Source organism: Lepisosteus oculatus, chromosome 14 (assembly GCF_040954835.1).
Source record: "Lepisosteus oculatus isolate fLepOcu1 chromosome 14, fLepOcu1.hap2, whole genome shotgun sequence".
Taxonomy (NCBI): Eukaryota; Metazoa; Chordata; class Actinopteri; order Semionotiformes; family Lepisosteidae; genus Lepisosteus; species Lepisosteus oculatus.
Window position 1 is genome coordinate 46,869,755 of NC_090709.1, and position 129,336 is coordinate 46,999,090.

General features: G+C 40.9%; 1 long non-coding RNA gene and 17 other non-coding genes across 19 annotated transcripts; 9 read left to right on the plus strand and 9 right to left on the minus strand.

Annotated features, from left to right (window-relative positions):
* Positions 1-11,749: 11,749 nt before the first annotated feature.
* trnan-guu (transfer RNA asparagine (anticodon GUU)) lies at positions 11,750-11,823 on the minus strand. Its single transcript has one exon. It is a non-coding gene; the product is annotated as a tRNA-Asn (tRNA).
* Positions 11,824-14,214: 2,391 nt separating this feature from the next.
* trnal-uaa (transfer RNA leucine (anticodon UAA)) lies at positions 14,215-14,297 on the minus strand. The gene has a single exon. It is a non-coding gene; the product is annotated as a tRNA-Leu (tRNA).
* An 11,066-nt stretch (positions 14,298-25,363) lies between these two features.
* Positions 25,364-25,445, plus strand: trnal-aag (transfer RNA leucine (anticodon AAG)). Its single transcript has one exon. It is a non-coding gene; the product is annotated as a tRNA-Leu (tRNA).
* A 1,010-nt stretch (positions 25,446-26,455) lies between these two features.
* Positions 26,456-26,529, minus strand: trnat-agu (transfer RNA threonine (anticodon AGU)). Its single transcript has one exon. It is a non-coding gene; the product is annotated as a tRNA-Thr (tRNA).
* Positions 26,530-28,208: 1,679 nt separating this feature from the next.
* Positions 28,209-28,290, plus strand: trnal-aag (transfer RNA leucine (anticodon AAG)). Its single transcript has one exon. It is a non-coding gene; the product is annotated as a tRNA-Leu (tRNA).
* Positions 28,291-29,301: 1,011 nt separating this feature from the next.
* On the minus strand, positions 29,302-29,375 carry trnat-agu (transfer RNA threonine (anticodon AGU)). The gene has a single exon. It is a non-coding gene; the product is annotated as a tRNA-Thr (tRNA).
* Positions 29,376-31,054: 1,679 nt separating this feature from the next.
* trnal-aag (transfer RNA leucine (anticodon AAG)) lies at positions 31,055-31,136 on the plus strand. The gene has a single exon. It is a non-coding gene; the product is annotated as a tRNA-Leu (tRNA).
* A 2,762-nt stretch (positions 31,137-33,898) lies between these two features.
* Positions 33,899-33,980, plus strand: trnal-aag (transfer RNA leucine (anticodon AAG)). Its single transcript has one exon. It is a non-coding gene; the product is annotated as a tRNA-Leu (tRNA).
* A 1,012-nt stretch (positions 33,981-34,992) lies between these two features.
* trnat-agu (transfer RNA threonine (anticodon AGU)) lies at positions 34,993-35,066 on the minus strand. The gene has a single exon. It is a non-coding gene; the product is annotated as a tRNA-Thr (tRNA).
* A 1,678-nt stretch (positions 35,067-36,744) lies between these two features.
* On the plus strand, positions 36,745-36,826 carry trnal-aag (transfer RNA leucine (anticodon AAG)). The gene has a single exon. It is a non-coding gene; the product is annotated as a tRNA-Leu (tRNA).
* A 1,007-nt stretch (positions 36,827-37,833) lies between these two features.
* On the minus strand, positions 37,834-37,907 carry trnat-agu (transfer RNA threonine (anticodon AGU)). The gene has a single exon. It is a non-coding gene; the product is annotated as a tRNA-Thr (tRNA).
* Positions 37,908-39,585: 1,678 nt separating this feature from the next.
* On the plus strand, positions 39,586-39,667 carry trnal-aag (transfer RNA leucine (anticodon AAG)). Its single transcript has one exon. It is a non-coding gene; the product is annotated as a tRNA-Leu (tRNA).
* Positions 39,668-40,676: 1,009 nt separating this feature from the next.
* On the minus strand, positions 40,677-40,750 carry trnat-agu (transfer RNA threonine (anticodon AGU)). Its single transcript has one exon. It is a non-coding gene; the product is annotated as a tRNA-Thr (tRNA).
* A 4,953-nt stretch (positions 40,751-45,703) lies between these two features.
* Positions 45,704-45,816, minus strand: trnal-caa (transfer RNA leucine (anticodon CAA)). Its single transcript has 2 exons — positions 45,779-45,816; positions 45,704-45,749 (listed from the first exon to the last, which is right to left on the minus strand). It is a non-coding gene; the product is annotated as a tRNA-Leu (tRNA).
* A 14,427-nt stretch (positions 45,817-60,243) lies between these two features.
* Positions 60,244-60,356, plus strand: trnal-caa (transfer RNA leucine (anticodon CAA)). Its single transcript has 2 exons — positions 60,244-60,281; positions 60,311-60,356. It is a non-coding gene; the product is annotated as a tRNA-Leu (tRNA).
* A 10,135-nt stretch (positions 60,357-70,491) lies between these two features.
* Positions 70,492-101,725, plus strand: LOC138242997 (uncharacterized). 2 transcript variants are annotated; one of them, XR_011191863.1, is made up of 9 exons: positions 70,492-70,621; positions 72,947-73,031; positions 79,842-80,264; positions 81,621-81,869; positions 82,510-82,640; positions 84,441-84,733; positions 86,269-86,441; positions 93,670-93,749; positions 99,895-101,725. It is a non-coding gene; the product is annotated as an uncharacterized lncRNA (long non-coding RNA). The 2 variants fall into 2 exon arrangements; XR_011191862.1 differs by having other exon boundaries at positions 79,842-81,869.
* Positions 101,726-119,089: 17,364 nt separating this feature from the next.
* trnal-aag (transfer RNA leucine (anticodon AAG)) lies at positions 119,090-119,171 on the plus strand. Its single transcript has one exon. It is a non-coding gene; the product is annotated as a tRNA-Leu (tRNA).
* A 3,193-nt stretch (positions 119,172-122,364) lies between these two features.
* Positions 122,365-122,477, minus strand: trnal-caa (transfer RNA leucine (anticodon CAA)). Its single transcript has 2 exons — positions 122,440-122,477; positions 122,365-122,410 (listed from the first exon to the last, which is right to left on the minus strand). It is a non-coding gene; the product is annotated as a tRNA-Leu (tRNA).
* Between the last annotated feature and the right edge of the window lie 6,859 nt (positions 122,478-129,336).

The window sequence follows — 129,336 nt, forward strand, 5'->3', positions numbered from 1 at the left end:
CATATCCCTTGCCATTCTGCGATATGAACGTATGGTTTTTGAAACGTCTATCGATAAATTTACACACAAAATCCTTTAGACAAATTTCACCATAAAATTCCCAGCTTCGTTTATTGTCAATATGAAGGGCGTGGATGTAATTTGGTATGTGTGTCCCCGTTTCTTGCATGCATTCAAAGTCGAAAAAATGTACTTGTTTGAAATTTTGGGGTTGTCCAAAGGCAGTATGTAGCACAAATGTGTGTCAGGGGTGTCGATCATGTTGTTACAACGCGAGCACAGTTTCTTTACATTTGTGACTTGCGAGGTTATAAACCCCACATTTCTCACAAAAGACCCTGCGCTCACACTTACTAACACCCGACGCCGCATTCCGAAAGTGTCTCGCCAAACACTGAGAGCTACGACAAAAGACCTTACAGGCCGGGCAATTCTGAATTTCTGCATCAATTTTGCAACACTGGGGATCTAAACAGGTTTTACAAGCTACCAGCATTGGCTAGCAAGGTGCCCGGTATGTTGATTTCGGCCATTGCCCCTGTGAACACATCCCAATCTTTTAGCTTCTTACCGGCCTCAACTGATTGCTGTTGTGTGAGAGCCCTGACAAGATCAATCATATGAGAGCCCTCAACGGGTGCCCCCTTGTACACAAATTTTCTTCAATTCCCGGCTATAAAGGTTTATTGTGTGCCATAGTCTTTAACAATATCTCGGCATTTCTCTGGAACCACTGAGACGCACTGTCTAAAATATACCCAAAGTCAGCGTCGGTCGATGACGGCTGTTGTGGTAATGTGTGTGATAGATCGGCGGGTGCATTTTTGGGTCGTACAACAGTTAAAGTCCCCTCTTCAGAAACTTCCTGGCATACTAATGTCAAATACCGTTGTAACACCTGATTATATAATTTCACGTTTTCATATTCAGGCAGATGCGAGTTCTGAAAAATGTCTCTCATTTCGTCATCCAACCTGCGGGTTGTTATATTTCTCACATCGGTTTCTTTGCCAGACCAGTCTAGGAGTCGATCGAGCTGTTTTTGACGTACAAGGTACATTTTTTTTCAGTGTGGTCCATTATCGGTGTTGAAGAAGCTCCGTAATCAATGGTACTACAATACTCAACAGTGTCCCGATAAAACTGCCGGACTGGTTCACCAAGAGTCTCTTTCTTTTAAGAGAAAGACCCCTTTGACTCAAAGTCTTTAAAAGCTTATGCTTTCTCTTCAGGGTCCCAAACTGCTTAGCAGGCTTAGCTATTGTCTGTACAAGATCATCTGAAGCCCCACAGAGAATAGCTTTCCGGTGACTGGGGCTGGCTTTTACCAGAAATTGTAAGTGTCAGGTTTCTCCGAACGCGTGAAGACATGACGACGGCCCGAACGTGTTTTTTTGACTGAGTCTGTGGTTGCGAGATCACCGACTTTTAGATTCTTTAAATACATAAGCCACTGGTACATCTGGGGGGAAAAGACCTGTTCACAAGCGATAGTCATCTGGGGTGTCGGCATTTAAATCCACCAACAAGTAACCGAAAGGTTTTTTAGTTGCGTCATCAAACGCTTCCAAAAAAATCTGGCTTTACCGGGATACATATGCCATGACAGGGTTGTAATCTGTAGTTTATCTCTAGGGTTTTTAAACAGCACCATGTACTTTGTATTTAATGCTATGGTTCTACTTTTCCGGCCTTGACAAAACACATTTTGGACGATATACATGATGCTGACGTTTCGGTGGTGTACGTATTTGGTAAAAGGTTTTTCTATCTCATTATTTTCACACGCAGACTCCATCGAATCATCAACTATAATCAAATTTACTCTACCCGGCGGCAGTAGCTGGTCGTCGGAAAACGACGTCGGTAGTCCTTCTATAAACTGAATGTATGGAAATTTCACAAGCAACTCATCGTATAGAGGTTGCCAGCAGCTGTAACACCAGACTATGTTTTCGGGTTTACGAGTCATAACGGTATCACCGCTCTCCAAGAGCTGTTTTATAAAATAACTTTTACCGCAATTCGAGGGTCCAGACAAAATGCATGAAAATGGGTGTTTTAACCTGACATCCATCGTGTTAATATCCGTAGGGCAACGATGTTAAATTTTCTTGCAGCACCCGCTTGTCATACACCACCTTCTGGGTTTTCTTTAAGGTCCGGGTCTCAATGCGCCAATCCTTTTTAACACGCACGATCATCGGCTGTTGAATAGAAATGTGTTTAAATTCCCGGCACTCTGCATAAGGGTTAACGCCATAGTCAAAAACCAAGTCCCGCAGACTCTCAAAGTTAACTTTTTCACAATTGTTCACATTGAGCGTAATGCCTTTCACCTTTAAACAGGCTTTCCCTCCAGACAGTTTGTACCCGTACGACTTGGGTCCTGTTGATACAAACTCGGTGATGTGTTGTCCAGCATCGATTTCGCTGGTCAGCTCACCCAAATAGTCACCCAGCCCCGGATTCCACTCACCCTCCCGGCTCACAAAGATAATGGAATCTGTGTCGTGGTACAGACAGTGGCCTTGCAAAGCGTTTAGCAGATTGTATAACTCCAAGCGGGCATAGGCGGTTGTAAAGCTAGCGATGAAAATGTTAGTGTTTGAATGGCCTGTATAGTGGTGTTTAGTGTTCAGGCTGTGTTTTCATGATAAACTCGCAGGCTGACACCTTATGATATGGCGTAAATAAGTACCTGAACAATTTATCGGGGTTTCTCACACTGGAGTTCTGTGGTAAATTGTCTCTTTGTCCATACTTCTCCCAGAAACTGTTCAAGGCAATTTTTGAAAGCTGTCATTTGGCTGGATTCTTTTTAATGTTGCCGGGGTCCAGCCGGACACACTCTTTTTCATAATATTCGCGGATATATCTCTGTTGTTTTGCGACATCTGTACACCACTCTGGAAACCCCGAAGCTTCCTGTTTCCCTTTCAGATGCAGTTTGATGTAGTCGGAAAAAAGATTGTGTGAGGACTTTTCGAAATGTCAAATTTCATCAATTTTACCCACTCTATACCCCAGATCTAAGGCCATAATTCAGGGGCGCACCAGACACCAGTCAAGGCGCGATCTTCATCACCGTGCTCACAGGGGGTGGTCTGTTTTGTTTCACCACATGTACGACAGTGTTGACAGTTTTTTTTGTCAATTTTGGTTGGAAGAACTGGAAAGTACAAACATCTGGGTGGGTAAACTTTCACCTTTGCTAAACCGAAATATTGTTTTAAATCTCCAAAGTTTTTATATATTATTCGGGGGTGCCCCAGTGGGTATTTTTTAGTTTTGTTCACAAATGGATACAGACTGGTGAAATCATAGTAATGGATTTTTTCACCGGGCTGCGCTGTGTAATGCAAACAAATCTCATTTGTTCTCCCCCCAAAAAGCGACTCGCGCGGTTGCAGAGGCTCTGGTAATTGTGCGGCTGTTAGAAATTTACCAAAGTCTCCATTTTCAACAAGCATGTCTCTGAACTCGTGCTCCCACAAAACACACATGTTAAAACCTCTCATTTTGAGAAAATTAATTTTCACCATTGTCTTTCTGTACAACCAACCAAAAGTAGTGTTTGTCAGCGGATTAAAATCGTTTTTACAATAACAAACGCTACAACCGTGAAAAAAGCAACCGTTGAACTCAAAGGCTGTCGGCACTCTGTCAATTACAGCATAACCATCCAGAAAATATGGGCCAACTTTGAACTCACCGGCCGTGGTTAATGCGTGTTGGATTTTAACGGGCTCTGTGTGTTCGATGTACATAAGCCATTGACTGCTGGGTGTAGAAAATCGTTTTTGCTGGCGGTGGTAATTTTCATGGGGTAGCAACGCAATCGTCTCTTCCTGTAAAAACATAAGTCTGAACATGGCCATGCAGACACTAGCGATGGTCACAAACTGAAAGGGGTCGATGCAGACAACACAGGCAGCCCCTGACTCAGTCACGCGTGTCTGTCTGGTCATATTCATGACCTCGTCCCGAAACCTGATACAGCCTCCTCTTAGAATTGCCACATCCAACTGGCAGTAACGTTTCAACTCTCTCTGTAAGTTAAACACACTTCCCTTGCATTCTTCATACCAAACCAAAAACCCGGCTTTCTCGCTCGGCAGCATGTAGTTAACGCCGTAAAGTTCTGGCGGCGGCAGCGAGCCGTCATAATTTTGGTTTTCTGAAGTGTTCATCAAGTGTGGAAAATGACCCTTAGCCCCAGGGAACCCCATGGCGGCCGGCAGTTTGCTTAATTTCATAGGTAGAACGTTTAAAGAATCGATAAATCTGATGTTCAGAGCTTTTACAGTCATACACATTATCTTACCACCCTGATTAATTAGTTCAACGTCCATCTTTTCAGCTAACAACTGTCTGATTACTAGGTAATTGTCATATCCCTTGCCATTCTGCGATATGAACGTATGGTTTTTGAAACGTCTATCGATAAATTTACACACAAAATCCTTTAGACAAATTTCACCATAAAATTCCCAGCTTCGTTTATTGTCAATATGAAGGGCGTGGATGTAATTTGGTATGTGTGTCCCCGTTTCTTGCATGCATTCAAAGTCGAAAAAAATGTACTTGTTTGAAATTTTGGGGTTGTCCAAAGGCAGTATGTAACACAAATGTGTGTCAGGGGTGTCGATCACGTTGTTACAACGCGAGCACAGTTTCTTTACATTTGAGACTTGCGAGGTTATAAACCCCACATTTCTCACAAAAGACCCTGTGCTCACACTTACTAACACCCGACGCCGCATTCCGAAAGTGTCTCGCCAAACACTGAGAGCTACGACAAAAGACCTTACAGGCCGGGCAATTCTGAATTTCTGCATCAATTTTGCAACACTGGGGATCTAAACAGGTTTTACAAGCTTTAACACAGGCGTGTGCGTTCTTGTGGCTATACGCCGCATGGCAGTTAGTGCAAAAATACGCCGCCCCCACAAAAGCTTTAATATTTAAAACCCCATAAAAATGCTGTTCATGCAGTAGAACAAAAAGTATTTTAGAATTTGGTGGTGTGGGCCCCATTGTAAAATATTTCCAATCACCCTGGTCGTGGTACAAAATTCTAATGACCACCTTTAAATGTTTTTCAAAAGCGGTAATGTCTGACAAACTAATTTTCCGATTCTCTGGAAAACCCAACTCTTTGTGCATTCGTTTAGTGCCCTGTAACATTTCCCCATCGGTACAGCCTTCATTCAACAAACCGTACACACTCCCGGCGAAACACAGAATACCGCCCATGTAATGTAAGTCGATAAGGTGGGCTTTTTTCTGAGCAATTACCCGGCTGTACAGAACGGATTTAAATCTTCGGCGGGCACCCCCCTGCATATTCCTAACTATCGTCACCACTAATCGGAGGCTGTCATCGGTGAGAACTTCTGTGTGGCTCTGTAAGAGGTCTGAGATGTGGCTTAAAATATCGGCAGCATTTAATTCTCCGGGTTGTCTCCTGTGTGAGAACAAGGGTTTGTTAAAACCACCCGCAGTCAAACACAACTGTACAAAATCATCCGCCCCGATGTTTGGAGAAAGTTCATCCAATATTCTCTGGACTGCACCATGCACAACGTCCATAGCCTGTACATACGAGGCTATTCTGTCGAGATTAACAAAACGAAATTCTTCATGGTGCTCTGTTGCTCTAAAATTATTATAAGACCTGTTATAACTACGTATATGGTCCAGGAAAACTAAGGGGCCTCTATTTTCCCCTGCACCGCCACCAACCTGATTCAGATCGTTCAGTACAACCGGTTCTCGGTTTTCAAAGTTACCGCCATCCTGTTCTGCTACAGCACCCTCGGGCATTAAGTTATTTTCTACCACTGCATTTTCATTGCGTGGTTCGGGCGGTTCCTTGGGAAATCTGATGCCTCTCTCTGAATCTTTTACGACGCAACAAACATGGTTTTGCCAGTTTAATTCTTTTATTTATGTACAAACGCTTGATGTTGGCAAGCGGTCGGTCTTTTAAACACTTTTTAGACAGCATGTTTAGTCATTTATCCCGGTGGGTCTTCACCAATGCTCCCTGAAATAGCATTATGAGGTAATGAAATCCAGAGGTTAGATCGACATCCTCTTTAGAAAAAACGTCTAAGAGGCTAGCGGCGTAAACCTGGATCGTTTTTGTAAACACTGAATGTACACTTGCTAAAGTGGCTCTTAGATTCTCTAAATACCGCTTTTTATTCACCTAATTAGTGCCCACCTTTGATACTAAGTCTGCAATGTACCGCACTGAGTATCCCACATCACCAAGCACCAAGTCTTTAGGCGCGTTATTATTTCGCTCCAATGGCTTGACACGTTTGGCTTTGGTCAGCGTCTTAACAGCCGTCTCCGATGCAGTTACCACCTTAGGGTCCGACGATTCCGCCACATTTGTTTCGCCGCTCGTCGATACAGCTGCTGTGTGAATAAATAAGACTTTTTAATACCACGTCAATGCTCCATATCTCAAAATCAGAAAACTACACTGTGATAAAAATAAAAGACTTTTCAACACAACAATCAATGAAATCTAAACGGTCAAAATCAGAAAACTACGATAACTATGATAAAAACACCACACTTGTGGCGCATCCTTACACAAAGGGCTGCGGGTGAATGGAATAAGTTACCCGGACATGTTGTTATACCAGTTTCCTTTACGACTGTGGTGGCGCTACTGGGTCAAGCGACGTGGTTAACGGCCTATAGACCCCTCGCACAGACCAGTCGCTTTTAACCTTAAAAGCTAAGCAGTTTTAAAATAAGGCTTTTTAACACTCCCAAACAGAAAACCACGCGAACTAGGATCTTTCAGCAAATTAACATCCTAACAAAAGAAGTAACATTTGCCATAAGTGGATCGTAACACATCTTGACCATGCTTAAATTATATTAACCTTTGCTTGTTGATTTTAGAGGTTTTGAGCTCGTTGACCCAGTTAACGTGTTGGCTCGGCGTCAAAGTTTACTTCTTGAAGGTCCGGGGTCTGCACGGAAAGGGAAAATACCATTAGTGAAAGAACTCAACACCGCAAATTACCCCAAAAAAAAAACGGTGGGGATTTTTATTATGGACACGTTTAAATGGCCATGCTAAAAGAATGTTTTATATAATACCGACCTCTTCTCCCAGGCGATCTGATAATATGTTCCGCACCCTCTGGTATGACGTGAACATCTGCATGTGTCTCCACAAGGTTTTGCGGTGGTATTGTAAACACCAAACGAGATTTTTTAAATGTGTAGCGACTTGTCCTTTCGCCCGCGTCTGTGGAATAGACACATATCTGTACTGGTGTGGAGAATGTACCCCTGTGTCTTTAAGACTCACATGGTCGTAAAGCAATACTTCAATATTGGCTAGTATACAAATATTATACAACATTTTGTAACTATAGCTAACATGAGACATGCACCGTGACGTAATTGTCTCACAATAAGCCAGATATACATACCGCTGAAATTCGTGGAGTCCTCGTCTTCGTCTATCAAGTCGAACAGTGTTAAGTCTGTAAATAGACTATCTTCAGACTGTTGTAATTGATCGGCGTGATCCATTCTGACGAGATAACGTGAGACTGTAAGAATTGGAATCCAGCCAAAACTTCGCCTGTTAAACCGCTGGTACTTATACCCAAACCGATAAACATTCTCTTCTAAGAAACACACATGGCCCCCCTATAAAACCATTAATCTTAAGTATCATTGGGGGTGCACGTACTGGTCTGTAGAAATTATTTTAAGAAACATTTTAGAAAACATTTTAGACCGTTAAAATCTATATTATTTTTTATTTTAACGGTGTCTAAATTTCATAGCTGTTAAAACTTGGTGAAAATGTGCTGCGGTGTCTGTGTTTGATTCAGACCGCTAAGAATATTATCAAGCAAAATGTTTTTTATTAACGCTATAAGAAAATGTATCTGTTCTTTATAGCGACGTGTTCACAAACCAAGCTTGATGTTTTGAGGTTTTATTTTTTCGCGATGCGATGTTAAGAACATTTTTCCGTGAAATACATGTGGTGCTTGTAAATTAGAAAACTTTACATGAATATAAAATGTAAACTTTCCCTGGGGTCAATTTTAGCCCCCCTCCCCCACTCTGCATTCCAAAGCCTTTAACTAAACGCCACACCGCTCGTCTCCAAAACAACTCAAATTATCTCTAATGCGTGATTTTAAAACTTTAAGACCAATCCATTTAAGTATAAAGAACAACACCCCATCATTTGTTGCCTGTTAATACCTTAAAGATTTTTATGCTTGCGATGTGTGGAAATTTATCTCAAACTTTCGAAAAAGCTGTTGCGAATGTTTTATTAAAAATCTTATTACATTATTTTAAAAACTTTAAGACCAACCCCGCGTGTTTAAAATTTCTTTTCTGGGCAAACACATCATTTGTTTGCGTTGTGTGTTAATACTTTTAAAGTTTAAAACTTATAAACTGATATGTGAATACTTTTCGCTCTCGATAAAACAATGGGGGGGGGGGGTCTTTTTAAAGCATCACAACCAATTGAAAAATGTCTTGTGTTATGTAGGCTTGGTAACACCATTAGCGCATATTCTCAAACGCGCCGGCCTGACAGGGTCGCAGCGCGTCCCTGGAGCTGTCAGACACCACCCCTTGTTGGGAACTGCGAAGATGGCTTCTTTGTGTGGAGAAACATCGGGGTCCGCTACTCTACAAAGTGAAGAGGTAGGTGGCTAAAATATTTTTTCTGATCGTGGAATTGTTGTATCGGTGCTTAGCGTATGTCATTTTAATACTTGGTCTTCTTTTTAGCAAAACCAGACCCCACCCTCTGCACCCTGTGACAACGGCGGGGATGTGAGTTCAGCTGGGGTACCAGATGTTGAAGAACTGCTGGGTGCTAGCGATGATACCACGCTACAAATGGTAAATATTAATGAAAAACCTTAGCTCAAAAGTGCGTTAAATGCTCGATATTTTAGGTACAAAGCATGTCTATTTTGTTAAGCCTTCCTTTTCTTTTTCCTTTAATAGAATAAAGAGGATGTGGACGGGTCAATCTTCGGCCTACTGGCACAACTGAATGTTTCGTGTCTATGTGTTTGGCCAAATGTTAATAAAGCTGATGCCCATGTCCCTAATGAGCCCGATGTTATGCCCCAGATTGTGAAAGCAGTAGTTTATTGCATCTTCAAACACTGTTTAAAGGGGGTCCTGGTTGATGACTGCTCGGCCTGTTTGATTGACCATCCCGGGCAGCAAGGTCACACATGCCTGTCTGTCGGCTACACAGATGGGTTTGAAGATGTGACGTTTGCTGCTTTAGAAATTTATAAGTCTCTCAGTTTAGCCTGAAATTTATCGGCTGTTCTGTACACCGCCAGGTGTCTGGGTTCGTACACCATTACAAATGACACTGAGCGGGGCAAAAAACAGTTGCTGAAAAATATAATTGAGGACCGCTCCCCATTCGAGCATGTACACACCATACTTAAACAGCTGGATGAAAAATTAGTAGACGTGACTTTTGATGCGTTGCAAAAGAAACACTATTCTTATTTTTACAGACGCAAAAAAAAAGATCTATGTAAAATGTGAATACAGATTTCACTCTGTTTTACAGACCCGGGTGTGCCATCGTCCAAAGAATGAAGTATTTCTAATGTATACGTCTGAATTCTTACTAAGAGTGCTTTACACACTTCTCTCTACAAAGCTTGATATGCAAAACAAAGAGTCGAATGCTAATGTCCTTAAATTTGTTGAAGAGATAGATGTGTATGTCAAGAACTTGAGTGAAATTATTGCAGATCTGATGTTTTCAGATCAGAAATGGAAGCCTGGGGTGTTCTACAGTGTGTATTCCAAAATACAGCGTGTTTTGCACAGAACCTGTGGTAACACCATCCCGCTGTCTACGCAGGCAAACTTTTTTGCTCTGCTAGATCGGATCGCCCAGTGTGGTTAGCATGGCTTTAGACATGGGGAGCGGAAGGGGGTTATGAATGCTTTTTCAGATGCCTCAAAGTTTCTCAGCAATGTTGGGGTGGTGGTTACGTGTACCGAACTAATTTTCCGCACCAACACTTAATTGTTGAATGCAAACAGGGGCCGGTAACGCGTGTGTGCTGCGTTGTTTCAGTGTTTGAAGCACGCACTGTTGAAATAAAGCGGTTCACATTTCACATACTTGCAAACTGGAGTCTGTAACTTGTGTGAAAAGTGCTGCTGAGCTGTTTCTGTGTTTGAAAACCCCCCGTTGAAATAAAGCAGTTCACATTTCACATGGTGTTTGTCCTGTGCGTTCTTTCCATGAGACTTTACGCAGTGTGTGTGTGTGTGTGTGTGTTTGTGTGTGTGTGTGTTTACACCCCTGATGTTTTTGAGACACGGCTTATGCAGCGTATAAGCAGCCTGGCCAGACAACCACTCGGCCACCCGGCCGCGGCTGGCGCTGCTCAGCCTGGGGTGTTCTACAGTGTGTATTCCAAAATACAGCGTGTTTTGCACAGAACCTGTGGTAACACCATCCCGCTGTCTACGCAGGCAAACTTTTTTGCTCTGCTAGATCGGATCGCCCAGTGTGGTTAGCATGGCTTTAGACATGGGGAGCGGAAGGGGGTTATGAATGCTTTTTCAGATGCCTCAAAGTTTCTCAGCAATGTTGGGGTGGTGGTTACGTGTACCGAACTAATTTTCCGCACCAACACTTAATTGTTGAATGCAAACAGGGGCCGGTAACGCGTGTGTGCTGCGTTGTTTCAGTGTTTGAAGCACGCACTGTTGAAATAAAGCGGTTCACATTTCACATACTTGCAAACTGGAGTCTGTAACTTGTGTGAAAAGTGCTGCTGCGCTGTTTCTGTGTTTGAAAACCCCCCGTTGAAATAAAGCAGTTCACATTTCACATGGTGTTTGTCCTGTGCGTTCTTTCCGTGAGACTTTACGCAGTGTGTGTGTGTGTGTGTGTGTGTGTGTGTGTGTGTTTACACCCCTGATGTTTTTGAGACACGGCTTATGCAGCGTATAAGCAGCCTGGCCAGACAACCACTCGGCCACCCGGCCGCGGCTGGCGCTGCTCACACCCGGGGATCTCGCGGCCCTCACCAGACTCCCAGACACGAAAACTACCCGATTTCCTAGGGTTATAATAGAGCGCACTCAACCCCGCGGCAGACATGGTCCCCTTCCAAACCAATACACACTTTCACACACAAGCGAGGGATGCGCCGCCTTGGGGCTTTGGGACCCTAAGGCTCCGGACCGACCGGCCAGGGGGAGGCGGGAGTTCCGACCCTTAACGACACACCATTGGCTCCTGAGGGGGCAGGACATGCACAAATAACAACACGCCATTGGCTGGCAAGGGGGCGGGACAGCCAAACACCGCTGACGCCCATTGGCTGGAAAAGGGGGGCGTGGTACCTGTCAAAAGTTTGACGAAAGGTGTCACTTTATACTACTCGTAACAATGCTTGTCAAATTCTCAAACAAATCTGCGTTGTATTTCTAATCTCTTTTAGCAGAGGACGCAACAAGAGTATAAATGATATCTCCCGCCAGCCATTCAAAGATACTTTTCCATGGGTAAATATGGATTTCTGGGGAGTTGCGGTGTTGATCACTATTGGACTTCCCCGGTCTCAAGTGTTGTTGTTGGACACGGGCAAAAGACTCGCATTTTCTGCAAATATAAAGAGGGTTAAGGTTTCAGCTTTAGCGGAGACAGTGTTTACATTGACAATAATAAGACGATTGTCCCTGGGTGGGTTTGAACCACCAACCTTTCAGTTAACAACCAAACGTGCTCACCGATTGCACCACAGAGACTGATGAGAGAGGCTTTTCTCCATTCGCACCTTTCTGGTCAAAAATTAAACATTGCTCTGATAGGCAAAAATTAAATTTCATTTTTCACAAGCTGTATGAATTTCTTGAAAAACAAGTTGTTGCAGAAAGGAAATGCATTCATGCATTAAACTAAATCAAGCCCTATGCGGTTGTCCAAGATGGTTGTTTCTGCACAGAAAGACAGGAAGAAAGGCACAGCTGGGATGTGGAGCCAGGATCCCCAGTTAACGAGACAGGTACTTAAACCGATTCAGCTACAGTGCCGGCAGAATTCTCCTCTTTTACAGCCGCTTGGACACACCGCTCTGAGCCATTTGCATTCACTAAGCCCTGAGTCTGACGGCTGAGCAAGCTGTCTCCTTTACACGGAACAGGAGCCCTGACCGTAAAAGAAACGAAGAGAAATGGCTTTTATTGGGCACTTTTCATGTCCAATGCCCTTGACATCTCCCATGGGCAACAGAGTTCATTTACGACACTTTTCCTTTCTTTCTTCTTTCTGTACTCTTTGATGAAACAAAATTCTTATAGGCTTCAGTTTGGAAAAGTGCGCTCTTTAGAAGTTACCGAAACCGCTAATGGTTACATAACACTTAATGAAAAAGCAACGTTCGGGTTTGAAAAAGAATATTACTTGCTATGAATACAAACACTGTTACAGGAGGCGTGTTAGGGATATTTTAGCTTAGATCATCAATTCATCTTACATTTCTTCTCCATCTATATCAACAGCGTTATCGCTACTGAGCGCTAAAGGCAGGTCCTGGCAATACAATCTTCTTTAGAAAACATTTTTAAAACTATTTCCACTACCATCCGTAAAGTAAAAGATTCCGATTGCACGCAACTAATAAATTATCTTTTCCAGGGACGTTGTAGCTAGATGCAAATTACAATTGAAAATATATCAGCTTTAACATTTTCTTTCAGATCCACAGGACGATCAGCATGAGCCATCAAAGAGCCTGTAACGGCAAAAAGGTTAAAAGTGCACAAGTGATCTGTCTTTGGTCAAAGGAATTGCTGGAGCAGTAGGACGCAGAGCAATATCTAGCAGCTGTAGATGATGTTCGGGGAAGAGATAATTCTGTTTTCAGCACAGGGAGTGAGAATGAGCTCAGTCCGGCTCCCAGCAGAATCCATTCTGGTTTGGTTACTGTCAGACTGTGTGTCTGAGGCTCTTTGGATCGCAACGTGAAAAAAAAAGAACAAAAAACATTTGCTCACATCTTGTGATTTCCACGAGAGGAAGAGAAGATATCACTTTAAAAAAAATCAGAACTGAAGATTTGGATCCGGGACCTCATACTTGTCAAATGATTAAAATAATAATTATGAAAATATCAGGTTGTGTTTCTGCAACATATCCTGCACAGTATGCCATTTTTTTCTAAAAATACAGTAGATTGTACTTAATAAAAATGTACAATTCACCACTGGTATAAACAGATGTGTGCTGTGTTTGCCTTTGTAAGCATTTGTTAAAAAAATAAGTTCACAATATGATAAAAAACACAAAAAGCACAAACGTAATAATATAATGATACAAAATCAATACTAAATCATAAAGCCAATTAAGTACCTATCCTTTGAAAACAGTGACATTTGTATCTACTTTTGAATTACAAATCAGACAGCGTAGTCCCTTAATTCAAAGATAAGATATTTGCCAAAACAAGACAACCAGATGTTAGCTGAATTCGGAACAAGAGCCTCTGCTTCATTGTTTATTGAGCTTTTGATCAACGTCTGAGTGAAAAAGATTTGCTATTTTAACTATTTGATTAAAGTTCACAAAAGCACCTTTCTTCGAGCTGGAGTCGAAACAGCGACTTAAGGATTCCAAACTGTTTCTAATACAATCAGCCACGCTACCAACTGAGCTATCGAAGGGATTTAAAGTGCTCTTCTCTGGCACATATTGCCCAATGTAGTGAAATATTCCGGGTACTTAAATTCCAGTTCGACATCAAGTTTCCAACTCGTTTCCTTAGTCTTGTTTACCTTGAATTTAAGCCACAAACCAGGATTCTACTGTATAATCTTCCAGGGATGTTACAAAATGTTTGATGGGGCATCCATCATTACAGGTGGAAATCCACTCCTTTTTTTTTCTCGAGGCATCATATTAAACATTTCATTTGGATCGAGAAGAGGATCACCATGAGAGACAGAACAAACTGTTTGATTCCGTCTTTATTGGGAACTGAATCACAGCTAATGCATGTAAAGCCTTCAGTATGCGATAGTGAGAGCTCAGTTATGCCAGGGAGTGGGAGTGAAGAGAACTGAACTGAAATTTATTAAATTCATATTTAAATAGAGTGTAAATCATCAAAGTGTTCTGTCACTTAAAACTTATTACAACACTACCAGGAGTGGGGATTGAACCCACGTGGACATTTGTCCATTGGATCTTAAGTCCAACGCCTTAACCACTCGGCCATCCTGGTCTACAGCAATATGCTCTTCAGTTGTTTAACATTTAAATATGATTCAACAATTAAAAAAAATTAAACCACGAAACCTCTTAGAGTTGCGAGAATACTTCCTTTGTGTATAATATACATTGTGAATGCTTTCTCAGCCTTCACTTTTTCGTTTTTATGACATTTTTTTGACCGAGCACGAATATTCTTTTGTCCATATCTTCCCAATGGAAGCACAGAGCGCTGTCAAACCAAATGCATTTTAAAGACCAAGACTTGTGGATATTTCCACAGCATCTACATCAAACTATCAGTGGGCTAATTATCTTTTTTTAAACCTCCGGTTTTTCATCGATGCATAATTACGCACTTACTGGAACCTGGAGGACCGCTGTGTACAGACGTTCACAACGCAAGAAATACTGTTCAATACGGCTTCGTGCGAATAACCCGTATATGACCATAGGAAGCAGAACAGTGCAGTCTCCAATTACCCAGACTGTAAGCACAGGAATAAAGCTTTGTTTGATTTCTGAAACCCTTCCTTTACGCCCTGTTTTCATTCAGGTAAGGGTCAACTATATTGACAATACTACTGACAGCAGGAAGATTAAAATATTCTTTACTCAGCAGCTCATTAAAAACAGCTCCCATGATGTTCAAACCGATATTTTACACAGAACACTGACACAGCTTTGCGTTCTGAATCTCTTTTTCTCGTGCTTTTATTTAATATGGCACAATGCACTGGGATAGGGATATTCTGTTCACAAACCAATAGCATTTAAATCACAGCACCCACAATGCTGCAAGTAAGTGTTTTGCACACTAAGCAGGTCTTCTGACTTTTTCCAGCTTTGTTTTGGGTTGTGGAACCTTTATTTTTTATGATTTTCTGAAGATAACACTACAGGTATACACTGGGATAGGTGGGTCTTTTTCATGGCTCAATAGTAATTCAAATACAACAGCCACACTGCTGAAACCATATGTTTTACACACCAGACAGGGCCCCTAACCTCATACAACCTTGCTGTGGCTGTGGCCTCTTTCTTTATTTTTTTATGATTTTCTGAAAGTAACACTACAGGTAATACACTGGGACAGGTGGGTCTTCTTCATGGCTCAATAGTGTAGTGGTTTGATGGGTTTACTGAGACAATTATTAATTGTAACAGTAATCACGAGGTTGTTCGTTGTAGCTTTTAGAAAATAAATCGTCAGAACAACTAACAACGCACACACACAGGTTCAATACACGAGATACATTTATTAATATAAATTGTGCACCAAAGATATACTAGTCTGCCTGGATACGAGTGGCAGACCTTGCTGTGAGGGTTATCAATATACAAGGTATATAATCTCGAAGAGATGCAAACACAAAGAGATACACAACAGAGAATATATGTCAATATATATCGTTCGGTTACCAAATCGCTAACCAGTGTTATTACCCACTGTTACTCTAAACTCGGAAGTAAATACATTACTCATGAATTAAATTGATAACAACTTGTGTTGAGGTACAATTGAATTCTCGAGACGCAATGTAGAACATGGGGTTTACTTATCCACTGTGTATGGATTTGGAATCTCCTGGCACGAACACCAAACCAGCTGACAGGCTCTGTTGCAGCCTCTGTTGCAGCGGTTGTCCAATGGGCATTGTGTCGGCGTCCTCTAGCTACCGGCCAACCAGTCAAGGTGCAGCTCAGAGTAGGACGGGCGGAGGAATCTGACTGCGGCGCACAGGGCAGTCGTTGCTCCGAGGGGATCTACCAGGAGTCCGGCTGGCTAGTAGAAAGTCTCTATGCAAAGAGTGTGACCGTGAGTCCTCACAAGTCACTCTTTTGCCTGGGAAGAAGCTGGTTCGTTCCCGGTCCAGCGCTGCTTCTGAATAAGCTATTCAGGTTGTCGACGAGGGTCCAACTGTAGGCTGCCGTTGATCAAGTGGAGCATTCACGTTGGTAGAATTCTGAGTACGTACGGGATCCTCGGCCTCGCGCTTAGAACAAAGTCCAAGTCCTTTTGCAGACAACAGCAGTTGTCACGTGATTGTCTCTGAGGATGCGCGAAAATGGCAAAGGAGAGCCCCGATCTGAGCTTGCGCTCCCTTTTTGACCAAGACCCAGATGTGTGCTGATTGGTTGAGAGTTTGGCGGGCATTGGAGACCCACGTGGTATTACCACGCCCTGCCAGTCCCTGATTGGTTGGTCAAGATGAGATATAAGTCACTTACTCTTGACACTTAGGAATGCAGTCCAGATGTCCATTCGGCACTCTCTAAACTGATAGGCACCAATGGATGACCATTGATCATGATAGCCAGGCTTAGCTAAGTGCATCCCCGTCTGCGAGCTTGTTCCTTATCAAAAGAAAACATCTTAAATCAGCCTGCATGAATACTTTCTCTGTGGCTGCACCACAGAGATGGAGGGTGAGATGGGGCCTCCTTTAGGACAGCATACCAACGCCTAATTCTGTCTTATTAACAAGCATTGCCGCTACATATCCCCCCTTTTTGAAGGTCACGAGGTCCTGAGGCGTTGTTGCCTTCAAAACAAAAACAGAGTAAAGTGATGTCTGTTGTACCACGGTGGATTCTACCACCCAATATTCACATTACCTCTCGAGAATTTGTACAGGAAATAGTGTTGGAAAGAACATTGCGTATACCTGCTCTCAGTTATAAGGTACATAGAAATGAGGCATCGGGCATCATCAATAGCCCTAGACCTTAAACTTCCGGCAGTTCACTATCAGTATCGGATAGCTCTGCAGCAGGCAGACGTTTGGGAGTGGTTACCTGATTTCGGTGATACACCATTGCTCCCTTTGTCTCATTCAAACTACCCCGCAAGGCTTTGATACAAGAGAACAGCATCCAACACATTACCCCAGCCATGATCCAGCTACCCAGCAGCAGTGTCAAGATGACCACGTTTACTGTTCCCAGCGCCCCAGAGGGTCCACAACGACTGTGCTTGGGACCTACCAGCGTAGTTTTTACGTTTGTGTCGTTGAGAACAAATTCAAGTAACTGTACACCCTCAAGGCTTACTGTCTCTTGGATTCTCTCATCCAAGTCAACGCTGTGTCCTCTGAAAGCGTCCACAATCTCGAGTTCCGTTTCATACAGTTCTGACTCCAGATGATATAGTGCTAAATCGTTGAGATGCACTATAGCTCCTTCAGGAACTTGTAGAAAAACTGTTTTGTTGGGTAGCTGCACTTCGGTAGCTGTGTCATGTCTGTCATAGGTTCTTGTAACAGTTAACTGTGGTGTGCTGACCAGCCATATCTTTCCCACCTGCTCAACCTGGGGTTCATTAACCTCACTTTTGCTCGTCACTGTGGCTTTACACTTTTCAGTGGCAGCCCCCTTTCTGATACCACACAACCTCTGAGTTGTGTCCCTAAGGAATGGCTTACTTGGGCATACCCAGTGGATATCCTTGGTTGACACAGTTCCAGGTTTGGAACAAGGTACAAATTTGGATCATCCTCCTGGTAAGCTACGAGCGGTGGGTTGGTCAACTTCACATGCATGTCCCCCCTCCAGAAGCCAACGTTCAATATATAGACTTGAGTCTATAGATATCCTTGCTACTCACGATGGGAAGGTTCAACAGGAAACCTATTTCCTTGGCTTCGGGGTTGACATGTATGGGAATGGCACTGCCTAGACTGTATGCAAGATGTACTTGCACTGGCTGCACCATCTCGGAAGTGGTGGTCCTCAGTACTTCTTCTACCAAGGACAGTGGAACCAAGTAGGTTGGAATCTGTCCCATGGCTAGGCTAGTTACCGTGGCACTAAGCTCCCTAAGTAAATCCTGCATCAGCATTCTGACCTGTTTCACGTAAGCATAATCCCACTGTAACACGTCGACAATCCTGCCCACGGTGTGGAGGGTGTTATTTAACACTGCTGCATGAAGGTTTACTGCTAATATTGTGCCCTGTAAGGTTTTCCCTAGGCTTTCCAGCCGCTGCTTCTGTTGTTACAGTCTTTCACTACCCTCTGGCATTTCTGACACCTGCCTTCTTGGGGCAGTCAGGGTGAGAATGCCGGTAACAAACAAACCTACCAAAAAGAGCAAATTCACAACAGTGGCGGCAGTAATCAGTCCTCCCAAAAGTTTTTAAGGGTGGCTGATCCCAGTCATCTCCTTCTGAGTGACTGTCGCCTTTCTAAGCTGGCGCAGCGTGTACATGGTGTCTTTCTCAGTATGCCATGTGGCATCCTGGGCACCAACATCCTGGAAATCTGGGGAGATCTGACGCAGCTGCTGATGCTGCTCCTCCATTTCCAGGGCATCTGCTTTTTTGATTTGTTCTTGCCTGTGCTCTAGGAACCCTGCAGGGGGCGGTGCAGCAGTGGAGCATGCCTGACCCTCGGCTGAGTGGTCATCTGGAGCACCTGAGTGATCTGGGATTGTTACCCCATTCTCACTGTTCAGGTCCACCCTGCACCCCTCCTGATTGAGGAATCCCTCTATCGGCATGTTTACAATTGTTCGCTGGGCGTGGGTGTAGGACACCTGCTCGCTCCCCCCTTCCCTCGCTAGGGGTTCAGGGAGCTGCCCCAGCACTGGGATAGCTAGTTCACTGTCTTTGAACTCGCTATCACCCACCAGGCCCATGTCAGTGCAGGCGGGGATTCTGACACCCCTCTTTGCGATGTCCTGCGCTGGCAGGCGGGTGGCTTGAACATCCAGCTCCAGTATGGCTGAACCACTGTTGGTCAGACTCAGACTGACAGACTGAGCTGGTGGCTGTAAGAAACCCGGCTCGGCTTTCATTCCCTGTCCCTTCTTGGGGACTGGGTGTGTTGGAAACCCTGCCGTTGAGGCAGGAACAATCAGGTCGGTCTCTCTCACTACCTGGTAGTTGTGAGAAATAATGTTACCTGACTGCAGGTTCCCTGGATCACAGCAGAGGGAATCGGCATCTGGGATCAGGTGTGTCCACAGGGCAGTAGTCCCAGTGTCCAGCTGGACCTCCTGTCTAACCTGTGAATGTTGCACCAGGGGCACCTGGCGGTGGCCCTGTGACAGCTGCTCAAGCAGATCCTCACTAATAGAGGACCTCTCAGGGCTAAGGGTGAGGGCTACATCACCAACCTGCTCTCTTGCCATCTGGATCCCTTCCACCCCTGCGGGGTGGTGGTCCTGACCCCTCTTGGGTGCCAGGGTGCACAGGGAAAGCTCCTTTTCATCACCAAGTGGGGAGATCCGCTCCTCTTTAGGGATGTGAAAGGGGTTTGCTTTACCTGGTGGATCAGGCGGCTGCTCGGAGCACCGCTCCTGTGGCATGGAGGCTGTTGGGACCTTGGCCAGGGCACGACTTCCCTGTAGTTTTGGAAAGCAAGAAGAGACATTTATTTCTCGTCCAGAGGAACCAGGAGGAACCTCCAACTCAGCTATAGTGTTCAGTGGGCACTGTGTGATCACAGCATAACCACTGAACCCCCCTTTTTGCTGTGTGACAGGCTTAGGGTTTTTGACCTGAGCCCACAATTTTCCACGCTGGCAGTCCACCAGAGTCTCCAGCCTGTCAAGCAGGTCTTGGCCAATGAGTAGTGGCTCTGTTTTAAACCTAGAGATATAAACAGGATGCACCACGTTCATTGGCCCGAACCTAAGTGCCACCCACACTCGGTGTGTGATCCTGGCATGATCCTGGGTATAGCTGGAAATATCTATCTTACACGGTTCTACCTTAAGTCTGATGCCTTTTCCTTTCGCTACTCGTTTGAGTTCGCTGAGTAGATTGGCTGACATCAAACTAATTTCAGCACCAGTGTCAATCAGTGCTTCTCTATTTAAGACGTTTTCAAGAGAAACCTTGATATAAATAAGCCTTGCTTTGCCTTTCTGGCTGAGATTCCCTAAGAATTGTTGGAAGCCTGCCTTTTCTTTGACTTCAGGGGCGGGGTCAGCGCCCAACTCAGAGTCGCAGCCTTCTTCCAGGCAGGAACCCTCCCACCCAATCAGATAGACTAAGGGAGGGGTTTGGGATGGATCCCCGCCTCCTCCAGTGAGAAGGGGCGTGGTCCCCCTCAGCTCATTCACGCTTCCGGCATTCGGTGCGGAAGGTTTACCCTGTCCTGATCTCTCAAGCAGGGCTTGTTCAAGCCGGGCCAGGCGGGCTGCAGTCGACTCCCTTCGTCCAGCCTTATGATAGGCTCTGCCTGAGCCCTTGCCTTCCCCGTAGCGCTCACGGCGGCTCTGACGCTTAGTGCGGTCCTGCCTGCCTATTTTGCGCCGGGGCTTAGGGGGCTCAGGAACCTCAGCTCCCTCGAGCTGAGGCGAGTCGTCAACCCTGATGGCTTTAGTGGCGAACACGGCCGTTTTAGCAGGTTTTCGCTCTGAGGAAGCAGAGACTTCAGCTCCCCAGGCTTTTAGAAGCCAACCTTCTAATGTCAGCCATTTTCATCGCTTTTGCATCAGTGTGCATCACAATCATTTTCCTGACTGAGGGATGCAGATTAGCAATGAATAAACCTTTGAAATTCACGTTCTCTTCGCAACCCTCTTCATTCCGCCCTGCAAAATAAGTGCAGGCGACTCATAATAGTCGCGAGGGGCTTCAGCTTTTTCGTGCTTAATATGGTGCGCAGCTGCCACAGCAGCTATGGGATCAATAAAAGCCGAAAATTCTCCGATCATTGCCTGACACAGCTCCTCAAAGCTATTACAGACCTCCGGTCCTTGTCTAGACATCCACTGGTGGACCGCTCGGCTGGTAGTTTTCCTTACTAACATAGCCTTTTCCTGTTCGGACGCTCCGGGCATAAACTGCAAAGTATATCTCAGCTCATCGATGTAGGTTTCCACATTATTCCCTGAGACTGACGGGTCAAACCTTTCTACATCTTTGGCTAACTGCCTCAGGGAGTGGAGGTTAATTTTTACGGTTTCTCCGCGGGCAGGAGGACGGCCATAATCAGGAGCAGGGGGCCTATGCCTGAATTGCATCGCCCTTGCGTCTCGCGCAGGACTCGGCGATCTCCCCTATGCCGATCCGACCACAGACCCTGGCCGGGAGAAACCCCCTCCCGGCGCGCTGGGTGAGCGCTCCGGGCTGCTAGGTGGGCTGGCATGCAAGTGGGATCTAGCCTGTTTTGCTTCCAGTACGGCAGCATCTAACTCCTTTTGCCTTTCCTGGCTGAGCTCATTTAAACTCTCTATTTCTTTTTCTTTTTCTTTCAAGCTCGCTTCCAGGTCTCTCCTACCTACCTCAGCCGCAGTTTCTCTAGTAGACAGGTCATCTAATTTACCTAAAACTTCCCTGAGTCTGTCTTCACTTTCCTCATTTTTCACTCTCTTTTCTCTGATTATATCCAACAACTCAACTCGCTCCGCCTTATATCTTTCTAGCTTTCCCTGAAGCTTTTGAAACTTTGTCAGCTCGGACAAAGACAGTTCCAGCTGTTTAGCTAGATTTAAGGCGAAACTCGATAGGACCTGAACTGCGTTCACTGACCCTCCTGTGTTAAGCTGGTTCGCTACCTTGGCTACTAAATCTACTTGCAGCTTCTCAATATCATCAAAGTTCAACTTTTCGATACCGCTCCAGTAACCAGGATTGTCGTCGCTAGAAATAGTACTTATAAGCGACTCCTTTTCAGACATTTTAGCAGCCATTGTCATTACGTCAGAGAAACTTTAAGAGTATTACTTTTTTTTCCTTTTACTAAAATACAGTATGGAATTTAAACACCCGAGCAGATGGATTTCCAATCAGCACACGTTACACTAAACGCTAAAAAACAGGGGGATTTCTTTGCGCAGTTATCAGCACACCCGGTATTCGCCTATAGAAGCCGCGGTGCTGTGCTGAACTTGAACTCACAGCAATATCAGTTATTCTGTGCGATTGATTCTCATTTCATTCTTAACTCCGCCCACCCAGGGACGCCATTAAATGTAGTGGTTTGATGGGTTTACTGAGATAATTATTAATTGTAGCTGTAATCACGAGGTTGTTCGTTGGGGCTTTTAGAAAATCAATCATCAGAACAACTAACAACGCACACACACGGGTTCAATACACGGGATACATTTATTTATATAACTGTGCACCAAACATATACTAGTCTGCCTGGATACGAGCGGCAGACCTTACGGTGAGGGTTATCAATATACAAGGTATATAATCTCGAAGAGATGCAAACACAAAGAGATACAGAACAGAGAATATATGTCAATATATATCGTTCGGTTACCAAATCGCTAATCAGTGTTATTACCCACTGTTACTCTAAACTCGGAAGTAAATACATTACTCATGAATTAAATTGAAAACAACTTGTGTTGAGGTACAATTGAATTCTCGAGACGCTATGTAGAACATGGGGTTTACTTATCCACTGTGTTTGGATTTGGAGTTTCCCGGCACGAACACCAAACCAGCTGACAGGCTCTGTTGCAGCCTCTGTTGCAGCGGTTGTCCAATGGGCGTTGTGACGGCGTCCTCTGGCTACCGGCCAACCAGTCGAGGTGCAGCTCGGAGTAGGACGGGCGGAGGAATCTAACTGCGGCGCGCAGGGCAGTCGTTGCTCCGAGGGGATCTACCAGCAGTCCAGCTGGCTAGTAGAAAGTCTCTATGCACAGAGTGTGACCGCGAGTCCTCACTCAAGTCACTCTTTTGCCTGGGAAGAAACTGGTTCGTTCCCGGTCCAGCGCTGCTTCTGAATAAGCTATTCAGGTTGTTGACGAGGGTCCAACTGTAGGCTGCCGTTGATCAAGCGGAGCATTCACGTTGGTAGAATTCTGAGTACGTACGGGTTCCTCGGCCTCGCGCTTAGAACAAAGTCCAAGTCCTTTTGCAGACAACAGCAGTTGTCACGTGATTGTCTCTGAGGATGCGCGAAAATGGCCAAGGAGAGCCCAGAACTGAGCTTGCGCTCCCTTTTTGATCAAGACCCAGATGTGTGCTGATTGGTTGAGAGTTTGGCGGGCATTGGAGACCCACGTGGTATTTCCACGCCCTGCCAGTCCCTGATTGGTTGGTCAAGGTGAGATATAAGTCACTTACTCTTGAAACTTAGGAATGCAGTCCAGATGTCCATTCGGCACTCCCTAGACTGATAGGCGCCAATGGATGAACATTGATCATGATAGCCAGGCTCAGCTAAGTGCATCCCCGTCTGGGAGCTTGTTTCTTATCACAAGAAAACACTCTTAAATCAGCTTGCATGAATTCTTTCTCTGTGGCTGCACCACAGAGATGGAGGGTGAGATGGGGCCTCTTTTAGGAGCATACCAACGCTTAATTCTGTCTTATTAACAAGCATTGCCGCTACAACAGTAAGACAGGAAGAAAGGCACTGCTGGAATTCGGACCCAGGATCTCCTGTTTACTAGACAGGCGCTTTAGCCAACTAAGCCACGGCGCCGGCAAAGTGCTGTCCTTTGACAGCCACTTGGACACGTCTCAACTGCTCTGAGACATCTGCGTTCGGTGTGCACCGAGCCTGCTCGCCTTGCAAGTTGCCTCATTTACATGCGATAGTTCCACCACTAAGAGAAAGGATGAGAAATGGCTTTTATCTGGCACTTTTCATGTCAGAGGATCTCAATCTGCTTTCCGTGTACAAGAGGATGTCCAACTCATGTAGCTAAAGACGTAGACGACAGTGCTCCACTGAAATCTAGATCTCACAACCCTCGGCATGGCTCCGCTGTGTTCTGCTTTAGACAAAGGGGGGAAAAGACTTCTTTCATCACACGTTTTACACTGTTTACGGTGTTTGCAGTGCTCTTTCTTAAATGAAACCAGGAATCGGCACCATATGAGGTGAGACTAGATAATATTGGATCAAGTAGCCTCGCCATTCCATGCGTGACGTGAGCAAAGTGTAATTCCTGTCTTTATAGTGTGCTTGTTAGAGACTTAGCTGGCACCCAGAGCGCTTTAAATCCGGGAGTCAGCAGCCCAAGACAAGAGAGCTTCCTTCGTCTATGTTTTTTGCGTGAAGGGGAAAACCATGCGTGTGCTGCAAACGATCTTAGTATCGAAGTGCCATCCCACATAACCGATCCGAACAATCTGCTTTACAGAGAAGCACTGCCGGAGATTATCGTTGGCAAACTGAAGACCAGGCTGACCTCTTCTGTGACTCTTGAACACTGAGTCTCAAGGTTGTGAATTCAAACTCCACGCTGGCAGGAAATTCCATAGGTAATGATCACATTTTCTTGCATGCTAATCAAAACAAAATATTAAGAAACTTTTCCCGATACCAGTATTTTACAAAAGTAAAGGCACATGGCACATGTGTGCCACATCACGTCCGAGTTTAGTGACAACTACCTCAGAGATTGTAAGCTGGGTAGTTTCAGATCAGATCACTTTTTTTATCAAAGGTTCAAGCAAACCCGAATACTTTTGCAAGAGACATTTCAGAATCCCAGTCCAATCCAGTACGATTGCTGGATCCTTCGAATTCGACTGAACTATAGCACAGATCTGCAGTCCACCATTAGAATACTGTGGGTGTGTTGTATAAGCCATACTGCCAAAAATAGTTCTAAAACAGGAGATACATCCTCGTTTAGGAATGTGGTATAAAGTGAAATGGTCTTGGAAGAGTCCTACGTTTGAACAGTTCAAAATAGACGTAAAGGGGTATTTACGGACTCTTTCGAAATGTAAGAACAAGCTGTGCGGACCTTATCTTTATTTACCTTGTGTAATCTTTTTTTCATGAAGTGTAATTGTATTATAGCATGTGCCCCTGATGATTTTCTTGATACTTTATATGTGCTCTTGTTTGTATTGTATGTAGTTTTTTTGTTCAAATAAAACGTAAAAGACACAACTTTCCTGATGCGGCTGCTGTAAAAATAAAATGAAATCAAGGGTGCTGTACACAGAGGTTCTGAACCCTGCTCCACAGAAGATCTTTATCCAGAGGTGTTAAAGAAGTCGAGATCTCGCCATGAGAGGGGAAGCATCTCAGAAAAAGCAGGTGCAGTCGGTTCCACGGTCATAACACCACTAAATCGGGCGACAAGAGCAAAACCCACCCGGCTTCCTCCAGGCAAGTAATGAGACAAAGAGACAGTGCACAGCGGGTAGCGTGGCCGAGCGGTCTAAGGTGCTGGATTAAGGCCCCAGTCTCTTCGGGGGTGTGGGTTTGAATCCCACCGCTGCCAGGTGCTTCTATCAAGACCCCCTTTCAGCTGGCTTCAGACAAAAGGGAGGGAACTGCTTTTTGGCAGTCTCTCGAGAAACTAAGCAAAGTGCTTAAAGATACTTTCTCAGCTTGATATCAAGGCACAAAACAAAAACCTTCTTGCGTCCTCTCAACCCAAAAGCGCTTTGCCACTTTTTGCGTTATGCAGGAACGACGTCTGCCCAGATCACTTTTGTGTCAATGCAAATCCTAGTGTGCCCTCCGTTTTAATGTTGGCTGTGCTGGCGTCCTGCTTCTGTCTGTGAAACTTGAATGTTCTCCTTCTTCACACCAAATCGTCGGCGGGGGTTGAGCTTGTTAAATCTTTGCGCATAGTGCTCCTTTGGAAGTACTTTGTCCAAGTTCAAAAGCGATCGTGGGATTTACTTCATGCGTTCAAAAAGCATGCCTCGCACGACAGATTTAAATGGGGAATGGAGCCTGCTTCTTGCTGTTTTTCCTGTGGTTGCAGTTACAAAGTTGATCGTGCTTTCACATTCTGTTAACAGTATTCACTGGCTGAGCTTTATCAGTTGGTTCGTAAAGGAATCTGCTTTGGTTCCAGAAAAGTCCTCTGTAGTGTGTTTTTTTCCGTGCCCATGGCAGTCTTTTAAAGCTGGTAGTAATGGCGGCGAAGGTAATTTTTTATCCTCTTTAAAAGAATAAGGACGGGCTGGGGCGAGCTCCATTTACCACTCTTTCAGTTAACCGCCGAACTCGCAAACTGATTACACTGCAGAGCCACAGGCGCCTCGCTTTTCTCCATTCTCTGGGTTAGGGTGAAAAAAAAACTTTGCTGGTATTAGCTGGCCTGCTGGGAGTACCTCTTCTTCAATGATAAGCAAGAGTTGTGTTTCATCTTTCGCAAGCTGTATAGATTTCTTTCAAAACAAGTTGTTCCAGAAAGGAAACGAACACTTGCATTCACCTGAATTAAAAGGCATGGGATTTGCTCGTAAGGATAAATTCTGTACAGTAAGACAGGAAGAAAGGCACCGCTGGGATTCGGACCCAGGATCTCCTGTTTACTAGACAGGCACTTTAGCCAACTAAGCCACGGCGCCGGCAAAGTGCTGTCCTTTGACATCCACTTGGACACGTCTCAACTGCTCTGAGACATTTGCATTCGGTGTGCACCGAGCCTGCTCGCTTTGCAAGTTGCCTCATTTACATGCGATAGCTCCACCACTAAGAGAAAGGATTAGAAATGGCTTTTATCTGGCACTTTTCATGTCAGAGGATCTCAATCTGCTTTCCGTGTACAAGAGGATGTCCAACTCATGTAGCTAAAGACGTAGACGACAGTGCTCCACTGAAATCTAGATCTCACAACCCTCGGCATGGCTCCGCTGTGTTCTGCTTTAGACAAAGGGGGGAAAAGACTTCTTTCATCACACGTTTTACACTGTTTACGGTGTTTGCAGTGCTCTTTCTTAAATGAAACCAGGAATCGGCACCATATGAGGTGAGACTAGATAATATTGGATCAAGTAGCCTCGCCATTCCATGCGTGACGTGAGCAAAGTGTAATTCCTGTCTTTATAGTGTGCTTGTTAGAGACTTAGCTGGCACCCAGAGCGCTTTAAATCCGGGAGTCAGCAGCCCAAGTCAAGAGAGCTTCCTTCGTCTATGTTTTTTGCGTGAAGGGGGAAAACCATGCGTGTGCTGCAAACGATCTTAGTATCGAAGTGCCATCCCACATAACCGATCCGAACAATCTGCTTTACAGAGAAGCACTGCCGGAGCTTATCGTTGGCAAACTGAAGACCAGGCTGACCTCTTCTGTGACTCTTGAACACTGAGTCTCAAGGTTGTGAATTCAAACTCCACGCTGGCAGGAAATTCCATAGGTAATGATCACATTTTCTTGCATGCTAATCAAAAGAAATATTAAGAAACTTTTCCCGATACCAGTATTTTACAAAAGTAAAGGCACATGGCACATGTGTGCCACATCACGTCCGAGTTTAGTGACAACTACCTCAGAGATTGTAAGCTGGGTAGTTTCAGATCAGATCACTTTTTTATCAAAGGTTCAAGCAAACCCGAATACTTTTGCAAGAGACATTTCAGAATCCCAGTCCAATCCAGTACGATTGCTGGATCCTTCGAATTCGACTGAACTATAGCACAGATCTGCAGTCCACCATTAGAATACTGTGGGTGTGTTGTATAAGCCATACTGCCGAAAATAGTTCTAAAACAGGAGATACATCCTCGTTTAGGAATGTGGTATAAAGTGAAATGGTCTTGGAAGAGTCCTACGTTTGAACAGTTCAAAATAGACGTAAAGGGGTATTTACGGACTCTTTCGAAATGTAAGAACAAGCTGTGCGGACCTTATCTTTATTTACCTTGTGTAATCTTTTTTTCATGAAGTGTAATTGTATTATAGCATGTGCCCCTGATGATTTTCTTGATACTTTATATGTGCTCTTGTTTGTATTGTATGTAGTTTTTTTGTTCAAATCAAACGTAAAAGACACAACTTTCCGGATGCGGCTGCTGTAAAAATAAAATGAAATCAAGGGTGCTGTACGCAGAGGTTCTGAACCCTGCTCCACAGAAGATCTTTATCCAGAGGTGTTAAAGAAGTCGAGATCTCGCCATGAGAGGGGAAGCATCTCAGAAAAAGCAGGTGCAGTCGGTTCCACGGACATAACACCACTAAATCGGGCGACAAGAGCAAAACCCACCCGGCTTCCTCCAGGCAAGTAATGAGACAAAGAAACAATGCACAGCGGGTAGCGTGGCCGAGCGGTCTAAGGTGCTGGATTAAGGCCCCAGTCTCTTCGGGGGCATGGGTTCGAATCCCACCGCTGCCAGGTGCTTCTATCAAGACCCCCTTTCAGCTGGCTTCAGACAAAAGGGAGGGAACTGCTTTTTGGCAGTCTCTCGAGAAACTAAGCAAAGTGCTTAAAGATACTTTCTCAGCTTGATATCAAGGCACAAAACAAAAACCTTCTTGCGTCCTCTCAACCCAAAAGCGCTTTGCCACTTTTTGCGTTATGCAGGGAACGACGTCTGCCCAGATCACTTTTGTGTCAATGCAAATCGTAGTGTGCCCTCCGTTTTAATGTTGGCTGTGCTGGCGTCCTGCTTCTGTCTGTGAAACTTGAATGTTCTCCTTCTTCACACCAAATCGTCGGCGGGGGTTGAGCTTGTTAAATCTTTGCGCATAGCGCTCCTTTGGAAGTACTTTGTCCAAGTTCAAAAGCGATCGTGGGATTTACTTCATGCGTTCAAAAAGCATGCCTCGCACGACAGATTTAAATGGGGAATGGAGCCTGCTTCTTGCTGTTTTTCCTGTGGTTGCAGTTACAAAGTTGATCGTGCTTTCACATTCTGTTAACAGTATTCACTGGCTGAGCTTTATCAGTTGGTTCGTAAAGGAATCTGCTTCGGTTCCAGAAAAGTCCTCTGTAGTGTGTTTTTTTCCGTGCCCATGGCAGTCTTTTAAAGCTGGTAGTAATGGCGGCGAAGGTAATTTTTTATCCTCTTTAAAAGAATAAGGACGGGCTGGGGCGAGCTCCATTTACCACTTTTTCAGTTAACCGCCGAACTCGCAAACTGATTACACTGCAGAGCCACAGGCGCCTCGCTTTTCTCCATTCTCTGGGTTAGGGTGAAAAAAAAACTTTGCTGGTATTATCTGGCCTGCTGGGAGTACCTCTTCTTCACTGATAAGCAAGAGTTGTGTTTCATCTTTCGCAAGCTGTATAGATTTCTTTCAAAACAAGTTGTTCCAGAAAGGAAACGAACACTTGCATTCACCTGAATTAAAAGGTATGGGATTTGCTCGTAAGGATAAATTCTGTACAGTAAGACAGGAAGAAAGGCACCGCTGGGATTCGGACCCAGGATCTCCTGTTTACTAGACAGGCGCTTTAGCCAACTAAGCCACGGCGCCGGCAAAGTGCTGTCCTTTGACAGCCACTTGGACACGTCTCAACTGCTCTGAGACATCTGCATTCGGTGTGCACCGAGCCTGCTCGCTTTGCAAGTTGCCTCATTTACATGCGATAGCTTAACCACTAAGAGAAAGGATTAGAAATGGCTTTCATCTGGCACTTTTCATGTCAGAGGATCTCAATCTGCTTTCCGTGTACAAGAGGATGTCCAACTCATGTAGCTAAAGACGTAGACGACAGTGCTCCACTGAAATCTAGATCTCACAACCCTCGGCATGGCTCCGCTGTGTTCTGCTTTAGACAAAGGGGGGAAAAGACTTCTTTCATCACACGTTTTACACTGTTTACGGTGTTTGCAGTGCTCTTTCTTAAATGAAACCAGGAATCGGCACCATATGAGGTGAGACTAGATAATATTGGATCAAGTAGCCTCGCCATTCCATGCGTGACGTGAGCAAAGTGTAATTCCTGTCTTTATAGTGTGCTTGTTAGAGACTTAGCTGGCACCCAGAGCGCTTTAAATCCGGGAGTCAGCAGCCCAGGACAAGAGAGCTTCCTTCGTCTATGTTTTTTGCGTGAAGGGGGAAAACCATGCGTGTGCTGCAAACGATCTTAGTATCGAAGTGCCGTCCCACATAACCGATCCGAACAATCTGCTTTACAGAGGAGCACTGCCGGAGCTTATCGTTGGCAAACTGAAGACCAGGCTGACCTCTTCTGTGACTCTTGAACACTGAGTCTCAAGGTTGTGAATTCAAACTCCACGCTGGCAGGAAATTCCATAGGTAATGATCACATTTTCTTGCATGCTAATCAAAAGAAATATTAAGAAACTTTTCCCGATACCAGTATTTTACAAAAGTAAAGGCACATGGTACATGTGTGCCACATCACGTCCGAGTTTAGTGACAACTACCTCAGAGATTGTAAGCTGGGTAGTTTCAGATCAGATCACTTTTTTATCAAAGGTTCAAGCAAACCCGAATACTTTTGCAAGAGACATTTCAGAATCCCAGTCCAATCCAGTACGATTGCTGGATCCTTCGAATTCGACTGAACTATAGCACAGATCTGCAGTCCACCATTAGAATACTGTGGGTGTGTTGTATAAGCCATACTGCCGAAAATAGTTCTAAAACAGGAGATACATCCTCGTTTAGGAATGTGGTATAAAGTGAAATGGTCTTGGAAGAGTCCTACGTTTGAACAGTTCAAAATAGACGTAAAGGGGTATTTACGGACTCTTTCGAAATGTAAGAACAAGCTGTGCGGACCTTATCTTTATTTACCTTGTGTAATCTTTTTTTCATGAAGTGTAATTGTATTATAGCATGTGCCCCTGATGATTTTCTTGATACTTTATATGTGCTCTTGTTTGTATTGTATGTAGTTTTGTTGTTCAAATAAAACGTAAAAGACACAACTTTCCGGATGCGGCTGCTGTAAAAATAAAATGACATCAAGGGTGCTGTACGCAGAGGTTCTGAACCCTGCTCCACAGAAGATCTTTATCAAGAGGTGTTAAAGAAGTCGAGATCTCGCCATGAGAGGGGAAGCATCTCAGAAAAAGCAGGTGCAGTCGGTTCCACGGACATAACACCACTAAATCGGGCGACAAGAGCAAAACCCACCCGGCTTCCTCCAGGCAAGTAATGAGACAAAGAAACAGTGCACAGCGGGTAGCGTGGCCGAGCGGTCTAAGGTGCTGGATTAAGGCCCCAGTCTTTTCGGGGGCGTGGGTTCGAATCCTACCGCTGCCAGGTGCTTCTATCAAGACCCCCTTTCAGCTGGCTTCAGACAAAAGGGAGGGAGCTGCTTTTTGGCAGTCTCTCGAGAAACTAAGCAAAGTGCTTAAAGATACTTTCTCAGCTTGATATCAAGGCACAAAACAAAAACCTTCTTGCGTCCTCTCAACCCAAAAGCGCTTTGCCACTTTTTGCGTTATGCAGGGAACGACGTCTGCCCAGATCACTTTTGTGTCAATGCAAATCCTAGTGTGCCCTCCGTTTTAATGTTGGCTGTGCTGGCGTCCTGCTTCTGTCTGTGAAACTTGAATGTTCTGCTTCTTCACACCAAATCGTCGGCGGGGGTTGAGCTTGTTAAATCTTTGCGCATAGCGCTCCTTTGGAAGTACTTTGTCCAAGTTCAAAAGCGATCGTGGGATTTACTTCATGCGTTCAAAAAGCATGCCTCGCACGACAGATTTAAATGGGGAATGGAGCCTGCTTCTTGCTGTTTTTCCTGTGGTTGCAGTTACAAAGTTGATCGTGCTTTCACATTCTGTTAACAGTATTCACTGGCTGAGCTTTATCAGTTGGTTCGTAAAGGAATCTGCTTCGGTTCCAGAAAAGTCCTCTGTAGTGTGTTTTTTTCCGTGCCCATGGCAGTCTTTTAAAGCTGGTAGTAATGGCGGCGAAGGTAATTTTTTATCCTCTTTAAAAGAATAAGGACGGGCTGGGGCGAGCTCCATTTACCACTCTTTCAGTTAACCGCCGAACTCGCAAACTGATTACACTGCAGAGCCACAGGCGCCTCGCTTTTCTCCATTCTCTGGGTTAGGGTGAAAAAAAAACTTTGCTGGTATTAGCTGGCCTGCTGGGAGTACCTCTTCTTCACTGATAAGCAAGAGTTGTGTTTCATCTTTCGCAAGCTGTATAGATTTCTTTCAAAACAAGTTGTTCCAGAAAGGAAATGAACACTTGCATTCACCTGAATTAAAAGGCATGGGATTTGCTCGTAAGGATAAATTCTGTACAGTAAGACAGGAAGAAAGGCACCGCTGGGAATCGGACCCAGGATCTCCTGTTTACTAGACAGGCCCTTTAGCCAACTAAGCCACGGCGCCGGCAAAGTGCTGTCCTTTGACAGCCACTTGGACACATCTCAACTGCTCTGAGACATCTGCGTTCGGTGTGCACCGAGCCTGCTCGCCTTGCAAGTTGCCTCATTTACATGCGATAGCTCCACCACTAAGAGAAAGGATGAGAAATGGCTTTTATCTGGCACTTTTCATGTCAGAGGATCTCAATCTGCTTTCCGTGTACAAGAGGATGTCCAACTCATGTAGCTAAAGACGTAGACGACAGTGCTCCACTGAAATCTAGATCTCACAACCCTCGGCATGGCTCCGCTGTGTTCTGCTTTAGACAAAGGGGGGAAAAGACTTCTTTCATCACACGTTTTACACTGTTTACGGTGTTTGCAGTGCTCTTTCTTAAATGAAACCAGGAATCGGCACCATATGAGGTGAGACTAGATAATATTGGATCAAGTAGCCTCGCCATTCCATGCGTGACGTGAGCAAAGTGTAATTCCTGTCTTTATAGTGTGCTTGTTAGAGACTTAGCTGGCACCCAGAGCGCTTTAAATCCGGGAGTCAGCAGCCCAAGACAAGAGAGCTTCCTTCGTCTATGTTTTTTGCGTGAATGGGGAAAACCATGCGTGTGCTGCAAACGATCTTAGTATCGAAGTGCCATCCCACATAACCGATCCGAACAATCTGCTTTACAGAGAAGCACTGCCGGAGCTTATCGTTGGCAAACTGAAGACCAGGCTGACCTCTTCTGTGACTCTTGAACACTGAGTCTCAAGGTTGTGAATTCAAACTCCACGCTGGCAGGAAATTCCATAGGTAATGATCACATTTTCTTGCATGCTAATCAAAAGAAATATTAAGAAACTTTTCCCGATACCAGTATTTTACAAAAGTAAAGGCACATGGCACATGTGTGCCACATCACGTCCGAGTTTAGTGACAACTACCTCAGAGATTGTAAGCTGGGTAGTTTCAGATCAGATCACTTTTTTATCAAAGGTTCAAGCAAACCCGAATACTTTTGCAAGAGACATTTCAGAATCCCAGTCAAATCCAGTACGATTGCTGGATCCTTTGAATTCGACTGAACTATAGCACAGATCTGCAGTCCACCATTAGAATACTGTGGGTGTGCTGTATAAGCCATACCGCCCAAAATAGTTCTAAAACAGGAGAAGCATCCTCGTTGAGGAATGTGGTATAAAGTGAAATGGTCTGGGAAGAGTCCTACGTTTGAACAGTTCAAAATAGACGTCAAGGGGTATTTACGGACTCTTTCGAAATGTAAGAACAAGCTGTGCGGACCTTATCTTTATTTACCTTGTGTAATCGTTTTTCATAAAGTGTAATTGTATTATAGCATGTGCCCCTGACGATTTTCTTGATACGTTATATGTGCTCTTGTTTGTATTGTATGTAGTTTTGTTGTTCAAATAAAACGTAAAAGACACAACTTTCCGGATGCGGCTGCTGTAAAAATAAAATGACATCAAGGGTGCTGTACGCAGAGGTCTGAAACCTGCTCAACAGAAGATCTTTATCAAGAGGTGTTAAAGAAGTAGAGATCTCGCCATGAGAGGGGAAGCATCTCAGAAAAAGCAGGTGCAGTCGGTTCCACGGTCATAACGCCACTAAGTCGGGCGACAAGAGCAAAACCCACCCGGCTTCCTCCGGGCAAGTAATGAGACAAAGAGACAACGCACAGCGGGTAGCGTGGCCGAGCGGTCTAAGGCGCTGGATTAAGGCTCCAGTCTCTTCGGGGGCGTGGGTTCGAATTCCACGGCTGCCAGGTGCTTCTGTCGAGACCCCCTTTCAGCTGGCTTCAGACGAAAGGGAGGGAACTCCTTTTTGGCAGTCTCTCGAGAAACTAAGCAAAGTGTTTAAAGATACTTTCTCAGCTTGACATCAAGGCACAAAACAAAAACCTTCTTGCGTCCTCTCAACCCAAAAGCGCTTTGCCACTTTTTGCGTTATGCAGGGAACGACGTCTGCCCAGATCACTTTTGTGTCAATGCAAATCGTAGTGTGCCCTCCGTTTTAATGTTGGCTGTGCTGGCGTGCTGCTTCTGTCTGTGAAACTTGAATGTTCTGCTTCTTCACATCAAATCATCGGCGGGGGTTGAGCTTGTTAAATCTTTGCGCATAGCGCTCCTTTGGAAGTACTTTGTCCAAGTTCAAAAGCGATCGTGGGATTTACTTCATGCGTGCCAAAAAGCATGCCTCGCACGACAGATTTAAATGGGGAATGGAGCCTGCTTCTTGCTGTTTTTCCTGTGGTTGCAGTTACAAAGTTGATCGTGCTTTCACATTCTGTTAACAGTATTCACTGGCTGAGCTTTATCAGTTGGTTCGTAAAGGAATCTCTGCTTCGGTTCCAGAAAAGTCATCTGTGGTGTGTTTTTTTCCGTGCCCATGGCAGTCTTTTAAAGCTGGTAGTAGTGGCGGCGAAGTTAATTTTTTATCCTCTTTAAAAGAATAAGGACGGGCTGGGGCGAGCTCCATTTACCACTCTTTCAGCTAACCGCCGAACTCCCGAACTGATTACACTGCAGAGCCACAGGCGCCTCGCTTTTCTCCATTCTCTGGGTCAGGGTGAAAAAAAACTTGCTGGTATTAGCTGGCCTGCTGGGAGCACCTCTTCTTCACTGATAAGCAAGATTTGTGTTTCATCTTTCTCAAGCTGTATAGATTTCTTTCAAAACAAGTTGTTCCAGAAAGGAAACGAACACTTGCATTCACCTGAATTAAAAGGCATGGGATTTGCCCGTAAGGATAAATTCTGTACAGTAAGACAGGAAGAAAGGCACCGCTGGGAATCGGACCCAGGATCTCCTGTTTACTAGACAGGCACTTTAGCCAACTAAGCCACGGCGCCGGCAAAGTGCTGTCCTTTGACAGCCACATGGACACGTCTCAACTGCTCTGAGACATCTGCATTCGGTGTGCACGGAGCCTGCTCGCCTTGCAAGTTTCCTCATTTACATGCGATAGCTCCACCACTAAGAGAAAGGATGAGAAATGGCTTTTATCTGGCACTTTTCATGTCAGAGGATCTCAATCTGCTTTCCGTGTACAAGAGGCTGTCCAACTCATGTAGCTAAAGACGTAGACGACAGTGCTCCACTGAAATCTTGATCTCACAACCCTCGGCATGACTCCTCTGTGTTCTGCTTTAGACAAAGTGGGGAAAAGACTTCTTTCATCACACGTTTTGCACTGTTTACGGTGTTTGCAGTGCTCTTTCTTAAATGAAAACCAGGAATCGGCACCATATGAGGTGAGACTAGATAATATTAGATCAAGTAGCCTCGCCATTCCATGCGTGACGTGCGCAAAGTGTAATTCCTGTCTTTATAGTGTGCTTGTTAGAGACTTAGCTGGCACCCAGAGCGCTTTAAATCCGGGAGTCAGCAGCCCAAGACAATAGAGCTTCCTTCGTCTATGTTTTTTGCGTGAAGGGGGAAACCATGCGTGTGCTGCAAACGATCTTAGTATCGAAGTGCCGTCCCACATAACCGATCCGAACAATCTGCTTTACAGAGGAGCACTGCCGGAGCTTATCGTTGGCAAACTGAAGACCAGGCTGACCTCTTCTGTGACTCTTGAACACTGAGTCTCAAGGTTGTGAATTCAAGCTCCACGCTGGCGGGAAATTCCATAGGTAATGATCACATTTTCTTGCATGCTAATCAAAAGAAATATTAAGAAACTTTTCCCGATACCAGTTTTTTACAAAAGTAAAGGCACACGGCACATGTGTGCCACATCACGTCCGAGTTTAGTGACAACTACCTCAGAGATTGTAAGCTGGGTAGTTTCAGATCAGATCACTTTTTTTATCAAAGGTTCAAGCAAACCCGAATACTTTTGCAAGAGACATTTCAGAATCCCAGTCAAATCCAGTAAGATTGCTGGATCCTTTGAACTCGACTGAACTATAGCACAGATCTGCAGTCCACCATTAGAATACTGTGGGTGTGTTGTATAAGACATACCGCCCAAAATAGTTCTAAAACAGGAGAAGCATCCTCGTTTAGGAATGTGGTATAAAGTGAAATGGTCTGGGAAGAGTCCTACGTTTGAACAGTTCAAAATAGACGTAAAGGGGTATTTACGGACTCTTTCGAAATGTAAGAACGAGCTGTGCGGACCTTATCTTTATTTACCTTGTGTAATCGTTTTTCATAAAGTGTAATTGTATTATAGCATGTGCCCCTGACGATTGTCTTGATATGTTATATGTGCTCTTGTTTGTATTGTATGTAGTTTTGTTGTTCAAATAAAACGTAAAAGACACAACTTTCCGGATGCGGCTGCTGTAAAAATAAAATGACATCAAGGGTGCTGTACGCAGAGGTCTGAAACCTGCTCCACAGAAGATCTTTATCCAGAGGTGTTAAAGAAGTCGAGATCTCGCCATGAGAGGGGAAGCATCTCAGAAAAAGCAGGTGCAGTCGGTTCCACGGTCATAACGCCACTAATTCGGGCGACAAGAGCAAAACCCACCCGGCTTCCTCCGGGCAAGTAATGAGACAAAGAGACAACGCACAGCGGGTAGCGTGGCCGAGCGGTCTAAGGCGCTGGATTAAGGCTCCAGTCTCTTCGGGGGCGTGGGTTCAAATCCCACCGCTGCCAGGTGCTTCTGTCGAGACTCCCTTTCAGCTGGCTTCAGACGAAGGGAACTGCTTTTTGGCAGTCTCTCGAGAAACTAAGCAAAGTGTTTAAAGATACTTTCTCAGCTTGACACCAAGGCACAAAACAAAAACCTTCTTGCGTCCTCTCAACCCAAAAGCGCTTTGCCACTTTTTGCGTTATGCAGGGAACGACGTCTGCCCAGATCACTTTTGTGTCAATGCAAATCGTAGTGTGCCCTCCGTTTTAATGTTGGCTGTGCTGGCGTGCTGCTTCTGTCTGTGAAACTTGAATGTTCTGCTTCTTCACACCAAATCGTCGGCGGGGGTTGAACTTGTTAAATCTTTGCGCATAGCGCTCCTTTGGAAGTACTTTGTCCAAGTTCAAAAGCGATCGTGGGATTTACTTCATGCGTGCCAAAAAGCATGCCTCGCACGACAGATTTAAATGGGGAATGGAGCCTGCTTCTTGCTGTTTTTCCTGTGGTTGCAGTTACAAAGTTGATCGTGCTTTCACATTCTGTTAACAGTATTCACTGGCTGAGCTTTATCAGTTGGTTCGTAAAGGAATCTCTGCTTCGGTTCCAGAAAAGTCATCTGTGGTGTGTTTTTTTCCGTGCCCATGGCAGTCTTTTAAAGCTGGTAGTAGTGGCGGCGAAGTTAATTTTTTATCCTCTTTAAAAGAATAAGGACGGGCTGGGGCGAGCTCCATTTACCACTCTTTCAGCTAACCGCCGAACTCCCGAACTGATTACACTGCAGAGCCACAGGCGCCTCGCTTTTCCCCATTCTCTGGGTCAGGGTGAAAAAAAACTTGCTGGTATTAGCTGGCCTGCTGGGAGCACCTCTTCTTCACTGATAAGCAAGATTTGTGTTTCATCTTTCTCAAGCTGTATAGATTTCTTTCAAAACAAGTTGTTCCAGAAAGGAAACGAACACTTGCATTCACCTGAATTAAAAGGCATGGGATTTGCCCGTAAGGATAAATTCTGTACAGTAAGACAGGAAGAAAGGCACCGCTGGGAATCGGACCCAGGACCTCCTGTTTACTAGACAGGCACTTTAGCCAACTAAGCCACGGCGCCGGCAAAGTGCTGTCCTTTGACAGCCACATGGACACGTCTCAACTGCTCTGAGACATCTGCATTCGGTGTGCACGGAGCCTGCTCGCCTTGCAAGTTTCCTCATTTACATGCGATAGCTCCACCACTAAGAGAAAGGATGAGAAATGGCTTTTATCTGGCACTTTTCATGTCAGAGGATCTCAATCTGCTTTCCGTGTACAAGAGGCTGTCCAACTCATGTAGCTAAAGACGTAGACGACAGTGCTCCACTGAAATCTTGATCTCACAACCCTCGGCATGACTCCTCTGTGTTCTGCTTTAGACAAAGTGGGGAAAAGACTTCTTTCATCACACGTTTTGCACTGTTTACGGTGTTTGCAGTGCTCTTTCTTAAATGAAAACCAGGAATCGGCACCATATGAGGTGAGACTAGATAATATTGGAACAAGTAGCCTCGCCATTCCATGCGTGACGTGAGCAAAGTGTAATTCCTGTCTTTATAGTGTGCTTGTTAGAGACTTAGCTGGCACCCAGAGCGCTTTAAATCCGGGAGTCAGCAGCCCAAGACAATAGAGCTTCCTTCGTCTATGTTTTTTGCGTGAAGGGGGAAACCATGCGTGTGCTGCAAACGATCTTAGTATCGAAGTGCCGTCCCACATAACCGATCCGAACAATCTGCTTTACAGAGGAGCACTGCCGGAGCTTATCGTTGGCAAACTGAAGACCAGGCTGACCTCTTCTGTGACTCTTGAACACTGAGTCTCAAGGTTGTGAATTCAAGCTCCACGCTGGCGGGAAATTCCATAGGTAATGATCACATTTTCTTGCATGCTAATCAAAAGAAATATTAAGAAACTTTTCCCGATACCAGTTTTTTACAAAAGTAAAGGCACACGGCACATGTGTGCCACATCACGTCCGAGTTTAGTGACAACTACCTCAGAGATTGTAAGCTGGGTAGTTTCAGATCAGATCACTTTTTTTATCAAAGGTTCAAGCAAACCCGAATACTTTTGCAAGAGACATTTCAGAATCCCAGTCAAATCCAGTAAGATTGCTGGATCCTTTGAACTCGACTGAACTATAGCACAGATCTGCAGTCCACCATTAGAATACTGTGGGTGTGTTGTATAAGACATACCGCCCAAAATAGTTCTAAAACAGGAGAAGCATCCTCGTTTAGGAATGTGGTATAAAGTGAAATGGTCTGGGAAGAGTCCTACGTTTGAACAGTTCAAAATAGACGTAAAGGGGTATTTACGGACTCTTTCGAAATGTAAGAACGAGCTGTGCGGACCTTATCTTTATTTACCTTGTGTAATCGTTTTTCATAAAGTGTAATTGTATTATAGCATGTGCCCCTGACGATTGTCTTGATACGTTATATGTGCTCTTGTTTGTATTGTATGTAGTTTTGTTGTTCAAATAAAACGTAAAAGACACAACTTTCCGGATGCGGCTGCTGTAAAAATAAAATGACATCAAGGGTGCTGTACGCAGAGGTCTGAAACCTGCTCCACAGAAGATCTTTATCCAGAGGTGTTAAAGAAGTCGAGATCTCGCCATGAGAGGGGAAGCATCTCAGAAAAAGCAGGTGCAGTCGGTTCCACGGTCATAACGCCACTAATTCGGGCGACAAGAGCAAAACCCACCCGGCTTCCTCCGGGCAAGTAATGAGACAAAGAGACAACGCACAGCGGGTAGCGTGGCCGAGCGGTCTAAGGCGCTGGATTAAGGCTCCAGTCTCTTCGGGGGCGTGGGTTCAAATCCCACCGCTGCCAGGTGCTTCTGTCGAGACTCCCTTTCAGCTGGCTTCAGACGAAGGGAACTGCTTTTTGGCAGTCTCTCGAGAAACTAAGCAAAGTGTTTAAAGATACTTTCTCAGCTTGACATCAAGGCACAAAACAAAAACCTTCTTGCGTCCTCTCAACCCAAAAGCGCTTTGCCACTTTTTGCGTTATGCAGGGAACGACGTCTGCCCAGATCACTTTTGTGTCAATGCAAATCGTTGTGTGCCCTGCGTTTTAATTTTGGCTGTGCTGGCGTGCTGCTTCTGTCTGTGAAACTTGAATGTTCTGCTTCTTCACACCAAATCGTCGGCGGGGGTTGAGCTTGTTAAATCTTTGCGCATAGCGCTCCTTTGGAAGTACTTTGTCCAAGTTCAAAAGCAATCGTGGGATTTACTTCATGCGTGCCAAAAAGCATGCCTCGCACGACAGATTTAAATGGGGAATGGAGCCTGCTTCTTGCTGTTTTTCCTGTGGTTGCAGTTACAAAGTTGATCGTGCTTTCACATTCTGTGAACAGTATTCACTGGCTGAGCTTTATCAGTTGGTTCGTAAAGGAATCTCTGCTTCGGTTCCAGAAAAGTCATCTGTAGTGTGTTTTTTTCCGTGCCCATGGCAGTCTTTTAAAGCTGGTAGTAATGGCGGCGAAGTTAATTTTTTATCCTCTTTAAAAGAATAAGGACGGGCTGGGGCGAGCTCCATTTACCACTCTTTCAGCTAACCGCCGAACTCACGAACTGATTACACTGCAGAGCCACAGGCGCCTCGCTTTTCTCCATTCTCTGGGTTAGGGTGAAAAAAAAACTTTGCTGGTATTAGCTGGCCTGCTGGGAGTACCTCTTCTTCACTGATAAGCAAGATTTGTGTTTCATCTTTCGCAAGCTGTATAGATTTCTTTCAAAACAAGTTGTTCCAGAAAGGAAACGAACACTTGCATTCACCTGAATTAAAAGGCATGGGATTTGCCCATAAGGATAAATTCTGTACAGTAAGACAGGAAGAAAGGCACCGCTGGGAATCGGACCCAGGATCTCCTGTTTACTAGACAGGCGCTTTAGCCAACTAAGCCACGGCGCCGGCAAAGTGCTGTCCTTTGACAGCCACTTGGACACGTCTCAACTGCTCTGAGACATCTGCGTTCGGTGTGCACCGAGCCTGCTCGCCTTGCAAGTTGCCTCATTTACATGCGATAGTTCCACCACTAAGAGAAAGGATGAGAAATGGCTTTTATCTGTCACTTTTCATGTCAGAGGATCTCAATCTGCTTTCCCTGTACAAGAGGATGTCCAACTCATGTAGCTAAAGACGTAGACGACAGTGCTCCACTGAAATCTTGATCTCACAACCCTCGGCATGACTCCGCTGTGTTCTGCTTTAGACAAAGGGGGGAAAAGACTTCTTTCATCACACGTTTTGCACTGTTTACGGAGTTTGCAGTGCTCTTTCTTAAATGAAAACCAGGAATCGGCACCATATAAGGTGAGACTAGATAATATTGGAACAAGTAGCCTCGCCATTCCATGCCTGACGTGAGCAAAGTGTAATTCCTGTCTTTATAGTGTGCTTGTTAGAGACATAGTTGCACCCAGAGCGCTTTAAATCCGGGAGACAGCAGCCCAAGACAAGAGAGTTTCCTTCGTCTATGTTTTTTGCGTGAAGGGGGAACATGCGTGTGCTGCAAACGATCTTAGTATCGAAGTGCCGTCCCACATAACCGATCCGAACAATCTGCTTTACAGAGGAGCACTGCCGGAGCTTATCGTTGGCAAACTGAAGACCAGGCTGACCTCTTCTGTGACTCTTGAACACTGAGTCTCAAGGTTGTGAATTCAAGCTCGACGCTGGCAGGAAATTCCATAGGTAATGATCACATTTTCTTGCATGCTAATCAAAAGAAATATTAAGAAACTTTTCCCGATACCAGTTTTTTACAAAAGTAAAGGCACACGGCACATGTGTGCCACATCACGTCCGAGTTTAGTGACAACTACCTCAGAGATTGTAAGCTGGGTAGTTTCAGATCAGATCACTTTTTTTATCAAAGGTTCAAGCAAACCCGAATACTTTTGCAAGAGACATTTCAGAATCCCAGTCAAATCCAGTAAGATTGCTGGATCCTTTGAACTCGACTGAACTATAGCACAGATCTGCAGTCCACCATTAGAATACTGTGGGTGTGTTGTATAAGCCATACCGCCCAAAATAGTTCTAAAACAGGAGAAGCATCCTCGTTTAGGAATGTGGTATAAAGTGAAATGGTCTGGGAAGAGTACTACGTTTGAACAGTTCAAAATAGACGTAAAGGGGTATTTACGGACTCTTTCGAAATGTAAGAACGAGCTGTGCGGACCTTATCTTTATTTACCTTGTGTAATCGTTTTTCATAAAGTGTAATTGTATTACAGCATGTGCCCCTGACGATTTTCTTGATACGTTATATGTGCTCTTGTTTGTATTGTATGTAGTTTTGTTGTTCAAATAAAACGTAAAGGACACAACTTTCCGGATGCGGCTGCTGTAAAAATAAAATGACATCAAGGGTGCTGTACGCAGAGGTCTGAAACCTGCTCCACAGAAGATCTTTATCCAGAGGTGTTAAAGAAGTCGAGATCTCGCCATGAGAGGGGAAGCATCTCAGAAAAAGCAGGTGCAGTCGGTTCCACGGTCATAACGCCACTAATTCGGGCGACAAGAGCAAAACCCACCCGGCTTCCTGCGGGCAAGTAATGAGACAAAAAAAGAGGGCCCAGTGGGTAGCGTGGCCGAGCGGTCTAAGGCGCTGGATTAAGGCTCCAGTCTCTTTGGGGGTGTGGGCTTGAATCCCACTGCTGCTAGGAGTTTTTGTGTTACAACCACCAAATGGAGCAATGTGTTAAAAGCTACTTTATCAGCTTAACATCAAAGCAGGGAGAAAAAAGTGTTTCTTCTTCTCAACACAATTTATCGTTTCCACCTTCAGCAGGGAAGTTTGTCTACCAAGATCACTTTTGAGTCAGTGCAAATCACAGTGCGCCCTCAATTTTAATGTCGGTTGTGCTCCTTTTATCTGTGAAACGTTAATGTTCTGCATTTTCAAGTCGAGTCATCCTCAGGGGTAGAGCTGATTATGTCTTTCTGCATAGCGCTCCATCAGAAATAACTTGTCTAAGTCCAAAAGAGATTGTGGGTTTCACTTCAAGCAATCACAAAGCATACCTCACATGTCAGATCTAAATTGGGAATTTGTTGGTTACGAAGCTGAACGTTTGTCCATGTTCTGCTAGAGTATCCACTGGCTTGCCTTTATAAGCAGTCTTGGAAAGATAAGCTGTGCTTCATCTCAGGAAAAATCATCAGTACTGTCATTTTATTCTGTGTGTATGGCAGTTATTTAAAGTATATAAAAATCACGAGTTCATAGACTTATCCAAATATCAACGGGACCTTGTAAACCTGTCAGAAGAATTCCTTCAATCCAATAGTTTCACTCCAGGGACAAGGCAGGGAAACATAGAGAATTCTTATTTAAAGACAACATCCGTATTGGATTGTATGTAAGCAGGCACCACTCAGAATTCCTAATATGATTTTGAATTCAGTTTTGCAGTGCTTTAGTGCTTTACTACTTTCAGAGAGTCCTTTATTGACCTTGCTGAAGCAGAGAAGCGACATAATCACAATTGTGACCAGTTTTTCTGCTGTTTCTGGTTAATACTGATTATTATTTTGTATTTTGATTAGTATTTTTCGTAGCGTTCTTCCTCAGCTTTTTAGTTAATTGGTGAGCAAGAACCACTGAGAACGAGTCTGAATCAATCAAGAACAGATATGGTACTGCTGTCCTGTGTATTACTGCTTCATCCTAATTGAGCTTTTCAGTGTTGAAGAAGACGTTTCCAATTTCGATTGCTGGTTTCAGAGGATGTGCTACAAGATCACAGATTCATTTGAAAAGATTTGGAGATGCATTGGCTGGGATTCAAACCTGGCACAATTGCATGAAGGCACCTATACTCAGCAACGAGAGGAAAGGAGAAGGGGCCAGAGGTAGTGTGGCTGAATGGTCTAATATGCTGGATTTTAGGCTCCACTCTCTCAGGGGCATGGGTTTAAATCCCACTACTGCCCAATGTTTCAAGACCTTACTTCCTGTGATTTGTAATATGGTCAGTAAAAGCACTTTATGTAAGTATCTCTTATGTCAGCGCTACAAGTCACTTACTGCTCCACAGGTCCGGGGTTCAATCCCTGGCATCTTCAGGTGTTTTATATAACTGTACTCACATTGAAATCTTCTGTTGAGTGAGAACTCTTTGCTCGTGTTCATAGAGAGCCAGGTTTACCTTTTGAATCTCACCCGGGATTTCCTGAGAGATGATTCAGCGAGCGAGTCCTCCCTCTGGACTCCGCACTGAGCTGAAAGCTGTACGAATTCCTCACTGTGTGTCCTGTACTGTTACAGGTGGTCCAGCGTAAATGTGCAGCACAGTGATATGAACAACTTGAACTTTTTCTGTATGTGAAGGAAAATGCAAAAGAGCATGTAAAGTATTGATCATATAAAATATCCATGGTACAACTCGATAAAAAACTGAAGCAAAAAACAGCGACTTTTGATGATTACAAGAGATTCAAGAAACACAACCGTCCGCAGATGGGTTCGGATCCTGAATGCTTAAGTCAAAAGAACAAAAGCGAAGTAAACTCTCTTCATTGTCTTATAGTTTATGTAATAAAACAATTTTTTACTTTCTTTATAATTTCTTACTGTTGATAGACGATTTATTGAATTTTAACAGAATCACAATTACAAATATTTGGGGTTAAACTGTTATTCACATACTCTAACAAAGAGAAACGTTAGTGTCTTCCGGGGTGTGAGCCAATTTCTCAAAACATTAAAAAATAAGTTATAGAAATTGAATTGTACTTTTTAGGCTTGCATAGTCTTATTCATATTTCAGTAAGCCTTTTCTTCTGTAGTAATTTCATTTGATATTAAAATTAGTCCTGATTTACAAGAATTTTGTAATAAGTTTCAGTTTAGGAAAATCGTGCCCAGAAGCTACCAAAACTGGTAATGTTCACATAATGTGTAATGCCAAAGCAACAGTTGGGGTGGGAAACAAAAGGCATTTCTTGGTATGAATCCTAAAACTTCATAGATGGCGTTCTAGGACTTCTTGCTTCAGATAAAGCTGTCAATACATCATAGATTTCTACTCAATCAATATTAGCAGTGTTATCACTACCGAACACTAAATATAGATCCTGGCAATAATTCATGAGTTGTTTGTAAGAAAATTGTTTATGGTTTTTTTTTTACATATTTTCAATACCAGACAAAAAGTCGAAAGTTTCAATTTCATGCAACTGATGAAATCTCTCTTCAATGGAAGTTATCAGTACAGTACATCCAAAATACTGCGGAATCAATCAAATTTACATGTTTCTTGTGGATCCAGAAGATCATTTTGAGACTCAAAACATGCCTGTCTTTTCTTTTTTCGAGGACGAAGGAGTAGCAGCAGGAGTAGCAGTTATGGCAAGAACGTGTTTAGAGTTCAGCACTTCTCATTTCTAATGCAGAGCCATCGACTCGGAAAGCACCGCCCGCGATAAAAAAAATTGCAGAATTGGTCTGTTCATGCTGCCTACACGCTTTGAATTGCTGGCATTTTCTGCAAGCGTTCCTTTTTGAGGGTTCATGAAATTCCTCACATTTGAGCCAACACTAAAATATTTCATTCGGGGTCGCCTAATTTATAGTGCAAACCAAATCTACAGGGGAATGCTGTGGCACATGAAGCCGTTTGTTATTCTGTTGTGAGGTGTGAGGGGCGGAATGCAAATCCAGTTGGTGAATAGAAAATGAAACAGGAGTCACTTCTTGAGCTACGAATTCCAAAAAGTATGAAAACCTGTGCATTTTAACAGTGCAGAATACTCACAAATTGCACTGAGTTGCTTGCTTTCTTCTGCTGCTTTTATATTTCAGTCATTCACTGTCAGCTAGCACTGGAACAATTCAAGAGAGCTAAAAGCAGAAGCTGTCAGGAGTGGGATTTGAACCCACGCCTCCATTTGGAGACCAGAACACCCAAGCCAGCTGGAAAGACACATGTCCTTGAGTCTGGCGCCTTAGACCACTCGGCCACCCTGACAAGCAAGAGCAAGTGGTGTGCTGAATGCACCAGTAGTTGACTAAACTGAGTTTCTTCCCTGAAATGATTTGCTTGCGAAGAGCCAAGTTGCCTTGAATGGATCTTGGAAATCAAATATACGGATGGATTGTTATTCGGTTGTGAGTTTTGAGGGGCGTATTATAAATTGAGTTGGTGAAAAGGCGCTTTTTGTTAGTCTGTCGGGAGGCTGCACAAGGTGTTTAGAGGGAGAACTTCTAAAAGGCAGGCTCTCTATGTTTAACATCAAGAAAGATTTTTTTTCTCAATGGAAATGCTCTTTGGCGCTTTCAGCTTTACGTAGGGAACAACGTCTGCCGAGACCACTTTTGAGCCAGTGCAAATGGTAATGTGCCACCAAGTACATTTAATATTGGCTGTGGTAGTGAGCTGCTTTTGTTTGTGAAGCTTTTACTTCTTTAAGCTGAATCATCGGCAGGAGTAGCTTATTAAATCTTTGCTCATAGCTCTCCATCAGAAATACCTTGTCCATGTTCAAAAGAGATCAGAGGATTTACTTCATGCTTTCACATGGCATACCTAACACGAAAGATTTAAATGGGGAATTGATTGTGCTTCTTGATGTTGTTCCTGTGGTTGCCTCGGTTACAATGGTGATCGTTCTACCACGTTCTGCTAGAGTATCCACTGGGTGGGCTTTATCAATTGGCTCGGATAGGTCATCAGTGCTCCGTCTCCAGAAAAATAATCAGCACTGTCTTTTTTCTGTGCGCATGACCGTCTTTTAAAACATATAAAATCACGAGTTCATTGATTTCTCCAAATAACAACAATACATTTTAACCCTTCAATCCAATAGTTTTACTCCAAGTAAAAAGCAGCGCAATATATAGAGAGATGATATTCAAAGATTTCAACGTTCTTTTTGGATTGCCTGTATGCAGATATCGCTCAGAATTGCTAATATGATTTTAATTCGGTTTTTCTCTACTACTTTCAGAGTCTTTTATTGACCTTGCTGAAGCAGAGAAGTGACATAATCACAAATGCGGCCAGTTATGCAGCTGTTTCTGGTTAATAATTAATGCGAAAAAAAAAACAGCTCCTTGCATTAAGAGCAAGAGCAACCAATGCGCTCGCTTGTTGAGTTGGGTATTTTCCGAGCTACTCTTCCTTAGCTGTGTAGAGGTTTGATGGGTTTACTGAGACAATTATTCATTGCAGCAGTAATCACGAGGTGATTCGTTGTGGCTTTTAGAAAATCAATCGTCAGAACAACTAACAACGCACACACACGGGTTCAATACACGAGATACAGTTATTAATATAAATTGTGCACCAAACATATACCAGTCTGCCGGGATACAAGCGGCAGAACTTACTGTGAGGGTTATCAATATACAAGGTATATAATGTCGAAGAGATGCAAACACAAAGAGATACACAACAGAGAATATATGTCAATATATATCGTTCGGTTACCAAATCGCTAATCAGTGTTATTCCCCACTGTTACTCTAAACTCGGAAGTAAATGCAATACTCATGAATTAAATTGATAACAACTTGTGTTGAGGTACAATTGAATTCTCGAGACGCAATGTAGAACATGGGGTTTACTTATCCACTGTGTATGGATTTGGAATTTCCTGGCACGAACACCAAACCAGCTGACAGGCTCTGTTGCAGCCTCGGTTCCAGCGGTTGTCCAATGGGCGTTGTCCCGGCGTCCTCTGGCTACCGGCCAACCAGTCGAGGTGCAGCTCGGAGTTGGACGGGCGCGCAGGGCAGTTGTTGCTCCGAGAGGATCTACCAGCAGTCCGGCTGGCTAGTAGAAAGTATCTATGCACAGAGTGTGACCGCAAGTCCTCACAAGTCACTCTTTTGCCCGGGAAGAAGCTGGTTCGTTCCCGGACCAGCGCTGCTTCTGAATAAGCTATTCAGGTTGTTGACGAGGGTCCAACTGTAGGCTGCCGTTGATCAAGCAGAGCATTCACGTTGGTAGAATTCTGAGTACGTACGGGATCCTCGGCCTCGCGCTTAGAACAAAGTCCAAGTCCCAGTGCAGACAACAGCAGTTGTCACGTGATTGTCTCTGAGGATGCGCGGAAATGGCCAAGGAGAGCCCCGATCTGAGCTTGCGCTCCCTTTTTGACCAAGACACAGATGTGTGCTGATTGGTTGAGAGTTTGGCGGGCATTGGAGACCCACGTGGTGTTACCACGCCCTGCCAATCCCTGATTGGTTGATCAAGGTGAGATATGAGTCACTTACTCCTGACACTTAGGAATACAGTCCAGATGTCCATTCGGCACTCCCTAGACAGATAGGTGCCAATGGATGACCATTGATCATGATAGTTAGGCTTAGCTAAGTGCATCTCCGTTTAAGAGCTGTCCCTTATCAAAAGAAAACATCTTAAATCAGCCTGCATGAATACTTTCTCAGTGGCTGCACCACAGAAAGGGAGAGTGAGAGGGGGCCTCATTTAGCTTTTAAGATTTTTGGTGAGCAAGAACCACTGAGAACGAGTCTGAATCAATCAAGAACACATATGGTACTGCTGTCCTGTGTACAACTGCTTCGTCCTAATTGAGCTTTTCAGTGTTGAAGAAGATGTTTCCAATTTCGATTGCTGGTTTCAGAGGATGTGCTACAGGATCACAGATTCAATTGAAAAGATTTGGAGATGCATTGGCTGGGATTCAAACCTGGCTCAATTTCATGAAGGCACCTATACTCAGCAACGTGAGGAAAGGAGAGGGGGCCAGAGGTAGTGTGGCTGAATGGTCTAATATGCTGGATTTTAGGCTCCAGTCTCTCAGTGGTGTGGGTTTAAATCCCACTACTGCCCAATGTTTTAAGACCTTACTTCCTGTGATTTGTAATATGGTCAGTAAAAGCACTTTATGTGAGTATCTCTTATGTTAGCGAATTCCTCACTGCGTGTCCTGTACTGTGCAGCACAGTGACAAGAACGCCTTGAGTTCTTTTCCGTATGTGAAGAAAAATGCAAAAGAGCATGAAAAGTATTGATGGTATAAAATATCCATGGTACAACTCGAGAAAGAACTGACGGACAAAACAATGACATTTGATGAGTACAAGAGAAACACAACCGTCCGAACATGGGCTTGGATCCTGACCGCTTGCGTTAAAAGACAAAGCAAAGGATATAACCTGTAAATGTCTTCATGTCTTACAGTTTATGAAATAACACAATTTCTTACTTTCTTAATAATTTCTTACTATTGATAGATGCTTTTTTTAATTTGAACAGAATCACAATTACAAACATTTGGGGTTAAACTGTTATTCACATACTCTAACGAAGAGAAACGTTAGTGTCTTCCGGTGTGTGAGCCCATTTCTCAAAAAATAAAAAAATAAGTTATAAATATTGAATTGTTCTATTTTTCAGGCTTGCATAGTCTTATTCATATTTCAGTTAAGCCTTTTCTTCTGTAGTAATTTCATTTTATATTAAAATTAGTCCTGATTTACAATTTTTGGACATGGTTCATCTTAAAGAATTTTGTAATAAGTTTCAGTTTAGGAAAATCGTGCCCAGAAGCTACCAAAACTGGTAATGTTCACATTATGTGTAATGCAAAAGCAGTAGTTGGGGTGGGAAACAAAAGGCATTTCTTGGTATGAATCCTAAAACTTCATAGATGGCGTTCTAGGACTTCTCGCTTCAGATAAAGCTGTCAATACATCATAGATTTCTACTCAATCAATATCAGCAGTGTTATCACTACCGAACGCTAAATATAGATCCTGGCAATACTTCGTGAGATCTTCGTAAGAAAATCCAAAAAAGTACAGAAGCAATCAACGTTTCTTTTGGATCGAGAAGAGGATAATTATGAGACTCAAAATATGCCTGTCTTTTCTTTTTTCGAGGACAAATGGATTATTGAGGTGTAAAGATGGGTTCAAAACCAAAATCATCTGCTATTGCTGCTGTTTCTTTGATAGTTTCTTCAAATCCTTCAATTGATCATTGATATCGAGGAATAATATTATAAAAATTGTGGTTTTCTGTTAATTGCCAATTTTATTGTAATTACATCTTCGTTTACAGATGTCTTGCATGTATCACAAGGTATAATAGTCGCCGTGTGTCCTCAGCTAAAATGTTTTAAAAAGTACGACAAAAGTTCAATATGCTTAACATCATTTATGGTTATATCTATATTAAAATGAAGGTAAATATACCAAGATATTAAAAAACAATTTTACAGTCCTAACCTAATAATGCTTGTGAAGTTTTCTAATAAATCCGAACTGTAATTTTGAAATATTATTGCTCATTACTTGTTTGGAGGAAGCCGGGTGGGTTTTGCTCTTGTCGCCCGACTTAGTGGCGTTATGACCATGGAACCGACTGCACCTGCTTTTTCTGAGATGCTTCCCCTCTCATGGCGAGATCTCGACTTCTTTAACACCTCTGGATAAAGATCTTCTGTGGAGCAGGTTTCAGACCTCTGCGTACAGCACCCTTGATGTCATTTTATTTTTACAGCAGCCGCATCCGGAAAGTTGTGTCTTTTACTTTTAATTTGAACAACAAAAATACATACAATACAAACGAGCACATAAAACGTATCAAGAAAATCGTCAGGGGTTCATACTATAATACTGTACTGTTTTCAGGTTCCCTCAGGAAAAGGACAAGTGGCGACGTGATAGTTAACCAAGCGACAGCTTTATTCTTTTATCGAAACCACACAAAACCAAACACAGGACATACACACACATGAGGAGACTGATGGAACACGTTCACATATTTAGGGTGGTAATTACTTAACAACAGGCTATACACTTATGCTACACAGGACACTAAAACTACTATAACACTATTCACATATGCAGAGTCAGCTGCTGGTCATCGAGCTGACCCTCACTCTCCCCGGCTACATCTCCCAACCTGCTCCACGGTACCATGAGTGCCTAGGTGCACTTCCTCCTCACCACCGGGCCAGGGGGGTTACACTGTCCCCACCTGAAGCGTCTGGCGTCCCGCCGACATCGAACACCCCCCTCAGGCTATACTCATACTAGGCTAAAGGCTGTGGAACTCTGCGTGAGCAGCTGTTACGAAGCGGTGGTTGCCGGCGGCCCGCGGTCACCCCATTGTCGGTCGGCTCCGGCCCTGGCTGCTCCTCCGGAGCCTCCCCGCGGGGCTCCTCCTCCCGGTCCCAGTAGGGGGCCAGGCGGTCTCGGTGCAGAACCACCACTCTCCCCTGGTAGCAGTCCTTGCCTACCACCCTGAGGACCTCAGCGGCCCCCTCCCACAAAGGCGCCAGCTTAGGTCTGAGGCCTTTGCGGCGGTGCGGGCTGTACACCCAAACCAAGTCCCAGGGCAGGAAGGCAGGCCCCCTGCAGAGCAGGTCGTAGTGCCGCTTCTGCCGGACTCCCGCCTGAGTCAGATGGGTCCGGGTTAAGCTGTCCGGTCGTAGTCCGGTCCAGCTGGTGGTGCCGACTCGTCTCCGGGCGGCGGGCCGAAGACCAGGTCCACCAGGGTTTGCATTTCCCGGCCCAGCATGAGTGAGGCCAGGGTACACCCGGTAGATTCCTGGACTGTGGTCCGATAAGCCCAGAGCTCGAGGGGGAGGTGGCGGTCCCAGTCCCGTTGGTGACAGGACACCAGGGAGGCCAGCTGGGTGGGGAGCGTCCGATTAAACCGCTCCACAGACCCGTCGCTCTGGGGATGCAGCGGGATGGTCTGAGTCTTAGAGATCCCCAGGCGCTGGCACACTCTGGCGAAGACCTGGGACTTGAAGTTACGCCCCTGGTCACTGTGTAACTCCTCCGGCACCCCCAGCCTGGCAAACATCCCCTCCAGTAGTGCATCGGCCACCGTGGGGGCACTCTGGTCCAGGAGGGCATAGGCCTCCGGCCACTTCGTGAAATAGTCCATTGCTACCAGGACATAGTGGTTTCTGGCCTCGGTGCGTGGAAACAGGCCCAAAACATCCACCCCCACCCGCTCCATAGGAGCCCCCACCTGGTGTTGTTGGAGGGGGGCCCGAGAGCACTCGAGGGGACCTTTCTGCGCCACGCACACCGCACACGTTTGGCAATACCGCCCCACGTCCCGGTGGCAAAGACCCCAATAAAAATGGCCTCGGAGACGCTGCAGGGTTTTTTTACAGCCGAAATCCCCCATGCCCGGCTGGCCATGCACCACTCTGAGCACAGCCGCGCGGAGCGACTGTGGCACCACCAGCTGCCACCATATCTCGCCACTGGAGGGTACCTGCCACCCCCGGCGCAGCACCCCGTCCTTTACCTCCAAGGCCTCCTACAGGACGCAGAGGGCCTTGACGGACTTTGGGTGCTGGGGGAGCTCCTCTCGCACAGGCCGCGCTCCTGCTGCCTTCCAGCGGAGCACCGGCCCCACGTCAGGATCAGCTGCCTGTTGCTGTGCCAGGTCTGACATGCCCACCCCCAGCAGCCCCTCCAGGGCTGTGGCCGAGGTGCTCGCCTCCGTCACTGTGCAGACGGCTCCCTCACACTGCTCCCACCGGGTGCAGTAGTGGCAGTCCGCAACCTCACAGGGGCGCCGCGAGAGAATGCCGGCATTGAGATGGCGAGATCCAGCACGGTGCACAACAGTGAAGTCATACTCCTGCAGGACCTCTATCCATCGCACCATCTGCGCCTCCGGCTCCTTAAAGTGGAGCAGCCAGGTGAGGGACGCATGGTCGGTCCTCAACAGGAATCGGGTCCCGAATAGGTATGGCCTGAAGCTCGCGACGGGTCACGCAGTAGTTCCGTTCAGCCTTATTCAAAGCCCGACTGTAGTAGGCAACTACCCGCTCCCATCTGGCCCCTCCTGTGCCAGCACCACGCCCACCCCCAAGTCACTTGCATCGGTATCCAGGATATACGGTAACCACGGATCGGGATAGGCTAGCACGGAGGGAATGGGAATGACAGTAAAGTGCCAGGGGCCCTGGCCGATGGAAAAGGCTGTCTTCGAGCGAGCATTGGGAGCGAGCGGTACCTGTCATTACCTGCTTAGTGAGCCCAAGATCTCATCAAGAATCGTATACAGCAACAGCATTTGGCGCATTGTTCCATACTCCGACCACTCTCGGTGTAAACAGGTCCCTCCTTGAAATGCACTGGTCTCTGCTTGAAATGCACTTTCCTGCATTTGCTTTGGTGTAACTGGCTTCCCCTGCATGGGCAAATGTGAAGAAGATCCTTAGTAAGTCATTGAAGAAAACCGAGAAGAGGTCGGAGTGGCCTCTGTCGTTCATCAACGATCCACTCAGGCAGTACTCCGCCGTTTGTTCACATCGATAGGCTTTTTTTTGCCTTCATTTGTGCAAGTAGTAGAAGCAGACACCCCTATTCTGCCGTGACACGGATTCGAACCGGGGTTGTAGCAGCCACAACGCAAAGTACTGACCACTATACAATCATGGCGAGTTACCAATACACACGTGCAGGGCAGAAAAGGCTGTGCTCTCTTCGTGTGACAGGAGTCGGAAAAGTCCTGATGTTGCATTTCAACTGAGCCCCAGTATACATCGACCCTTCGACACTCTAAGTGCAAACAGCAATTACAGTTTGCTTGCATGACACACGTAAGAAGGCTGCATGCTCCCATATGGGCTAGTGGTTAGGATTCCTGGTTTTCACCCAGGCGGGCCAGGTTCATTTCCCGGTATGGGAATGTGTCAGTTTTGCCTCCTGCTTTCCAAAAGATCAGCACCGTGTACGAAGGAGCCACACTAAAACCACTCGATCATGTGCAAAACGTACAAGAAGAAGGGGCGCGTGTTTCCAACCGAGGACCTCTCGCTTGTGAGGCGAAGTGATCATCACTGCAGCTCGGAAACCTGCAGGAGGTGGGAGGGGTGACTCTGGTAGATAGTGTTGACCTTCGGCAGTAGAATTTATACTCTCCAAGATGATATTTGCACTTTCTGGAGAGGAGATTTTCTCCACTTCAGTAGCCCGATTGCGTCGATTGCGTGGAGAGGGCTGTAGAATGTGGCGCAGCCTTTCCTGCTCCGTCCATGACAGGCGTGCTGGTCTCTGGTGAGCACGGTCAATCAGCGCACTCCAACGAAGGCACTGGAAGCAGCTGAATAGCATTGGCGAAGCTCAGCGCTGGGTCACTGTGCATGGTTTCCCATCGTTTCCGTTGTGTAGTGGTTCTCACGTTTGCCTCACACGCGAAAGGTCGCTGGTTCAAAACCGGGTGGAAACACAGTGGCCACGCTCACTGTTTGGGGATTCCTAGTGTGGGGATCTATGGGATCTGCACAGTGCATGTCGCAAAGCTTCCTGCTGTCACTTCAATGCGCATCCTGATGTCGAGTCGTGTGCTGTGCACAGGCTCTGAAAGTGATTAAAAGGTGCACGACGCTGTGAAAGAAAATGCAAAGAAGTGAAAGGCAGTCATTTCTATAAGGAGGTAGAAGGAGAGCAACTCGCTGTCGGGGAATCAAACCACGGTCTCTAACGAGGAAGACATCGCTCTCTGTCTCCCGGTATTTCACATCTGAACGGAAAACACAAACGACCAACTCGGAATGACATGCTTTTGATGCTTTTCAAAGCCTTCTTTGTGCACGACAACTGCGCCGCCTAGCAGATACAGCTTCGGCTGTGGAGACTTGTTCGGCTGGCGTTCTGGGAGTCGCGTTTTTCAGAATTGTATTGAGATCGTTTTCCACAGAGCTCAGATGTCAAAGCACAGCAGCAGCTCTTCACATTGATCATCTATAACGCCCTTTCTCCCGCAGCTCCGTCCTTATTGGAAGGAAGCAAGAGTGAAATAGTGCAGGGAAATAGACTGTGTGTAGTGTCTATGTGAGTATTAATGATCATGACATTACTGATAGTTTCAGTATTAATGCTAGTATTCATGTTAATATTAGTGAGAGTATATCTGGTAGTTTTACTAATAATACAAGTATACATGTGACTTTGTGATGATAGATACTTTTAAATTTAGTTTTAATGCTAGTTTTCATGTTAAATTTAGTGATAATTATACTGTTAGTGTCAGAGTATTAACACTCATCATCATGTTAGGTTTCATGACAGTATTACTGTTATTATACATATTATTAGTCTAGTAGTTGTTTTTGTCAGTGTTAGTAACAATGATAGGGTTTGATGATAGTGTTAGTGTTGTAATATTGGCAGTATCTGCATTAGTGTTAGTTATAGTGTATCTGTACCTAAGAGTGGATGCGGTGTCTATGTGTGTACAGATGCAGCCATTCAAAGTGAGCGGTACAGACACGTACCGCAGGTAAGATGACACGGGGTACCGCGGTGCGTGATTGGTTGACCGACAGGGGCACTCGTGGTCCGTTGGTCTGTCGTAGAAAGACTTACTGTAAACGTCTTTACTGTGCCCGTTGTAGATATTGAATTTTACCACTGAAGGGAAATCTTAGTAGCTGAGCATGAAAAGAATAGGAGCATACTGTAACGCGTGTGAAGGCCATAAACGATATTAATTTTGGAACATAAACATACAGTACATGGCTGGTCTTGGTACTTTAAAGAAAAAAATACACACCAGTATTCCATTTCTCCCTAAACATTGTAAGCTTCGAAGTCTTTAACTAACGTGATACTGGAGTCAACAAGCATACTTTTAGAATTTGATTAAAAGGGAATATAATATGGAATCGCGTATCTCAAGAATTTAATAACGGTATGATTATAGCCGTGTACTGCGGCAGGGCTGTGTAGGGCTGTATCGCCTGCCTGTTCATGCGAGCTGTCCTGTAGCCTACTGGTCTAGGTGCGTGACTACCAGCTTGCAGGTTGTGTGTTCAAATCCAGCTGGTGCTGGACCTTCCAGTTTTATTTATTTATTTTTTAATCGCGTATATGGCGCTGAAATATGTGTGACACACTGGTGGCCTGACACGGTGAGGTGCCCTGGCGCCATATATTTCATGGATATTATGGAATATAATGGATGGATATCTTAGTTATCTTTCTAGTTCACAGGTTTGCATGCATAATTTAATTTTGAAAGCCACTGAGACATCAGGTACTACTGTTGTATTTATGAAAAAGAAACAAAACAAAAAACATACTAACAACTGTGCCATCCTACTCCTTAGTTAATACATTTTATTATTCATAAACAGTTAACATTGTTAGCAAAATATTTTGAATTATATTTAACCCTATTTTTTCTTTAGTTTTGTATTTAACTTATTATATGATAGTCAGACTTAATGTATATTTGAACAATGAAAATGTATTTTTACAAGATTTTACATTAAGCACTTAAAATTAATATGGTTAATAATAGTAAACTGTAACATGCTGTAGCAAGATCGGTTAAACTGCGAAGAAAATGCTTTCAGAGAAAATGTTTCAGGTGTGAAGAACATAGATCTCCAATGCAATTTCAACCAAACCTGTTCCCACACACCCTGCCCCCACTACCATTAGAATATACACAAACATTTTAGCGTTTCATTCTGAGCAGAAGACCCTCACACCTGAAGAGTGCTGGCTGTGACGAATTAAACCGGTTTTACAGGTTTCAATCACAGACCATGTGACATAGGACTCAGTAAAGTAACACACAGCGCCACTGGATTTGATAATACCTAACCAAAATCCGCAATATGGAAACAGAACCTGTGTGATTGTTGATAGATGATGTACTCGTAACATTTTTTCAAGACGAACTACAACATTTAAAAAATGACTTGATATCTCTAATCAATCCACGGGTTCCAGCACAAAACAAAAGTAAAACGCATACCGTTTCGCGCTTCTTATTAGTTGCTCAAAAGTAATTTGACCGTATGAAATGCATAATATAAACCTAGAAACATATACGTGAGCAGTACTTAAGCACTGTAGTATCGGTGTAAAGACATACCTCTCAAATACTGTAAATCAAGTTAAAAATATCTCAAGACCGATTCTGGTCGTAATGAAACCATGCAAGGGAGTTTTTATGTCCGTTGCAGTTCTTTTGCAACATGAATATAATTATATCGTTATTAATTTCTTGAGATACGCGATTCCATATTATATTCCCTTTTAATCAAATTCTAAAAGTATGCTTGTTGACTCCGGTATCACGTTAGTTAAAGACTTCGAAGCTTACAATGTTTAGGGAGAAATGGAATACTGGTGTGTATTTTTTTCTTTAAAGTACCGAGACCAGCCATATACTGTATGTTTATGTTAAGATTTCCCTTCAGTGGTAAAATTAGATATGAATATTCAATACTTAAACGGGCACAGTTAAGACATTAAATATACATATACATATTGTATACAGTACAGTTTGCATACAGTAATATGTTTATGTTACGCGATTAAAAAATAAATAAATAAAACTGGAAGGTCCAGCACCAGCTGGATTTGAACACACAACCTGCTAGCTGGTAGTCACGCACCTAGACCAGTAGGCTACAAGACAGCTCGCATGAACAGGCAGGCGATACAGCCCTACACAGCCCTGCCGCAGTACACGGATATAATCATACCGTTATTAAATTCTTGAGATACGCGATTCCATATTATATTCCCTTTTAATCAAATTCTAAAAGTATGCTTGTTGACTCCGGTATCACGTTAGTTAAAGACTTCGAAGCTTACAATGTTTAGGGAGAAATGGAATACTGGTGTGTATTTTTTTCTTTTCATGATAGGTGTCGCATTTTAAATCATTTTCGTAGTTAGAAATTATGAAACGCCCTGTTAAAAGCAAGGAAGTTTTTATGCCCGTTGAAGTAAAACAAAATGCCTGACAAAGTATGGCTTGGACAGATTCCAAGTGCTTGTACAAATGTGCTAAAGAAATTATACTTTGAGTATACAGCTTGTCCAAAGTCATCCATTATTAATACTATTAGTAATATCTTCAGTAAAGGCTTTGATGCATAAATATTTCTGATAAAGGTAGGTTGTGTACTTTTGTCCAACTGAGCAATCTTGCTTTCATAAAATATACCAACATTTTAATGACTGATGATTAACATGCTGTAATACACAGTTCAAAATTAAAGGCTCAAATGCTGTACATGAGACGTTAAGCTCCCCCTGGCGGTTTTACAAGGCGACGCCGGATAGTTAGTCACGTGACACACATGAACCGCGTGATACCCCGGTGGGCGTGTATGCCGCGGTATGCCGCGAAATACCTCACCCATTTTGAATGGCTGCATCTGAACATCCCCGACATAGAAGGTTGTGGAAGTGACTTAGAGATGTGCAGGTGCTCACAGAACACAATCCATCTTTTGCATCTTTTAAGTGCTCTTGATTAAACTATGCATAGTAAAACAGCAGTACTGATGATTTTCATGGACTGATGCACACTTGTTCACAACTCCAGTGATAAAACCTTGTCTGTAAATATTGTAGAACGTAAAAGGGTGAAACAACGCTCCAACCGCAGGAATGGTAACAGAAAGGATAATTTTCTTATTTAATACGTCCTTTTGAGATGCCTTGTCAACGCACACAGACGTTAGAGCTGAACAAATATTTTGTACACAAGACGGCAGTGCGATATTAGAATTCCTGTCTTCTTGATGGATTCAGACTCCTTCTCAGAGGTCCATGCTCACCAAATAAGTTTACAGCTGTAGCGGCAATGCTTGTTAATAAGACAGAATTAAGCATTGCTGAGCTTTCCTAAATGAGGCCCCATCTCACTCTCCCTCTCTGTGGTGCAGCCACTGAGAAAGTATTCATGCAGGCTGATTTAAGATGTTTTCTTTTGATAAGGGACAGCTCTTAAACGGAGATGCACTTAGCTAAGCCTAACTATCATGATCAATGGTCATCCATTGGCGCCTATCTGTCTAGGGAGTGCTGAATAATTTTGCGAATAATTTTGCACGCCCCACTTTTCATTTTTTTATTAGTTAAAAAGGTTTCAAAAATCCAATAGATTTCGTTCCACTTCACAATTGTGTCCCACTTGTTGGTGATTCTTCACATAAAATAAAAAATTTATATCTTTATGTTTGAAGCCTGAAATGTGGCAAAAGGTTGAAAAGTTCAAGGGGGCCGAATACTTTCGCAAGGCACTGTACCTTGTATATTGATAACCCTCACAGTAAGGTCTGCCGCTTGTATCCAGGCAGACTGGTATATTTTTGGTGCACAATTTATATTAATCACTGTATCTCGTGTATTGAACCCGTGTGTGTGCGTTGTTAGTTGTTCTGACGATTGATTTTCTAAAAGCCACAACGAACCACCTCGTGATTACTGCCTCAGTCTCAGTAATTGTCTCAGTAAACCCATCAAACCTCTACACAGCTAAGGAAGAGTAGCTCGGAAAATACCCAACTCAACAAGCGAGTGCGTTGGTTGCTCTTGCTCTTAATGCAAGGAGCTGTTTTTTATTTTGCATTAATTATTATTAACCAGAAACAGCTGCACAACTGGTCGCATTTGTGATTGTCACTTCTCTGCTTCAGCAAGGTCAATAAAAGACTCTGAAAGTAGTAGAGAAAAACTGAATTAAAATCATATTAGCAATTCTGAGCGATATCTGCATACAGGCAATCCAATAAGAACGTTGAAATCTTTGAATGTCATCTCTCTATATATTGCGCTGCTTTTTACTTGGAGTAAAACTATTGGATTGAAGGGTTAAAATGTATTGTTGTTATTTGGAGAAATCAATGAACTCGTGATTTTATATGTTTTAAAAGACGGTCATGCGCACAGAAAAAAGACAGTGCTGATTATTTTTCTGGAGACGGAGCACTGATGACCTGTCCGAGCCAATTGATAAAGCCCACCCAGTGGATACTCTAGCAGAACGTGGAAGAACGTTCACCATTGTAACCAAGGCAACCACAGGAACAACATCAAGAAGCACAGTCAATTCCCCATTTAAATCTTTCGTGTAAGGTATGCCATGTGAAAGCATGAAGTAGATCCCCTGATCTCTTTTGAACATGGACAAGGTATTTTTGATGGAGCGCTATGAGAAAAGATTTAATAAGCTACTCCTGCCGATGATTCAGCATAAAGAAGTAAAAGCTTCACAAACAAAAGCAGCTCGCTACCACAGCCAATATTTAATGTACTTGGTGGCACATTACTATTTGCACTGGCTCAAAAGTGGTCTCGGCAGACGTTGTTCCCTACTTTACGTAGCGCCAAAGAGCATTTCCATTGAGAAAAAAAAAATCTTTCTTGATGTTAAACATAGAGAGCCTGCCTTTTAGAAGTTCTCCCTCTAAACACCTTGTGCAGCCTCCCGACAGACTAACAAAAAGCGCCTTTTCACCAACTCAATTTATAATACGCCCCTCAAAACTCACAACCGAATAACAATCCATCCATATATTTGTTTTCCAAGATCCATTCAAGGCAACTTGGCTCTTCGCAAGCAAATCATTTCAGGATGGAAACTCAGTTTAGTCAACTACTGGTGCATTCAGCACACCACCTGCTCTCGCTTGTCAGGGTGGCCGAGTAGTCTAAGGCGCCAGACTCAAGGACATGTGTCTTTCCAGCTGGCTTGGGTGTTCTGGTCTCCAAATGGCGGCGTGGGTTCAAATCCCACTCCTGACAGCTTCTGCTTTTAGCTCTCTTGAATTGTTCCAGTGCTACAGTGAATGACTGAAATATTAAAGCAGCAGAAGAAAGCAAGCAACTCAGTGCAATTTGTGAGTATTCTGCACTGTTAAAATGCACAGGTTTTCATACTTTTTGGAATTCGTAGCTCAAGAAGTGACTCCTGTTTCATTTTCTATTCACCAACTGGATTTGCATTCCGCCCCTCACACCTCACAACAGAATAACAAACGGCTTCATGTGCCACAGCATTCCCCTGTAGATTCGGTTTGCACTATGAATTAGGCGACCCCGAATGAAATATTTTAGTGTTGGCTCAAATGTGAGGAATTTCATGAACCCTCAAAAAGGAACGCTTGCAGAAAATGCCAGCAATTCAAAGCCTGTAGGCAGCATGAACAGACCAATTCTGCAATTTCTTTTATCGAGGGCGGTGCTTTCTGAGTCGATGGCTCTGCATTAGAAATGAGAAGTGCTGAACTCTAAACACGTTCTTGCCATAACTGCTACTCCTGCTGCTACTCCTTCGTCCTCGAAAAAAGAAAAGACAGGCATGTTTTGAGTCTCAAAATGATCTTCTGGATCCACAAGAAACGTGTAAATTTGATTGATTCCGCAGTATTTTGGATGTACTGTACTTATAACTTCCATCGAAGAGAGATTTCATCAGTTGCATGAAATTGAAACTTCCGACTTTTTGTCTGGTATTGAAAATATGTTAAAAAAAAACCATAAACAATTTTCTAACAAACAACTCATGAATTATTGCCAGGATCTATATTTAGCGTTCGGTGGTGATAACACTGCTTATATTGATTGAGTAGAAATCTATGATGTATTGACAGCTTTATCTGAAGCGAGAAGTCCTAGAACGCCATCTATGAAGTTTTAGGATTCATACCAAGAAATGCCTTTTGTTTCCCACCCCAACTGCTGCTTTTGCATTACACATTATGTGAACGTTACCAGTTTTGGTAGCTTCTGGGCATGATTAAACTGAAACTGAAACTTATTATAAAATTCTTAAATCAGGACTAATTTTAATATCAAATGAAATTACTATAGAAGAAAAGGTTTAACTGAAATATGATATGCAAGCCTGAAAAATAGAACAATTCAATTTATACATATGCAGCCATTCAAAGTGCCCGGTACAGACACGTACTGGAGGTAATTGGCTACGGCGTCGCGCATTTTGGCGGAATATGACGCAAGATGACGCGGGGTACCGCGGTACGTGATTGGTTGACCGACAGGGGCACTCTTGGTCTGTTGGTCTGTCGTAGAAAAATTTACTGTAAATGTCTTTACTGTGCCCGTTGTAGTATTGAATATTCATATGGAATTTTACCACTGAAGGGAAATCTTAATAGCTGAGCATAAAAAGAATAGGATCATACTGTAAGGCGTGTGAAGGCCATAAACAATATTAATTTTGGAACATAAACATACAGTATATGGCTGGTCTCGGTTCTTTAAAGAAAACATACACGAAACATGGTTTCATTATGACCAGAATCGGTCTTGAGATATTTTTAACTTGATTTACAGTATTTGAGAGGTATGTCTTGACACCGATACTACGTAAATACTGCTCACGTATATGTTTCTAGGTTTATATTATGCATTTCATACGGTCAAATTACTTTTGAGCATCTGATAAGAAGCGCGAAACGGTATGCCCAGGGCGTTTTAGTTTCGTTTTGTGCGGGGACTCTGCTTTAACTATATCGCCGTGGATTGATTAGAGATATCAAGTACATACAAGTCATTTTTTAAATGTTGTAGTTCGTCTTGTAAAAATGTTACGAGTACATCACCTGTGAACAATTGCACAGGTTCTGTTTCCATATTGCGGATTTTGGTTACGTAATATTATTTTCTAATTTCACGTTGTGAATATATGATTTGGGCAAACAGAGCCGCAAAGAAGTACATTATGGGTTGTTTTTTTTTTTTTTGCAGTTTTATCTAGAACAAGCGATGCTTAAACCTTTGTCTGATTCTTGTGAAACTATCCACACGAGAGTTACCTAGGAGTTGACATCAGTGATGTCACTGATAGGATGTTTCTAAAAATCCATCCACTGTAAAACGTCTTCTCCAGTTGTCCTGCATATGTATTTGCTAATGAAGCTGTGTGTTCTGAGCCTGGTTCTCTACATTTCTGTATGAACCAGCTTAGAGGGCTAAAGCCAGCCTGTGTTTAAATTGAGTGTAAGGTAATTTATGCTTCTAAAGTCATGGTCAGCATTTATTATTGTACTGTGCTGTAAACTTGTTCTGTGCCTAATTACATTATTTTATAGCTTTATCAAATCTGTACATTGTCTGTCGATAATTTTTCTGTAGTGCTTTTTCAGCCCTCAGCATGTGACTGCGCTGGCAGCGCTGTGGGTTAGTTTGCTGATTCCCATGTTATACGGTCTGTGATTGAATCCCATGTAACTATGACTTTATTTTTTAACAAATATTTCTTTGAAAAAATGAAATGTTTCCCTTGGTCAGAGATTAAATAAAACCTCACTCGCACCAAACAAATTTATATTTCTAAATATCACAACATGATCTAATTTAAGTATTTTTAATAACAATGAATAGTCACCTATGCGTTACAAAGTAAACATTTATATTGATTTGAATCGCGTTTTGATTTAAGTCGTAAACGCGTGTTTAAATATATGTGTTTAAAGGCGATATACTGTATAAAAGCACTGATTCTTATGGAATGTGTTCCGCCGGGGATTCAAAAAATTTATTTTTTTTAATCGCGTATCTTAGGAAAATCTCAGTATTACTTTGTTCATGCACAAACAGTGGCATGTTACATTTTTAATTTGGGTGTCTCCTCTTGCCAGAAAGCTCTAAATTGCATTTTGAGTGCGGGTTTTTGACTTTTTCTAAATTGCAACCCATAAATAAACTGCGACACTTTAAACTGCGACACTTATCATTCAACCAGAGCTCGAAATACCACAAGGACCCTCAAGAGCACAGCAAAGACTGTATTAAAAGACTGTATCACACCTAAAGAAGACTATTTTAAATTTCTTGGCGCAGTTCATTGTGCAATTAACCCTTGTATGTGCTGTCCGCGCTCAAAATGCAATTTAAAAAAAGTCAAAAACCGCGCTCAAAATGCAATTTAGAGCTTTCTGGGAAGAGGAGACACCCAAATTAATAATGTAACATGCCACTGTTTGTGCATGAACAGGGTTATACTGCTATTCCCTTTGATACCCGATTAAAAAAAAAATAAAAAATGTTTTGAATCCCCGGCGGAACCAGGCATCCATATGAATCAAGTAACAGGTTTATTCAATGCTGAAAAAAAGAAGAAAGAAAACACATTCCATAAGAATTGACTGAGCTCCGCTCTGTACCACGCAATGATCCCCCCAGAGTCTCAGTCCCGGGTTATTTGGGTTTTTAGACAGAGGGTAAAAAACTCTCTCTCTGGCTTGACCTCCCCCTCCCTGTGTATTGTCTGTTTTTTTGTTAACAAGGCTCGCCAGCTAATATGAATCGAAACCTGTCTTTCTAGCTTTTAAAGTCGTGCGAAGTGTAAGCCACAATTCAAATAGAGAAAAAAGAGCTGACTGGCAAGATTTAAGATGTGGCTGTCAATGTTGGATTAAAAAAAACACATTGCCAGACGTTTGTTGCATTGCTTGAAAAATAACTTTATTTCGAGAGACTGGATAAGTATTTCAAGTGTTTTTTTTAACTTCCTGAAAAACAACTAATAATTTAACTATATGTGCAAACGTTTTATGATAAGTCACTGTTGTGAATGTCTGTGGACATGTGCTGGCTGGACAGTAGGCTCTACTGTACACAGAGAGGGGCGGGAGGAGTGGACAAGCCGGTACATACTCTTAGAGTTTGATTAATAGGGAATATAATACAAACGTTGTTTGGTGTTAATGTGTTGTTAAGTGTGAATTTGTACCTGTTTCCCTGAGGTCTGGCTTTTTTTCTGGAAAACCATAACTCTGGTCTTGTCCAGATTGACTGTCGGCGCCCAGGTCTGACAGTGCTGCTCCAGCAGCGCCAGGTTCTGGCGCAGCCTCTGTTCTGTGGGCGACAGCGGGACCAGGTCGTCTGCAAAGAGCAGGAACTCGATTTCCATAATTAATGCAGATCAGTAAATCAAGGGACAAAACAATTATTGCGCCCGGCTCCTCAATGGGCTTTGACGTGCTAATGCGTTGGTTTAACAGTCCGGGTGTGGCAAGCCTCTAATGTCTCCAGACTTCGGCAAGAGGCACCCACCTTTCATTGGAAGCCAATGAACATTCTAGCCGTACATGTGAATATAGCATAAATACACAAAGGGATTGGGTGAGCTCCCATCACAAAAAAAACTGCGAACCTGCACTACAGCTACCACAGTACAGTATGGAGACCAAGACCTTTTACGGGAAGAGACGGGGTGCTTCTGCCGCCCCAGCTTCCAAAGAGCGAAGGGTAAGCAAATACAGCAGACTTCATCTGAAATACGTTATTACAGCGTATATTACAAGGTATTATTGCCGTTTTGAATTTTAAATTCAATTATAATTATTTCTTTGTAGCCTGTTCTTCAAGAAAACACCGCACGGGCGAAACGATCTACCACCAGGACAGTAAAAAAGAAAGCGGTAAGACGGAAAAAAAGAAAAGTTTATTTTGACTTCTGTTCCGCGACTGATGAATACTACTGTGTGACTTTATTTCTTACATGAATTATGTTATTTTGCCACAGGCCGTGGGTCTCTGCTCTCGGCCACTGGCCAGGGTGCCAACCTGTAGAAGCAGCACCTGTGTGGAGACATTTCGGCAGCAGCGGGAGCAGTACGACGCATTACTGGGGAGGACTGGGAGGCTAGAGACACTCCTGAAAATGCAGAGGAAGGAGACAGTATGTTCCAGCAGTCAAACAGTTGAGCAGCTGTCTCTCGAAAAGTGCCTCTCCCCGCCGCGCAGGTTGCAATGCCTGGCGGAAGCTCTGCCCCCCGCAGAGCACACACCGCCTCAGTACACTCCATCCCGGCCTCTCCGTTCACCACCGCATGGGAATTGGTTGATGCTGTCCCCGTCGTCTATCTCCCCCCAGGAAGCACAGCAGAAGTCACAGACGCCAGTGGGAAAAATAATTCTCCCAGATGTCCAACTGCTACCCATCACTCAGGAGATGGAGGGAGGGTTGTACTTGCAGTGCATCGGCATAGACGGGAAAACAAGAGCCGACCGCTACGCCACCCTCATGTTTCGAAATCTTGTGACTTTTGAAATTTACTGGGGGTGGACCATGTCTGTAAATTTTGATGGGTCCAGAGGCAAAAGTGCCTTGCCTTGCAATCTCCGGGAAACCATTAGTAGCATGGTGAATCGGAGATTCTCAACCCTTACTTTGTGCGACTGGAAAATAATTCGTGATCGGATCAACGAAATGCTTCGTAGAAAGAGGTGCTCTTTTCCTCTCGTCTAACAGTCTGTCCACAAACAAAACATTCCTGTTAGACAAGAGGAATGTAAAAAAACAATTACTTTTGTCAATGGAAACCTGTGTGTGTGTGTCTCTCTCTGCTGGATGTCCCTCTCACTCTCTGCTGAATGAATAAAAGCATTTTTATTAAAAACGCGTTTGCGTTTGTCTGGTATTTACTTTTGTCCCTTTTAACTGTTTTTCCCATCTACGTTTTTGCTTTGAGATGCCACTTTTAAAGGTGATATGTAAAATAATGTTTTTTATTATTGTTATAGAGAAACATGATCAGATTTTCCCTGGTTCAGAAAAAAAAGATCTAAAGTGCTACATCTAACTTTCTTAATTCAATGTATTTAAAGCAGTGAACTACTGTAGATGTAACATAACACTCAGAAATACAATCGAGAATAGTTTTGTGGTGTTTGTTTAGATGAAATGTTCCTAAAACGTATAACGTAACAAAATTAAAGACGATTAAAATCTGTAATCTTTCCACTTGTACTGTATGTCATCGGAAAGTTTCTGCTTTGTGTAAGGATGGTATCAAAAAGTAATCTTAAGTGGTGAGAAAGCTGTGCTCAATGTATTTAAGGGACTTAAAAGTTAAAGGAGATGCTTCATATTGCTTGACTAATTTTAAAAACTAAGTTATAAATGCAGACGCTCCCTCGGTGCCACGCCGGGTGTAAAGATCAAAATATACATTCGTCCCGGGCAGAGGCCGAAGAGCCCGGCTGGGGTGCGTGGGGAAGAGCAGGACAGGAGTGAAAGTGGTCAGGGCGGGGTTAAGGAAGGCGTACAGTCTGGGCAGGTATAGATTACACTTTTCTAAAACGTATTTGAAAAATAAAAACGATTACAATCTAATCCTTCCACGTTTGATCCCAAAATCCCAAGAAAAATAAATCTAAACGGGTAGAAAGCTATGCTGAAAGTTTATTAAGATACTTAGAAGACAAAAATACTGTATCAATTTATGTTGCATTAGTCTGATTATGATTAAAAAAACACATAATAAAAAATGAGTTTGCGATTTATATCAAAACACGATTTAAATCAATATAAATGTTTATATTGTAACGCATACTGTCCAGCCTCCATTTCTCTATAAAAATTTACTCTATTACACACACACACACAATAGAAGCAGGAAGCAGAAGCAGGGACCGTTATCAGATGGGAAGAAGGTGACTATTCATCATTATCAAAAATGACTTGGAATCGATCATGTTGTGATATTTTGAAATATAAAAGTCAATTGATTGTCCATAATATTGCTATTCTATTTTTTCGAAGAAATGTTTGTTAAAAGAAAAGTCCAGCACCAGCTGGATTTGAACACACAGCCCGTGAGTTGGTAATCGAGCACGTAGACCAGTGGGCTACAAGGGAATTCACATGAAGAGAGAGGCGAAACAGCCCTACGCAGCCCTGTCGCAGTACACGAATATAATCATATCGTTATTAATTTCTTTAGATACGCGATTCCATATTATATTCCCTTTTAATTAAATTCTAAAAGTATGCTTGTTGACTCCGGTATCACGTTAGTTAAAGACTTCGATGCTTAAAATGTTTAGGGAGAAATGGAATACTGGTGTGTATGTTTTCTTTAAAGTACCGAGACCAGCCATATACTGTATGTTTAAGTTCCAAAATGAATATCGTTTATGGCCTTCACACGCTTTGCAGTATGCTCCTATTCTTTTTATGCTCAGGCACTAAGATTTCCCTTCAGTGGTAAAATTCCATATAAATATTCAATACTTAAACGGGCACAGTTAAGACATTAAATATACATATACATACTGTATACAGTACAGTTTGCATACGGTGATATGTTTATGCTCCTAAATCAATCTCTTTTATGAGCATGTGAAAGGCATGGTGAATCGATTCTCATAAATTACTGTACTTTGCATGATTGGAAACAAATGCGTGATTGCGAAATGCTGTGGTGTTACTTTTACAAAGACGGTCAATGAAAAAATGAATGTGGACCAGGGCAATACTTTTGAGTTTACACTTACAGCTTGTCCAAGGTCATTCATTATTAATACTATTAGTAATATCTTCGTTAAAGACTTTGATGGCGACAGCTCAAACACGAGAGGTTGAGCTTTATTAGCTCCACCTTGCGGAAATTCCGGATACTATTATTTTGCTTGCCGTATTATAGGAGAATTTACGGTAACTAGGGGTATTTACCGGTAACTCGCGGTAGACTGCATACAGCGCACCGGAAAATAATGCGGTATCGCCCTCGCATTTTGAATGGCTGCATCTGTATGTGTAGCAATCTCTCTCTCTCCTTCTCTTCCTGGTGATCTGAAGGGCAGGACTTTGTCCTCTTAGTGGCTCTTGATAAAATATTTACTGGGTTCAGTTAATGATTAGGATGGTTTTGACCATCATGGCCTCAGAGATGTTCTTGATTTTGCCTGTAACAGATGAGGAAAGGAATTCTAGTTCGCACAAGCAACAGGAACATTATTAAAGTGTAGCTCGGGGTGAGGAGTGTCAGACTGTCCTTAGACCTTGATCTAGCAGTGGTTTAGCACTGTGAAATATTTTGCAGGGCCTTTTCCATTCAGAGAAACAGACTGTTTTGTCTCAGCTAGTATCCTCCCTGAGTGCTGCTGTGAACGGTGTGTTAAGGGACTTTTGGGAGTCAGGGCTCTGATGGGACTGAGCTGTTTCTATTTTTAATTTTTCTGTGTGTAGGGCAGTATGCTGCACTGGGTTAAAACAACTGCATCATGTCATGTTGTTGATATAGTATGTCTCCAGCTATAGATAAAGACTTGAGACACGCCATTCCCGGTACTGAGCAGTCAGGCTCTGTCCTCACTGGTATTTACAGAACACTGCATGGTCAGTTTCTGGGAATGAGATAATCTTGTCTATATGGCCAGGTTAACACCCCACTGGTTGACTGGATAAGGCCAAAGTAAACAGCTGTTATTGAAATACTGTATATTACTACAGGGCCTGTATCTATCGCCATTTAAAAAAACTTCAGCATCATAGTTTCTGAAGCTGGTTTAAAAAGCAGGTAAGTTTCCACACCACTGGGTGGACTTATATGACAGTTTACTACATTCAATATTACAGTACTACAGTAAAATGTACAGTCTATTCTATACAGGGATCTGTACGAACACCATCCCTGGCCATTAGACTGACCACAGCATCCAGATTCTACAGCTGAGATAACAGCACTAACTATTCCTCCGTAGTGGGTTTTTATCACTTCAGTTAGCAGTGACCATGACAATAAGGCTGAGCTTCACCTCTGAAATTATTACAGTAGTACTGAGGTGTTAACTATTTTAATTAGCAGTCCAGGACAGCTTAAACTTTCACTTTATCCTGTCTGTCCGTTATTTCTAACGGCCCAGGTCTCAGCTCAGATAGCTTAGCTTACCCAGCACCTGAGACCCCAGAGTCTCCTTTCCATTACAGATGAGTCAGAGCGGTTCTCAGGTGAGACTCACTACAGCACCAACACCCACCTGAACAATCCAGTCACACTGAAAACCTGCAGGCATTAATATGTGGACCTACACAATTCACAGGAATAGGAGACTCACTTGCTGAAAGAAAACTCCATACTGTTATGCCACGGCCCCGGAGGACTCATCATTCCACCTCACATTCCAACACAGTTCCTGTTCCCTGTCCGCCGGTTCCGACCCGGCCTTCGTGGTTTTAACTTCGTGTTTTGATGGATCTCCTGGTTTTGGACTTTCTCGTGTGTTTTGGATACTCTAAGGATTACTCTTTGGGATTGTTCGCCTCGGCCACACCTCCCCCGTGCACCAGCGCACCTTGGATACGCCCCCTTGTCTTCAGCCCCGTATTTCTGCATGATGTTTCCCTAGTGTTTCCCCACTCCGTCGGACTGTGTCGTCCGCATAGGGTCCGGAAAGAACTGTTTGTTACATAGGAGTCAGGACTCTGACGGGAGTTAGCTGATTGCAATTGTAATTTAAGTATTTTTCTGTGTAAAGAAATGTACGCTACACAGGGTTAAAAAAATTACATCATGTCAGACAGGAGGTATGCTAGAGGTAACAGAAGAGACGAGACTGGCTGTTGGTGATACAGTATGTCTCCAGGTACAGATAAAGATTTGAGACACACCTTTCCCTGTATAGAGCAGTCAGACATTGCCCTCATTGGTGGTTATAGAGCACTGTGTGGTTGGTTTCTGAGAATAAGATAATCTTGTCTGTATGGACAGGATAAAGTCAAAGTAAACTGACATATTTTGTGTACTGCACATTTCTACGGGGCCTATCTCTATAGACATTTCCACAGTATCTCCAAACTTCCTCCTCATCACTGGGCAAGGGCGCTACACTAGTTTAACCCATCAATCCCAATCCAACAATATTTAGACAGGTTTATGAGCTGCACCTCAGACCCTTTAATATAACCAGATTATGTGAGTTGTCTCAATTGCAGGTGTTTTATGGAAACAATTCAATTAACATACAAAGTAGTCTAAAACCTGTTCTGATTAACTGTTTAGTGCTTATATTTCAAAGTTTTATATTAGAAAAATGTAGTAGTCTCTATAGGAAGTTTTCTTTCTTTGGGATTTCCGCGAATAGTTTATCAGTATGAAAAGTTGAAAGTGAAAGGAAGGATAGTTACTTACTCCCTGTTCTAGTCATGATAAAACTCGAAAGTGAAAGGAAATGTGTGTTTATAAAACTCCAGCGCGGTAATCCCCTTCACCACCTTACCGATTCGCACCACAGAGGAGGACCGGAGGATACAGGTGAGATGATCATTTGTTTCGATCAGTCACAATCTCAAACTCAGCACAGCCTTCGGACAAGGAGGTATCGTGTGGCGCAGATTGCTGGCATGTTAGATTTCTGCTTTAAATTAGTCTGAACTAATAATAGTTTTGAAACTAACAGAGAGAGCCCCCACTCTGGACCTGTTTCAAGTACAAGAAATGAGATTAGTTTGGAGTCTAGGCTTTTTTTGTTACTGACAGGAGATTTAAACGTAACTATCGAAAACTCCAGGATAAAGGGCGCCGGACAGGATAGAGCTGTACAGCTTGTAACTGTCGCTTCCTCCTGTTCAGATACAGCTGTAGGAACGGTTTTAAACAGACTCGCATTATACAGAACGCTGAGTTCACCGCATTTAACAATATGCAGCGATCGAATGGATTAACCCAAGTGTCTCCAACCTACGGTATCTTTATCCGGCCCGAGAACAGAGGAAAGCGTCACCACTACATGCTTACGCGCAAGTGTTAAATTAAATAACCTTTACCTCAGGTTCACGTTTGTTGTGCTTGAGTTTTCTTGCATTGTTTTTTTACATCGAAATGTCAGCTAAGTGGAGAAACGTTGACGAAGAGTGCCGTATTTTTAATGAGAAAACTATTTCGTGATTGAAAGCAATATAAAGCGTTGTGCTTAATACGCAGAGAAACCGTCGCTGTTCTCAAGGAGTATAATATCCGAAGGCATTACGATACGAAGCACAGAAATACTCAGATGTGATTGGCAAAATGATTTCAGATAAAGTAGAAGCACTGAAGAAAAACTTAATTTATCAGCGTGAAATATTTAAAAAAGCGATCACAATAATCAGAATCCATTGTAAGGGCGAGTTTCAAAATAGCACGTCATAGCTAAGGCAGGGAAACCATTTACTGATGGGCAGCATATACAAAGAAAAAGTTGCTTTGCTCGAACAAATATACCTGTCATCTAATACAACTGCTCGTCGCACAGAAGACCCGGGAAAAAACGATTATTTTGCACTGTATTCATCATCTTTCATCAGCAGGCTTTGTGCGATAAAAAATTACAATTATCTGAAGTAATGGATAGTGACAGTGAATTTTATACGATAGTCCTCCCTTAATCATCGTCAGTTTAAAAACTTCCTATCTGAAATCGAAAGTGAATATCCGGACGTTCCGTACCACTGAGGGGTTCGCTGGATCAGCAAACCCAAGTGCTAGAGATTTAGTGAATTACGCACAGAATTCGATATTTTCATGACTCAAAGGACACGACCTATTCTATAATTTCAGATTTGTTTCAAATTTTATAATTTCAGATTTGTTTTCACTCGTAAAATCCTTCAGACAAAAATTCTTCAGACAATAATTCTTTTTGGACAAACAAGTGGCAGCAAACAATTTTGTTCAGTTCGCAACTTGTGAAAAGTACAGAAATGAATGAGCCGAACCTTTTCCGATCCCGTTCACTTTAAATGTGATTTCACATTTGAAGCAGAAATTTCAGGACCGTTTTCAAGATTTTAACAGTATCTCACAGAACATAAGATTGTTCAAGAACCCTTTTGCAAGTGAAGTTGAAGATCTTCAGCCTGAATTGCCACTCGAAGTAATTGACTTTGCTGCGAATGACTTGTATAGGGATCTGTTTAAGGAAAATGATTTGTTAAACATAAATCACTGCCTGAAAGGTGTTTTAAGAACATTCCACGAGCAACTTTTCTAAAGTTTTCTGTCTTCTGCCTCCACATTTTGTGTGAACAAACATTTACAAAGATGAAACAGACATTCTGTCACTGAAGCAATTCCAAATATCGCATTAAATTTGCACACATGTATGTGAATATTTCTTCTAGTTTTATTTGTTCATTTGAATATTACAATATAAGGGGTTTCATTTAATTTATTATAAGTGTAAATTGTGTTGTTTATTACGTATTCCTCCATCATAAAATACCTACCCTCCCTGTGTCTGGCCATCTGGCCTTTCTTCCGAAGAAAATGTGGCCCTCGAGGAAATTAAAATCTGATTAGGACTGAAAATCTTTTTTTCCAGTCAATCTTTTTTTCCAGTTAAACAGATTCAAGAAATGTTCTAATTTCATTTTCAAATACTTTGAAACAATACAAAATCCATAGAAGTGTCTCCTCCCACATTTACGTTAGAGAAATGGGTATCTGTTTGCTTTAAATTAGACATTTTATCATTTCTGATTTCTCCTCTTATCGGAGAAGCTACAGATATAAAAATATTTAACCTAACTGACTAACACAAATGCATTTTTTTGTGGTTAAAAGCAACATATAATATAGCTGATTTATTGTGCACACCAGATCATCGTTGTATAACTGAGCTGTGGTCAGGACCAGAGGGGAACCGCACAGAAATTGAATCGTACTGACCGATTCCAGCACAAAGGTAAGCGAAGGAAATCACTCCTAATACCAATTGCAGAGGACTTGGCAGCTGAAATTAGTCGCTATCTCTGCACTAAAATATATCCTCTGTTGCAACAAACACAAACAGCTGCTGCCGTCTAGAGGTTACTACACTAACCAAGTTAGTACAGTGCTAAGCAGATCGCAAGGGAAAGTTCTGAATGACGGAGAAACGCATTACTGAAATAATATCGTTAATATGAACTTAATTTAAACATTAGTGACTGTTAATATACTGTATTGAAATATAAAACTGAAATTGTATTCCAGTCTTGAAGCAAGTGTCATCATTTTGATCATTTGTGATAGATTTCTGGGGGACATACTGTGACGTAGATTAATATTCTATGGAGTGAAGTGAACTAAAATCTAGGCAAATACACCTTAGTAAATGGGACTCCTATAATGTTTTTGCTTTCTTCTAGTTCTGCTTCTAATAGTCCCAGTAATCCTATGTTTGCCTTCATAGTATTTCATATACATAAATGTAGCTGTCAAAATCTCAACATTGAATAGTTTGGAAGCGCAGATAGAATAGATTAGTAACGATGGCACAAGTGCCCAGAAATGCAAAGGTGTTTATTGTGAGGATGTGTCTTTCGACCTTTTCGGCTCATGATTACAAGACAGGCCACTGTGTCAAGATCATTCAATTTCAACGAACTTTCAGATTTAGCACGCTCTGCTTAAGCTCCGGAGTACTTAATGCGGTACTATCAGGAGATCATCTCCAGCTCTGAGTTCAGATGCAACGAAAACTGCTGGGGACCAAAAAAAGCTGGGGACCAAATGAACTTGTGTTTAGTACGGTGCTGAGGGTTCAGCATCGTTGTTGTTCAAATTAGCAAGAACTGCCGGTGCTCTGAATCAGAGCTTTTCAATTAGTCTGTTCAGTGCGTTAATATGTCAGCCATAATTATTCATTTATCTGTCTTGTGTTAATATATAACTGAATGTTCTTGGCAATTTAATGTTAATTTGAATTTAAGAACGGCATTTATATTGAAATAAACCAGAGAAGGTAACTGCTTATGAGATACTCAATTGCATTTAATCACAAACGAACAAACGATAATAGCAGGTGCGTGTTAAGCTTGAACATGTATTATAGCAGTTTTTATTTCCATTGATAAATTATACTGATTCATACAGAGATCCTTCAGACAAATAAAGCAAACACATTGCTATTTCGGTGTTATAATAGGCATAAGCTACTTTTGTGTCTGCAATAATTTTAACGTAAGTGTTATGCAACTTCAGGGGCTGCATTTGTTGTAATGTTTGTTGTACAACTCATCTACATTAAGAGTTTTTAATTAAAATAAAGGCGCGTAGTGCATTTTCCTTACAGCTGAGTGAAAACAAATGTTACACAAAGCATCATCTAATGTCCAACAGCGTTAGTCATTTTATTTTTTAAATAGAATTAACATCAATATGTGGATTTGATCTACAAAAACAAGTTACATTTACAGCTCTAAAAAGGAAAACTTAGAGCTCTGTAACAGATCTTTTCAGTTAATTGCTGTTCCTCTGATCTTGAAATTTTAAAACCACCTTTTCCTTGCCTTTCATGTGGTCTGTGTACTATTCCATTAACAGCACCGTCACTGCGGCATGTGCGGTCTTGCTCAACCTTGTTACCGACTGGATGGGCCTCCTGTTCGTCTCCAAATCTTTCCGCACATTTCAACACCATTATTGTTGGACCACAGCCACAGATATGAGAAAGGACACTGTTCCAAAGAATTGTCTTAGATTATCACTTTTAATAATATGTTTTTTTTTTCTTTAACTTACCCATACCTTTGCCTATACAGTACAACTTATTCTTTGCATCCCCAATATCCCTGCTTTCCCTGAGAAACACAAGTGAAGAGTCAAATCCCAAAGAAAAATACAACAAATCTATTCAATTAACTCCTAGATGTAACAGAACACATGTAAGAATTACACTCCATTTCAATTTGTATTTCCTTGATTTCAGTTCTCTTCCCTCCCCTGGTTATCTGAAAAATTAACTATCACATACAAAAGGGTTAGTGTTAGGTTAAACATGCATTATCTGTAGTACAGCTACTGATAAAGATAGATATTAAACTTCATTATTAACAGATTACACTTTTATTAATAAATACTTGTATTGATAAATAATTGTTGTGTCTGGAAAGCCCCTCAAGTATTGTAGGTAAATTTTACAATAAATGTCAAGCTAAAGATGCTAAGTTCATCATTTAGTGAAGGTATCATTTCCACTATGTTCAGGAAAGTTCTAATGGGATCCCGTGGTTAGTCCGCTACTGAGTTGCTTAAAACCTGTGAAGAGGTGGTTTAAATTAATCTACTACTACAATAATATCTAGAGGGCAGCAGTTGTTACTTTGGGTTCATTGTAATTCAGGACAGGTTCAGAATGGAGCTGTGGACAAATTTCAGCCATGTTCATTGCATTTGATCTTAAGTTTGCTCACTAGTTTTGCACAGGCTGAACTCCAGTTGGTTCGCTGCTTTGGGGTCGATACAATTGGTCCCTTGAGTTATGCCACCAGGAGAAATTATTTCCAGATTTGTGTTTCTTTTGTAAAACCCAAAGCACTGGAAACACATTTTGCTGAGATTAAGTTAAAAATAAGGATATGAAATTATCAAAACATTAAACAAGTGAGATCCCATGTAAGTAGATAAAGTCTCAAAACCATCCTGTTTTATTGTTAATTACGGTTAAACCAGTAAATCTGAGATACTGAAGTTTGGAAATATGCAGTACATACTACAATGTTGACAGATAAAATTGTATTATTCAAAGTTTAAGGCTGTTTTAAATGCACAGTGGAAACAAATGTAGTGAGACTGAAACAGAGCCCTTCCTGTAGTTGTGACAGTGTGTCCCTAACTATGAAAATTAAAACAAGCAGCTATGCAGTTGTTGGACATGTTAATATATCTTGTTGAATGGAGAGTGCAATTTTTATATTGAATTTCTCTGTGCAACTGTCTGGTGCTACAGCTGCCTGTCAGTTCCCAGGTTTGTGAGTCACTGTTCATATGACACCACACTACCCAAATTAATTAACATTCCTACATGGCAGAGTCACAGTGGAGCCTGTGTAACATATTTTCTTGAGAAGAGGAAGGTAAGCAGTCCTTTTCCTCACAGTGAGGATAGTTTTACATGGGTCAGCTCTGCTGTTATTATCAGGAAAAGACAGGTGTGGAAACATGCTCACAAGCGAGTCATGAACACGCAATGTATACACATTGGATAATATGAGCACATATCTTCTAGACAATTCCTGGAAATAATAAAAACATTAAGAAAGAAAGGCAAAACAAAATGTTAGATTATACATCTATTAGAGCAGAATGCAAATCAGGGAATGTTATATTAGTTTCAATTTAAGCTGTCAACCAGGCCTCAACTGTCTGTACTTACAAAATTAATACAGAATGTTTCAGGGGACATTATTCCATCTGGAAATGGCCTCTGGACATATGACAAACAGGAGTACTAAAAGGTTAAAATCACATAATATAGTAATAGTAAGGCCTCATTTGGTATACTGTGTACACTTTTGGTCAACACACTAAAACAACAACAACAACAACAACAACAATATATATATATATATTCCTGTTAGAATTAGGTCTGATAACTACCAGATACAGTTTGGGACTCAGGAGAATGTCCTACACTGACAGACTGAAGGACCAAAGCCTTTATGTCTCGAACAGAGAAGATCAAGGGGATTTGATAAAGTATTCAATATCCTCAAAGGTACTGACAAATTCATCACAATTAAATACAAATTAGAAGACACAAGTGAGGACTACATGGAAGTATATGTAAAGCTGAGAACAGGAAGCTGTGCATCAGATGGTTTTGGAGGGTTGCCTGAATCTTCAGTAAATCATGTACAGCACATGTGACTAAAGGTTAGGCACTGCTGTAAGCACTTTCCAGCACAAGACCAAAACCATGTGTCCGAGGTTACTGAAACACCAATAGAAGGATAAAACAGGTCTTGTGATCTGGTGTTTATCACCACACCAACCCTTAGATGACCATATCCTCTGAAAACACAGCCAGTTTAATGTGATAATTACCACTGTGCTGAATATTCCTAATTCAAGAAAAGGTGAGGTTGATCTGTGTGAATTCAAATCCAGATTCCTTCAGTTTATTAAAACAGATGAGTTTATTAGAAATACAATTAATACAACAAAGGCCTTTGGAAAGGAAAGTGGAAATGGTTGGAAATAGAGAATTTGAAAAGTGCAAGTTGCTAAGTTATAGAGTAGTGTTAACAAAGTCAAATTCTAATTTGAGGCAGAAGGCATCATGTTACATTAAGTCTTTATCAAGATAAACCAAACACAAAGTTAATAAATACATATATATATTAAGGAACAGTGCAAACTAAAAAAGCTTTGCGTCCGTATTGCTTATGTCTTGGATAGCGGGGAAGTAGGCATCATCTGGTGCGGATTTGTTAAGTAGAAGACTGCTGTGACTCTGCTCAGAAGCTGATCCAGAGTTGCTGTGGAGCTCATGTAGATGGGCTGCTGGCTGGAGTGGGTGGAGCAGTGGATCAGACTTTACTCCTCTTGTCTAGCTGAGCTCTTTGTTACTTCTTCTCCCTTGTCTGCTGACTTCCTTTAGACTTGACATCCACTAGTAGGACCTAAGGTCTTCTAAAACTTCCAGACTTCCAAAGTGTGGCTCTTGGCTTGCTCTATTGATTAGCCTCAGACAAAGACATACCAGAGTCTTTTCTTCCAGGGTTCTGATTGGCCAGTTCAAACCTGTGATTTGCATATCTTGCCTTCAGAAATTTTTATTGCTTCTAACAGGAAAGACAGGATAAAATATCCAATAATTGAGAAAACTCAAAACTTCTTCTGAGTAAAATTTACAAAGTTAATATTAGATTATTAGATTTCTGACCTACTCATGCTTTGCCCATTCATTTGATACCAAACAAATACAGCCTGTTTATTTCTGAAATGATAATGATGAATTATATTGTATTTTAATTTAATAATTTAGGTTTAAGCTTTCGTAAGGGAATGAAACATGTGGCAACACATCCAGTACTTAATATAGTCTTTTATCAATACAGAATGAAGGATGCAATTTTAATAGGTCAAAATTCTGACTTGCTTTACAAGCAATTGGAGAGGATTGTATCCTCATGTATTCACTAGACTCAAACCTGGACCCTCAATCGATGTTGATGGATCAGAAAAATCTGAAAAATCCTTACAGTAATGCTTGTTGTAACCAGGATTCCGACTGTTCCATCTGTTTAATTATGAATTGCTCTTTAATTTAAGACCATACAAGTGATACAGTAGTTACAGGCATTTGCTCAGATATCCATTGTTTCTCTTAGTTTAATGCAGTTGGTTCTGTTTCTTTTAAATGTGATAAATAAAATATCTATTTATGGATGATTTTAAGGTATGTTTGGTCAGTTCCTTTAAAATGAATCTTAAAAAAAGTCCTTCTTGCATTTCTTACTAAGTAGTGGCCCTTAAATTATGGCCTTGTGTCAGGTGTTGGGAAATCACCTCTCTTGACTTGAGAATCACTAGCCCTGTTTTGTTCTTGGCTAAATGGTTTTATGTCTGTTTCAGTACAATTCTTAGTTCTCCTTGAGAGAGGTTCACAGTCCTTCTAGCCTTTGTAGAAACTCAAAGAATAATAAATTCCCCATTATTCAGAGATGCAGGCATGCAGACTTGTTAGCAAAGTGTGGAACAAGCTAGACAGTAATATGGTTAAATTTAACAGCCTGTGTGACATTGTGTGGGTTTTAGCGACACCTTTCACCGGTTTCAGGCTCAATATCCCAGACAGAAGTAGAAAGTCAGCTTGTAGTCGGTCCATACTTAGCTTTTCGGAAGGTTTTTAGGGCAAATGTTAAAACTCAGTTAAGGATTTTATTTCTCTGAAGTAGAGAAGAGAGGATTATCTGAGCTGAAGGCTCATGGTCCTGGCATGAATGCTTGAGTAGCCACTTGAGCCTTTAATATAATGCTCCTAATTAAAGGTGATGATGATTAGAGAGATATTCACTTGGCTGTTAGGGAAGAGTGAAATTGGTTTTCTCGTGTGGGGCCCTCTGGTGGTGATTAGAGATTTGGGTTGTGATTCGGGAGGTGAATTTATTTTGTTTTCTATGTGACACCTGTCTTTATTTTTCAAGAAACAGCTGAATGAGTCCCCAGATCAATTAACTAACTACCAAATGGGAAAATTAGCCAAATGGCATTTTTCATATTTGTATTGCTCTAATCGAGTATAACCATAGGCAAACCAGTTTTCCCACAGGTCACATTTTTATGCCATCCAGTCAGAGCTGACTTCATGGTTTCAAATAATCTTGCATAAATCAGACCTCTGTCTACTCCCTTAAGTTATTTGTGATCACAAAATAATGAATGTTGCCTAGCTGCTGTTGAATCAGGAGTTAGTCACCAACTTATAACACTGTTCCATTATATAATCACTTCCAAGTTATGACTTTGACTTATAATGCAAATTTCAGAATCAATTTGTATTGCTGGTTCAAGGTATTGTGATAATGTGTAAAACTAATCAATATACATTAACTGTTGACAGCTATAGTACGTATACATGTTTTTACAGTCAATTTGTTGTGGCACAGGTATCCTGAATGAATTAATAAGAATCAGAACCTATAGAATTTTTACAAAATTCACATAGTATAAAATAGTGAAAAATTAGTTAATGTATTCTTAAGTTAGTTTTCTCTTATTTTACCAGGAGCAGAATAGGCATGATGGCAACTCCACAGATATTCATTGAGATCCAGAATGATAAAGTTGTACTCAATGAGAGGGCAGCTGAAGTTCTGTCAGGAATGACAGGTGTTGCAGAGGTGATTGGCATTGTGGGTAAGCACAGGACTGGAAAGTCTTACTTGCTGTCTCGGTTCTTTAATGAAGACCAAGGATTCAAAGTTGGACATGGAGTGGAAGGATGTACCAAAGGCATTTGGATGTGGTCCAGACCACACCCTTTCCACACAAATGCCTGTCTCCTGCTTCTGGATACTGAGGGATTGGACGACTGTGAAAATAGGCTCATAACTGATAAGACTATATTTTTACTGACAACACTGCTGTCCAGCAGTATAATCTTCAACATCAAAGGATGTATCGACAGAAGGGCTATTGAAGAAATTCTGTATCCTTGGGAAGAAAACATTTTAAACTATACAACAATATAAATTACTAAAAAAGAAATCTTGAGCTTTACATAATCCTCCAATTTCATGAGCAGATTTAGTTTTCAGTTTAAAGTGAATTCTGGGGTGAGCTGTGGTGATCTTTGTTTATGCTGATTTGTGTCACCCATGATGCCCAGTACTGTTACTGTACCAGCTGTGTGGAGTTGTCTAATTGGAGAATTAGTTAATATCATTGCTGGGTCACTTCACTTCACCCCTTTCAGTACTGAACCACAAGTACATATGTGCAGTCAGAGTGTTAATGAAGTCTGCTGTAAAATATTTTTTATAATCTTATGACAGCTTCTAATCATATTCTAATCATATGAAACTGAAACTGAAACAATCTAATTATCTAGAACTGCAAAAGTCCAATAAAAGCCAAAATAAAAGCCAAAATCAGATTTCTGGAGCATTTCAACAGGACATTACAGGAAAAAAAGGACAATGAAGACTTATATTGGAATTTAAAACAAATATCAAAATTATTGTTTCTGACTAACAAAGAGATTATAAATAAGAAAATATTATTATCCATGTTTAAACCAGGTGGTGCATTGGCACTGTGATTATCATTGCAGCCTTGCAGCACTGGGGCCCTTGGTGTAATTCCTGGGGTGCTCTCTGCATACTCTTTGCATGGGTTTCCTCCAGGTGCTTAACCAAGTGGTTTGGTAGAGTTGGCCCTGGTGTGAGTGTATGCCCTGTGATGGATTGATGTCCTGTCCAGGGTGTATCCTGCCTTTTGCACATTGATTCCTGGGTAGGATCCATCTCTCCTGGGACTCTGAAATGGACAAGTGCTTATTGTAAGTGATGCAGTGTTAAGAATTTTTCAAATAATAATAATAATAATAATAATTGCTTACACTTATATAGCGCTTTTCTGGACACTCCACTCAAAGCGCTTTACAGGTAATGGGGACTCCCCTCCACCACCACCAATGTGCAGCATCCACCTGGATGATGCGACGGCAGCCATAGTGCGCCAGACCGCTCACCACACATCAGCTATCAGTGGGGAGGAGAGCAGAGTAATGTAGCCAGTTCATAGATGGGGATTATTAGGAGGTCATGATTGGTAAAGGCCAATGGAGAAATTTGGCCAGGACACCGGGGTTACACCCCTACTCTTTTTGAGAAACGCCCTGGGATTTTTAATGACCACAGAGAGTCAGGACCTCGGTTTTACGTCTCATCCGAAGGACTGTTCAGTGATTTAAAAATATCAGCAATGTTAAACTCTATTTTTTAATTAAAGGCCATTATCAATGTGACGTCATAGATTTTTTTTTTCCTGAAACCCAGTACAGCTGCCTCTTACAAGTTGTACATCAGATGTCTCTCGTCAGTGAGGAGAAAAATAAGTCACTTAAAGATTACCTTCCGAACTTGTTCTATATACTGATAAGAGATTTCCAGTTTGAAGAATTTGATCATGATAAGTTTAAGGACAAGTTTCTGAATGCCTTGGATAAAGAAACAAAGACAAAATATAAGGAAGTCTTTGACAAAACAGAAATTCATATTCTGCCACAACCAGCTCTTGGGAAAGCGCTCAAGTAAGTATACTTTTTATTTATATATAATAATATAATAAACTATTCAGGAATTGCCAAATACTTAAACATTTTGTTCTTGTTTTTGAAAGTTTGCTGTGCTTTATATAATTTCTCCTTTCCAGTGTGTGTACAGTATTTGAAAGGAAGGGTCAAATATCATCTGTACTCAACAGACTCTGCTTACTTCTGTCTGTAATTTCCTCTCAAACTCAAACCTTCTGTTTTTGTTGTCCCCTCACATCCTTGCTAATGTATTAGGATTTGTTTTGGTGAGGAAAAAACAAGTGAGACACAATCTATTCATAGATCATCTTTTCTTCCTTATTTGCTTTTCACCTCTGCTAAACAGTTTTGTTTTCTGTCACTTAGTTTTACCCCTGTACCCCTATTATTTTGATTTGCCTGACATCATAATATGATATTAATTATCACTCTAATTATTATAATAATTATAACATTCTACTGTTCCTAAAATCCTATTCTATCTTACCTGATGGATCCACATTTTAAGTAGTAAACTATAATTTATAAATTTAAGTAAACTATAATTTCTATTTACATTTCTTTATTATATGTAAGTTTGGTAATAAGAGCATGCTTACTTAAGTGTTTTTAACATATGTACTTGATTCTTCTTCAGAAAACTCCCGGAAATGAAAGATGAAGATTTAGACCATGACTTTCTAACATCACTCAACACCTTTGTGACCACTGTTCGTGATAAACAGTCTGCTCCCAAGGCAGTGAAAAGTCTCATCTGCACACCAGGAGGTAAAGCCTTCACAAGCAGCTCTGTTAAATGACAGTGGATATTCAGTTATGCGACTGTTGTCAATTACATCTCTTGATTTTCTTGTTCAAATTCTAAAAATGGAATGAGCTGACGTAAAAAAGCACTTTTTTTAGCACTTTGGCTTTACACTTTGGACAGTACACCTGGCTGAGGAACTGACAGTGCTGGTCGGAGATTAGTGTTGCCTCCTTACTGAAGAAGGATGAGCCAGAGGAACCTGCTGCAAAGGATGTTGGGGTGGAGGGAGGGGTCTGTTACATTGGCACATTGAAAATGTCTCCATTTTCATCCTTTGTTTTAGCATATTTATGGGACAAATTAACCTATTTTATACTGGGAGGTAATAAAATAAAACACATGGTTTTGGTTCCCCAGAAGTATATAGTGTATTCAAGAGTGATCATTAAATGAGTAAACTAAGATGTCAATGCATAGAGAGACTTGGCTGAACCCATGTTCCCAGGCTATAGGGTGAGGAAACTGTAAGCCCAGTTCAGAGAAGAGTGGCTGAGGGGCTGGTGCAGAGGTGGAGACAGGGGGAGGAATGAATTCATGAGCAAGGAGGAGAAAACGTTTACGTTTACAGTATATACACTGATATAAACTGATGTCAGTGCTGGTATACATTAAATAAATAATAGTAAGGAAAATTGTCACATTTTGTAGCAATAATGTTTTGTGATTGTATGTATGATTCTTCTTCTTATAATACTTTGAAGAAACTAGAATTTAAAATGCAGTCCTCATCAGAATTCAAAGAACGAATAATTACATTGCAGATTTCTAATTGCAGTTTCATTTTTATTCCTCAGTTTCTGGTGAAAGATGTGATATTTTTCCTGAAAATACATATTTGCTTTGTTACATTTTCATGCAGAATGTGTTTTTTTTAAACAGGGACAACCAATGAATTTTTACATCATTAATGTTTCAAATAATTCTGAATGTTATCACTGCAATTGTTGCAATACTAATGTGTTTCATATGATAGTAATGTATATTGATAGTAATAATATGAAAAGTGTGTTAATGAAAGAATGTGTATTTTTTAATTAAGGAAATTACTTCAGGAATGCTCACAAATTAGAGCAGCTGAGGGAAAATCCATCTTTGTTTTTAATGTAAACTACATTAAAAACTAATTTTATTAATTTCTGAAAAATCAGTTAACCAAATGTAAAAACTCGTCTCAGCACTTATTTTACTGCTGAGAATATAAGAAATGAGATATAAGCAATCTTCTGGGAAGAAGTCAAAATGTAATCTCACCCCCTTCACCAGGTGGAAGAAGATTTCCCAGAGAGAAAGAAATGCTTCTGTAATATCAAAAAAGTCCATGTGGCCACTGACAGCAGCACCTGGAGGACACAAAGGTTCTCCAGTATTGGACTCATTCAGTGAAGAAAGGAAACTCAGCCCCTTGGTCTTTAATTTCCTTTGACATGTTGCCCCAACTTTATGTCTGGGAATGTCAATCAGATGTGTCTCTTAATGCCTCAAAGTGCAAATATGGATCTCACACAAAGCATGATAAATATTAATGTTTACTGCCCTGTAATATTATTAAATATTTTTAAAATCCAGGAAATATTACAAAGAACTTTTCATTATTTTATTAAGTGTTTGAGGCATTAAAAGCATTACAGGTGCTGTCAGTTCCAGTAATTACTGGTTGTATTTTTATGGTTTTTCAGTATAAATATACACATTTTGTTTGTTCTCATTTGCTTAATCTCAACATATCACCACCTGACATTACTCTTTTCCCCTCTGTGAAGCCTTTGTGGAGCTGGCTCGCTCCTACATCAACATGCTGAACAAACAAGACAATGTCTGTCTGACAGTAGCTGCTCTGGAAATGAATGAGGCCTGGATAAACAAAACATTTCTATGAGCAAAAGATAACATGGAAAATATTGTAACAGAGATGGAAGTTCACCTTCCACACAATGAAGATGCACTGTGCAAAGACTACAATGAAAAATGTGACAAAGTAATTGAGGAGTTCATGAAAAAACTGGAATATACCAGCGGCACGAATCAAAAGGAATTAAAGAAGAAGGAGTTACAGGTAAATCTAAAAAATAGTTTGTCATTAAATACTAAATACTAAATTAAAATATCAGTAGAGAATGAATACTGTACTTGATTTCATTGTTAAATAGTTCTAACTTGTTTACTTTGTTTATAAAAACCATACACAATTGCTACATATAAATATCAATAAGGCTGAAATGCTAATATTTTCTGAAAACCTGAATATCTCCCATCTTCCTAAATAATTTTTTAATCTAGTGAAAATAATTACACTGTTTATTGAAGAGCAATGAAAGTATAAGTGTCTAGGTTTTACATTAATAGCTACTTCATTGCATACATGAATATTAATTAGTCAGCAGATAGGTGTGTTATATGTTCTTTGGGATAGCAAAATACTGAGCTCAAAGCACAGATGACCGATGTTAACGAGTTCCTTAGAAATCTGTATAAAAAGCCAAAATACATGGGTTTTTTTGATGCAAGAATGGTGAAGGTGTAACAACCACTAACCAGCCCAGACCAGCTCCGAAGAGGTCTAATCAGTCCCAGCAGGTGGGGGATAATTACAAACGCCGCCGCACGTGTTAATTCTCTTCAGACGTCTTACCGTGCGGCAGGCTGCATTATTTAAGCCGCTCTTACTCGCATATCAATGCTCGGTATTGAGTTCCCTACTTGTGGCTCTACCTAGCGTTTCTTGCACTTTGCCTTCTGGATTTTCTGACCTCATCGTTTTGCCTTCTGACTACGTTTCTTGCCTTGCCCCGTGGATTGTTTACTACCTGTGATTATTTTTGGTATCGACCCTGTTGCTCTTGTCCCGACCACGTATCTGTCTCTCGTTTTGGATTGTTCGCCACCAGTGCTGTTTACTGATCTTGACCTACCTTTCGCCTCCGGATTACGACCCAGCTCCTGGATAGCTCTGTCCGCCTACTCACCGCCCCAGGAATCCTGCATCTGCATTGGATCCTTTCATCACAACCCAGCCATCGTTACAGAAGGTTTGCCCTGCTTGAGTAAAACAAATTGCCTGGTTAACAGCAAGACTCATTCATGCCATCAGTAGTCCAGGAAAAAAAAACCAGACAACCACAGACGTATTTACTGATCTTTAGGAAGTGATGTAATAGAGAATTAGAGTACCAGAGGTTAAAATCAACTGTGTCACATTAAGGAACAGCAATGCATTGCAACACATTCACTAATATTTCCCAAGTAACATTCGCCTCCTAAATTAATTTTCATCATGCCATGCTGTGTGTTGTATCACATTTCGCAAAAGTTTTTCAAATTGATTTATCATTAACAGAAAAAGAATACATAGATGCACAAGTTTGATAATAAAATAAAGGGAAAAGTGACATTATGGTTTTGTATGCCTTAGTAGATATGGTCTAGTGCAGAAAAAGGAAAGAACAAAGTGTATATCTTCATTGAAGCAGCAAACATTGTTAATTGAAACTTTAGGAAAAGCACTTTAGGAAACCTGTAATTATTGTTTATATTCCCTTTTCTTTGCTTATTAAAACATGAATTTCCATCAAATTTTACCATTCCACTTAGAAACTGAAAGACCAATGGCTGAATGAACTTTGTAAAAAGAATTGCATGAAAAGATTTTACGAATCTAAAGGATAAATACACTAGAGGTCTTCAGAATCACAAAGACAAAGAAATATTTAATGAAACAATGAAGAGCATAAAGAAGATCAGAGAAGAATACTTCAGGTTTCACAGTAAGTTAAATTGTCGGCTCAATTTAATTGAAAACAATACTTTTAAAGTTGTTTTATCAATTGTTACAGTTTACGTCTGTTTTTTTAAGAACATTTCAGTACACAAAGAATGAGCTCCCATGGTGCTCTTAGTTTTTGGCCTGACGTGCTTTGTGCACTTGAGTGTTTAAACTCAGTGTTTAAACTTGTTTCCACAAGGCTGTACCTTTAAACTGTTGCTTGGTATGACTGCGGACCAGCAATTGACTTTAAGTTGTCTTGTGTCTTCCACAAACGCAGCAGAAATTTAATTCTCTGCTCAAGGATCGTGGTATATTTATATGATACAGTATACAGTATATACAGAAGCAGCCATTCAAGGTTCACAGTACAAACCCGTACAGCACGCAACTAACCACAAGCCACCTCGGCATATGCCACGGTACGTGATTGGCTGTCCAAAAATACCGACAGGGGCACTCGTGGTGCATTGGTCAGTAGTGAAAAGATTTAATCATTTAATCTGTTTACTGTGCACATTTTAATCTGCTTAGTATTGAATATTTATATGGAATTTTACCACTAAAGGGAAATTTTAGTAGCTGAGCATAAAAAGAAGAGGAACATAACGCATCTGAAGGTCATAAACGATATTAATTTAGGAACATAAACATATTACTGTATGTAAACTGTACTGTATATGGCTGGTCTTGGTATTTTAAAGAAAAAATACACACCAGTATTCCATTTCTCCCTAAACATTTTAAGCATCAAAGTCTTACAGTACATGTGGTTATTTTGAAATGTTTTTACTTCCTCCTTCTGACCATATTACTGTACATTTATATACTTCGTGAAAAATTGATATTTTTAACCTTTGCTAATACGCTCGTTATCGGATAAACAAAAGCATACTTTTAGAATTGGATAAATAGGGAATATAAAATGGATTTGTGTATCTAAATAAATTAATAACGGTATAGCTATAGTTCTATATTGATATGTGTATTGCTGTTTCAGTGCATGTCTTATGATTTGCCTTGGCGGCATGACAGCTTAAGTGACTGATGTGTAAGCATGAGGTTGGATGTTTCAATCCAGCAATCTCTGTGAGTTTTCTTTTAACAAATAAACATTTATTTGAAAAACTAAAATAGCAAATATTATGGACACTACAGTATATTGACATTTTTTATATTGCTAAATATCACATGTTCGTACCGTATGTACACAGTGGTACCACAGGTTGTAGGGCGTAAATCCACATGAGCCCGAAAGCCCTACATTAACGTTGTGCATTCGCCTGGCGCTGCGCGGTTTACATCTCTCTCTGCAGGAGTGCTGGCTGTGCCGAATTAAACCGGTTTCACTGTTTTTTTCAAAGTAGGATAGGACGAGTCTTCCAGCAAAAGACACTCCACCTTCCCACACGGACACATGTTTTCTTAGTAAAACAGGTTCACAGTGCGAAGCTGTGTCAGTCTTCTGTGTAAAGAAAATCGGTTTGAACACCATGGGGGCTGTTTTTAATAAGCTGCTGAGTAAAGAATAGGAATTTTCCTGCTGTCAGCAGTATTGTGTATATAGTTTTTTGTACAGGCTGTGAAAAGTTTCACAAAAAGAGGTCTTTAAAATTAGGCTGGTCAAATGATTATTTTAATTCTTAAAAAATAAATCAAAAACAAGATATAATGTTGTGTTCCTACTTAGACATTGCACGACTTTAAAAGCTTAAAAAACAGGTTTCGATAGTTATTAACCACTTTTAAAAAATGGGTGATTTTTCTTCCTCATGATCAGCTTAGAATCTCTTTTTATGCTGTAAGGTTTTTACTACTTAATTAAACGTTTAAAATACACGAATTTCATAAACACAACACACGTTTCGATTAAAAAAAATAATATTCTGTTATCTTCGTGGTATGTAGAACAGATCAGCAGGTTTTTTTTCCCGTATCAGAGGCTCTGAAAACAGTGTGCTGCCCACTGCACTGTGTCAGAGGGAGAGGTAGCATTGGAAAGGAGAAAGTGCAGAGCTCAATAATGCACAATGGCTGTGAAGCACCAATTGCGTTCATAACTTAGTGTTTAAAATTAAACAACGTCAATAATTTTCTTTGACTTCTAAGTCCCTTTATTATCATCAAGCACAGGTTTCTTTTTTGATGCCATCGTTAGACAAAGCAGGAACTTATTGTACTTTCTAATGACATTACATGTGGAAAGATTACAGATTACAGATTTTAATCGTCTTTAATTTTGTTATACATTTTAGAAAAGTTTCATCTACGTATACACCACAAAACTATTTTCGATTGTATTTCTGAATGCTATGTATAAAAAAACTTTTGAATGGCTGCATCTGTATTACAGACATTTACAACAAAGACATATCATAAAACATTTACATATATTGTTAAGTTATTACTTTAAATATATACTTTAAATTACTGTAAATATATTACTTTATTTTATATAACACCTTTACAACTGGCATCTCAAAGTAATACAGGATTCTGGCTATCAAATTCTGAACATATTGGAGATTGCTAAGTGTGGAGTTAAATAACCTAGTGAACAGGATGTGCATCTATTAATTGTATTGAAAAAAGCCTTTCTTGATTTCTCTAGTTCCTAGTTTCTCTATGTTCCCTTTAAAATAAACGATTATCCCACAATGCTGTGTACTACATGGCCGGTAGGGAAACTAAAGGGAAATTTTAGTAGCTGAGCATAAAAAGAAGAGAAGCATAAAGCGTGTGATGGTCATAAACTATATTAATTTAGGAACTGCATCAGAGATATTTTTTTAACTGCACTACATTGGGGAGAATCAGTATAGCTTACATTTATATAGAATGTATAGAAATACATTTTTCCTGCATCAAAGTTTAACTTGTTCAGAGTGCCCTACATTACAGCCCCAGTGCTGCAAGGTAGCAATGCTAACCACTTCACCACCGTTAAAAATGGATGGATATCTTAGTTATCTTTCTAATTCACAGGTTTGCATGCATAATTTAATTTTGAGAGCCACTGAGACATCTGGTACTACTGTTGTATTTATGTATTTATAAAAAAACATACAAAAAGCACACTAACAACTGTGCCATCCTATTCCTTAGTTAATACATTTTATTTTTATAAACAGTTAACATTTTTAGCAAAATATTTTGAATTATATTTACCCTATTTTTTCTTTAATTTTGTATTTAACTTATTTTATGATAGAAAGATTTAATGTACATTTGAACAATAAAAATATGGTATTACAAGATGTGGGGAAAAGTGCAACAATTTATTACAGTGCTAAATTTAATATTATTGATTACTAATAGTTTATGCTAACACCTAACTTTCTTAAGTAGATGTATTAAAAACAGGTGGGTAGCTGCATCAGCATGCATAGGCTGCAAAGGAACAAGTAATAGGTTTATTCCATGCTGAAAAAAAGAAGAAAGAGAACACAACGTTTCGGCCGTGGAGCCTTCTTCAGGTCTTGACACCTGAAGAAGGCTCCACGGCCGAAACGTTGTGTTCTCTTTCTTCTTTTTTTCAGCATGGAATAAACCTATTACTTGTATTAAAAACAGGTTTGCCCAGCCTAAGAGGGGGGGTCAGCTGACACTCCTTCATACACTCAAGTGAAAAATTAATAATGCCAATATAAACGTCAAATTCTCTCTCGCTTTGGCGATTTTGAAAAAAGTATTGAAACAAGAGAGTGAGTGTTTTTTTTAATTCCTGGTGGAATCGGGCTTCCATTAGAATCAAGTAATAGGTTTATTCCATGCTGAAAAAAGAAGAAAGGTACACATTCCATAAGAATCAGCACCCTTATATAGCGCCTTTATATAGCGCCTTTAAAGGTGGCTTCTCCTTGCACTTTGACAGATCGTCTGTAAATTAATTTTTGATTTAAAGTTTGACAGTAAATGTTTATATTGTAACGCATACAGCCTCCATTTCTTTATAACATTTTTAAAAATCGTTTGCGCAGTCTAAGGGGGGGGTCTGCTCTCATTGACAGCTGACACTCCTCCATACACTTAAGTGAAAAATTAATAATCCCAATGTAAACATCGTATTTACAATTTGTTGATAATAAAAATGTTAAGTTCTCTAAAGCTTTCTCAGTCACGTACGATAGTTTACCCATGGAGCTGTGTAAGCATGCGAAGGCAGCAAAATATCAGCTAAATTTGAAGTTGTGACACCGAAAATATTATTAATAACCTTTTAAATCTGAAGGGAGATCTAAACGGATCCCCACACGATCAGAGGGCCAGACGGTGATTACTCATTGTTATTAAAAAAATGACTTAGATTCGAACATGTTGTGATATTTAGAAATATAAAAAAGTCAATTAATTGTCCATAATATTGCTATTTTATTTTTTCAAAGAAATGTTTGTTAAAAGAAAATGCATAGCACTAGCTGGATTTGAACAGCCAACCTCTCACTTAGAAGTCAGGCACTTAGACCATCACACCACTCACATGATGAGTGGAAAATTAAATATTTTCGTTTTCAAAGAATGTGGACCAGGGTAATACTTTGAGTTTACAGCTTGTCCAAGGTCATTCGTTATGAATACTATTAGTAATATCTTTGGTAAAGACTTTGATGGCGACAGCTCAAACGCTGTACATGAGAGGTTGAGCTTTATTAGCTCCACCTTGCGGAAATTCCAGATACTATTATTTTACTTGCGGTACCATGTGGTATTATGCAAGAATATACGGTATTAATACAGTATTATACGGTAACTTGAGTTATACCGCGACAAGCGTTATAACGCAGTATCGCCCGGTTGTTTTGATTGGCTGCTTCTGTAACTCCACCTGGCGGTTTTATAAGGTGATTCCGGATACTTTTAACATAATCTAATTTCCAAGAGGTAAAATGCGGTATGACCTGAAATGAATTGTTATGACGCATGTTTGATGCAACATGCCCACCGCGTTGTACCGCAGTGTACCCCGCTTATTTTGAATGGCTGCATCTGTAGGACAAAATATTTAATCTCTGCATCAAAGCATGAAAAATGATGTTGGAAGCCTTTATCATTGGATAAATTGAAAGCACAGGTCAGTTGAATTTACAGATTATTTTAAGAGCTCATCTCACATTGATTGAAACACTTGTGTGTGTGTTTTTTTTAAGTATGAATACTTATTCAATCAGTTATTTTCTGGTTTATATCCATAATTCATTTGGCAGGATCTGTAGAATTGGCTACACTTTGATATTATAAAGTATTTTGTGCAGATCAATGGCATAAAATCCCAATTAAATACTCAATTATTCCATATAGTAACCCAATAATAGATAAATATATCCAACGGGAGTGAATGCTTTTGATAGATAATGTATTAATTATATAAATAATGAGAAAGCAGCAGAGTGAATTCTGAGGTTTACAGAAATATTTGGGCCATTATTTTGAAGAAATGACTTCCATCATCACCATCAGAATGACAGTGACCCGAAACACACCATCCCAGCAAACCTCGAGTTATCTCAGCCAGTCCAAGTCAAATCCAATTGAGCAGCATTTAATATAATGGGGGGGGGGGGATAGAAAGAATGGACAAAACTATCCTGTTTTGCTCATTAAAACATCTTATTAAAGCATCTCAAGTGATTACGTTTTTAACTTAAAGTGGATGTGTCTCGGTACTTATGTTGACTTGAAATCAATGGAACATAAAGTAAGTTGTTGTTATAATCTGATCAAACGTATGCATAATTTACCCAGAAATAACATATGGACGATTTACCAGGAATAAAATAACTCCCCAGAGTTATGCAAGATTTACATAAATCCAATATTATGTAAAATCCTGACCTGGGCGAAATAAAGACTTATTAAATATGAATTTTCTTTTAGCTTTATTTACACATTTTAACAGACAGCCTCCAAGTAAAAACCAAATGCTCCTACCTTCTGAAAGTACAAACTGAAAACCTTGAAAAATGGGCTGAATTATTCTAATTATTTCCATAATCTTAGATGTAGAAGTCAGACATGTTGGTCTGTAATCACACTTGGGTCAGTTTCCTCACTCTTCTTGTGGCTGGGCTCTATACTGGCAGTGAGCCTGACTGGAGCAGCTGTTGGCTCATCAGAACCCCTTCACTGCAGAATGTTATTGTGCTCTTCTGCCATGCCTTCCTGATTTTCTTGTTGAATAACCTCATGCCTTATAGGAGAGTCAGGGCAAGCTATAGGATCACCTTGTATTCTGCATTTTACTGAATACTCTGGTGAGATTCTGCCTTGTTAGAGTATTCATTAATTTTAATTGATTAAAAAAACAATATAATCATTTCGTACAGTTAGTAATTTTTAAGTTAAAATAAAGTTTCCTTAACTCAGTATATCTTGTGGAGAAGGGGACACAGAATCTCAGTCTGGTTACCAAAAAAAAAATTGTTCAAATATTTAGTTGTAAGTTTACAGTTTTCTTTCCTACTGATGGCAGAGCTGAAATCCGATGGAAGTAGATCCCAGACACAGTCCAATGTTTTAAGCAAGCCTTCCTTCAAGCCAATTGAAAAGCAGTTCAAAAGGCTTACACATTAAGCACTAATACCTTCAACACTGTGCTATGGTTTACCTGTTCTAGAGAATTACCTTTATCAGTTCATGTGATATGAATGTCATGAATGTGAACTCAACAATCTCTCCTTTCTGGTGTGAGATAATAGCAATTTATTTAGGTTCTAGGACTCACAGAATACAAAGAGATTTCACTTCTGACAGCTTAGTCTTTCCTGTTGTACATGCAAAGATGTTCTTTCTATCCAAGATCCAAAACTGTATGAGATGTATCCGATTTGTTTGACTTTTAGTGCTGTCCTAAAATTATACAATCATTATTTTCATTTGAACTAACCTTTCATTTTTTTAATAATCCTGTCCTGTTGTATATTGAATCGACAAAACACTGTGATTAATGAATACAAAGTTTTGCTATATTTTACTGGTGCTTGTACTGTATTACAGGGGTTGTCATGCATTAAGATTCCAAAACAAAAATAATTTAAAATTTCTGAAATTCTCACTGAACTTAATGAACATAAAAGGTATCAGTCATTCACTTGAGAACTACACATGTGTTTATAAAGACACATTTTCTAAAGATTGTGTACATCTTTAAACATTGATATTCACAGGCTAAGTTTTTTTTTTTAACGTGCTTTATGCTGTTGGAGTAAAGCACTTAAAATGTTTTCATTTAGGGTCTGATGATATAAGCAAGACTGTGTTTTCTGAACTTGGCACCCTTCACCTGGACCCTTTGCTTAAAGACTCCTTGAAGGTAATTGTCATTAAATTAAAAACTTCTTATTGAATTGTTTGGTCCACCGGTTTACTGAAAGACCTGTTACAGAATAGTGGTACTATTGATACAGATGCAGCCATTCAAAATGCGCGGTACAAACCCGCGGTATGGTAATCTACCCACAAGCCACCGCAGGGCACCGCGGTAAGTGATTGGCTGGCCAAAATGACCGACAGGGGCACTCGTGGTGCATTGGTTGGTAGTGAAAAGATTTATTTCATTTAATGTCTTTACTGTGCACATTTTAATCCGCTTAGTTTTGAATATTTATATGTAATTTTACCACTAAAGGGAAATTTCAAATTAGCTGAGCATAAAAAGAAGAGGAGCATAACGCATCTGAAGGTCTAAAGGTTTAATCTAAATTAAATATTAATTTAGGAACATAAACATTACTGTATGTACGTAAACTGTACTGTGTATGGCTGGTCTTGGTAGTTAAAAGAAAAAATACACACCAGTCTTCCATTTCTCCCTAAACATTTTAAGCATGAAAGTTTTATGAAACGGTACCCAAATATGTGATTGCTGTATAGGATGAATTTTAATCTTAAAAAATTATTTAACACGAAAATTAAGCTGTTTACATCTTCCGCCTGAGAACAGTCACCCGTTGCTACCCAACGCAGAAACACAGCCACTAACTAGCAAAGAGAGGACATTAGCTAGCCAATATGATAAAAAAATAAATGATTATTTTGTTTATTTCTTTTGCACATTTATTTGAACATTTCCATCGATTGTACAAGCACTTGTAAACTGTCCAATCCCTAGTTCATCAGGCATTTTCTTTTATACTGCGGGCATTCTCCCGGTCTGGTGCCGGTCTGTGTCTTCTAGGATATAATGCCAGCGAACTCTTGTTTTTATGTCCACTATAACAGACAATCTCCTTTGCTTTTAACCGAGCGTCTAACCCCTCTGATTGGAGAAAAAAGACGTGCTGGTTTGCTATACATACTGTACCAGGAAGATGATTTCTTTCTATTCGAAACGTGTATTTTAAAAGTTTAAGAAGTAAAAACCTTACAGCGTACACAGATTTCTAAACTGATCAGGATCGTTATCTTTGTCTTATCCATAATGTTCACCACTCTGTCCAGCAAATTAATAATAAACTTTATTTTATATAGCATTTTAAACGAATAAGTAATTACATTGCTTATAAACCTAATCACTTTTTCTACATAAACACAGCGTACTTGCTCTCTGAAAATGCTTTTTCTTTTTATTTAGGCTCAGATTTCAACTATAGATCGTATTATTATAAACTTTCTTGGAAAAATGTCTTTTATGTAAACCATGTTTGCTATTAATTCATTTAGGGCTAGAATATGTTCATTGTCTTCCAATCGAGTCGAGTTGACATTAAAAGCTTGCCACGCCCGGACTGTTACACCAACGCATTAGCATGTTAAAGCGATTTCATTGAGAAGCCTAGCTTTCTTAACTAGTAAGTACTGTACTTCCTTGGTTTTGGAGGGGGAGGTGTCTTTCGCTAGAAATCTCGCCCCCTTCTACTTTGAAAATACCTGTGAAACTGGTTTAATTCGTCACAGCCAGCCCTCCCGCAGAGAGAGGGGTTGTACTCGTTAATGTCTTAGCCGGAACACATCATTATATCTCATTTTGTATTTCTATAAAAAAATTGTTTGCCCAGCCTAACACTATTGTTGTTACTGTTTTTATCCTGTAAAGCGCTTTGAGGAGCACAGCTTTCTCACCACTTAGATTACTTGTTGATACACAAAGTAGAAACTTCTTGTATTTTCCGATGACATACAAGTGGAAAGATTACAGATTTTAATCGGCTTTTTTCTGAACCAGGGAAAATCTGATCATGTTTCTCTATAACAATAAAAAACTTTATTTTACATATCACCTTTAAAAGTGGCATCTCAAAGCAATACAGTAGATGTAAACCACAGATTACAGAGTAAATACCCAGACAAACGCAAACGCGTTTTTAATAAAATTATTTTATTCATTCAGCAGAGAGAGCGTAAAACCTGGGCGTAACAGCTGTTCCTATTTCTGATCACTTGCTCTCTGGATAAACGTCTCACCTGTCCTGTTCTTTGTTTTCCTAATTTGCTGATTATGCCTTCTGCGATCCACTCCTGCCCTCACACCTAAAGAAGACTATATTAAATTTCTTTGCGCGGTCCATTGTGCAATTAACCCTTGTATGTGCTGTCCTTAAGGTGATATCACATAAAGGTGATATGTAAAATAATGTTTTTTATTATTGTTATAGAGAAACATGATCAGATTTTCCCCGGTTCAGAAAAAAAGATCTAAAGTATACTAGTTTGTCACTAGTATACTTTTAATACAGTCTTTGCTGTGCTCTTGGGGATCCTTGTGATATTTCGAGCTCTGGTTGAATGATAAGTGTCGCAGTTTAAATAATTTTCGTAGTTAGAAATTATGAAACGCTCTGTTAAAAGCAAGGGAGTTTTTATGTCCGTTGCAGTAAAAGAAAATGCCTGACAAAGTAGGGCTTGGACAGATTCCAAGTGCATTTTTGCAATTTACGTTGCATTGTCCATTGTGCTGCTGTAATACAGTTTAAATAATTTAAAGTCTAAACAATATCAGCTTTATTTATGGGTTGCAATTTTAAAAAAGCCAAAAAACGCACTCAAAATGCAATTTAGAGCTTTCTGGCAAGAGGAGACACCCAAATTAATAATGTAACATGCCACTGTTTGTGCATGAACAAGGTTATACTGCTATTTCCTTAGATACGCGATTAAAAAAAAACATTTTTTAATCCCCGGCAGAACACATGCCATAAGAATCAGCGCTTTTATATATCGCCTTTAAAGGTGGCTTCTCAAAACGCCTTACAGGATAAAAACAGCAATAACAGCAACAACAACAATATTGTATTTCATTGCACTTTGAAAACCAAGTAATACCTTAACTATATGTGCAAACGTTTTATGATATGTCGCTGTTGTGAATGTCTGTGGAGTGTATCTTATTTGCCTGTCTGTCCTGGCTCTCTCGCTCGCCCTCCTCCCTCTCTCCCTCAATTCAATTCAATTCAAGGTGCTTTATTAGCATGACAGATGGATACAATCAGTGTTGGGTATTTACTTTGCTTTGAGATGCCACTTTTAAAGGTGATAAAAAAATCAAGGCTTTAATTTGCTTTAACTCCGCAAGTCTGAGTTCTCGTGTCTGTCCTATCCGAACTTGAAAGTATTACAATATGTATCTTTATAGCAGGTGGTGTACAGCTTTTTAGTATAGATTACACTTTTCTAAAATGTATTTAAAAAATAAAAACGATTACAATCTAATCTTTCCACGTTTGATCCCAAGATCCCAAGAAAAATAAATCTAAACGGGGAGAAAGCTATGCTGAAAGTTTATTAAGATACTTAGAAGACAAAGATATCAATTTATGTTGCATTTGTCTGATTGTGAATCAAAAAACACATATATTTAAACCCGCGTTTGCGATTTAAATCAAAACGCGATTTAAATCAATATAAATGTTTATATTGTAATGCCTAGGTGACTATTCATTGTTATTAAAATGACTTAAATTCGATCATGTTGTGATATTTAGAAATATACATTTGTTTGGTGCGAGTGAGGTTTTATTTAATCTCTGACGCAGGGAAACGTTTCATTTTTTCAAAGAAATGTTTGTTAAAGGAAATTCATGGCTCCCATGGGATTCAATCACAGACTGTGTGACATGGGAGTCAGGAACCTAATCCACTGCACCACCAGCAAGGTCACATGCAGAGTGCTGAAAAAGCACTACAGAAACATTATCAACAGACAATGTACAGCGTGCATTATTCTTGTGTTGCGGTACATGAATATAATTATACCGTTATTAATTTCTTTAGATACGCAATTCCATATAATATTCCCTTTTAATCAAATTCTAAAAGTATGCTTGTTGACTCCGGTATCACGTTAGTTAAAGACTTCGATGCTTAAAATGTTTAGGGAGAAATGGAATATTGGTTTGTATTTTTTCTTTAAAGTACCAAGACCAGCCATATACTGTATGTTTATGTTCCAAAATTAATATCGTTTATGGCCTTCACACGCGTTGCAGTATGCTCCTATTCTTTTTATGCTCAGCTACTAAGATTTCCCTTCAGTGGTAAAATTCCATATAAATATTAAATACTAAAACGGACACCATAAAGACGTTTACTGTAAATCTTTCTACGACAGACCAACGGACCACGAGTGTCCCTGTTGGTCAACCAATCACGTACCGTGGTACCGCGCGTCATCGTGCCTCACAATGCGCGACGCCGTAGCCAATTACCTCTGGTACGTGTCTGTACCGCGCACTTTGAATGGCTGCATCTGTATGTTTTCTTTAAAGTACCGAGACCAGCCATATACTGTATGTTTAAGTTCCAAAATTAATATCATTTATGGCCTTCACACGCATTACAGTATGCTCCTATTCTTTTTATGCTCAGGCACTAAGATTTCCCTTCAATGGTAAAATTCCATATAAATATTCAATACTTAAACGGGCACAGTAAAGACATTAAATATACATATACATACTATATACAGTACAGTTTGCATATGGTAATATGTTTATGTTCCTAAATCAATCTCTTTTATGAGCATGTGAAAGGCATGGTGAATCGATTCTCAAAAATTACTGTACTTTGCATGATTGGAAACAAATGCGTGATTGCGAAATGCTGTGGTGTTACTTTTACAATACTTTGAATTTACACTTACAGCTTGTCCAAGGTCATTCATTATTAATACTATTAGTGATATCTTCGTTAAAGACTTTGATGGCGACAACTCAAACATGAGAGGTTGAGCTTTATTAGCTCAGGAAATTCCGGATACTATTATTTTGCTTGCGGTATTATAGGAGAATTTACGGTAACTCGCGGTAAACTGCGTAAAGCGCACCACAAAATAATGCGGTATTGCCCGCGCATTTTAAATGGCTGCATCTGTATATAAATCACAACGTCTTTCACTAGTACAAACTTATGTGCAAAAATTGCTTCGGAAAATAAGATGCACAACATAAAGCATTGGAGAAATGCAAGAACACATTAAGAAACAGTCTCATGACTTGAATGATCTCCTAATTTTGCAGTGCAGTGTTTTGTCACTGTCACTTATTAAGTAGACCACAGATTTTGCTTTTAATTATCTTGCAGTCTGTGGGAGAAATTGTTTTGAAATTGGAATTTACATGAGCTAGAGTTTACAGTTTTTCAGGGTTGAACCTAATTTACTCTCCAACTTTTTTGGAAAAAAGCTAAATATTTTAGAGGCCACAGCACACCAAATTTATATATTAGTGTAATAAAAAAATGTATATGCTTTTGTATAATATGGTTTAGTCATAATAGATATAATAGGTCATGATTTTAAACATTTAACTCACAAAGTAAAACAAATATCTGAATTTCACATTAATTAATCTGTGGAAAGATGTCAATACTTTTCTGAGGATGAATTAACAGACATAAACTGTTACACTAAGGAGAAATCAGCTGAATGGATCTACTATCACTATCTTACCATCATCACGGATTCACTGAATAATACTTTAGGTTCTTTGTCATTTTTTCCAAAACTGTAATTTATGATGTGTTAAATGAACACAACAGATCTGGTAATTGCATCTTAACGTAAAACATTTGAAAACACATAAAACTAAATCAGTATAAATATTTTATTTTTTTATTATGATAGCAGTTGGTACGCTATCAAAAAACTAAATAAACTGCATTTACCTTTTTAATCACAAATTGGAAAAAAAAATTAAACCTGAAGGCACATGAAATCTGGTAGATATGTTCTGGATGTGGGTAAATAACGCAATGAGAAACCTAAATATAGTCTGATCAAGAACCATTGATCACAGGACCATTTTCAGGGTCCTGTTTTGTGTGGCGAAGTACATGAGATATCAAAATGGTACGAATAAGATACAATGTTTTATTATGTAGTAATATTCTGTAAATGTATACTAATTGTATAATATATAATATCTAAAATAATTCTGATTCTTCTAGAGGTTGTATACAACTGTGTTCCTTTATGTTTAGTACAATGCATTGTTTTTTTTTCTAATTTCTGTGTCTTTCAACAGAAATTCACATATTACACAGTCCTTCTGTACCACAAAAAGAAGATAGAAATTGACAACTTTGTGGGATCTATGAAAACCCTGGCAGAGGGCATTGAAAAAACCCACAAGGGCACTGCAGTAGGCAGCATTGTGGGAGCTGGTGTTGGAATTGCAGGATCAGCTGCTACTATTGGTGGGATACTACTTGCTCCTTTTACTGCTGGTGCCTCTTTAGCACTTACAGTTGGAGGGGTTGTTGCAGGAGTAAGCGGTGGTGCCACTGTCCTAACCTCAGATATCACTAAGTACTTTGTTACCAAGAACAAGACAGATGATGCTAAAAAAATTCAGGAAAAAGTACAGAAACACATGAGGGAGCTCCAAAACATAATTGAATATGTTGGCCAAATGATGAAAGTATTTAGAGAAGATCATGCTTCTTACATTGAAAATATGGCAAATAATATGCTGTGTCAGTGCTTCCAGGCTGTGAACTTACTTGGGCCTTTAGATGACATTATAGCTGCGGGGGCCAGCGTTGCAGGCCGCGTTGTCAGAGTGGCTGGTGGAATTCTTGCCGCAGCCACCATGATTTTTGATATAATAATCATTAAAAATAAAGCAAAGGAATTCAAAGATGGTTCTGAAATTGCTAAACAAATAAATCATTTGATAACAGACGTTGAAAAGGATCTCAATCGAATTGATGAGCACATACAAAAGTTTCAAAAACTAACTAGTACAATTTGCTGTGATAATTTTGAAGATCTTGCTTGACCTATCAAAAACAATGATTAAAAGAAATTACAAAAGGAGTAAGAGATCAACCGCACAAATTAAGAAAAAAAAACACAAATCGAAAAGTACAGGAAATAATGCAGTAGAACTTCAAAATACTGTAGTATCCACAGCATTCGTCCACCCAAATTCCATGTAGAAGTAAAACAATCTTAAAGCATATTTGGTTCACAGTAAGATTCAGTTTCTAAAAGACACTTTGTCATGAAAGATGTCAATATCCACCAATGCAAATATGTTAATCGATGCACAGCACTCATCATTTTCTATTCACTGAACCTTTATGAATACTGTAAATAAATGAGTAAGTTATTGCATTGAATGTATCAAATGCTACTAAATTGGAAAACAACACAATGCATTCAATTCAATGACTGTAAAATAAATGCAAATCATTCAAATTAATACTACAGCATTTCCAGAAATTTCAAAAGTGATAATCAGACAAGCGAAGACATCAAAAGAAGAGACACGGTGTACGATACAAATGCTACAAAAGAAAGAAATGAGACTCTGGAAACTGTGTGAATGGATAATCTATTGTGAATCATGATGACACCATGCACTGAACCTTTAAACAACACTGCACTGTAGTCAGAAGGCTGCCTACACATCTGAAAGAGGACTTGCTATTACACAAAAAATTGAAGTCATTTAAGTCTGATAAAATCTTAATACAAATTGAAATTAATATTTAATATTCTCCTCTGTAATGACATTCAGAAATACTTCAGTCATGTATTTTGGATACATACTACCTGAACACAAGTTTAAAATTGTGTATTGAATATTGTTCCATTTCTGTTTAACCTAATTCAGATGTCTGTGAATAGAACATGCTTTATTTTGTATCTTAGACAGATCGCTGTGACTGAATGTATACTGTTTTCCTCTGTAACATGTTTAATGTGTTTTTTAATAAGATATAAATGTGGGAGGTGGGAATGTAAACCAAGATACCCAGCCATGTTGTTAAAGTGGATGCATTGGCTATTTTCAGGAAACAGCTGGATGGAATCCTCAGATTATCTGTTTTTGATTATTGTTTGATGTTGTTAAATAAAGAACTATCTTTGAAATTAATAACAAAAGTATATGTGCTTTTTGCTGAATAGTTAATTCACTCGTACAACATTAAATACAGTGCTCAAGCTGATTTTGACATTTCATCAAATACAACTAGAATGGGGTTTTGTTTATTATTTTAATTATAATTTTGCCATTGAGACATATTTTAAAAAAGGCATCTTCCTCTCTTACTGTCTCTTCTTGTAAAAAAAAAACACTTTCTCCTATATAATAACTTCCATTTTGTCTCAATCTTATTCTAGTGTATTTCAAATCACCTTTTATAGATTTATAGAAATGTACTCATTTTTCATCAACAGAGGATACCCCAGCAGTGTGATTGACAGGGCCCTTGCCCGAGCCAAAAACACCCCCCGGACCATCAACCCGATCAGGAACTCCCGCCATAACAACCGCATTCCTTTGGTGCTTCCTTACCACCCTAACACACTTCCTATCCCCAGGACCATTAACCAGAACTTTTCCATCCTACAGGATGATCCCTCCACTGGGGCCCTCTTTTCTGATCGCCCTATCATCTCATATCGCCGACCACCTAATCTGCGTAACCTCCTTGTTCACAGCTCCCTTGACCGCCCTCAGCAACCATCCACACCAGGCACTTTCCCTTGCAACAGAGCTCGCTGTATCACCTGCAAGTACACAGCCACCACCACACTCATTCAAGGCCCCTCAGGACAATTCCGGATCACCCAGACAGCATCTTGTACCTCCAGCAACCTTATTTACTGTATCTCTTGCAGTAAATGCCCAGCCATCTACATTGGGGAAACAGGAAGGAGACTCGGAGACCGCTTCAGAGAACACGTCAGGGCTGTGAAGATTAAAGATCTCTCCAAGCCCATTGTTTCTCATTTCACCTCTGATGGCCACGACCACTCTAATCTCTCCGTCTGTGTTCTCAAAGACGGTTTTCCGAACTCATACATCAGAAAGACCACCGAAACTAAAATTATTCTGCAGCTAGGATCACACATTCTCCCTTCCCTTAACGACAGATTACTGTTCTTTTAAATTTTCTCCATTCATTGGAAGTTTCATTTCACACCTCTCTGCACCCATTCTGACTTCACACCTCTTGATTGGCCTCTCTTCCTGTCCCCTGCTCCCGCCTCTCACTCCTCCTCCCTCTCAACCTTTGTTCTCCCACTACTTTACCTTTGCCTACTGCCCTGTCTCTCTCACACCTGAAGAAGGCTCCACGGCCGAAACGTTGTGTTCTCTTTCTTCTTTTTTCCAGCATGGAATAAACCTATTACTTGTTCCTTTGCAGCCTACGCATGCTGACGCAGCTACCCACCTGAACTATTATAACATATTCAATGTTAAATTATATTAATAATGGAATAAAAATGTGAATAAGGAAACGTGAATACTGTCAACTGTTCAACCAGTTTAATTCAAAACATTTTATTCAGTGGGGCAATTTAACAGACGCCTCAAGTCTTAACACGAAATCATATAGATTGTAATTAAAATCGAGAATAACAAAGCGGTACCTGGTTGCATTTTTAGAAACCTTAGTTTGAATAAACCGGATCCCAGGTGCAAGTGACTTCATAACGTGAGAAGGCATTATGCTATATTTTTTATGCATCAGTTGAAGCCTTCTGAAGTCTCTAAAAAACATAAAAATGTAACATAATATCGTGTGGCATGATGGGCAACTGATTCTTTTAATTTTAAAGAAAATCAAAAATAAGAAAAAACGTGTCTGCCTAAAACAGACACTGCATGATTTTAAAATCTAAATAGCTAAAAACACTTAATCCAAAAATGGGTGATTTTCCTTGTGATCAGATTAGAATCTTTGTGTAAGATGCAATTTTTTAAATTTTTGAATTAAACATTTTAAACACATTTCATACAGATACAGTACAATCACATTCTCATTTCTTCCCATGGTATGAAGCAACTTAGCAGGTAAGGAACAAGTAATAGGTTTATTCCATGCTGAAAAAAAGAAGAAAGAGAACACAACGTTTCGGCCGTGGAGCCTTCTTCAGGTGTGAGAGAGACAGGGCAGTAGGCAAAGGTAAAGTAGCGGGAGAACAAAGGTTGGGAGAGAGGAGGAGTGAGAGGCGGGAGCAGGGGACAGAAAGAGAGGCCAATCAAGAGGTGTGAAGTCAGAATGGGTGCAGAGAGGTGTGAAATGAAACTTCCAATGAATGGAGAAAATTTAAAAGAACAGTAATCTGTCGTTAAGGGAAGGGAGAATGTGTGATCCTAACTGCAGAATAATTTTAGTTTCGGTGGTCTTTCTGATGTATGAGTTCGGAAAACCGTCTTTGAGAACACAGACGGAGAGATTAGTGTGGTCGTGGCCGTCAGAGGTGAAATGAGAAACAATGGGCTTGGAGAGATCTTTAATCTTCACAGCCCTGACGTGTTCTCTGAAGCGGTTCAGAGATCATTTCACACCTCTCTGCACCCATTCTGACTTCACACCTCTTGATTGGCCTCTCTTTCTGTCCCCTGCTCCCGCCTCTCACTCCTCCTCTCTCCCAACCTTTGTTCTCCCGCTACTTTACCTTTGCCTACTGCCCTGTCTCTCTCACACCTGAAGAAGGCTCCACGGCCGAAACGTTGTGTTCTCTTTCTTCTTTTTTTCAGCATGGAATAAACCTATTACTTGTTCCTTTGCAGCCTACGCATGCTGACGCAGCTACCCACCTAACTTAGCAGGTAGCTGAGAAAATAGTGCACCCACTGAGCTCAGTCAGAGCAGAGGTGGTGCTGTAAGAAGACTGTTCTGCAGCTTGCAGTGTTTATGGCACTGAGTGTGTCTGCCTTTAAAACATAGAAAAGGAATGTCAATCATTTAGTTTAACTTGAAATCTTTTAATTGTCATTAAACAGCTTTCTTACCAGTTAGTTTTATATTTGAAACCATCGTTAAACAAAACATTGTTGTACTTTCTAATGACATTACACATGGAAAGATGATACAGTTTAATCATTTTTATTTTTTTAAATACATTTTAGAAGAGTTTAATCTATACGAATATCACAGACTATTTTGGATTGTATTTCTGAATGTTAAGTCACAGTTCAATATTTTATATACATCTAAAAGTCAGGCATCAGGTGCATAACTATTAGTAATCAATAATTAGTATTAAAATTCTCACTGTGACAAATTGTTACACTTCCGCATCTTGTAAAAACATTAATTTGCAAAACTGTGTTCAAATATACATTAAATCCGACTATAAAAATAAGTAAACTATATTAACTTATAAAATAAAAAAGAAGGTAAAATATAATATAAAATTAAACCAGGGTTAATTTTTTTCTGTCTCTTGCTACTCTCTCTCACCCACTATGATTCAGACACAGAATGGTTAAAAATGGGAACAGGTCAGGCAGGCAGAGGGAAGGGGGAGGGGGGAGAAGGGAGGCGTCTTCCCACCTTTATGACTAAACTGCCAAAGAGAAAAGGCTTGAGAGACATACAGAGCCGAAAAAGTTTGGTGCCGTGTTCTTTGCTTTGGAAGAATTTTCACCTTGAATATTTGCCCACCAGCTGACACACCAGCTGACACACAGAACCAAACTGAATACAAAATGTACTTGCAAGAATAACGATTACAAACATTAAAAAAACATTGCTTTACACTGTTATACTGTACAGTGTAATAAAACAGTTTATGGTCACTACACTGTGAGTAATGCTGTTCACTAAACCTCTTTCCCACAATTTCACAGGGCAAGGTCACATAGCTCATTCAAAACTGGATATAATTTTGTCTTGCAAAAATTGTGATATTTGTCAACATATTTACTAAAACTCTCCATCACAGCAATCTCACTGTGTTAGTCTCACTGTACGCCCCAGTGCTCACTCAATGTTCACACTCCCAGTAAAATAAAAAAAACGTTTTCCACATTATCACCTCGCACCAGGGGGGAAGGAAAAGTGCCCGCTGTCATTTTTTTTCACTGACAGACGAAGTTGATTAAAAATCATTCAAAAGGGAGTGGTGTGTTAACACAAACTCTGCTTAACAGAGCCGCTTGTAAGAGAAAGGTGACTTTCTTCTAAACTAAATAAAGCTACAGTACAGACAGATTTTAAATTCTTCAAGCAAAATTAGCTGTTCGTCAAAATCTGCTATTTTGCAAGCAGTACACGACTTCTCAAAAGGTACCTTTTGTCTCTCGTGCAAACTCAACACAGATATATTTTTTATAATTCTAAAATTTGAATGGTATGCCTCAGGGACTCATTTTAGTATTGTAGCAAATACGGTTTGCGCAGGAAAAACAAAATACCTTCCCCCCCTCCCAGATGGATCTCGCCTCCTGCTGTTCCAAAGCTGTATGGTTTCAAAGTATGTGTGAAATATCTCGTCTTACTCCAGTTATTAATCCGATCTATTTTTACTAATCCGGCTATGGAAAAAATATGGCCAAAAGGATCGCTGCAAAGGTTAAATTCCAAGCTGAAAAGACAAGACTCAACATGTCGTCTCTAACTCTTCAGTTTACAGTTCATCGATGGTCGTTCATTATTAATATTGTAACAAACGACAGGCATACAAATGGTACAAGCCGGTTGTAGCCACTAGTACTGAAGGATGTTTTCTGTAGCTCAGCTGAAAAAACCTTCTGTTAAGCAACACAGGAGACCTGGGTTTGAGCCCATGTGTTGAAGGGTGAACTGGGGCAGGAGCACTGAAGGCACAAGCCCAAGAATCTGAATTTGTTATAATGTTATTAATAATATATTCTGTATTGCATTTAAATTGGAATGTTTTTAGAAATATATATAACCTTTGTCCCTCCTTTAACTTAAAGAATTGCATGAAGAAATCCTAAATCACAAAACCATAACTTTTAATAATTAATCCAGATACACACACTCACACCAACATCATGCTATAATAGTGGACTATTTTTATATATTCGGCTATGTAAGAAACAAAGTAATTCTCTGATCGCGCTTTGAACCGTCTGGGTGCAGCTCACTACATTACCAACTACAAGGACAATATAATTTTTTTTTTAAAAGAAACGAATGTCAAACTGTTTCCTAAATGTCCACTTGTAATACTTTAGCTGCTTAGTTATACTATTCCATATTAATATAACAATCAAGTAATCAAGTGATGTTAAATCACTACAACATTTATCTTTTTACAATAACAAAAACTGGTGTTCTTACTACGTATTCTTAGAAAAGGATAAAACGTTATAGCTTTTTATGAAGTACAAAATATAAGATTAATAATGTTAGAACAAACACATTAAAACCAGAACCCATGTAAGTTACCAAGTTAAAGACTTTGATGCTGATACGTCCCAGTGTGTTTTTGTTATGTTCCACACTGCTGACCTTTGATTGTTCTCCCTCCCGCATTGGCCCACCATTACACCACTGTTTCAGTATGATGTCATCATCAATCAGCTTCTCAGCCAATCAGAGTGCATCTTATTCAGTATAAAACATGGTGGCTTTCAGAAGGAAGAGGCCTTTCGTTTGACTTCAATTCCGCTTGGCTTTGGTTATCGCTTCACTTTTGATTTTGCTTTGGCTTTGTTGGTTTCTGTTTGTTTCTTTGTACTTTTGTTTGTTTGTGTGTATATCCTTGTTTTGCCATTACCTTGCCCTAAGGTGTTATATGTTCACCTTTTGTGTTCCTTTGTACCCTGTTCCTGTTGATTACTCTCGTTTTCCCTTATTTGTATTCCTAGTTCACTCATGTTTTTGTGTGAGCTTTTGTGTATAAGGTTAGTTTAGGTTGTTGAGTACATTCTACAAACTTAGTTGATTTTGTATTAGTAACACTAGTTTAGTGCGGGTGAGTTCTGTTTGTCTTGTATGGTTTTGGGCAGACAGTGGAGGTTAACTAGGGTGTTGAAGACGCCGAAGACCGTGTGTTTTGGGTTTTCTTTTGTAGTCAGGTTAGCTTTCCCTCACTTTCCTAGCCAGCTCCATTTTGTTTGTTATTTTCTCTTCTTTGGCACCACTCTAGTTCCTGACCCCTATGTGTTATTGTCTTATTTCATACCAGTCACTTATTCAACTTAAAATCATCACTTTTTTACCGACCCTTAATATCACGCTTCCTAGTCCCTCACCAGAACCGACCTGCTTCCAAAAATTATCCTAAATGTTACACCCCTTTACCCCTAGACATTTGAGGTTGTAACAGATGCATAAAATATTCATGCATAATTAAAATATTTCTGATGAAGGAGGAGGGTTGTGTACTTTTGTCCTACTTAGCAATCTTGCTTTAATAAAATATTCAGACTTTTAAATGTATAATGATTAACATGCTGTAATACACAGTTTAAAATTATTAAAACTCTAAAGAGTATACAACTCATTAATTGGAAAAAGATTTTCCCTAAGCACTAACTGGGATTCGAAAGAGGGTGTTTTCTTGCAACAGACCAAATGCTATACATGAGAAGTTAATAGTGCCTCAGCCTCTTACCTCAGCCCCAACCTGCAGGTGTCCTACTAAATATTTTGTCACTCCTATCTCCTGCCATCCAATATAGCTCAGTGGCCGCTCCAACTGTTCAATCCCTACCTTCTACTTCATCTATCCCATCATTCCCTCCCGCACCACCTGCTGGTCATGCTCCTGCTTCCATCTCTCTTGCCTCATTCCCCCTTAACAGAGATTTTTTTTTTCTCCGAACAGCTTTTCCTCTTTCACCTCCTCCTAACACACTGGTGTTTCGTCCTCCTTCCATTCCTCTCTTACTCCAGCAGCAAATTTTAAAAGAAATTTGGGAACCAGATGCATACTTGAAACCTTGTACAATACCTCGTTATTCAGAACTCTCATTCTTCTCAATCATCCTTTCCATCACTATCTCCAGCTGGCACTGGGCCATCCTGTCCTGTCAGGGATTGCTCCTCACACTCTCGGCTCTTACTGGACTGCCTGGAAAAGTTTCCAATCCTTCCACCTCTAAACAAACAAAGTTTCTATCTTTCGATATTCTCACACTTTTATCTGCCATTATAGAAACTTGCTCAAAATGCAGGTATCCACTACTAAGGCATACCTCCATCCAGTTCTTCCACAAACTCCTTTTTGGCATGACTTGTCCATCTCTTATTCACCCTCAAATCACTCTCTTTCTAAAATGCTTCCAACGATCCGAGAAACCCCTTCCAAATCAATGCACACCATTTACCTAAGACATCCTGGCATCCTGCATTTATGTTCTCAGATCTGATTATCGCACACCCTGGGTTGACAGCACACTCGAATCTTTACTTATGCTAGCATTCTTCGGCTTCCTGAGATGCTCTGAATTTACTGCTACTTCTGCATCCTTTGATCCTTCTTCCAAGCCTTGTTTATCCAAGATCAATAACTTATCTCCCAATACGTTAACCTTCTATCTCAAGAAAAGCAAAACTGATCAGTTAGGGTCTAGCACCCTTACATATTATTTCAAAATCCATTCTTACATCAGCCCATATGAGTCTCTATCCCATTATGTGCAACTTCACACCAGAGCTTTGCCTACTGATCCTCTGTTTGTGAATGAGAAGGGACCCGTGGCTGGTTTCTCCATCACAATGTACACCTGCTGGATTTCCTGATTAATTCTCTGGCTTTAGGGCCTCTTCCTCAGCTGCTTGACAAGGCATCCCAGAGTATCTTATCAAACAACTCGGCCGCTGGTCCTCAGAAGGTTATCATGCATATATTAAAACCAATCCTGATATCCTCAAACAAGCATTTTCTCTCCTCAGATGAACTTAGGTCAATGTCCATTGTTTTTTTCTGCACTGCTGGTTGGGGTCCTACTTGGTTCATTTATGGGAGGTTGGCCCTCAGCTAAGAGTCTTCACATCTCAATAAACAATTCTACTTTCTCTCAATCTTTGGCTGCTGTCATTCCTTGTGAATTGTTTTAGGGATCTCACCCAGCCATTTGTTTAGTCCAGATGCCTCCTGTGAGCTGTCTTTTTTATTGTCTCACCCAGGTCTTCTCTCCAAGACAAGAGGTGTCGGGTCTGTGCTGACTGGAGGTTGGTATTGACTGGCCAGTGTCTCTATGAGTCTCTATGAGTGTGGGCACACTAAGGGTTCCAAGCCACCTTAACATTGCTACTGTAGATGCTGTAATCAGCTACAAAAGCTAAATTTTACTGCATTTAGTGGTCACCATCTCTTATATGCTGGCCGGACAAGAGACCTCCTACTGACACAGACACAGACAGAGCAGTCCAAGACACTCCAGGTTGGATTGAACTGTCATCTTTGGAAGATGTGGTAACAGGAAACAAAACAGATCATAGAACACATTGAGGGACTGTTTGTACTGCTTAGCTGTTGACACTGACTGACTCTCCCAGATATCGAGAAGAGAGCACTGGCTTCTGTCTAGAAAGCAGATCAATTCATTTTAACTAGTCAGTCAGATCTAATGAGCTTTACTGCCCTTAACAAAATTGGACACTTTTCATCTCACTTCCTCCAGCTCCCCCCTGGAGCAATAACCCATATTAGTGTTCATGACCTTCAGGCCCCTCTGGTTCCCAGTAGAACCAGGAGATGGGGGGATTGTGTTTCTGTACATTGTCTGCTGTTGTAAAACAAGTTATCGCTTGGGTTTAAAGACCCTCCCTCAAATCTGGTGTGGCTCCTATATTTACCCCTTATTCTCAGGACTGACCCTGTAGCTCAGCTGGGTTCTTAAAAGCTCAATCAACAGTCTTCTAGATCAGCTAAACTGCAGGAGGCTGGATTTCACACTGGGGTATAACAGACCCTGGTGTGAGAGTGAAACGAGGGAGGGGAAGGGATGTGCTCCTGCAGAGCTCTAGCCCTCCTGACCTGCCGTCTTTCCTCTCCCAGTTACTCTTACCACAGTTTATAAACTCCAGCAGTGCTCTACTTGCTCTTGTTCAAATTCCATTTTAGTATTTAAACAAAATGGTTGGTTAGGTGTATTCTTGATACACCACAAGGGGGAGCTCTTCCTTCAACTCACTTAGCCACTGACGGAGACTCGTAAACTCATAAACCTTTACAGAGATTACGTGACGGAAGTCAGTAATGAGCTCAGTCAGACCCACTTTAATACTTTCACGCCAACACCCCTTAACCGCAATTCACATTAACCACATTTGACATGCTTCCATTAATCATTATTCTACTTCCTATACCCTTATATAATAACCTTACCCAAGTGAGGAACCTGGTTGAAAGCCCTATTTTTTGTAGTACTCTAAACATATACTCATAAGAGATACGATCGTAAGCTTTCTCAAAATCCAAGTTGAGGACAGCTAATCTAATATTCCTCTCTCTCACATAACCTATGGTATCTCTAATCAGTATCAGGCTGTCCGTGATCCTCCTCCCTGCCACACCACAAGCTTGATCTGGATGAATGACTTCCCCCCCAGGACAGATTTTAGTCAAAGCGTTAAACACTTGGAGAGCAGTTTAAGATCACAATTCAATAAAGTTATCGGTCGCCAATTTGCCAGGTCTGTGCGATCATTCTTTTTGAATAGTTAAATCACAACTCCCTCTTAAAGCTGTCCTGTATTTCTTCTAAAACCTCAAATTCTTTAAAAATCGTTAAAAGATCTAATGCTAAAATGTCCCAAAAGGCCCTGTAAAACTCAATGGGTAGACCATCCAACCCTGGAGTCTTGCCCATTTTGAAGGTCTTCAAACTTTCCTTTAACTCCTCTACAGAAAGGCCTTTTGATAAAACAGTATAATCTTTTACACTCTTTGGAATCACTTTCACAAATTTTTCTAACAAATCCTTAGACACTTGTTTCTTGCCAAACAACTCCCCATAGAAATCCTCAGCTACAGAAGCTACGTCTTCCGTAGAAGTTTGCTAAACCCCCTCTCGTCCCTTCAATGCTGACATTAGTCCCCTCCCTGCAACCCTTTTCTTGAAAAAGAATCTTGTACATTTTTCACCTTCTTCAAGCTCTTTTACTTTGCTTTGAAACATGTTTTAAATATTTTCTCTAGAGATTTAAAAGCTAATTCTTTAGTTATTTAATTTCCTCACTGAAGTCCCACCACTCTTGCAATAACTTAACATACCTCTGTAATCTATTTTGTAATCCCTTTTCAACCCTTCGTATCCTAGCCTGTTTTCTCCTCCCCATCTCTGTGAAGAATGTTTTTGTACGCTCCTTCACCTCCTCCCACCACTGTGCTCTTGTGCCAAACAGGTCGTACAAAGACTGCCATTCCTTATACAGTGCCTTGCGAAAGTATTCGGCCTCCTTGAACTTTTCAACCTTTTGCCACATTTCAGGCTTCAAACATAAAGATATAAATTTTTTATTTTATGTGAAGAATCACCAACAAGTGGGACACAATTGTGAAGTGGAACGAAATCTATTGGATTTTTTAAACTTTTTTAACTAATAAAAAAATGAAAAGTGGGGCGTGCAAAATTATTCGGCCCCCTTGCGTTAATACTTTGTAGAGCCACCTTTTGCTCCGATTACAGCTGCAAGTCGCTTGGGGTATGTCTCTATCAGTTTTGCACATCGAGAGACTGAAATTCTTGCCCATTCTTCCTTGCAAAACAGCTCGAGCTCAGTGAGGTTGGATGGAGAGCGTTTGTGAACAGCAGTTTTCAGCTCTTTCCACAGATTCTCGATTGGATTCAGGTCTGGACTTTGACTTGGCCATTCAAACACCTGGATACGTTTATTTGTGAACCATTCCTTTGTAGATTTTGCTGTATGTTTGGGATCATTGTCTTGTTGGAAGATAAATCTCCGTCCCAGTTTCAGGTCTTTTGCAGACTCCAACAGGTTTTCATCCAGAATGGTCCTGTATTTGGCTGCATCCATCTTCCCCTCAATTTTAACCATCTTCCCTGTCCCTGCTGAAGAAAAGCAGGCCCAAACCATGATGCTGCCACCACCATGTTTGACAGTGGGGATGGTGTGTTGAGGGTGATGAGCTGTGTTGCTTTTACGCCAAACATATCGTTTTGCATTGTGGCCAAAAAGTTCGATTTTGGTTTCATCTGACCAGAGCACCTTCTTCCACATGTTTGGGGTGTCTCCCAGGTGGCTTGTGGCAAACTTTAGACGAGACATTTTATGGATATCTTTGAGAAATGGCTTTCTTCTTGCCACTCTTCCATAAAGGCCAGATTTGTGCAGTGTAAGACTGATTGTTGTCCTATGGACAGACTCTCCCACCTCAGCTGTAGTTCTCTGCAGTTCATCCAGAGTGATCATGGGCCTCTTGGCTGCATCTCTGATCAGTCTTCTCCTTGTCTGAGCTGAAAGTTTAGAGGGACGACCAGGTCTTGGTAGATTTGCAGTGGTCTGATACTCCTTCCATTTCAAGATGATCGCTTGCACAGTGCTCCTTGGGATGTTTGAAGCTTGGGAAATCTTTTTGTATCCAAATCCGGCTTTAAACTTCTCCACAACAGTATTACGGACCTGCCTGGTGTGTTCCTTGGTCTTCATGATGCTCTCTGCGCTTTCAACAGAACCTTGAGACTATCACAGAGCAGGTGCATTTATACAGAGACTTGATTACACACAGGTGGATTCTATTTATCACCATCAGTCATTTAGGACAACATTGGATCATTCAGAGATCCTTGCTGAACTTCTGGAGTGAGTTTGCTGCACTGAAAGTAAAGGGGCCGAATAATTTTGCACGCCCCACTTTCAATTTTTTATTTGTTAAAAAAGTTTCAAAAATCCAATAGATTTCGTTCCACTTCACAATTGTGTCCCACTTGTTGGTGATTCTTCACATAAAATAAAAAATGTATATCTTTATGTTTGAAGCCTGAATTGTGGCAAAAGGTTGAAAAGTTCAAGGGGGCCGAATACTTTCGCAAGGCACTGTATCTTTCCCTGAACCTGCTCGTCACTTCCTCATCCTCCAGAAGTGAAAAATTCAGCTTCCACACACCCTTCCCCACAGTAATGGCCTTTGGAATAGAAAGTGTACATGAGAGTAGACAATGGTCAGAGAAAAAAAAAAACAGGGGTTGTGCAAGTAAAATCACGTATCAAAACAAAATCTATGTGTGAGGCTTGGGTCCCATTAGACTTGTGCCATGTGAAACCTGCCCTCCCCTGACTATGAAGTTTGAAGGCATCTTTCAGTTTAAAATCTTTACATACCGTTTGCAATAATATTGATGATTTATCAAATTGGACCCGTCTCTCACACCTCATTCTGCCTTCTCTTTCTAAAAGGCAATTAAAATCTCTAGCTAAAACCAGTGGTTCCCATCCCAATAAATATTCTCTCAATTCATGAATTAGGACATATCTATCTGTCAAGTGGGCAACTCGGACAATAAAAACCTAAAACCTAATAAAATCCATGTAAGTCTCCCTTTCGTTCCCAATGCACATAACTGAATATAAACCAGTCAAGTTCAGGTACTTTTCTGATGTATCTGAATAGTTCTGGCGCAGCTGTTATAACAAAGATACTTACTAACTTTTTTTTCATACGAGCTCTTGCCGTTTTTAAATCGAATATTTTTTTGAATTCGCTAAAGCGCACAAAACACCAGCATCACTCATCATAAGCATCTGACCAATCACATTCCTGAATTTTAAACCCATTTAGTATTTATTTTTAACTTGTTTTATTTTTTTAAAAAAAATTACACACCAGTTTGAAGTATTCTTGCCATTTTTAGCATATTGTAAGGGGATTTTTTAAAAACATTTTATGTTTTTAAATCATATGAAACACAATCAACCCATTGTAATTTCCCATTGATAATTCTTGAGCTTTATAACTGTGTATTATTTCTTTTTAACTTTTAACTTTTTACCTTGTTTTAATATTTTTTTAAATTATTTTTGCATTTTACAGTGCTTTTTTAATATATTGTGAGCATTTTAGTGTCATTTTAAAATAGGACTATCAATGCTCCTGACTTTTAAACCTGTATTTATTCTGATATAATTCTCTCCACCTGCAGATGAGGGAGGTATTTGATTTTAACTTTGTTGATTTGGGGGGAAAATGTACATTAATTTCCTTGTACATTTCCTTCCTTGTTATCACAAGTGGGAAACCTGGCATTTTTGGATGAATTGCAATCTTTACTGCAAGGCCTTCAGACTGATACAGAAATGATGGGAGATTTAAATGAAACATTTGATAAATCAGACATGAACAGCATAACATCTAAAATGGCAGAACCCTCTTAAGTACAGAAAAAGTTCTGGCATATTCATAATAAATAACATTTATTTAATTTGAAGCATAAAATTTGCTTTAAAAAGAAAACCACAATTTGTACGATATCATATTTCAATATCAACGTTCAGATGAAGGATTTGAAGAAGCAACAGCGATAGGAAAGTACATTGATTTTGGGACAATGTTTGCATCTGAATAATCCTTGGTCCTGGAAAGAAGGGAAAAAAAGGTTTTGATTCTCAGTCTTCAGGATCCCCAAAAAAATGTGCAAATTTGTTTCCGATGTATTTTGGATAAAGATATAACTCTCATAGAAGATACATTTTATCAGTTGAATGCAGTCGATACTTTCGACTTTTTATATGATGACAGGACCTACATTTAGGGCTCAGTACTGATAACACTGCTGCTATTGATGGAGTAAAAATAAGTGATGTACTGGCAGTTTGTTTTTTTTCTGAGGCAAGAAGTCCTAGAACACCTCCTATAAAAATGTTAAGATTCAGAGTAAGAAATATTTTTCCACCTCACCTAATGCTATTGCATTAACGAGGCTGGAGTTGGCTTCTTATTCACCAGCTGCTGCTTCGCGTTTCTCATTCCATTTTAAATGCTGCTGCTGTGATGTTATGTCATCTTTCGCCTGTAGATGGCTCTCTACAGTCATTTTTAAAAATACTTATCCAGATGTATTACTGTACATATCCTCAGTAAAATGGAATATGTAAGTAGAGACTGTCCAAATTGCATTTTTGTATGAAACACATTTCAGAAACACAACTCACAATAAAACAAACTGGCATGTTATACCACGAGTAAATAAGACAAAGGCAAAACGTAAATTCACTGGAACTTTCTGCATATTTTCCACGACCTTGCCTTCTGATCATAAAAAATCTCAAACTCTTGCATTTTGCAAGAAATTTTAATATAGCAGTTTTAAATGGGACATTTAGAACATGGCATATGAGAATATATGGTTAACTGAGGATGAGCAGAGGGTGATCGCACTTTCTGCTTATTGCTGTGAACCTACCTCCTGGTTATAAAAATGTCTAAAAATTCTGACACAGATGTGTGAGAGACAATGGAACTTCAGGACATTTTACTGTACCGTTTTTTAAATACGACCCTCTGAACATGGCATGAGAGAATACATTGTCAAATGGTAAATGCAATGTTTGCTATATTGCTAGGGCTCTCCCTCCTGATTTTAGAATCGTCTCATATTTCTGACATCAAGGTGTGAGACACAATATAACAGACTGTCAAAATCCTGAACTTCAGGACATTTTACGGTACCATTTTAAAAATATGACCCTCCGAGCATGGCATGTGAGAAAATGGCATGTGAGACTGCATTGGGAAAAGGTGAATGCAATTTCTGCTGAATTGCTATGGCCCTCCCTCCTGATTACAAGCTCGTCTCACAGGTCTGACACTGAGGTGTGAGACACAATGTATCAGGCACTCATAATCGTGAAGTACAAGAGATTTTACTGTAACGTTTTTTTTAATAATGACCCTCTGGCATGTGAGGACTTGTAGTCAACAATATAGCACACATTCTGCCAATTTACTTTGTCCCTCCTTCCTCGTTAGCAAAACATCTTAGTATACCGACACTAAGGTAAATGTCTCTAAATCCAGAAGTTAAGTTGTCAAAGTATATCGGAGTCAACCGATACTGATCAGGTTCTGCTGATGCTGAGCCCGCAGCCTTCACCATAAGGTCCAATTCCCCAAGCCTGCTAACCTTATATGTCCATCCCTTCTCATCAAAATTCGTATTTTCACAGGGTACCCTTCAGAAATCGCAGTATAGAATGAAAAAACTCCAATAGATATCTGCCACTGTTGGCGATTTTCCTTTAAGATAGATAGAAAATACTTTATTAATCCCGTAGGGAAATTGACAAATGATTCTCCAGAAATTTTATGGAGTGTATCACTTTCACTGAGACGGAGAAGTGTTAAGCTGTACGTGAGTCTTTGTGGTTCGGTTGTTAACCAAAAGGGTGGTGGTTTGAGACCTCCCAGGGACGCTGAGCCTTTAAATGAACACACCCTCTTCACTTCATTTCTCCATGGCCGGTCTTGTACGGCAATCAAATACAGAGCCCGTAGGGGGCAGTAAGCTCGCATATATAGCTCACTGTGTATAAAATGAAGAAGCAGAGGTTAGTTTCTCATCTGCATGTTGCAGAGCCTTACGCAACTCGTACCAACAGCTGGGGTTTGATCCCTGCACGGGCTATTAGTTGAAAGACCATTGTAAATGAGGTGTAACAGATTTATCCAGCTGGCTTTTATGTTTCATACTAAATTGCTATCTTGAAACCAAAATAATTAGAAATATGGAACACAACTGTTGTTCCCCATGAAGGAAAGCTGTTTTACACTGACGTCACTCCTTTTTATTTAATCCAGATTTTAAAAACAACTCCGACCTATCAAAGGAAAATGTTACACAAAAGTTGGAAAGCACACTCTGAATCCATCTGTATATTTGATCTCCGCAATCCGTTCAAGGCTGCCTATGTTAATCGTAAGTGTATAGATGAAACATTTAATATATTGTTCAGTTTAAATCAAAATGCTTTACTACTACAAGAGAGAAGTATAGTATGGAGGATGCGACAAATGTGTGATTTCTTGGAAGAAAACTACTTTTCTTTGCATTCGAAATTAATTCGAAACAATTGACACACTAACCCTTTGTCTTTTTTAAAGAGATTATATCTTTAAACAGACAAATGTATAAAATGTGTTTTTTTTACCTAGAGATTTTGGACAGGGGCGATGTATTACTAGTAGAGGCTGCTGACTAACACTGTACTGTCTGGAGATCAGCTCCATTTGCAATAAAAAAACGTGCGTAACAAAGCTGGAGAGCAGCTGAACTTGTGCTCAGTAGTCAGTATGGTGCTGAGGGTTCAATACTGTCGTTGTTGTATTAGCACGAGCTGCACAGGCTCTGAATCAGACCATTTCAATTAGTCTGATCAGTGCAGGACAAGTTAATGTAGAATTATTGCTTTGTCTGTCTCTTGTTTGTATATAAATGGATGTCTCTGATAACTTAATGTTAGTTTTTATTTTAGTTTTACGATGTAGGTCATGCGTTGATATATGACATGTCTCATTCCTGATTCAGCTCATGTTCCATAGGAGAGAAGAGATTCCTCCTGTTTCTCGTACAACCATATCAGAACAGAAGCCCATGTCACCCAGCTCTGATTCAAGATCGAGTTGCATCTTCAACATTTTGTTTTTGTTTCTGATCATAATTTTCTTTAGTTATGATCAATATTGAACTTTTCCTAAGTAAAACAAAACGAATCAAACATGCAGGCAGATTTTTGAAAAGTATTAGGAGTTGATAGGGCGCTCCTTCGGAATAGTCGTCAGAAAATGTGAGAAAAGGAAAGTTACGTAAACTCTCACACACAGCATTAAAGACTGGAATCTGATCATAAAAAAACTAGCTGTCTCCCCGTCGGTAATCAAACCCCGGTTTCCCGCGTGACAGGCTGGGACACGAACAACTTTACTAACTAGGAGCGCTTGCTAGCTATTAGGAGGCATTTACTCTTAAATATGTTACTGTTTTGGGTTTCGACTTTAATTTTCCCGATACCAGTTTTTTACAAAAGTAAAGGCACATGGCACATGTGTGGCACATCACGTCCAAGTTTAGTGACAACTACCTCAGAGATTGTAAGCTGGGTAGTTTCAGATCACTTTTTTTAAATGTTCAAGCAAACCCGAATACCTTTGTGTAATCGTTTTTCATAAAGTGTAATTGTATTATAGCATGTGCCCTTAATGATTTTCTTGATACGTTATATGTGCTCTTGTTTGTATTGTATGTAGTTTTGTTGTTCAAATAAAACGTAAAAGACACAACTTTCCGGATGCGGCTGCTGTAAAAATAAAATGACATCAAGGGTGCTGTACGCAGAGGTCTGAAACCTGCTCCACAGAAGATCTTTATCCAGAGGTGTTAAAGAAGTCGAGATCTCGCCATGAGAGGGGAAGCATCTCAGAAAAAGCAGGTGCAGTCGGTTCCACGGTCATAACGCCACTAAGTCGGGCGACAAGAGCAAAACCCACCCGGCTTCCTCCGGGCAAGTAATGAGACAAAGAGACAGTGCACGGCGGGTAGCGTGGCCGAGCGGTCTAAGGCGCTGGACTAAGGCTCCAGTCTTTTCGGGGGCGTGGGTTCGAATCCCACTGCTGCTAGGAGTTTTTGTGTTACAACCACCAAATGGAGCAATGTGTTAAAAGCTACTTTATCAGCTTAACATCAAAGCAGGGAAAAAAAAGTGTTTCTTCTTCTCAACACAAATTATCGTTTCCACCTTCAGCAGGGAAGTTTGTCTACCAAGATCACTTTTGAGTCAGTGCAAATCACAGTGCGCCCTCAATTTTAATGTCGGTTGTGCTCCTTTTTTCTGTGAAACGTTAATGTTCTGCATTTTCAAGTCGAGTCATCCTCAGGGGTAGAGCTGATTATGTCTTTCCGCATAGCGCTCCATCAGAAATAACTTGTCTAAGTTCAAAAGAGATTGTGGGTTTCACTTCAAGCAATCACAAAGCATACCTCACATGTCAGATCTAAATTGGGAATTTGTTGGTTACGAAGCTGAACGTTTTTCCATGTTCTGCTAGAGTATCCACTGGCTTGCCTTTATAAGCAGTCTTGGAAAGATAAGCTGTGCTTCATCTCAGGAAAAATCATCAGTACTGTCATTTTATTCTGTGTATGGCAGTTATTTAAAGTATATAAAAATCACGAGTTCATAGACTTATCCAAATATCAACGGGACCTTATAAACCTGTCAGAAGAATTCCTTCAATCCAATAGTTTCACTCCAGGGACAAGGCAGGGAAACATAGAGAATTCTTATTTAAAGACAACATCCGTATTGGATTGCATGTAAGCAGGCACCACTCAGAATTCCTAATATGATTTTGAATTCAGTTTTGCAGTGCTTTAGTGCTTTACTACTTTCAGAGAGTCCTTTATTGACCTTGCTGAAGCAGAGAAGCGACATAATCACAATTGTGACCAGTTTTTCTGCTGTTTCTGGTTAATACTGATTATTATTTTGTATTTTGATTAGTATTTTTCGTAGCGTTCTTCCTCAGCTTTTTAGTTATTTGGTGAGCAAGAACCACTGAGAACGAGTCTGAATCAATCAAGAACAGATATGGTACTGCTGTCCTGTGTATTACTGCTTCATCCTAATTGAGCTTTTCAGTGTTGAAGAAGACGTTTCCAATTTCGATTGCTGGTTTCAGAGGATGTGCTACAAGATCACAGATTCATTTGAAAAGATTTGGAGATGCATTGGCTGGGATTCAAACCTGGCTCAATTGCATGAAGGCACCTATACTCAGCAACGAGAGGAAAGGAGAAGGGGCCAGAGGTAGTGTGGCTGAATGGTCTAATATGCTGGATTTTAGGCTCCACTCTCTCAGGGGCGTGGGTTTAAATCCCACTACTGCCCAATGTTTCAAGACCTTACTTCCTGTGATTTGTAATATGGTCAGTAAAAGCACTTTATGTAAGTATCTCTTATGTCAGCGCTACAAGTCACTTACTGCTCCACAGGTCCGGGGTTCAATCCCTGGCATCTTCAGGTGTTTTATATAACTGTACTCACATTGAAATCTTCTGTTGAGTGAGAACTCTTTGCTCGTGTTCATAGAGAGCCAGGTTTACCTTTTGAATCTCACCCGGGATTTCCTGAGAGATGATTCAGCGAGCGAGTCCTCCCTCTGGACTCCGCACTGAGATGAAAGCTTCACGAATTCCTCACTGTGTGTCCTGTACTGTTACAGGTGGTCCAGCGTAAATGTGCAGCACAGTGATATGAACAACTTGAACTTTTTCTGTATGTGAAGGAAAATGCAAAAGAGCATGTAAAGTATTGATCATATAAAATATCCATGGTACAACTCGATAAAAAACTGAAGCACAAAACAGCGACTTTTGATGATTACAAGAGATTCAAGAAACACAACCGTCCGCAGATGGGTTCGGATCCTGAACGCTTAAGTCAAAAGAACAAAAGCGAAGTAAACTCTCTTCATTGTCTTATAGTTTATGTAATAAAACAATTTTTTACTTTCTTTATAATTTCTTACTGTTGATAGACGATTTATTGAATTTTAACAGAATCACAATTACAAATATTTGGGGTTAAACTGTTATTCACATACTCTAACAAAGAGAAACGTTAGTGTCTTCCGGGGTGTGAGCCAATTTCTCAAAACATTAAAAAATAAGTTATAGAAATTGAATTGTTCTACTTTTTAGGCTTGCATAGTCTTATTCATATTTCAGTAAGCCTTTTCTTCTGTAGTAATTTCATTTGATATTAAAATTAGTCCTGATTTACAAGAATTTTGTAATAAGTTTCAGTTTAGGAAAATCGTGCCCAGAAGCTACCAAAACTGGTAATGTTCACATAATGTGTAATGCCAAAGCAACAGTTGGGGTGGGAAACAAAAGGCATTTCTTGGTATGAATCCTAAAACTTCATAGAAGGCGTTCTAGGACTTCTTGCTTCAGATAAAGCTGTCAATACATCATAGATTTCTACTCAATCAATATTAGCAGTGTTATCACTACCGAACACTAAATATAGATCCTGGCAATAATTCATGAGTTGTTTGTAAGAAAATTGTTTATGGTTTTTTTTTAACATATTTTCAATACCAGACAAAAAGTCGAAAGTTTCAATTTCATGCAACTGATGAAATCTCTCTTCAATGGAAGTTATAAGTACAGTACATCCAAAATACTGCGGAATCAATCAAATTTACATGTTTCTTGTGGATCCAGAAGATCATTTTGAGACTCAAAACATGCCTGTCTTTTCTTTTTTCGAGGACGAAGGAGTAGCAGCAGGAGTAGCAGTTATGGCAAGAACGTGTTTAGAGTTCAGCACTTCTCATTTCTAATGCAGAGCCATCAACTCGGAAAGCACCGCCCGCGATAAAAGAAATTGCAGAATTGGTCTGTTCATGCTGCCTACACGCTTTGAATTGCTGGCATTTTCTGCAAGCATTCCTTTTTGAGGGTTCATGAAATTCCTCACATTTGAGCCAACACTAAAATATTTCATTCGGGGTCGCCTAATTCATAGTGCAAACCAAATCTACAGGGGAATGCTGTGGCACATGAAGCCGTTTGTTATTCTGTTGTGAGGTGTGAAGGGCGGAATGCAAATCGAGTTGGTGAATAGAAAATGAAACAGGAGTCACTTCTTGAGCTACGAATTCCAAAAAGTATGAAAACCTGTGCATTTTAACAGTGCAGAATACTCACAAATTGCACTGAGTTGCTTGCTTTCTTCTGCTGCTTTTATATTTCAGTCATTCACTGTAGCACTGGAACAATTCAAGAGAGGTAAAAAAAGGAAGCTGCCAGGAGTGGGATTTGAACCCACGCCTCCATTTGGAGACCAGAACACCCAAGCCAGCTGGAAAGACACATGTCCTTGAGTCTGGCGCCTTAGACCACTCGGCCACCCTGACAAGCAAGAGCAAGTGGTGTGCTGAATGCACCAGTAGTTGACTAAACTGAGTTTCTTCCCTGAAATGATTTTCTTGCGAAGAGCCAAGTTGCCTTGAATGGATCTTGGAAATCAAATATACGGATGGATTGTTATTCGGTTGTGAGTTTTGAGGGGCGTATTATAAATTGAGTTGGTGAAAAGGCGCTTTTTGTTAGTCTGTCGGGAGGCTGCACAAGGTGTTTAGAGGGAGAACTTCTAAAAGGCAGGCTCTCTATGTTTAACATCAAGAAAGATTTTTTTTCTCAATGGAAATGCTCTTTGGCGCTTTCAGCTTTACGTAGGGAACAACGTCTGCCGAGACCACTTTTGAGCCAGTGCAAATGGTAATGTGCCACCAAGTACATTTAATATTGGCTGTGGTAGCGAGCTGCTTTTGTTTGTGAAGCTTTTACTTCTTTAAGCTGAATCATCGGCAGGAGTAGCTTATTAAATCTTTGCTCATAGCTCTCCATCAGAAATACCTTGTCCATGTTCAAAAGAGATCAGAGGATTTACTTCATGCTTTCACATGGCATACCTAACACGAAAGATTTAAATGGGGAATTGATTGTGCTTCTTGATGTTGTTCCTGTGGTTGCCTCGGTTACAATGGTGAATGTTCTTCCACGTTCTGCTAGAGTATCCACTGGGTGGGCTTTATCAATTGGCTCGGATAGGTCATCAGTGCTCCGTCTCCAGAAAAATAATCAGCACTGTCTTTTTTCTGTGCGCATGACCGTCTTTTAAAACATATAAAATCACGAGTTCATTGATTTCTCCAAATAACAACAATACATTTAAACCCTTCAATCCAATAGTTTTACTCCAAGTAAAAAGCAGCGCAATATATAGAGAGATGATATTCAAAGATTTCAACGTTCTTTTTGGATTGCCTGTATGCAGATATCGCTCAGAATTGCTAATATGATTTTAATTTGGTTTTTCTCTACTACTTTCAGAGTCTTTTATTGACCTTGCTGAAGCAGAGAAGTGACATAATCACAAATGCAACCAGTTGTGCAGCTGTTTCTGGTTAATAATAATTAATGCAAAATAAAAAACAGCTCCTTGCATTAAGAGCAAGAGCAACCAACGCGCTCGCTTGTTGAGTTGGGTATTTTCCGAGCTACTCTTCCTTAGCTGTGTAGAGGTTTGATGGGTTTACTGAGACAATTATTAATTGTAGCAGTAATCACGAGGTGGTTCGTTGTGGCTTTTAGAAAATCAATCGTCAGAACAACTAACAACGCACACACATGGGTTCAATACACGAGATACAGTGATTAATATAAATTTTGCTCCAAAAATATACCAGTCTGCCTGGATACAAGCGGCAGACCTTACTGTGAGGGTTATCAATATACAAGGTATATAATCTCGAAGAGATGCAAACACAAAGAGATACACAACAGAGAATATATGTCAATATATATCGTTCAGTTACCAAATAGCTAATTAGTGTTATTACCCACTGTTACTCTAAACTCGGAAGTAAATGCAATACTCATGAATTAAATTGATAACAACTTGTGTTGAGGTACAATTGAATTCTCGAGACGCAATGTAGAACATGGAGTTTACTTATCCACTGTGTATAGATTTGGAATTTCCCGGCACGAACACCAAACCAGCTGACAGGCTCTGTTGCAGCCTCGGTTCCAGCGGTTGTCCAATGGGCGTTGTCCCAGCGTCCTCTGGCTACCGGCCAACCAGTCGAGGTGCAGCTCGGAGTTGGACGGGCGAAGGAATCTAACCGCGGCGTGCAGGGCAGTTGTTGCTCCGAGGGGATCTACCAGCAGTCCGGCTGGCTAGTAGAAAGTATCTATGCACAGAGTGTGACCGCAAGTCCTCAGAAGTCACTCTTTTGCCCGGGAAGAAGCTGGTTCGTTCCCGGACCAGCGCTGCTTCTGAATAAGCTATTCAGGTTGTCGACGAGGGTCCAACTGTAGGCTGCCATTGATCAAGCAGAGCATTCACGTTGGTAGAATTCTGAGTACGTACGGGATCCTCGGCCTCGCGCTTAGAACAAAGTCCAAGTCCCAGTGCAGACAACAGCAGTTGTCACGTGATTGTCTCTGAGGATGCGCGAAAATGCCCAAGGAGAGCCCCGATCTGAGCTTCCAAGTCCCAGTGCAGACAACAGCAGTTGTCACGTGATTGTCTCTGAGGATGCGCGGAAATGGCCAAGGAGAGCCCCGATCTGAGCTTGCGCTCCCTTTTTGACCAAGACACAGATGTGTGCTGATTGGTTGAGAGTTTGGCTGGCATTGGAGACCCACGTGGTGTTACCACGCCCTGCCAATCCCTGATTGGTTGATCAAGGTGAGATATGAGTCACTTACTCCTGACACTTAGGAATACAGTCCAGATGTCCATTCAGCACTCCCTAGACAGATAGGCGCCAATGGATGACCATTGATCATGATAGTTAGGCTTAGCTAAGTGCATCTCCGTTTAAGAGCTGTCCCTTATCAAAAGAAAACATCTTAAATCAGCCTGCATGAATACTTTCTCAGTGGCTGCACCACAGAGAGGGAGAGTGAGATGGGGCCTCATTTAGGAAAGCTCAGCAATGCTTAATTCTGTCTTATTAACAAGCATTGCCGCTACAGCTGTAAACTTATTTGGTGAGCATGGACCTCTGAGAAGGAGTCTGAATCCATCAAGAAGACAGGAATTCTAATATCGCACTGCTGTCTTGTGTACAAAATATTTGTTCAGCTCTAACGTCTGTGTGCGTTGACAAGGCATCTCAAAAGGACGTATTAAATAAGAAAATTATCCTTTCTGTTACCATTCCTGCGGTTGGAGCGTTGTTTCACCCTTTTACGTTCTACAATATTTACAGACAAGGTTTTATCACTGGAGTTGTACAGAACAAGTGTGCATCAGTCCATGAAAATCATCAGTACTGCTGTTTTTCTATGCATAGTTTAATCAAGAGCACTTAAAAGATGCAAAAGATGGATTGTGTTCTGTGAGCACCTGCACATCTCTAAGTCACTTCCACAACCTTCTATGTCGGGGATGTTCAGATGCAGCCATTCAAAATGGGTGAGGTATTTCGCGGCATACCGCGACACGCCCACCGGGGTATCACGCGGTTCACGTGTGTCACGTGACTAACTATCCGGCGTCGCCTTGTAAAACCGCCAGGGGGAGCTTAACGTCTCATTTACAGCATTTAATTTTGAAGTGTGTATTACAGCATGTTAATCATCAGTCATTAAAATGTTGGTATATTTTATGAAAGCAAGATTGCTCAGTTGGACAAAAGTACACAACCTACCTTTATCAGAAATATTTATGCATCAAAGCCTTTACTGAAGATATTACTAATAGTATTAATAATGGATGACTTTGGACAAGCTGTATACTCAAAGTATAATTTCTTTAGCACATTTGTACAAGCACTTGGAATCTGTCCAAGCCATACTTTGTCAGGCATTTTGTTTTACTTCAACGGGCATAAAAACTTCCTTGCTTTTAACAGGGCGTTTCATAATTTCTAACTACGAAAATGATTTAAAATGCGACACCTATCATGAAAAGAAAAAAATACACACCAGTATTCCATTTCTCCCTAAACATTGTAAGCTTCGAAGTCTTTAACTAACGTGATACCGGAGTCAACAAGCATACTTTTAGAATTTGATTAAAAGGGAATATAATATGGAATCGCGTATCTCAAGAATTTAATAACGGTATGATTATATCCGTGTACTGCGGCAGGGCTGTGTAGGGCTGTATTGCCTGCCTGTTCATGCGAGCTGTCTTGTACCTACTGGTCTAGGTGCGTGACTACCAGCTAGCAGGTTGTGTGTTCGAATCCAGCTGGTGCTGGACCTTCCAGTTTTATTTATTTATTTTTTAATCGCGTAACATAAACATATTACCGTATGCAAACTGTACTGTATACAATATGTATATGTATATTTAATGTCTTAACTGTGCCCGTTTAAGTATTGAATATTCATATCTAATTTTACCACTGAAGGGAAATCTTAACATAAACAAACAGTATATGGCTGGTCTCGGTACTTTAAAGAAAAAAATACACACCAGTATTCCATTTCTCCCTAAACATTGTAAGCTTCGAAGTCTTTAACTAACGTGATACCGGAGTCAACAAGCATACTTTTAGAATTTGATTAAAAGGGAATATAATATGGAATCGCGCATCTCAAGAAATTAATAACGATATAATTATATTCATGTTGCAAAAGAACTGCAACGGACATAAAAACTCCCTTGCATGGTTTCATTACGACCAGAATCGGTCTTGAGATATTTTTAACTTGATTTACAGTATTTGAGAGGTATGTCTTAAAACCGATACTACTGCTCACGTATATGTTTCTAGGTTTATATTATGCATTTCATACGGTCAAATTACTTTTGAGCAACTAATAAGAAGCGCGAAACGGTATGCGTTTTACTTTCGTTTTGTGCTGGAACCCGTGGATTGATTAGAGATATCAAGTACATACAAGTCATTTTTTAAATGTTGTAGTTCGTCTTGAAAAAATGTTACGAGTACATCATCTATCAACAATCACACAGGTTCTGTTTCCATATTGCGGATTTTGGTTAGGTATTATCAAATCCAGTGGCGCTGTGTGTTACTTTACTCACATGGTCTGTGATTGAAACCTGTAAAACCGGTTTAATTCGTCACAGCCAGCACTCTTCAGGTGTGAGGGTCTTCTGCTCAGAATGAAACGCTAAAATGTTTGTGTATATTCTAATGGTAGTGGGGGCAGGGTGTGTGGGAACAGGTTTGGTTGAAATTGCATTGGAGATCTATGTTCTTCACACCTGAAACATTTTCTCTGAAAGCATTTTCTTCGCAGTTTAACCGATCTTGCTACAGCATGTTACAGTTTACTATTATTAACCATATTAATTTTAAGTGCTTAATGTAAAATCTTGTGAAAATATATTTTCATTGTTCAAATATACTATCATATAATAAGTTAAATACAAAACTAAAGAAAAAATAGGGTTAAATATAATTCAAAATATTTTGCTAACAATGTTAACTGTTTATGAATAATAAAATGTATTAACTAAGGAGTAGGATGGCACAGTTGTTAGTATGTTTTTTGTTTTGTTTCTTTTTCATAAATACAACAGTAGTACCTGATGTCTCAGTGGCTTTCAAAATTAAATTATGCATGCAAACCTGTGAACTAGAAAGATAACTAAGAAATCCATCCATTATATTCCATAATATCCATGAAATATATGGCGCCAGGGCACCTCACCGTGTCAGGCCACCAGTGCGTCACACATATTTCAGCGCCATATACGCGATTAAAAAATAAATAAATAAAACTGAAAGGTCCAGCACCAGCTGGATTTGAACACACAACCTGCAAGCTGGTAGTCACGCACCTAGACCAGTAGGCTACAAGACAGCTCGCATGAACAGGCAGCCGATACAGCCCTACACAGCCCTGCCGCAGTACTCGGATATAATCATACCGTTATTAAATTCTTGAGATACGCGATTCCATATTATATTCCCTTTTAATCAAATTCTAAAAGTATGCTTGTTGACTCCAGTATCACGTTAGTTAAAGACTTCGAAGCTTACAATGTTTAGGGAGAAATGGAATACTGGTGTGTATTTTTTTCTTTAAAGTACCAAGACCAGCCATGTACTGTATGTTTATGTTCCAAAATTAATATCGTTTATGGCCTTCACACGCGTTACAGTATGCTCCTATTCTTTTTATGCTCAGCTACTAAAATTTCCCTTCAGTGGTAAAATTCAATATCTACAACGGGCACAGTAAAGACGTTTACAGTAAGTCTTTCTACGACAGACCAACGGACCACGAGTGCCCCTGTCGGTCAACCAATCACGCACCGCGGTACCCCGTGTCATCTTACCTGCGGTACGTGTCTGTACCGCTCACTTTGAATGGCTGCATCTGTACACACATAGACACCGCATCCACTCTTAGGTACAGATACACTATAACTAACACTAATGCAGATACTGCCAATATTACAACACTAACACTATCATCAAACCCTATCATTGTTACTAACACTGACAAAAACAACTACTAGACTAATAATATGTATAATAACAGTAATACTGTCATGAAACCTAACATGATGATGAGTGTTAATACTCTGACACTAACAGTATAATTATCACTAAATTTAACATGAAAACTAGCATTAAAACTAAATTTAAAAGTATCTATCATCACAAAGTCACATGTATACTTGTATTATTAGTAAAACTACCAGATATACTCTCACTAATATTAACATGAATACTAGCATTAATACTGAAACTATCAGTAATGTCATGATCATTAATACTCACATAGACACTACACACAGTCTATTTCCCTGCACTATTTCACTCTTGCTTCCTTCCAATAAGGACGGAGCTGCGGGAGAAAGGGCGTTATAGATGATCGCTGTGAAGAGCTGCTGCTGTGCTTTGACATCTGAGCTCTGTGGAAAACGATCTCAATACAATTCTGAAAAACGCGACTCCCAGAACGCCAGCCGAACAAGTCTCCACAGCCGAAGCTGTATCTGCTAGGCGGCGCAGTTGTCGTGCACAAAGAAGGCTTTGAAAAGCATCAAAAGCATGTCATTCCGAGTTGGTCGTTTGTGTTTTCCGTTCAGATGTGAAATACCGGGAGACAGAGAGCGATGTCTTCCTCGTTAGAGACCGTGGTTTGATTCCCCGACAGCGAGTTGCTCTCCTTCTACCTCCTTATAGAAAGGACTGCCTTTCACTTCTTTGCATTTTCTTTCACAGCGTCATGGACCTTTTCATCACTTTCAGAGCCTGTGCACAGCACACG